General features: G+C 37.8%; 1 protein-coding gene across 3 annotated transcripts; it reads left to right on the top strand.

Annotated features, from left to right (window-relative positions):
- Positions 1 to 54,250: 54,250 nt before the first annotated feature.
- Positions 54,251 to 130,495, top strand: MTX2 (metaxin 2). 3 transcript variants are annotated; one of them, XM_025274403.3, is made up of 11 exons: positions 54,257 to 54,514; positions 80,555 to 80,717; positions 90,081 to 90,128; positions 91,330 to 91,376; positions 116,938 to 117,010; positions 119,724 to 119,800; positions 121,659 to 121,751; positions 122,224 to 122,262; positions 122,616 to 122,741; positions 123,770 to 123,846; positions 130,034 to 130,495. In XM_025274403.3, exons 5-11 carry the CDS (start codon positions 116,950 to 116,952, stop codon positions 130,206 to 130,208), a joined length of 648 nt encoding a protein of 215 aa, XP_025130188.1. In that variant the 5' UTR covers positions 54,257 to 54,514; positions 80,555 to 80,717; positions 90,081 to 90,128; positions 91,330 to 91,376; positions 116,938 to 116,949; the 3' UTR covers positions 130,209 to 130,495. The 3 variants fall into 3 exon arrangements, with proteins under 3 accessions (XP_025130186.1, XP_006066148.1, XP_025130188.1); XM_006066086.4 differs by lacking the exon at positions 80,555 to 80,717 and having other exon boundaries at positions 54,256 to 54,514; XM_025274401.3 differs by lacking the exons at positions 80,555 to 80,717; positions 122,616 to 122,741 and having other exon boundaries at positions 54,251 to 54,514.
- The last annotated feature ends 7,383 nt before the right edge of the window (positions 130,496 to 137,878 follow it).

Below are 137,878 nucleotides of genomic sequence, written 5' to 3'. Positions count from 1 at the left end.
AGTCCAAGGTTTGAAAGTGCCCATGTCCACCAGTAGCCTTAATTCAGGTGTGTGCTATTTGCTAATGTGGCTTTTAAAATCCCAAACAATTAAAAAATTAAAGCTCTTGATGTGAGCAGCTTCAGGGGATAGCAAAGGTTAAAGTAGGCAGAGGTGCATGGCATGGTGAAGATCTGCAAATCCCTCTACCTGAAAACCATAACTCCAGAGTAGAGAAGAGAGGCCCACTGGATCTTTTTCTTTGTTTCTTTTTAAAAGTACTTTTAAGCCTACCTAAAATCTCTTTTTATTATGGAAATTTATGAACAAACATGAAGTCTAAACTTACCTTGAGTATTCTATTCACCAGGATGATTTCCAAGCCTGATAACTAATGAAGAAGCTTGGATATTTTATTAGGTTATGTTTTCTAAAAAAAGATTCAGTGTTTTGCTTTTGATGTATTTCAGATGAGCCAAGAATAGAATACTATTCCTAAGTATGCTATTTAGGGATTCTATTATAGAGAAATTTTGGAGTTGCCATACTGGTTGTTATATGAATAGTATTATTTTTAATAAAAGCATGACTCTTGGCCATCACATTATTCCTCTCTCACTGGGATATAAGCAGCATCAGATAACTTTCTTAAGACTGTGAAGAAAAAGCCCTATTATTCTATCAGTGACCTTTGGCAGGCAACTGCTCTCTTGAACTGCTCATGTCTCTGGAGTGTCTGAGTAAGGTTTCTTCTGGTCAAGCCATTGACAATCCAAATGTCAAACAACAATATGGCCATTTTTCATCTTGAAATAAGTGTTTCTCCAATAAGATGATCAATTAGTCTCATTCACATTTTCAATACACCTCTCCGTGTATTTTTATGCCATGCAAGGATCTCTATTCCTATTACCTTCTTATTACAAAACCTCTTCATTTAGATTTCAGGCTATTAGAACACATAATCAATCCAAACACGCCTCATATATGACCTATGTGTATTGACAATTTCATTATACCAATACATCCTGCAAAGGTGGTATTATGAAAAAAAACTCTCTTCTTAAGGAATGAACTAAAGTCTTTCAGAGAAAACATATCACGTTATTTCAAGTTCTGATTTTTTTTTTTTTACTGAAGTAAGTATATTTAATTAATTACAAACATTATTTTTTTCACTTGGAAATAGGCATTTTGTGGAATGCTATGTAAGAAAAATTCCAAAGTGTATTTGCATTTTGCTGGAAAGACACTTAAGATGCCATATTTTCTTCTAAAGAAAATTATAATATTTGAAACATCAGGTATACATTTTGAGAAGACTTCTCAGAGAATCATTCTGTATTATTTTTGGAAAGTATGACTGCTGTCTGGGTTTGTGTAGATACAGCTATTACCACTGCTTCCAATGCAGCCAGATTTTCAATATTTTAAACTATTGATTTTTCTTAATTCCTTGTTAATGGTGCATCACCCACATCTACCCAGGTTTTGGAATCCATTTTACATTACAGTTGGATGATACATAAATCCTGTCCAACAGATACCTACATTTTAGAGAGACTTATGAATGCTCTCATTTTTAGAGAGCTCATTTTTAATTAATGAAATTTAAAAAGGTCCTTTCAGAGAATGTTACTTGGGAGCTCAGAGTGCTTACACTTTTGAATATAAACTATTTCACATCATTTTGGAAAGCACATTAAAAATATCATGCTAAATATGCATGTCCATGTGTGTCTCTGTATAGTGAGAGAGGAAAAATAGTTTCACGTCCAGAATCAGTCTTCAATAACACACTTCAGAAACTTGGAATATTTAACATATTCAAAACAGCTGGTTTAAAATAATAACAAAATGCTTTTCGACATTTGAAAGTGAAACAGCAGTTCCAGTAGGCATTATAAATAGAATGATCGTCATTGGTTTATTAATTCTTTCTTTCCTATGACAAGTCAGTGACAAGCACCTAATCTGGGCCAGGTAATGTACAAGGCACTAGAGATACAAAGATAAATGACAATCTGTGCCCTCCTGGAGGGTTTTTTTCCTCCTGGAGTTTAAATGTTTAATTTCTTTTGTGCTTTTTTTAGGAAGAAAAGGAAAAAGAGGAGGAAAATGACCGTCTAAAAAAGGAATGCAAGCTTGAGTCAGAAGCTATCATTCAACTTTTCTTGGGAGATTCTGAACTCATTCCATTATTAGAATGTTCTCACTTCTCCAACTGAGATGAAGCAAACACATTTCTTTTCTCTCATACAAAGATAGGATGGATAGTAACAAGAATAAAGCATGGGGGTCTGGAGTCAGGAAGGTATGGGCTGGAATACTAATCCTGCTGCCAGTGTGATTGTACCTTTCTGTAATTGACTTAACTAGCCTCTTCATGGAGAAGGCAATGGCACTCCACTCCAGTACTCTTGCCTGGAAAATCCCATGGACAGAGGAGCCCGGTGGGCTATAGTCCGTGGGGTCGCTAAGAGTCCGACATGACTGAGCGACTTCACTTTCACTTTTCACTTTCATGCATTGGAGAAGGAAATGGCAACCCACTCCAGTGTTCTTGCCTGGAGAATCCCAGGGGCGGGGGAGCCTGGTGGGCTGCCGTCTATGGGGTCGCACAGAGTCGGACACGACTGCCGTGACTTAGCAGCAGCAGCAGCCTCTTCATAGATTGTTTTCCTCATTTCAGAATGGAAATAGAAATATCAGTTGATCCTTAGTAAAAACCGATTATTCCCCCTTCTAGTCCCTACCTTTCCCTTCAAGCACTCAATATATTTGATCGTAAAATGAGGCTCCAAACAAAAAATTTAAAATAATTTGAAACCTGGGAATTGTAACTTTCAAATGATGTAGCTTAACTGCTAACCTTGGTGTTTTGTAAGATGCTGGAGTAAAAATGATGTCAGAGCCCTCTAGTTTCTTGGTCTGGCGGCGCATGTGTGGCATTGGTCCCAAACTAAATATAGCACATCTTGCTCCTTGGGTCAATATAATTTCTAATCCCTAGGCTGAATGAGCAAACCTCCCCAGACAAGATTTAATTCTCAAATACATTTAGGTAGGCACTGGATGTATCTACCAGTGCATCACGAAGTGAAAACAGGTCATCAACATTAGCTCAGCTAACTGAAAAGAAACTTGCATTAAGAAACCAGCAGTCTCACCAACAAATCCTTCTGGGGATTGACTGAACATAATTGTTAATTGAAAAAAAAAATTAAACATGGAGTATTAGGGAAATATTCTCTCACTGATAGCTGCACATAATTCCCTGAAGTGTTAATGGGAAGCTCAGCAAGTGCATCCTCCAAAGAATCTACCTCTTAACGTCCACATTCATCTCTCAAGCTCCATTCACAGACTCTTGAAGGGAGGTGAAAAAAAGAAAGAAAATCCCTTGGGATTTTCATGTAAGAGGAGTCCATCTCTTTGCCCTTCCAGTTCACCACAACACAGCCTTAGCTTTAGAATGGCTGAACTGTTTGGAGTCACGCATTCTCATCTCTGAAGGATGGACTTGGTTCTTTATCTTTCCAGAATAGAATAATGGATTTCATCTCACTTACTTCCATGAAGGACAAGGTTTAAAATGCCAAGCCCCTCTGATTTAAGTGGACAATAAAGTACTTATTTTTTTAACTTTGGTCCAAATGTTTCTGAATTCTTAGACTTAAAGCTGAAAACAGGCTTTATGCTCACAGAGTATCAAGGGAAGTTAAATGTCTTTATTTTTCCATTCATTTCCCTTGAAATAAACAAGCCTATATTTTCTAATTTCTTCACTAACTGGAATCAATTTCTGTGGTAGATGAAAGTTACTATCACAACTCAGTGTGAAAAGTCAATGAGAAATTTAAGACTGCTGTTTCTGCCACCACTTATAACGATTACCATGGCAGCCTTAGACTGCCTGCACGGTAGTCCTACAAGCCAGACCCCAAAGATTCCTTATATCTCTGTGCAATTCTTCCTAGTAAAATAACCATTCAATCTAAATGAGACTGAAAAAGCTGTCCTTTGGCAATTTGGCGTTTTGCTTGAGGCTTGTATTAGTTTTCTGTAACTCCCTTAGCCAAGTAGCACAGGCTTAGTGATTTAAAACAATCTAAATTGATTATCTTATAGTTCTGGAGAATTCTGATGTGGGTTTCACTGGCCTAAAGTCAAGGTGTTGGCAGGGCTATATTCCTTCATAGGCGCCTTAGGGGAGAAACTGTTTCCTGGCCTGTCCAGTCTGCAGAGGCACTGGATCCTTGGTTCAAGGCCACTAGTAGTCAGGTGAGTCACATCGCATCCCTCTGACACTGATTCTTCTGCTTCCTGTTCCATTTTTAAGGACCCTTTGTGAATACTGGATAACCCAGAATAGTCTCCTTGTCTTATGGTCCGTTGACTAGCAACCTTAACTCAATTTGTAACCTGTATCATTCCTTGCTCTGAAACATAACGTATTCACAGTTTCTGGGGATTAGGACACAGATAACTTTCCCTACCACAGGCTGTGTAAAACCTCCTCCCCAAACAAATAAAAACAGGCAACAACCAAAAAGGCAATATGTTCCCCTTTTTCAGAAGAGTAGAATAAAACCTCTTCTCAGATGAAGACATTTGTCATTTGGTTGGAGCCTTGGGAGCAACTATTTTTGAATCATAAACTCCAATTGAGTCTTGTCGAGCTGGAGGAGTTCCCAGACTAGTGACAGTCACAGCTAAAATAAAGTTCTGAGTCTTCTGGGGGATCACCTCCTGTTTCAAACAGTAAACTGGAGTAAACAATTACTTTCTTAGAGGTGTCTGGAGGCAACCGTTTATATATGTATTATTCTAATCTGAACTGGTTTGAGAGAGCTGGGCAAGTCTCTCCTTTCCTGAAAGCTTACAAGTTCCTGTTCTAAAGTTCATGGTTACCAATGGGGGATGTGGGGGTGGGATGAACTGGGAAATTGGAACTGACAGTCCCAATGTATAAAATAGATAACTAATGAAAACCTACATATAGCACAGAGAACTCTACTCAGTGCTCTGTGCTGGCCTAAATGGGAAGGAAATCTAAAAAAGAGTGGATATATGTGTGTATATAACTGATTCACTTTGCTGTAAAGCAATAAACTAACACAACATTGCAAATCAACTATATACTACAATAAAAATTAAAAAATAATTTAGGTGTGAAGACCCTGACTATGGTACTGGTAATCCAGGGTGGGCAATTTTGCAGAGAGTGATTTTAATGGCAGCTGGGGCATGATTAGACACAACTATCATTACATAACAGATGAATTTTTTCTGTTTCTTTCTGATAATTTGAGGGTGTGGAGTCGTCTTTATTTCTTCTTCTTCTTCCCAACCCTCATTTCTTACTGCTTGTGTCTTTGATCTGCAAGGGTTACCCAATGCCTCCCAAATGGAAAGGTAGAAGTCACCTTTCTGTGAAAAGTGTGAAGCTTTTACACCATAGTCCTATGTACCTGAGACAAACCACCAGATTTGGCTTGGTTTTCCTCTGGTTGCATTCTTCCTCTGACTTTAAAAATGTGCTGTAAAGGGTCTTTCTGAAGTCAGAAGATTGAAAGACAAGTCGGTCAAGGATGAACATAATAAAATTCTTTAGGATTTGGGTGGTGGGTAGTAAAAGGAAAAGTTCTTAGATATCAATATATACTGTTTCTGTCCCCCTTCACCCCTCAGTCCTCACCCTCATGCCACCCCTGTGCCTTTCTGAAATGGCCCCAAAGAGCCCCTACATTCCTCAAAGTGTAAGCTTTTCAGTGTGCTTAGAAGCTTCTGATTTACTCCTACTGATACTTTGCTAGAAGAAGTTGCTGATTCCTATTTCCCAAGAATTTATGGGTCACAGGCTGATTTTAGACTGCTGGATGATAAAAAGAAAAGAGCACTTATTTCATAGGTCTTAGATTTTAACGACCACTGTGGTAGGCATCCTTTAAGATGGCCTCAATGATCTCCCATTCCTCGAGTCTGGGCTGAACATAGGGACTTTCTTCCAACCCAGAGAATATGGCACAAGTGATGACATTTTGGCTCTGAGATTAGGCTACAAAATGACTCTGGCTCCCATCACACTTGTCCTCATTGTATGTTTGCTCTGATGAAAATCAGCTGCCACGTTTTTATGGAGAGGCCATGTGATGAGGAACTGAGGCAGGTATGGGGTGGCAGCCATGGAATTAGAATACTGGCCCCCAATGTAATAGTGACCTGGGTCCTTGGGCTCTTTAATCAACAGAAATTGATGAGGCCAGATGAGGAATTCAGGCAAGGCTTTATTGGGACTCATGCTGCAGCATGAAGGAGAGAAAGAGAACAAGTATCAGGCACCCAGCTCCACCTCCAAGGAGAGCAGGATGGTTCCGTAAACGGATGAAGGTAGGGCAGATTGGTGGGTTGAGGGGTGGCCCACCCCCTTGCTGGTGAGTGTGCACAGTATCTTGCTTTTGTCCCTGTCTCCTCAGAAATGGCAGTTGATTTGTGGCCATTTTGTAGCTTTGGTTTGTAATGTGCCCCAGCTGTGCATGTGTGGCCGTTGTTTGAGGAGACATTTGTCCAGGTACAAGTGCAAGTACTCCAGTAGGGCGTCCCAGGTCCCAGCCTACCTCAAATGTCACAGTTTCACTTATAGAGGAACTGAAGGTCACGGCGACCTCCTGAATGCTCTTGGAAGTGGCTCTTTTCTTGGTCAAGCTTTGAGCCAACTGTTGTCCTTGAGGCTGAAGCGTCTGGCAAACCTGAATCCTTGACCCACAAAAACTTTGGGAAAATAAGTGCTTGATGTCTTAAGTCTCTAAATATTAGGGTATCATGTTCTAAAACAGTTGATAACTAGTACAATAATGACATGGCATTACAGTTTGGAAAATAAAGGAGGAAAAGAATCACCCATAATTCTACCACTCAATCACATCCATTCCTTTAATTTTTGCATGTTTTATTTAAATCTGCATACATACGTACACATATATTTATAATGCTGATAAGCACCCAGTGAACCAGTGAAGTTGCTCAGTTGTATCCGACTCTTGGCGATCCCATGGACTATAACCTACCAGGATCCTCCATTCATGGAATTTTCCAGGCAAGAGTACTGGAGTGGGTTGCCATTTCCTTCTCCAGGGGATCTTCCTGACCTGCGGATTGAACCCAGGTCTCCCACATTACAGCAGACACTTTACTGTCTGAGCTACCAGGGAAGCCCTGATAAGCATAATTTGAATAACATTCTGCATTTTATTTTTATTAAACATAAAACATAAGTATTTCTATATAGCTGTAAAAAATCTTGGTACTTACAATTTTTAATGGCTGCATGATATTCTCTTAAGTGGAAGTACAATAAGTTAGCCGATTTCCTTATTTTGGGGGGCATGTTGATTACTTCCTATTTTATTTGCAGTTGAAAATAACATAGCAATTGTCTTGTATATGTGGTACTGTCTCTCTTTTTTCACCACTTAAATTTTTCCCATGCCATTGCCTTCCTTAGTACAGTTCTCAATTTGCTGTAGTAAATCCTTTGATAATCCTTAGTGGTTGGTAATGACAAAATTTCTCTGTCACTTCATGTTCAAAGCTATCTTTGTTTTTCTCTTCATTAAATATTAATTTAGATGGCTATTGATTTTTGGTTGAAAATTGCCATGTACAAATATATGGCACTATCAAACAAGAAAAATTTCATCTCTCCATTAAGAAGATAGTTTAAAAAATTTTCACCTAAATTATACAATTTTATACATGAAAACAAAATAGGTAATGTATATTTATAATATTTAATTTTATCATTAATTTTGTAACACAAGCATTTAAAGCAGCATATTACAAAAATCACTTTTTTTTTCGGTTTGAAATACTGCTTTCATCATTCTTATTGAATTCCTTGATTTTTTCTTTTTTTTGTGATCAAATACACACAACACAAAATTACTATTTTAACAAGTTTTAAGTGTACAGTTCAGTGGCACTATGTACATTTAAATTGCTGTGGAACAATCACTACCATCTATCTCCAGATTGGTATTATCTTTCTTCTGGATTAGGAATTTACTGTAGGTGTGATTATGGGGTTAGAGTAGGGGTCCCCAACCACCGGGTCGTGGACCAGTACCTCCAGCAGATCAGTGGTGGCATCAGATTAGAAATAAAGTGCACAACAAAAGTAATGTGCTTCAATCAGCCTGAAACCACCACTTCCACTCCCCGCCCATGGGAAAACTGTCTTCCACGAAATCAGTCCCTGGTGCCAAAAAGGCTGGGGACCTCTGGGTTAGAGGGTTTGAATCACGTGCCTGTTTTGAAATTCAATAATAGTGTAGCGTCAAGTGCATAGATTTGAATCTTGTATCTGAGTAATATTTTGCAACATCAGGAAAGTTATCTAATTTCACTAAATCTCTTGTTCCTCTTCTCCAAAGTGGCAATAACAATGGCACCTAATAATACCTAGTAATAATCGGTATAAAATACTTAGTATGGTGCCTGGCACACAGTAAACATCCATTATTTATTTAATAATATGTAAACATGCAGTATGTAAGCCTGTTATTTATCATTAAAATTATCATATTCATAATCGTATGGAATCATTTGTTCTTTGAATACGGTGGCTACTGGCATTTTACCGCTTCTGTCATATACCGTATTGTAAGGAAATTTTAAACAATATTTGCATTGTGATAATATCAGGATTGCATAAGGTGCCAGCAGGGTGATTCTCGTTAAACTTGAAGGACCACCTTAAACGGTATTCACAGCATAAGGTGAAAGTTGCTTAGTCGTGTCCGACTCTTTGCGACCCCATGGACTATACAGTCTATGGAATTCTCCAGGCCAGAGTGCTGAAATGGGTAGCCTTTCCCTTCTCCAGGGGATCTTCCCAACCCAGGGATCAAACCCAGGTCTTCCACATTGCAGGCGGATTCTTTACCAGCTGAGCCACAAGGGAAGCCCATATTACAAGGCAAATTTCTATATCAGATGAAGTGCAGTGGAAAAGGCTGAGAGAGAGATAAAGGTAGAGACAGAGATAGAGAAAGCCAGAGAGAGAGAAATAGATTGATTTTGAAGAGATAAGTAGAAAGAGAACCAGGGAAGTTCTTTGTTATTAAGTCATTAAGGAAAGCAATTGTAGAAAAAGAAGGGGTCAGAATATAATCACATTTCCCTGGTGGCTTAGTTGGCAAAGAATCCGCCTGCAATGTGGGAGACCTGGGTTTGATCCCTGGATTGGGAAGATCCCCTGGAGAAAGAAATGGCAACTCAGTCCAGTATTCTCACCTGGAAAATCCCGTGGACAGAGGAGCCTGGCAGGCTATAGTCCATGGGGTTGCAAAGGATTGGACACGACTTAGTGACTGAGTCCTACAAATATCTTCACAGTACACTCATGAGACAGTGAAGGGTGATTAAGCCAAATACAGAAAAGCTTACTTTTTCCAATATCACACAGCCATTTATTGGCTGATTAGAATTTAGGCCCCCAGTCCCATGATTCCATTTGCCTCTGGCTCACTGACTAAGGATTGATTTCAAGAAGAGGTCCTTTTTACTTGAAATAAGTGAATCTTTACACAGGCACAGACTCTTGGAGAATGGAGACTCACAGAGAGCACAGCTGAGCCAGAGAGCTGCCATTTGTCCCCTGACATCCCTGCCTACCCTTCTCCATCTTGCTCCCTGCATCAGAAGTGGCGGGCAGAGGTTGCATTAAAGGGCTCTCTCTTGGTCTCCAACTTCCTGTTGGCTTTGACCAAAGAGACTGGAGGGATGAGAGTATTATCCTTCCAGTTTCCTCCCTGAGGGCTTTCATCAGGCTAGCTGTGTCCTGGTTCCTGTTCAGCATCCCTCTGGGCACAACCTCTCAATCTTCAGTTTTTGATAACCTCTATACCTTGTTTTTGCAGGGTGAAAACAGCCCCGGGGCACCACTGTACTATTCCTTGTTGATTCCTTATACTCTAATCATGCCCTTTTAAATAGTCCTTTTACCAAAATTTCCTCCAACTATTCCATACTATCAGTTTTCTGCTGAGATTCCAACAGATACATGAGTTTTATTGTTACCAACCAGAACTTTTGGGGAAGAAAGAGGAGGTGACCTTAGCCTAAGAGGGATCTAGTTTCTTACCACTCCAGACTGGGATTGGTACATGCAGAGGGTAAAGGGAGGGGAGGAGAGTTATTCCAGTAGCTATGGATTCTTGCTCTTCCAGTCAAAGGAAATGCTCCATTTCCATCAGTGGAGTCTCACCAGATCAATAAGAGAGGCCTGGATCAGGAGGTGTCCTGTTGTTCTGGGGTGTCATGGAGAGATGGCCATGAGGTCCCACCTCTGGAGACAGCCTTGTCTAGAGTGGCCTGGCAATCAGGGGCTGGGTTGCCTAGGCATCTGCTTGTTCTTAAAAGTCATGAAGCTAAGAGGCAACTGAATCCTTACATTTCAGACCTATCACTGACATCTAAATTAAAATATCACAATCAAGCTTTATATTTAAGACTTTCAGGCTTTGGATGCTTTAAGGAATAGTCTAGTGACCAAAGACAGTCATTTGTTTGGCGGTCTCTAGACCCAAGAGAAGAGACTGTCCTGGGAACTCCTACCATAACACCACTGATGTCCCGTACAGGGATGGCAGTTTTACATTGGAGTTGCTCCCTTATGCCTTCTTTTGGGAATGTCTCAATGGGCTTCCCTCATAGCTCAGTTGGTAAAGAATCCGCCTGCAATGCAGGAGACCTCAGTTCAATTCCTGGGTTGGGAAGATCCCCTGAAGAAGGGATAGGCTACCTACTCCAGTATTCTTGGGCTTCTCTGGCGACTCAGCTGGTAAAGAATTCCCCCGCAATGCAGGAGATCTGGGTTCGATCCCTGGGTTGGGAGAATCCCCTGGAGAAATGCTACCCACTCCAGTATTCTGGCCTGGAGAATTCCATGGAGTGTATAGTCCACGGGGTTGAAAAGAGTGGGGCATGACTGAGCAACTTTCACTTTCAATAGGACACAGTCCCCAAACCTGCTAGGCTCTAGCTAGGAGAGCTTCTTTTACTCTGCATGAAATGGGAAGGCCCGTTTCTAACCTTATCTCCAAACCCCATTGACTGTCATTCAGCTAACTTCCCTTCTCTAACTGCTTCAAACTTTAATTTGCTACCCCTCACATTAGTACCCAACTGTGTAGAGGCTACCTTTTGTTGTTACTTTGATGATGTATGCTCATTTATTTATTCAATATTTATTGGGTGGGTAGAGACTGGGCCATCACGGGCAGCTGTGAATATAATGAATATCATCTCTACTGTCCTAGAGTTCATAGTCTAGTGGAGGACACAGATACATGAATAGATAATAACACATTTGTTCCTTGTTTTGCAAGTTTATTGTAAGCTTAAACTTATATACCTACTGTTTTGTATCCATCAAGTATCAGGTATATAGTAACATTCACTAAATACTTCCTTTTATATAAAACATTTCCTGCTAATAGTTCAAAGTTTGTTATTCTGTATGCTTTGTTGCCAAAGGCATCAGAGCTGGCCTCCAGGCAAAGAAGGAAATCAGACTGAGACTGGGAACTGATGCTTCTGCATCCCTCCCTGAACACTCTGGGAAAGGCGTCAAATGCGATTAGCCCACTCTGGGTGTCTGCTAGACCCGGCCAACTCCCGTTCTAGGCCTTCCTGGAGGCACAGGTGATTCCCTTACTTATGAGCCTCCCCATCCCAGTGGGAAGAACTGTTTTCCAGTAAGGAAAAGAAGAATGAGGAAAGGACAACAAACTCTGTAGCTAAACCAGTTTCATCTCTCAGGGATAAGAAGCTGTTCTCCAAATGACTTCACTGTAAGAAAGGGGAAAGGAAAGGCTCTATGTGAGGCTCACTGGAGTTCAGCCACTATCTTTTACTTTGGTTTCTGGCTAAATTTTGGATATTTATTGCCACTGCTTGATGTATTTTGCTGTTGCTCTTTTAGGAACTAAATTTATTCTGAGTAACATATTCTAAGATTGTTTGGGAATGGTTTGTTTCAACTACTAATTTGATTTCCAACATTCTTTATTTTCTAACCAACATTCTTGATATTTTTAAACTTTTAATGAAAATGAATTTGTTAAATGCATCAGGATTTCCACTTTGCATGGAAATGGTTCTTTGCAAGCAAGGTTCTTTCCAAACTGAGTGGTTTTAAATGGACAGTAGATATTGGTCAGTATCATTTGGTATTAATAGTACCCCTTCCATCTAGATCAAATTAAAAACAAAATTCAAATTAAAGAGTTAAATCAGTTATAGTAATAATTACATTCATAACATTCTATAAAATTTTATTTTTATGAAGTTATTACTCACATACCTTAATTTTCATTCATCTTAACCAGTTGTGATTTTTATTTAAGATTGTGATTTAACCTGCAAACAGGTGTATCTTATATTTATAGTTATTTGTTCATGACCTTGGGCTTTATTATGTATGTATGTATTTCCAGTTTTATTGAGAAAGAATTGACATATATCACTGTAAAAGTTTAAGGCATACAGCAACATAGTTTGATTTTCTTATATTGTGAATAGGTTCAGCTAACATCCATCTTTTCATATAGACAAAATGAAGAAAAAGAGGAAAGGAAAAAATTTTTTCCTTCTTTAAATGGAACTTTTAATATTTACTCTAACTTTCCTACATATCACACGGTAGGGTTTGCTATAGTGTACGTTACCTCCCTAGTACTTATCTTATAACTGGAACTTTTTACCTTTTGACCCGTTTCCTTTGATCTCCTCTCACAAGTCTGATTGCTTTTCTGTGAGCTTGGCTTTTTCTTTTCTTAGATTTCACATGTGAGATAACATGGTGTTTGTCTTTCTCTGTCTGACTTATTTCACTTAGCAAAATGCCTTCAAGATCCATCCATGCTTCTGTAAATGGCAAAATTTCATTCTTTTTTATGACTGAATAACATTCATATATATATATATATATATATATATATATATATATACACACACACACACACACGCCATATCTTTATCCATTCATTTGTTGATAGGCATTTAGGTTTCCTCCATATCTTGGCTATTGTCAATAATGCTGCTACGAACATTGAAGTGCATGTATCTTTTTGAATTAGTGTTTTCATTTTCTTCAGATATATGCCCAGGAATAGAATTGCTGTATCATATAATTGTCCCATTTTTAGTTTTTTGAGGAAGCTCCATACTGTTTCCCATAGTGGCTGCACCAGTTTGCATCCCCATCAACAGCGTAAGAGGGCCCCTTCCGCACGTCCTGGCCGCATTTGCCATTTGTGGTCTGTTTGATGGCAGCTCTTCTCTTCTGCTGTGAGCTGATGTCTCACAGCTTTGATCTGCATTTCTCTGATGAACAGTGATGTTGAGCATTTTTGTCATATGCCTACTAGCCATCTGTATGTCTTCTTTGGAAGAATGCCTGTTCAGGTCTTCTAGATTAGGCTTTATTTTAAATTTGGAGGCCATTGGAACTTCTATCACTGTCCACAGGGCACTACCTAGGTAGAGGGCTCCTCTGCTGTTTACTCTGCTGCTAGGCTAAATCCTCAGCTACTCTTCTACACCCAATCTGATGCTGCCCCACCCCACTGAGATTTTCTCCACAGGTGACTATAGCTCTTTTACTCATTATATATCATTTATCTATCTAGTTCTCACCTTGGCCTTGGGATTGGAAGTGTTCCATTGTCTTCTGGCTTACAGCTTCTGTATTTCCTAACTTCCCCATTCCAGCAATAACTTCAATGGCTACCGCAGAAAATGCTCTCCCAATCCCCACATACCAAGGGAAATGATGTTTCCTTCAGACTTCTTCCAGGCTTGAGGTTGAAACAGATGCTCTGTTCTTTAAAAAAAAAATTATTTTGCTAATTAAACGTTGTATTGTGGAAGCTGGTAGGATGGATAGGATCAGAAACCTACCTAAAGTTGGGGTTAGAGCTGAATGCTTTAGATAGAATTAGAATATAGCATTTGGGGGTTCCCTGGTGGCTCTGATGGTAAAGAATTTGTCCAGAGTGTGGGAGACCTGGGTTCAATCCCTGGGCTAGGAAGATCCCCCTGGAGAAGGGAATGGCTACCCACTCCAGTATTCTTGCCTGGAGAATCCTATGGACAGAGGAGGCTGGTGAGCCACAGTCCATGGGGTTGCAAAGAGTAGAACATGACTGAGTGACTAACACACACACACACACACACACACACACACACACACAGAATACAGCATGCTTTAGTAGAATTAGAATATGACAGAAAACCAATAACTGATATTTTCAGCTATTTAATATTTGCAGCTATTCTGCTGTTTAAATCCTTTTTATAATTAGGATGAATTAACTAGATCTGTGAAAAACATAACTTTCCTTAAGGAGTCTGTAACAGAAGGAGCAATGATTTCCAAAGTGGAGATAAAAGTTTAAGTATTAAGACTGAAATCACCTAAGAGGAAATAAACCAGAAAATGAGTAAGGCCCAGCAACCCACTCCAGTGTTGTCTGGAGAATCCCATAGACAGAGGATCCTGGCGAGCTTTGGTCCAGGTGTTACAAAGAGTCAGACACAACTAAAGTGACCTAGCACACACGCATGCATGCACTATAAGAAAATATTAGACCTTGCAGCAAGTAACAGAAACCCAAAATAATAATGGCTTTACCATCATGGAACTTTATTTCTCTCCATGTAGAAATATTTCTAGATGTCTACTTCTGTAGGCAGTCCTTGAATTCATCAGGGATTCAGGCTCCCCCTATATTTGGCTTTACTGTCTTTAGTACTCCATTCCTGCCCAAAGTGGCTGCTAAACTTGCAGCTGTCACATTTCAGCCAACAGGAAATAAAGCTATTACATGCATATATCTTATTTCTACCACATTAGCTATAACTTAGTCATATGGCCATACTTAGCTGCTAGGGAAGCTGGGAAATGATTTTTACAAGGTGGCCACATGCTCAGCTAAAAATCAGTACTATTGCAAGGAAGAAGGAAAGAAGTTGAGGAATAGATAAAAACAACATACCTGGGGACTGTTGGGGGTAAAAGGATCCATGAGCATTTTATGAAAAATCTCCCAAAGAATATTTGCCTTCCAACATTGTTGTTCAGTCACTAGGTTGTGTCCAACTCTGTGACCCCATGTACTACAGCACACCAGGCTTCCCTGCCCCTCTCTATCTCCTGGAGATTGCTCAAACTCATGTCCGTTGAGTCAGCGATGCTATCAACATTAAGCAAATAATTTAAAATAGACGTTAAATCATTTTCAGGAACACTTTATATGGAGCTACAGTACAACTCTCAAGAGCGTTTGTAGAAGCACATCACAAGTTATAACTCTTTATGTAGGTGTGGAGAATGAAGAAGAGTGAGTGACTGTTGAAAACAAAGACCTCAGAGACTATTGCATGAAGAGACTCCCGCAGTTTAACAGCAGCCTGTCACAATGTGAGGAATGATTTTGATCATCGTCATAGGAGTACCTCGAAGTCAGATTTGGGACTTGGAGAGTTTTGCTTGGGTCAGATTTTCCCAGTCAGCAATTTAGTACTTAGATTTTCAAATCAGAGAAACTAAAATCTCAACTCCAATGGATACCAGTTTTTGAGTCAATTTCAGTCCTTTCTTGTTATTTCCCTAAGCAATACTATATTTATCCAGGGTTCGGGTGTGATAAGTTGCTTCAGTCATGTCTGTCTCTTTGAGACCTAATGGAATTGAGACTCTATGGACTGTAGCCCACCAGGCTCCTCTGTCCATGGGGATTCTCCAGGCAAGAACACAGGCGTGGGTTGCCATGCCCGCCTCCAAGGGATCTTCCTGACCTAGGGATTGAACCTGAAGCTCTTATGTCTCCTGCATTGTCAGGTGGGTTCTTTACCACTAGCACAAACTGGGAAGCCCTTTATCCCGGGTACTTCAAATTAACTTTATGTACTTAATCTGTTATGAAGGAATGATTTATGTACCCTGAAAAATTACCCAAAAGAATGTTCCCTATGAATCAGCAGATCACTCACCATCACATCTGGCCTCACTTGTTCCCTCTGGAGAACTTTTAGATCGAACTCTCTCTGGGGAATCTTTCACTTGCCATACCAAGTGCCTAGCACAGCGGCTCTCACAAACCTAGCTCTCTGTAAACATTTGTTGAAATAGTCTGAAGATGGTTCATCAGAGATACTGACAGAAAAGCACACAATAAAATTTAACAACACAACTCTTGATTAGTCTTCGGTCATTTTTAGTACTTCCAAGATAAAAGAAAATTCACAGCAAGTCAGCCCTGGGAAGTCTTGAGCTTTTGTAAAGAAGTGATGAAGGAAAAATATTTGTTTGACAACCGCTCTTCAGTGTGAAAAATCCACAGCTGTAAACTACAATGAAGCAAAGAAAACCTAATCTATAAGAGCTTAAGCATTTTACCATACTAGATTTCAGGACACATGATTATTCCTTTTGCTACTTCTGTTTGCCAGTTCTGCCCATTTGCCAAAATAAAGATGTCCTTTTTCCAGCCAAACCTCAGCTGTGAGAGTGGACTAATGACTTCAGAATGGAAGACAGATGCTTCCTGCAGGAGGATTCCTGGGGTAGACAAAGAACATGTAACCAGAACTGGCTGCAGAGTTTGTGAGGCTGGGTGCAAAAGGAAAATGTGGGGGTGACTTTGTCGAAAAGTCAGGAAAAATGTGGCATTAACAGTACTAAAATATAAAACCTTTCCCTTTCTTCCACCACCTCTCTTGACTTACTATATTGCTTTTTATTGTTACTTAATTTTATTCTAAGTAAAGAAGAATTAGACATTTTAAATTACTGACATGATTTTTATCATTCCTCTTTTTATTGTAGAACTCTAGTTTTAAACGTAAATATGAGAACATTTAACTTGCATGCGGAATCACTGAAATTACACAATTTGTATTTTGTAGCTATTACATGTATATGTATTTTGTTCTTAGTAGAACACTGGAAATGCTGGAAAAAACAACTTGGACTGTGTTTTATTTCACTTCTCAATACATGAACATTCTATCAACATTCCACAGAAGCCAATGGTTTCTGTAAAATGCTTACCTTGTATTTGCTGAGTCCTGCTCAACTTCCATGCTTGGTCCACTGGAATTCTGTCTCTGCAGCACCAGGAATACTATAGATGCAAACAGGCTGGCCAGGAACTATGGATGTACACATATTGTGCATATCTACTCATGCTGTGCTATGATGCGCCTTTGGACTTGACTTACAAAACACAAGTTCAAAGATAAAATCAATATGAATTTCAACATAATGACAGTAGAGCATTAAACTAAGTGTGGGGCCCTTCATGGTACACAGCCATGAAGCCAGCTCTGCGTGTAACCAAAGTAAAAGTTACTCTCCCTTTTTTCATAATTTGAAAAATGAATAATCATAAGTGTTAGTCACTCAGTTGTGTCTGACTTATTGAGACTCCCTGGACTGTAGCTCACTGGGGAAGCCATTCTCTTCTCCAGGGAATCTTCCTGACCCAGAAGTCGAACCCGAGTCTCCTGTATTGCAGGCAAATTCTTTACCATCTGATCCACTAGGGCACAAAACAAGATGAGCACAAACAAAATGAGCACATGAAAGCAAAGTTCAACTGAGACGCTGAAGTGCAATAGTTACATAGTTATGTGGCCAATTAGTGGATTAAAAAATTTTAAAGCCTGAAACAATGTTGTTTATTGCTGCAAATCTTACAACTTTTAGGAACAAATGTTTTAAATTATAAAGTGGTAGTATTAATGAGATACTCTCACAATTTTAATATATTTTGAAAAATTCATTGCATCTCTCTATAACAATCATTTTTACTTCTAATTCAGCAAGGTGATTTAAGAATAAGCAATCTTATTCTTTTCATGCACTAAAATTTTGTGCAATTTATTGATGAGAGTCAGCACCATAATAGCCTCAAAGGAAAATCCATCTAACGTTTTCAACTTGAAGGGTTTAAAAAAACAATGATAAATAAGCCATTAATTTGTTTTCATTTTAATGTATGTTGTTTTATATTAGGATAAAGAATTCAGCTTTATTTTCAAGTGATCTATAAAATATAAATAACTATATTAGAATGATATGGGAAATCATTTGTGACAAGAGGGCAATGATTAAGTTGTATGATATACAGCTTTATGAATATTAAAGTGTTGCTGCAAAATAAAGATGTATTATATACTCACTAATAATTTTTATAATGAAATTAACCAAAAGTCAGATTATTCTTTTGCTTCATCAAATATCCCTTAAAAATAACTTTTCTAAACACACACACACTTGACTATGGATTGAATATTTCTGGAAGGACATTCAAGAATATGTAATTATGTGGTTCCACACCTCTGGGAGTGAGATTGGATGTTGAGAGAAAGAATTTTACTTTTTACCTTTACCCCAGATTCTATGCTATTTGAGTTTTTGTTATAAACTTGATTTTATTTTAATAATTTAAAAGCTGGTTAGTTAACAGAAGTAGTCCTTCAGTGTGTATACACTAAAATACAGTCAACAGGCATACAAGGAATGCACAAGTTTCTACATGTATGCCTTCATGCCTTTAGGTTGGCTCCAGTCAGTGTCTAGCCTGGGGGGAATCTTTGTATTAATAATGTCATTGGGGTCTCCAGAAGAACAAGCATCTGCAAATGAGAGGAACTTCTTACAATAGAAAAGCTTCTTTTAAGGAAGGGCAGTATCCATGAACTTTTTCTTGTCATATGTTGTATGTAAATGATATGCTCTTATACTATTAAAACATTTTTTTAAAAAGAAAAATTCAGATATATACAAAGATAGAGAATAATGAGGCCCCACGTATCCATCACCCAAATTCAGCAATGGTCAACTTATGTAGAATCTTGTTTTGTTTATAACTCCCTCTCCCAGCTGAGTTATTTTGGAGCAAAGCCAAATATACTATCTTTTCATCCATCAATATTTCAATATGTAGTCCTACAAAGACTTTTTTAAAAAGTAACCACAATGTATTATCACATCTAAAAAATTCTCAGGAATTCCTTATTATTGTTAAATATCCAGTTATTCTTAAATTTTTCCCTGTTTGTCTCATGAATGTATTTTTTCCCAGCTGACTTGTATCTCTAACTTTTTCTCACCCTTTATTTGTGGAAGAAACCAGGTACTTTGTCCCATAGAGTTTTCCAAAGTCTGAATGTTGCTGATTGCATGCCCCTATTATTATTTAGCATGTTTTCTGTCCCTTGAATGTCTTATAAATTGATAGTTAGATCTGGATGCTTGGTCAGAGCAGCTCCCACTGTTGGGGAAGACTACTTCATAGGTAATGTTGTGTACTGACTGCTGCATCCCCTCAGAAGGTGTATAAGGCCTGGTTGACTGTGTGAGGTTAGCCTTGATTGGCAGTTGAGGGGCTGTCAGCAAAGTGCACTGCAGTAGATCTCCCCACTCTGCCCTTGCTCCCACCCCACAAAGGGTATTTTCCAGGGGGACTGAGTCAGGGGTTGGCTGGGCGAGTCTACTGATCGCAGCTGGGCTTTGGCTGGCTGATTTTTCTGGGCTCATCTAGGGGTCTCGCACCAGTTGGTCAACCAGCTGTCTGACATAGGATGGCCTCCAGTGGGACAGTATAAGCCCAGTGGGACGATCCAAGAGCTTCCTGTGTTTGATACGATCTGACTCACTAAAAAGATCAGTCTTCCTTAGCAAATTCTTCATCAGGCTTCCAATTAGTTTTCAATATGAGCATTCAATACAGATATACTATCTGATAGAGCTGACCTTTCTCAAGTTTTGGCAGTTTCATTTTGTCTTTTATGTAACAGGATAAGGTTTATTATTAATGTTTTCTAGTTCTTGTACTTACATAGTTTTATAGACTTTCCGACATGATTAAAGGTCTTTATCATTTTATTCTTGAGCTTGTCAGTTCACACCACACTAGAATTCTTTATTTCCTTTAATTTGTCTCATTGACTCTTTTACTTCCTGCACAATTCTTCTCTTTCTTTTGACAGCCTAAGCAGATTTACAGTTTTAGCTATGCTGGCCTATCTATTCAGTTTATCCTTGGGAGACTCAGGAGAAATCTGTTGTAGTTAGCATTTATAAGCTTTTGTGATATTTACTTAACAAGTGTGGCCTTTAGGAGATCAAGATAGGCATGGACTGAGTTGACAAATAAGAAAAATAGTGGAATGGCAAACAGGCACAGGTAGACGATAGTCACTTATGTGAGATGAGGAATATTTCCCCCATCCCCCCACAAAATGAAGCAGCTCTGTCAAATCACTCATTTCGTCAATAATTTACAATTTCTTGGGTTTCTTACAAACTATATCTCTGTCTCTATATTTATATCTATATCTTTCCCCCCAGTGGTTTGACCGAATGTAATATCTTATTTGTTGTTTCACATTCTTCAAACTATTTTAAAAGTAATAATTCACTTAATAGTGACAAGACATTGTATCCTACTTCAGGAAGTATTAATTCATAGGCAAAAAAAAAAAAAAAAAATCCTAAAGCTCAGGAAGATGGTTTTCCTCTAATTCATGGGAGAGATGAGAGCACGCAAATCCAATTGTATGTTGACAGGCAATCCCATACTCACCCCACATACAAAGACAAGATAACTTACAGCCAGAACTTGAAGGATGTTACACAATCAAGTATTTTGCTGGAAATTAAGAACTGAAATCTTTGGATGGATTTTGCTAAACAACACAGTGATCTGTGAATGCCAGATAAGTAGAAAAGAAAAAGAAAAGCAATTCTTTTTTCAGAGCTTAGTCAGCCTCATGTGGGTCTCTAAGGCACAAGCTCAACACTAATTTAAAACAATAAAAAGCTTGAGTGTCTTACATTATAAGCATACTTGCAATCTGGAAACTACAAAAAGCCTTCTTGAATATCATTATCACCAGTTTAAAATAGTATCAGTTTTAACACTGATCATCAGTAATACACTATTGGTTTAAAAATATTTCTTGAATGACTTAACACTGTGTTCAGTTTTTCTGAGGAAGGCAGATGAAATTTGTCCTCGTAACTTTTTAAAGAGACAGTATTCTCTCTTAAGGATCATTTGAAAGCTATGAATTTTCTCCTCAGGAAATTGCACATCTGAATATACACTTCAAATTTTACATTGTTTTGGGGGCTTTATGGGCTTTCCAGAAAGTGAAGAGGAACTAAGGAGCCTCTTGATGAAGATGAAAAAGGAGAGTGAAAAAGCTGGCTTAAAACTCAACATTAAAAAAACGAAGATCATGGCATCCAGTCTTGTCACTTCATGACAAATAGATGGGGAAAATGTGGAAACAGTGTCAGATTTCATTTTCTCGAGCTCCAAAATCAATGCAGATGGTGACTGTAGCCATGAAATTAAAAGACACTTGCTCCTTGGAAGAATAGCTATAACAAATCTAGACAGTGTATTAAAAAGCAGAGACATCACTTTGCCAACAAAGGTCCATCTAGTCAAAGCTATGGTTTTTCCAGTAGTTATGTACAGATATGTGAGTTAGACCGTAAAGAAAGCTGAAGGCTGAAGATCTGACACTTTTGAACTGTGGTGCTGGAGAAGACTTTTGAGAGACCCTTGGATAGCAAGAAGATCAAAGCAGTCAATCCTAAAGGAAATCAACCTTGAATATTCATTGGAAGGACTGATGCTGAAGCTGAAGCTCTGGTACTTTGGCCACCTGATGTGAAGAGCTGACTCATTGGAAGAGACCCTGATGCTGGAAAAATTGAGGGCAAGAGGAGAAGGGGGTGACAGAGGATGAAGGGCAACAGAGTATGAGATGGTTGGATGGCATCACTGACTTAATGGACACAAGTTTGAACAAACTCAGGGAGAAGTTTCTCTGATGGACAGAGAAGCGTGGCATGCTGCAGTTCACAAAAAGCTGGGGTCACAAAGAGTTGGACACGACTTAGTGACTGAACAACAACAAGAACATGGGCTTTCCAGAAGCCCTTTCATGGGTCCTCTTGGGATGAGTTATGGATGTACTGGAAAGAAACTAAGTAGAAGTCAGATATACCTCTAACTTGCCATCTGATTTTAATGAAGTCATTAGCATCTTTAGGACTCCGTTTCTCCATCTGTGGAAAAAAAAATCATTGGCCCAGTAAACTTTATGTAATTTCCTCTCTCCTTTGGGAACCAATAATCTGGCTAGAAAGAGAAAATGATCACAAAAAATTCAAGGCATATTTTCCCAACATTTATAGTGAAAAGTGTAAAGCGAATAATGAAAAGGGGAGATTTTTACAGTGACCAGCCATATTGCTTTCACTTGAATTCTACCATTAAGTTTTATCCATATTTATCCACTTAGTCATTTCTCTATTCATCTCTCAATTTATCCTTTTAAACGTGCATTTCAAAGTAAATTAGACGTCCCTACTTTCTAAGTTCTTCTGCTTGCATATCATTAAGTTGAGTTCAACATTTGTTTGCAGTTTTCTTCTTTTGATGTGAAATCTACATATAAGGGAATGCCTAAATCTCAAGTTTACATTTGTTGAGTTTTGACAGACTAAATAGTCACTCTATAATTGATCCCTTGCTATACCCCAGTTCTCTTTTCCTTTCTCTCTTTATTGTACTCAGCTAGAGAAACCAAAACTCCGCTTAAATCTAACTCTCCAGCCAATAAAAGCTTATCTCTACTGTTGAATGAGATGGGATAGAAGCAGCTATTTTGACTGTGTGTATTTTAAATTCATGATTACTAACAGCAAGTGGATGCTTCATGCTTCTTAGTAGTTATACTGCTTACTTAGTCTCTCCCATATTTTAAACAAAGGTTATTCAAACTGTGGTGAAGGGCCAGTTTCTTAGAATTTAAAATTTATCTTAGAATGTTACTTTTATAAAATATAGGCTTCCCTGGTGGTTTAAATGGTAAAGAACCCACTTGCAATGGTGGAGACCTGGGTTGGGATGATTCCCTGGAGAAGGGAATGGATACCTACTCCAGTATTCTGGCTTGGAGAATTTCATGGACAGAAGAGCCTGGTAGGTAACAGTCCATGGGGTCACAAAAAGTTGGACATGACTTTATAAAGCGTAACTAAAAAGAGTTGCAAGAAAAATTAAAACAAAAACATGCAAAATGCAAGTCCAAAATTTTATTATTAAATTTAAATATAAAAATTACTCTGTCAAATTGCTAGAAAGGATTCTAAATGCTCACTATTAATTTCTGTACATATCCTTTCATGAACAGGTAACAGAGAATTTGCAAGAAAGCACCGGTCTCTTACTATACTTTGAGTAGTGCTACTATGGCAACGTCCTGGAAAATCCCATGGACAGAGCAGCCTAATAGGCTATAATCCATGGGGTCGCAAAGAGTCAGACATGACTGAGCGACTTCATTTTCACTGTAAATGTCTAGATTATTTTGTACCTTCTCTCCTCAAACTGCCTGCCCCTCCTTGCCTTTTTAAACTCTCAACTGATGACTTTTATTTACCAGTACACTTGAAGGAATCAAAAGAGAATTTCCAAACTCTTACCACCACATCTGGTTATCTACCTGTATCTGTGTCCATATGCACTGTGCCTTCTCATGTTACTGAGGATGAACTGCCATGTTCCTCGGAAAGGCCAATCTTTTCAGCCATACCTGAAGTCATGCTTTCTCAATTCAAGGATGTTGCTCCGGCAACTCTCTCCCTCTCTTCTGCATCATGGTTGTGCCTCCCTCTCACTATACATCATTCCCTTCAGCATACAATCACACTATGATTGCTGCCATTTAGAAAACCTCCCTTGGCTCTCCCTTCCTGTCCAGCTACACACTGACCTCTCTGTCCCTTTCTTGCAAAACTCCTTGAATTAGACGTTTATATCAACCATCTCCAATTTTTTCCCCTAATTCTCTCTTGGACCCACTTTAGGCATATTTTCACCCCAGCACTGTGTGAAAACTGCTCCTTTTTTAACATCACCAATGGCATTCACATTTCCAAACCAGTAGTCATTTCTCAGTCCTCACCTTCCTTGACCAATTAGCATCATTTGACAGCTGATGATTCCGTTCCTTGGAACACTTTTTGCAGTCTTCCAGGAAACCATTCTAGCTTTTTTTCCTCTGACTTTTCTGGCCTTTCCATTTCAGTTTCCTTTGGTAGTGTTTGAATACCCAGTCTTTGGACTTCTCCCTTTTCCTGTCTCTACTTATTCTTTACATGATCTTATTCAACTTCATGATTTTAAATACCATCTATAGGCTGATGAATCTTAGGTTCCAGGAACCTCTCCCCTGGACTCCAGATCACCTATTTATCGTCTCTCATTGGGTGTCTAGTGAGCATCCGAGCATCCCAAACTTAAAATGTCCAAACACGGCTCCAGATATTTCCTTCTGCCGCCACATGCTTTTTTAGTCCTCTCTATTTTAATTAATAGCAGCTCCATTTGCCCAAAGCTAAAACTTTGGCATCACTACTGGCATTTCTCTTTTTCTCACACATTATATCTAATGCCTCAGTGAGTCTTATTAACTATCTCAGTTTATCCAAATGTGAAGAGTTTTTGCATAAAGATTGAAAAATAATACTTTTTTTTAATGAAAACCAAATTTATTTTCCAAACTCAATTCTAACATTTGAGCTTCATGTAACTTTCCCAAAGCCACCCATAATTTGATCATTACTGTCTGATACATAATTATTTGGAAATTTAAAAAATGCTCCTATGTATATGTTTTGAGCTTACTATGATTTCCTGGAACATTTTTAGCCAGCAAATCAATAGTTACAAATATTCTTGTTAGCAGTCTGATCTGGCTACAACTATTCTTATGGATTACTTTTTAATAGAGTGATTTGTTCTGGTTCACTTAAAAAAAAACAATTTTCCTTAGGTTTTCTTTATAGTAAAACATCTACAACTATTTATGAGTATCATATCAAAAGGCGACTTAACCTCATAGATCAGTGTGACTACTTTGAGTTAGGCAAGCAATGCAAATACAATGAATGTAAGATAGAACATTTTGGGCATTAAAGCCAGTCAAAAACATGATACTGAAGGAGTATTATTTTTCAAAACAGAAATACTAGGAGAATGTAAAGCCTCTGTGCCCATTGACTATGGGGATGGAAAATGAGCAGCCCCTACTCCAGAGGCTGCAGATGGTTGCTGGGGCATAGCAAGTTCTGAGATTCTCCCCAGACAAGAGATGAGTCAGGTTTTGTGAGGAGCCTGAGGATGAGAGGAATTTGCTGATGGCAGAATTACTGTTTCAGAAGGCTCAAAACAGAAGGTATGGGAGACAACTGGGAGGTTATGTCATCACCATCACCATCATCATTGACTTAGTCGCTCAGTCGTGTCGGACTCTGCAACCTAGGAGGAGCCGCCAGGCTCCTCTGTCCGTGGAATTCTCCAGGCAAGAAACTGGACTGGGTTGCCATTTCCTACTCCAACCATCATCATTAAGTACTCTAATATCCTATCGGAAGAATAGTAGGGATACATATACATATAGGTACATTGGGTTCGATCCTAACACCTTAAATATAATATACATGTGGCCATGGTAACTTAATAGTTTAATACCAAGACCAAGAAATCAATAATGAAGTCCTAAATTGTAGCTAAGCTATAAGACTGGAAGAAAATGACAAATGCTCTATGCTTCCACTTACATGAGATACCTAGGGTAGCCAAATTCACACGGACAGAAAGAATGGTGATTGCCAAGGGCTGAAAGAGGAGATGAGGGAGGGGAGTTAGAGTTTCATGGGTAGAGAGTTTGGGTTGGGGAAGATGAAAAAATTCTGGAGATTGATGATGGTGATGGTGGTTGAACAACAATGTAAATGTAATTCACACCACTGAATTGAACACTTAAAAACAGTTAAAATGGTACATTTTATGTTTTTTATTTTTTACCACAATACAAAATTGGAGCTGTGTGCATTTTAACACTTGCTCTTTCAAGTGAGTTCACAATGTCCATGGCATAGCCTAATAGGGATCTGATGCTGTGGAAAGTGTTCTATTCAGTTTTTCTTATTTAATCCTCACTCAGCCTCATCAGGGAAGTATAGCTATTTCCATTATCAAAGAAGGAAAACTGAAAGAGAGTGTTTTTTTAGCTCTTTTTTTTTTTTTTTTTCTTTTTGGTTGGTTTATAATGTTGGGTTAGTTTCAGGTGTATAGCAAAGTGATTCTGTTAAATATGTGTGTGCTTAGTTGCTCAGTCATGTCTGACTCTTTGCGACCCCCAGGACTATAGCCCTCCAGGCTTCTCTATCCATGGAATTATGCTAGGAAGAACACTGGAGTAGGTAGCCATTCCTGTGTCCAGGGGACCTTGTGACCTAGGGATTGAACCCAAAACTCCTGCATTGCAGACGGATTCTTTATCATCTGAGCCACCAAGGAAGCCTTTGGTTTTATTTACATATTCTTTTTCAGATTCTTTCCCATTATAGGTTATCACACGATATTGAATATAGTTCTTCCCTGTGCTCTGTTGTAGGTCCTTGTTGCTGGCCAGAGTAGCATTCTCATCCAGTCATGTAGCTAGTGAGCAATGGAGCTGGGGATTATATCTAAGCAAATGTATCTCCAAAGCGTATGTGCTTCCTGCCTGTTAGCCCCATCACACTGCAATAGGCGAGATGTCAATTCTGCTTTTAAAATGCTCTGAAGTCCATGTTTTAAGCACATGACACAATAGTGGACCCCTGGGAGGGGGGTCCTTAACTGTCTAGCAATAGACAGTTAAGGCAACTTCTTTTAGACAGAAGCCAGACTGCGCTTAAGTTGAGAAGCCAGTTCTCTGAACCAGAGCGAGTTCCAGGAGAAGTGGCCGAGGCTGTGAATGAAAGAGCACTGCTCAGTGGGAGGGCTGTGGACAGACTCACACTCATACATGGGATTTCTCAGCTCTCTCTGCACACAGAGGCAGTAATTGCTCTCACTGGGCACCCCTTCTGGATAATGCACAGCCAAAACACGATGTGCTCAGAGGTAAAATTAAAATTTTATATCTGTACTTTAGAAATATAAGTGTTTCATAAATACAAGGCATTAAAATGATTTGGATTCCACAAAGCAGTCTGGAACAGGAACAGTTTTATCAGACGGGTGTCATAAAGCTCATGAACTGCCAAAACAACAGTGCCCGAAAGGAATTAGGTACAGACCGCTCAGGGAGGCCTTGTATAATGCAAACTTGAACATTTTTTTTCTTTTTCCCACCAAAGCATGTTTTGGAAAAGCTATGTATGTATCCTATTGTATAGAGAACTTCAAAAGACTAAAGTGGACCACTGCAGAAACCTCAGAATACTGTCTTGAGAATACTTCAAATATTTCCAAAACACATCAGTATAAAACATCTGCATTGTAAATCAAAGATGCCAATTGGGTTGCCAGTAAAGGCAAAGTTTAATATTCCCAGATGTTATTATACAGTATCTATGATATGTTGGCTGAGCAGGGTATGCACATTTGCGCACTGTGGTGTTTTTTCGAAATGTAAATCTAGTCCCCAGAGATATAACAAGAGCAAGACTGAATAAATTGTCTGAAAAGTAAAATTCATATTTCTTTTTTTCTTGGTAGTTTAAAAGGTGGGGGAAGGGAAAAAGTAAGAAAACAAATTTCTCTATTAAATGATATTTTTTCTTATCAAAGTTATAAGCAAATTCTTAATATTATTGATATGAAATGAATAGTTTTTTATTTTGGCATCAATTATTCCTATTACCCTGCTTTGAAAGGAAGCAGTGGAAACCAAATATGTTCATTTACTTAATAAGTTCTCTTGCTGAGGTACTGACCATATTATAGTATACTCTATTTTTAAAGCTTCCTGTATTTTAAGACAAATTTTATCTAAGATGTTCAAAACAAAATAAAGCATGGTGATTTTACAACATTAAAAAGTTGTACCTATATTATAGAAGTATTTTGGAGGGTTTAGTAATTTGTAAGTTCCCTTGTCCTTGTTGGAGTTGGTAGCAAGGATAAAATAGTAGCAATAGTTTCATTCTGGAAGCTTTCTCCTACTTAACTCCATTTGGAGTTGAAACTCAGTGATAATAACCATAAAGGACATTTTTTTAAGTGCAAAATTATTTTGGTTAACCCAAAGGACAATTTTTATCCAGTCACTATCTTGTTCAATTATTCAATAGATTTTGAACTCAAAATATCATTATAGAAAGCGGAAGGGGAAAGTTGTCAAGTAGGTATATTCTTTATAAAAATAACACAGCTAAAATACCATTCTCTAAGTACTTTGGCATTAGGCAAAAACTTTCAAGGTACAGATCTGGAAATGAGGTTTCTGCATTCTAACACTAGCTGGTTGTGCCACCTTGGAAAAATAATGTCAGCTCTTTGGAACTATATTTCTCTATTTTAAAAATAAGAAAGTTAAGTTAGACCAGTTTTTCTGCCCCGCCTCATCATCAGAGTATCTCATTTCAGCAGTTGTCAGAGGAGTCCTAGTTGGGAACCTCTAATTCACTTGTGCAGTCAATCTGAGGACTAAGGCACAGTATCTGTTAGATGTTAGGCTAAGATCATGGGGTTTTCAGTTTCTTTCCAACTCTAGCAGTCCATGGGCCTATGACTTATTTGGTGCTTATCCTTCAGTCATCTTCAACAACAATGTGTTATGGGGTGCCTATTATTTTACCATATTGGGCAAGGCAAGGAGGATACTAAAACTTTTGAAAGATTCCTCTTCAGTCTGGTTGGGAAGAGAGGTTACATGGATAGAATTAGGGGAATAGAATAATGTGTACTGGTTGGGAATGATGCTCTAGGGCTAGAGTGTTGAGGAAGGCCTTCACAGATGGGACTGGAGAGAGGTTAACAAGGCAGAAGAGGGTGGACCTGTGGAAAGGAGTGATAAGGTCTTTCTAGGTGGGATAAACAGAGTAATTGGGAATATGGAAGCAGGGATATTTAGTGCCTGTCTTGTAATAATGTGTAGGCCAGTTTTACTGGAAAGAATTGTGTTATTATTTAATGAGTCTTTAATCCCAAATTGTGTATAGCAGCTTAGCTGTTATTTTAGCAAATGTGGTAGCTATTATTGCTATATTTAGCCAGTCTGTGGTACAGCAGACTATCCAACTGTTCACAATTACTTTTATTAACCCTAGGGAAATTATTGATGTGTCTCAGAATCAAACATGGACACAGTGGAACAACTGACAAATATTTATTGAATCCATATAGTGTGCAAGTTTTTATGGGGTGTAAAGCTGGATTGGACAGTTTCTGGCCCTAATGGAGAAGACTAGTTGCTGTTATAAAATGCCCTCAAGGAAAAAGCAAAATAAAATCCAAGACCATACAGTGCATTTAACACTTAAAAAAAAAAAAATCTTCAAGCCAACTGTACTTAGAAAAATGATCTTACTCATGCCCATGTTGAGAATGATTATCTTACTACACTGATCAGACTAAACCTCTAGCTGTGGCCCAAGTCACTTTGTTTTTCTTTTGGCCTCATTTTGTGGTTTGTCTTAGTTCCATGACCAGGGATTGAACCCTGGGCCATTAGCAGTGAAAGTGCAAGAGCAGAGCCCTAACAACTGGACTGCCAGGAAATTTCAAGTCACTTCTTATCCTCATAAGCTCTGAAACAGCATGTCCTTTATTTTTTTTTTCACTTTGCAGATCTTTAGGTGATATCTTGCAAGCCTGCCAAATTTTAAGCTCATATAGAATACATAATCCTCTTTCCCCAGCATATTATCTCTCTTCTAAACAACGTATAACAAAAACAGAAACCAATTCCATGGCCACTGCTATCATAAAAAGTTCAGTTCAGTTCAGTCACTCAGTCGTGTCCAACTCTTTGCGACCCCATGAATTGCAGCACACCAGGCCTCCCTGTCCATTACCAACTCCCGGAGTCCACCCAAACCCATATCCATCGAGTCGGTGATGCCATCCAACCATCTCACCTCTGTCATCCCCTTCTCCTCCTGCCCTCAATCTTTCCCAGCATCAGGGTCTTTTCAAATGAGTCAGCTCTTCGCATCAGGTGGCCAAAGTATTGGAGTTTCAGCTTCAACATCAGACCTTCCAATGAACACCCAGGACTGATCTCCTTTAGGATGGACTGGTTGGATCTCCATGCTGTCTAGGTTGGTCATAACTTTCCTTCCAAGGACTAAGCGTCTTTCGATTTCATGGCTGCAATCACCATCTGCAGTGATTTCGGAGCCCCCAAAAATAAAGTCAGCCACTGTTTCCACTGCTTCCCCATCTATTTGCCATGAAGTAATGGGACTGGATGCCATGATCTTCGTTTTCTGAATGTTGAGCTTTAAGCCAACTTTTTCACTCTTCTCTTTCACTTTCATCAAGAGGCTTTTTAGTTCTTCTTCACTTTCTGCCATAAGGGTGGTGTCATCTGCATATCTGAGGTTATTGATATTTCTCCCAGCAATGCTTGATTCCAGATTGTGCTTTTTCCAGCCCAGCATTTCTCATGATGTACTCTGCATATAAGTTAAATAAGCAGGGTGATAATATACAGCCTTGATGTACTCCTTTTCCTATTTGGAACCAGTCTGTCATTCGATGTTTAGTTCTAACTGTTGCTTCCTGACCTGCACACAAATTTCTCAAGAGGCAGGTCAAGTGGTCTGGTATTCCCATCTCTTTCAGAATTTTCCACAGTTTATTGTGATCCACACAGTCAAAGGCTTTGGCATAGTCAATAAAGCAGAAATAGATGTTTTTCTGGAACTCTCTTGCTTTTTCCATGATCCAGCAGATGTTGGCAATTTGATCTCTGGTTCCTCTGCTTGTTCTAAAACCAGCTTGAACATCTGAAAGTTCACAGTTCACGTATTGCTGAAGCCTGGCTTGGACAATTTTGAGCATTACTTTACTAGCATGTCAGATGAGTACAATTGTACGGTAGTTTGAACATTCTTTGGCATTGCCTTTCTTTGGGATTGGAATGAAAACTGACCTTTTCCAGTCCTGTGGCCAGTGCTGAGTTTTCCAAATTTGTTGGCGTATTGAGTGCAGCACTTTCACAGCATCATCTTTTAGGATTTGGAATAGCTCGACTGGAATTCCATCACCTCCACTAGCTTTGTTCGTAGTGATGCTTTCTAAGGCCCACTTGACTTCACATTCCAGTATGTCTGGCTCTAGGTGAGTGATCACACCATCGTGATTATCTGGGTCATGAAGCTCTTTTTTGTACAGTTCTTCTGTGTATTCTTGCCACCTCTTCTTAATATCTTCTGCTTCTGTTAGGTCCATACCTTTTTTGTCCTTTATTGAGCCCATCTTTGTATGAAATGTTCCCTTGGTATCTCTAATTTTCTTAAGAGATCTCTAGTCTTTCCCATTCTGTTGTTTTCCTCTATTTCTTTGCACTGATCACTGAGGAAGGCTTTCTTATCTCTCCTTGCTATTCTTTGGAACTCTGCATTCAAATGGGTATATCTTTCCTTTTCTCCTTTGCTTTTCACGTCTCTTCTTTTCACGGCTATTTGTAAGGCCTCCTCAGACAACCATGTTGCTTTTTTGCATTTCTTTTTCCTGGGGATGGTCTTGATTCCTTTCTCCTGTACAATGTCATGAACCTTTGTCCACAGTTCATCAGGCACCCTGTCTATCAGATCTAGTCCCTTAAATCTATTTCTCACTTCCACTGTATAATCATAAGGGATTTGATTTAGGTCATACCTGAATGGTCTAGTGGTTTTCCCCACTTTCTTCAATTTCAGTCTGAATCTGGCAATAAAGAGTTGATGATCTGAGCCACAGTCAGCTCCCAGTTTTGCTTTTGCTGACTGTATAGAGCTTCTCCATCTTTGGCTGCAAAGAATATAATCAGTCTGCTTTCGGTGTTGGCCATCTGGTGATGTCCATATGTAGAGTCTTCTCTTGTGTTTTTGGAAGAGGTTGCTTGCTATGACCAGTGCGTTCTCTTGGCAGAACTCTATTTACCTTTGCTCTGCTTCATTCTGTACTCCAAGGCCAAATTTGCCTGTTACTTCAGGTGTTTCTTGACTTCCTACTTTTGCATTCCAGACCCCTATAATGAAAAGGACATCTTTCTGGGGTGTTAGTTCTAGAAGGTCTTGTAGGTCTTCATAGAACTGTTCAGCTTCAGCTTCTTCAGCATTACTGGTCGGGGCAGAGACTTGGATAACCATGATGTTGAATGGTTTGCCTTGGAAATGAACAGAGATCATTTTGTCGTTTTTGAGACTGCATCCAAGTACTGCATTTCGGATTCTTTTGTTGACTATTATGGCTACTCCATTTCTTCTAAGCAAAACACAGAAGCAAAAACAATACCCAGTTGTGGATGGGACTGGTGATAGACGCAAGGTTTGATGCTATCATAAAAAAACAACCACCAAAAAACTCCAAACCAAATATATCCAAACTCATCTTTTCTCTGACAAGTCCCACCTTGGTGAATGGCACTGCTTCCAATAACCCAGTCACTAGGTCTGACATTTTGGCCTATGGAAGAATGGTTGATGAGATGAAGGAGCACGGCATACAGAAAGGGGGTAGGGAAAGTATCCATTATGAGGCCAAAGGATATGTTTGTCTTAATCACTGTGTTTCTACAGTACTTATCACTTAGTTATTGTCTAATAAGTGTTTGTTAAATTAAGTAGAAAGCTGCCCAAGAGCAGAAATTATTGCTTTGTCAAACGGGAGGAGTTGTTAATATTTATACTTTTGCTTTTTCGGGACAGCAGAACATTTCGACCCACAGATTTTTGAATTGGTACTGAGCACTTGAGTTCAGTTTCCTTAAAGGCCTTAGATTTCTGTGAGCTAGCTTCAGAATCTAACCAGATACAAATGAACTTATTTACAAAGCAGAAACAGATTCACAGACTTAGTGAACAAACTTATGGTTACTGGGGGAGGTGGAAGATGGGTTGAGAAGGGGAGGAATAGCTAGGGAGTTTGGGATGGACATGTATACACTGCTGTATGTAAAACGCATAACCAACAATGTCCTTTGTAAAGCACAGAGAACTCTGCTCAATATTATGTAACAACTTAAATGGGAATAGAATTTGAAAAACAATCAGATCAGATCAGATCAGTCGCTCAGTCGTATCCGACTCTTTGCGACCCCATGAATCGCAGCACGCCAGGCCTCCCTGTCCATCACCAACTCCCGGAGTTTACTCAGACTCACATCCATCGAGTCAGTGATGCCATCCAGCCATCTCATCCTATGTCGTCCCCTTCTCCTCCTGCCCCCAATCCCTCCCAGCATCAGGGTCTTTTCCAATGAGTCAACTCTTCGCATGAGGCGGCCAAAGTACTGGAGTTTCAGCCTTAGCATCATTCCTTCCAAAGAAATCCCAGGGCTGATCTCCTTCAGAATGGACTGGTTGGATCTCCTTGCAGTCCAAGGGACTCTCAAGAGTCTTCTCCAACACCACAGTTCAAAAGCATCAATTCTTCGGCACTCAGCCTTCTTCACAGTCCAACTCTCACATCCATACATGACCACAGGAAAAACCATAGCCTTGACTAGATGGACCTTTGTTGGCAAAGTAATGTCTCTGCTTTTTAATATGCTGTCTAGGTTGGTCATAACTTTCCTTCCAAGGAGTAAGCGTCTTTTAATTTCATGGCTGCAGTCACCATCTGCAGTGATTTTGGAGCCCAGAAAAATAAAGTCTGACACTGTTTCCACTGTTTCCCCATCTATTTCCCATAAAGTGATGGGACCAGATGACATGATCTTCGCTTTCTGAATGTTGAGCTTTAAGCCAACTTTTTCACTCTCCACTTTCATTTTCATCACGAGGCTTTTTAGTTCCTCTTCACTTTCTGCCATAAGGGTGGTGTCATCTGCATATCTGAGGTTATTGATATTTCTCCCTGCAATCTTGATTCCAGCTTGTGTTTCTTCCAGTCCAGCGTTTCTCATGATGTACTCTGCATAGAAGTTAAATAAGCAGGGTGACAATATACAGCCTTGACGTACTCCTTTTCCTATTTGGAACCAGTCTGTTGTTCCATGTCCAGTTCTAACTGTTGCTTCCTGACCTGCATAGAAATTTCTCAAGAGGCAGATCAGGTGGTCTGGTATTCCCATCTCTTGAAGAATTTTCCAGTTTATTGTGATCCACACAGTCAAAGGCTTTGGCATAGTCAATAAAGCAGAAAAACAATAGATATGTATATATGTATAACTGAATCACTTTGCTATACACCTGAAACTAACAGAACATTGTTCATCAACTACACTCCACTATAAAATAGAATGTAAAAAGCAATCTAGCTATCATTTATAATCTGACTTCTGAGGGAGATTGTATTCAGAGCCACTTTATTATTTTTTACTATTTAATTAAATCACAATAATGCAAAAATCAACCAAATATTACTGAGCATTTTTTGAACTGCATAATAACATGCAGTAATAGAGTACCTAATTTTTGCCTTCCCATTACCAAAAGTTACCTAAATGTTCAATTTTATTCAACAATGACCAACAAAGTAGACACACTCAAAAAATACTGTTAAGCAACCACTTTATAAAGATACCTTTTCCAAACTTATTTGTAAATTGGGGATTCTCTGTGTTATATGTGACAAATGATGAGTGAGTATTTCAGCTGCTAAACACTAATGGAATGCTCAAAAGGGCAAGATATTTCCAGTAGATGAGAGAACTTTTCAAGATGAAAGGTTTAAACAGAAACTTTAAAAATGGTCAGGGGTTGAAAAGAAATAGAGAAGGAAGAAGGATATTCTAGATGAGAATAAAATTATGAACAAAAGCAAGAATTAACAAGGAGTATAGGGTGGTTAGTGAGTAAATATCTAAGTTGTGTAAGGAAGTATGAGAGATAAGTAAGAAGCATGTCTCTACAAGAGCAGCTTTTTAGGAGGATTAATCTGGTGATTATCTGTGGCATGATTTGCAATTGAGGGAGAATGGAAATGGTAAAATCAGTTAAGAGTCTGTTTCATAAGTCCTGGTATGAGGTTCCATCCTATTTATTTAATGTTGATATTTAAAATGCGAGACATTTTGGCTGAGGCTTAGTGGTAGGGATCTCCATGAAGTAGTGCTAATTTTAGTCGAATAATGAATAGTGGTTGTGGGATTTCTATCCAGCTGGGAGCCAGACCCCAGCCATCAGGTAGAGCACAGGAATAGTGGTGCCACGTGGTGATGGTGGTGCTTAAGGGATTAGAGTGAGCGGTGGAGGATTGATCGTGTCAACCTGCTGACACGAGGGTGATTGTCAAGACCCTAGTTAAGAGGGCTTGAGTTTAGGGTAGATGTATATCCTAGGAGAGGAATGAACTACAAAACAAATTGGAAAAGAAGTCCTGTAATGCAGGTTAGATGTGCACAAACAAGACAGGGGGTAGGGAAGACACGACACATTCAGGATCTGGACTACTGGTGCCCAGGCTACCAGACTTCAATCAACAAGACTAATTCCAGAGCCCACATACTGATGGGAATGAGGTTTCCAATATGCTGCCAGGCTTGGTTAAGACTTGATGAGAACTTAAGCAAGTTTAAGACCTAAAACTAATGAAATTCCATGAGACAGGCATGAATATGTCTGATTGTATTTATATACCCACTGATTTCTTGCTCTTATCCAATACCCACTTATCCAATGTCCTTCAGTTCAGTTCAGTTCAGTTGCTCAGTCGTGTCTGACTCTTTGCGACCCCATGAATCGCAGCACTCCAGGCCTCCCTGTCCATCACCAACTCCTGGAGTTCACTCAAACTCATGTCCATCAAGTCAGTGATGCCATCCAGCCATCTCATCCTATGTTGTCCCCTTCTCTTCCTGCCCCCAATCTTTCCCAGCATCAGAGTCTTTTCCAATGAATCAACTCTTCGCATGAGGTGGCCAAAGTACTGGAGTTTCAGCTTTAGCATCATTCCTTCCAAAGAAATCCCAGGGCTGATCTCCTTCAGAATGGACTGGTTGGATCTCCTTGCAGTCCAAGGGACTCTCAAGAGTCTTCTCCAATACCACAGTTCAAAAGCATCAATTCTTCGGCGCTCAGCCTTCCTCACAGTCCAACTCTCACATCCATACATGACCACAGGAAAAACCATAGCCTTGACTAGACAGACCTTTGTTGGCAAAGTAATGTCTCTGCTTTTCAGTATACTATCTAGGTTGTTCATAACTTTTCTTCCAAGGAGTAAGCATCTTAGGACTTAAAAAATGAAGATTCTTACATTAGCATTGGGTAATAAAGCAATTGTCTTCCTCTTTAATTTACTAAAAAATATACAAATATTCCTTTTGCACACAATATAGTCTCTATTTAAGTGAATTCTAGTATTCTTACCTGGGAAAGCACATGGACAGAGCCTGGCTACAGGCTACAAGAAATCCCATGGTTAGCAGTCCATGGAGTCGCAAAGGAGTTGGACATGGCTTAGTGACTAAGCAACAAGGAACATCTTGATGAACAGATTTATCATAAATTCATCCAACTTTTTGTTATCTGGCTTCCACTGTCACTAGAACTTCTTTTATGGTGTTTACTAGAGAAATGTTTTTTCCTTTGATGATAAAGTACCTTTTGAGGAGTGATTTTTTGTTTTAGAAAATTTAAAATAACATTTTAAATGAGTGAGTTTAGAATATTTTGTTTGCAAGGGGAAATTCCAGTAAGCCCTGTACCCACCCTAACTGCCTACCATGTGGGTTGGCTCCATCTGAACAGGCTGTGTCAGGAGCTGCTCCCTTCTGGAAAAAGCCAGACTCCCAGCATTGAGGATCTGCTTCTGAGAACCAAAGTCTTTCTGGCTCTCTGGCATCAAACCGCTTGGGAACTGTGCTACCAGATTGCATGTGAGTTTCCAAATACTCCTGGGCCTTTTGATTCCATTGGCTTGGTGTTCTCTCTGCCCTCACAGAGCCCCTCTCTTCCTCAAAGCACGCTCCTGTTCTCCCCAGCTCTCAGGTGCCTGCTTCAGAGTAATTCTCAGCACGCTGTTCAGCTGGGGCTGTGGTGTGTTAACACCGGGAGTACTCTGTGGCAATCTTCCAGGGTAGGAAAGTTCTGTTGCCTGTAAAATAAAAATAAAATTCCTAGATTCTGTTTTTGACTTTGAAGGCAGAGAGGAGGCTGAAGAAAACTGATTTATGGCGTGGTCTAAAATTTCCAAAGTGTATTCCAAGATACATCTTGTCCTGAGACTCTTCTTTGGAAAAAAAAATGTGTTAAGGCATGATTAGGTTAATTTGCTACAAAACATTATGCAAAATATTTCTTTTTGCACATATTTCTTTTGCACTGTTGAAATGAATGCTACTTCTCAATGAATAGATTTTTGGCAAACCCATCCAGCTGTTTGTTATCTGGCTTCCACTGTTGCTATAACTTCGTTAACCTTTAGTTGGTTAGGAAAAAAAGTGTAGAAATCTGCATACTGCTATCTCTTGTGGGAATTCATAATCCGTGGCAGCATGCTAACAGCTCTAAGAAGTCTTATTTGATTTTGATCAATCCAATGTTTTTCAAAACTTTTTGATCTCCATAATGTTTTTTGAATAATACCTATCCTGAAGGAACCAGAATGCTGGGAACTCAGCTTTGGAAAACATTAGAATTACCTGCATCTAATGGCATTTGCTTAGGTCTCATTGACTTTACAGCTTTTGCAGAGAGGCCCACTTTTACTCTGGATTGTTCTTTCTTGGCCTCTGTGACTTCCTTTATTCTGATGTTCCGCCTACCTCCACTCTGCATCCTAAGCCTGGATATTCTTCATGGTTCAGGCTTCAGCTATCAGTTCTTTTTCTTCTTCTTCTTCTCCCCCACCCTTTTCTTTTAAATAACTCTCTTCCTCTTTTATTACATTTCCTCTGTAATTTCCTTATATTACATTATACACATTACATTTTATATTTATATTACATTTAATATTTATATTTACATTTTATATTTATTATGTAGTTATTTTATATTTATTTATATTTACATTTTATATTTATTATGCAGTTGTTTATATTTATTTATATTTACATTTTATATTTATTATGTAATTATTTTATATTTATTATGTAATTATTGTTACATTATATATTTATATTTACATTTTATATTTATATTTAAACATATTACATTTATATTACATTATAAACATTTCCTTATATTACAATCATCACCCACATATAGATAAAAAAATCAGTCCCTAATTATTTCTCTTAGCCTGAGTCCTGTACCTTAAAATGCCTCCAGAATATTTCCCTTGAATATTGTTCTACCACCTAAAACTCAACATGTTTCCCCACTTCTCTTCCTATAATACAAGTCCCTTTCTGTGTATATACACAAATAATAACCAGTTACAGACTATAAACTTAGAGAAAATCCCATTTTTAATAGCAATAAACAAGATTAAATACTCAGGAATAAACATAATAAGAAATGTGCAAAACCTAGATGTGAAAAATTTAAAACACACCTGAAAGCCAAAAATGTAGACTTGAACAAATGGAAAGACATTCTCTGTTCCTGGATAGGATGACTCAACATTATAAAGATGTCAGCTCTCCTTAAATCAATTTATAGATTTAATGCAATTCCAATAAAAATACCAACAAGCTTTTTTTTATGAAGTAATATAAGTTGATACTAAAGTTCATGTGGAAAAATAAACATGAAAGAATGTACAGGGTAACATTCCAAATTTATGAGAAAAGAAAGACATTGATGAAGATGAACTACTTAGTGTAAAAAGGAAGGAGATTTTAAGAAAATAAACATTTATCTGCTAGCTTGTACAAAAGAAACATAGGAAGGATAAATCAGAAATAATGAGATACAAGGAGTGGATGAAAGTGAGTGGAGACAATGTGTACTATGAATGAGAGGAGCTGACATTTCTCTGTGACTTCCTTTTATATTTCTGTGACTCTTATAACCATGGTAATGCTTCACAAGCTCATCCCTTCCCAAAACAAATAATTTAAATAAGCCAAGACTTGGGGATAACCTCAAATAGAACATGAAGAGCAATAAGTGAAACTAAGTGTATTAAATGAATAACATAGTCACACTGAAATGTGTGGCGAAGAAGAGAACTAACCTAATTAATCTTGGAAAAATAGTTTTTTGGCTATAAACTATAATGCTTAAGCCAAAAGTCCTGCACAGAAATGTTGTACTCAACTTAGTAAATTTATTTCCCATGGGGATATGGGTTTGCAATTCGGAAAGTACTTTATATGTACACTGTGTATGTGCATATGTTGGTTGCTAGTTGTGTCTGATTGTTTGAGACCATGGACTGTAGCCAGCCAGGCTCCTCTGTCTATGGAATTCTCCAGGCAAGAATACTGGAGTGGGTTGCCATTCTCTTCTCCAGGGATATATACACTATGATTGAACAAATAAGAAAATATATTGCAGATAATGAGAGCCAGACTTCTCTATGTCAGATAAGGATGTTACAATAAGGAAAGCAGGGAATGTGGTGGGGGTTGGGGAAACCTTCCTGGTGGTCTGGTGGTTAAGACTCTGCACTTCCAGTGCAGGGAGTGTGGATTTGATCACTGGTTGGAGAGCTAAGAGCCCACATGCTGTGGGGCTTGGCCAAACAAATAAGGAAAGGGTGATAGGCTAAAATGAAATTTGGATTAAACTTGAAGGTATCCATATGAACTCATGGTTTTATATATATATATAATATATATATTTAATATATATACATATGCATTGTGAAAATAAAGGAAACCTTATTTTAAATGATGTGAGGGAGCTCTCACACTCTACCATTTGCCATTCCTTGCAAGATGCCAACAAGAAGAAACTTGTTTACACCTCAGCAGAAGGTGGAAAGATTTTTCTTTTTCCCTAGCAACAGGCTAGCCAATGAGAAACCACCACTCCCAGCCAAGAAGAAGCTACCACCACCCTGAACTTCTGCTCTCCTCCAATAAACCTGCATGGCAGACAACCCCTCCTAACCTCCTCCTCTGCACTGTAAAAGAAGATGGCCTCTACTGTGTTCTCTAGACTTGCCTATGGTTCTCCATGGTTTGCATGTCCCGAATGCAATTCTTCTGCTATTCCTTTATAAACTTCACTTTGCGGGCTAAATCACTAACCCTTTTGTTTTAAGGGTAGAATATATATATTTGCTGTTTGTTACTCTGTCGCTCAGTCACGTCCTACTCCAAAGAGTAGGACCCTATGGACTGCAGCATGCTGGGCTTCCCTGTCTGTCACCATCTCCATGCTCAAACTCATGTCCATTGAGTTGGTGATGCCATCCAACCATCTCATTCTTTGTCATCCCCTTCTCTTCCTGCCTTCAATCTTTCTCAGAATCAGAGTATTTTCTAATGAGTCAGTTCTTCGCATCAGGTGGCCAAAGCATTGGAGCTTCAGCTTCAGCATCAGTCCTTCCAATGTATATTCAGGACTGATCTCCTTTAGGATGGACTGGTTGGATCTCCTTGCAGTCCAAGGGACTCTCAAGAGTCTTCTCCAACACCACAGTTCAAAAGCATCAATTCTTCTGCTCTCAGCTTTCTTCACAGTCCAACTCTCGCATCCATACATGACCGCTGGAAAAACCATAGCTTTGACTATATATATACATAGATTGTATATGGGCTTCCCTGGTGACTCAGACAGTAGAGTCCGCCTGCAATGCAGGAGACCTGGGCTCTATCCCTGGGTTGGGAAGATCTGCTGGAGGAGGGCGTGGAAACCACTCCAGTATTCTTGTCCAGAGAATCCCATGGACAGAGGAGCCTGGCAGGCTACAGTCTATGGGGTAGCAAAGGGTCAGACACGACTGAGTGACTAAGAACATAGCACATAGACTATATATATAGTCTCTCTCTCTATATATATATACACATATAAATATGAATGAATAGTTTTAGAAATAAATATAGGTGTGTGCCTGGAAAATCCCATGGGTGGAGGAACCTGGTTGACTACAGTCCATGGGGCCGCTAAGAGTCAGACATGACTGAGGGACTTCACTTTCAGTTTTCACTTTCATGCATTGGAGAAGGAAATGGCAACCCACTCCAGTGTTCTTGCCTGGAGAATCCCAGGGATGGCGGAGCCTGGTGGGCTGCTGTCTATGGGGTCGCACAGAGTTGGACACGACTGAAGCGACTTAGCAGCAGCAGCAGCAGTATTACTATACACATATTTATTTCCTACCTGTATCCACCAAATGGGTCTGAAAGCAATAATGGCTCAGTAGTATTGGGCATACGTAGCAACCAGATGTTGGTTTCTAATTACCACTCCACTAAAAGGAATCAGGATTTCTTGGGAAATTATTGATTCTATGACAGGAGCAGGAAAAATGCAAAATGAGCCTGGAACATCTTCTAGCTCTCGAAAATAAGGAAATGTTCAAAAATTGATAGTAAGTGAAAGTGAAAGTCACTCAGTTGTGTCCGACTTTATGCAACCCCATGGACTATACAGTCAAGGAATTCTCCAGGCCAGAATACTGGAGTGGGTAGCCTTTCCCTTCTCCAGGGGATTTTCCCAACCCAGGGATCGAACCTAGATCTCCCACATTGTAGGTGGATTCTTTACCAGCTAAGTCACAAGGGAAAAAATTGAAAGAGGCATTTTGAAAAAAGACACAGGAATCAACTTGAAAGATCTACCAATAGCCAAATCTGGGGAAATTTGAGCAACAAAATAAACAATGATAGCTTGAATTTTAGAATAAAATTAATATTCACAAATCTATATGATAAAGATGAAAAATTGAATAAGTAAAAGGAGAGAAAGCACAGCTTTCTTTTTTTTTTTCCAGAAAATGAAAATGTTTATTCCTTACTTTCTTAAAAAAAATTTTTTTTAATTGAAGGATAGTTGCTTTACAGAATTCTGTTGTTTTCTGTCAAACCTCAACCTGAATCAGCCATAGGTATACATATATTCCCTCCCTTTTGAACCTCCCTCCCATCTCTCTCCCCATCCCACCCCTTTAGGTTGATACAGAGTCCCTGTTTGAGTTTCTTAGCCATACAGCAAGTTCCCGTTGGCTATCTATTTCACATAAGGTCACGTAAATTTCCATGTTACTCTCTCCATACATGTCACCCTCTCCTCCCCGCTCCGCATGTCCACAAGTCTATGTCTATGTCCCCATGTCCACAAGTCTATGTCTGTTTCTCCACTGCTGCCCTGTAAGTAAATTCTTCAATAACATTTTCCTAGATCCTGTATATATGCGTTAGAATAAGATATTTATCTTTCTCTTTCTGACTTACCACAGCTCTTTCCTGAAGTAGGATACTATTTACAAATGTGGGAGGAAAAATAAAACCAGAAAATCATTACTAGGCAAAGATCAAAGTAATAATCGTTGCAGGCAAGAACAATCAATAGATATCAAAATTAGAGACAGAATTTTGTAGAGTCTCAAAGTATCTTCCACAATGTACTTATTAATTGCAAAAAATGTAACTGTATAGTGGAGAAAACTCACAGATAGTATCTTAACCAAGTGATCAAACTGAAGATGACTAGTAATAAGATGTATTGATGTGTACCCCTGATATGATGTACTGAAAAAGACACAGCATCAGTTCTGGGCAACTCTTGCCAAAAACACATAACCTCAGTTTATCATCGAAATATCAGAGAAACTCAAATTGAGAGACATTCTACAAGATAACTGGTGAGTATTTTTCAAAAGTGTCAATGTCATGGAAGACAAAGAAACCAGAGAAGCTGGCACACACCGGAGGAGACTAGAGATATGACAACTAAATGCGTGTGAGATCCTGGACCAGAAAAAGGAGGTTAGTAGGAAAATTGGAGAAATTAGTATAGATCTGTAGATTAGCTAATGGTATTACATCACTGTGTTAATTTCCTGGTTTCAGTAATTTTATGATGTTTTATTTTACATTTACAAATGCACATACATTTTGCAAATATATAACATTTGCAAATATAATTTTGCATGTACATAAAATACAAAATTATCTTTTACCATAAGATATTAACATTAGAACTAAATTAACAATAGAAATGAATAGAGTCCCAGATGGTGCTAGTGGTAACGAACCCGCCTGCAAGTGCAGGAGACATAGAGATGCGGGTTCAGTCCCTGGGTCAAGAATATCCCCTGAAGGAAGGCATGGCAAAAAGTACAGACAAAACTAAATAGAAGATCTCAGCAAAGTTCATGTGGGTTCATGTGAACGACGGGGCTCAGTGGCAAAGAGAGAAATATTCAAAAAAACTTTGCGGAGAGAAAATGGGAAACACTTCCCTGATTGGTGAGAAGTGCTGCTTTCCAATATCAGTTGTTTTTATTCCTTTTGAGTTCCTGTGTTTTATTTCTGGAATACTATTTTTAAAAAGGGGAAGCTGGTAAGATATCAAATGTTTTCTGCTGAAATTTGAACTGACCAACAGCTTAACATGGTTGCTTTTAATTTTGAAATGTTTTCACTTTATCTAGAAAGGAAAAATATAATGAATTCCCATGAAGAGAAGCATGTTGTGCCCCTAGGACTGTGAAGTTCAAGCATATGCCAAAACAAAGATTGTTCATTACCCCTGCAAAAGCTATTCGATAAGCTTTAAGATTACTGAAGGTGCACTTTATACCAGCCTGGGTAGTTATTTTTTTTCAGACATCTAATTTCAGAAAGACATTTGGTATCCTGGTAAGGGCATCATTTCACTTACCCTGAAGAGTTGTGGTAGCTATGGCAACACAGCGACTTAAAACATTTCTTAGGTAACATTTCTTGCCTATAACTTTCAATGGGTTTAGTCACTCATAATGCTTATTACACTGTGTTCAAATGGCTTGTTTGTTTGTCCATTGTCTCAGCTGGGTCCATCTCAATTAGGCTGTAATTCAGAGCAGACTCTGAATCTTCTTCACCATGGTATCTCCGTGATCTTGTTTAGGGCCTAACATTACAAAATAAGGTCCAATAATTATCTGATGAGTGACTAAATCTCATGAATGAGTGACTAAATCTCACTCTGTAACAGAGATTCTGATTTGACAAAAAGGCAAAGGAGAATAGTGGTGGCCGTGTTGATTGACATAATCTTATAGATGCCAAATGTGTATCAGAGGTGACCTATTTTTCCACCGTGGGAACCTTTTTTCCAAAGTGTCTCCAACTGTTCAGGGGTCCTTTTAACTGTCTGCTGTCTTAGGCCCCTCTCTTTACCAGTTGTTGGTGACACACATGTTGTAGATACACTGGCTTCAGTCTCCTTAATCACCATCATCAACTCTTTAGCTTTGTTTAAGGATTATAAGGTAAAATATGATAACTCAGGTAAAGTTTAAAATCAATGCCAAACCATCATCAAAAGCAAGAGTGTCTATAATTGGTCTACAAAGTTTGCTAGTTTTTCTCTGTTCAACACATAAATCAGTATTTGACATCAGGAGTCACACTTTGAGTTATGTCTTGTCCAGGTGTATACAGCATTGACCAAGGACACACAAGCAAACAATAATGTATTTTGGACATTCTTCTGTCTGCATGTATTCTTCTCTCATTACCACAGGAGTGAGTCTCTGCTATGGAAAAAGGGGCTGGTTCAAGGCAGGTTCTCAACAGTATAATTAGGGCTGCGGAGACCTATGCCATGCGAGGCCTGGATGTAGACAGGTCAGAGGGCTTGCCATATTAGCCACCTTTAAAAAAGTTCTACTCAGTGTGATAAAAGTACTTATTTTTCTAAGTGGTAAAAGTGGCATAAAAGTATAGAAAAAAATCAAAATACCATCCCTTTATTATGACAGCTTTATTACATTTAGAAATCCCAGCCAGTTTTTTTTTTTTTTTTTTTGTACATATTTTTACATAATGGGATTCACAATAAGGGGCTTCCCTGGTGGCTCAGAATGTAAATCTGCCTGCAATGTGGGAGAACTGAGTTCGATCCCTGCGTGGTGAAGATCCCCTAGAGAAGGAAATGCAACCCACTTGAGTATTCTTGCCTGGAGAATCCCATGGACAGAGGAGCCTGGCAGGCTACAGTCCATAGAAGCTCACAGAGTTGGACAGGACTGAGGCGACTTCGCGAGCAAGCGAGTGAAGTTTATGGTTACAATGATTTAGGACTGAGTTAGCTTATCACATTTATGTGAAAGTAATCACTACTTTTACATAAATATAATAATGTCATGATAAATTATATAAATAATAAACATAAATTGTTGACAGTTTCCTCAGCTCTTCCTTTGAGTTAACACAATCATCTGAATTTCTCTCCCCTTCCCTCGCCTCAGAGGCTGTAGTTAAGGCATCATTACATTTTATTATCCCCTTTGCGGAAATAAAAATTACCAAAGAGCTTAAATGACTTTTCTAGTTTTAACACTAGCAGTGGCAGCCGCAGCATAGGACTCTTGGGTCTTCCTGTAGGCTGTGGTACTCTGATTTTGGCTCCTGGCATCTTTTCTTCCATTTTGCCTTCTTGTAACAGGTCCCATTTCTCCCTGGCCTGGTTGATCATTGAACCCATTCACCTGGACAAAACATTTAATCCAGAGATGAGAAAGAAAGTGCAAGTGAAAGTCACTCAGTCATGTCCGCCTCTTTGCAACCCCATGGACTATAGAGTCTATGAAATTCTTCAGACCAGAATACTGGAGTGGGTAGCCTTTCCTTTTTCCAGGGGATCTTCTCAACCCAGGGATCAAGTCCAGGTCTCCTGCCTTGCAGGCAAATTCTTTACCAGCTGAGCCACCAGGGAAGCCCAAGAATACTGGAGTGGGTAGCCTATCCCTTGTTCAGCAGACCTTCCCAACCCAGGAATCGAACCGGGGTCTCCGGCATTCCAGGCAGATTCTTCACCAACTTCTATCAGAGAACATACAAACAATTATCATTCTTTCCTGGGATTAACATATGGAAGCTGAGGCTGCCAAACCAGGAAGATGTCATGTTAGTGCTGCTGGCAGCTGTTTTTCCTGCCATCTGTGAGGTGTGTCTTCAATTAAAAAAATTAAGCTGAACATAGATGAGAGGTGGTGAGACAGAAAGCTGAAACACTAAGTTCCTGGCTCCTATAGCTCTTCATTTAGTTATGGGAATTACCCTTGCATCTTTTTTGCCACTATGAAACAAAATATTTTATCTTTCTTATGTTAGGTTTAATTGTGCTTATATAATTCAGAACCAGAAAAGTCCTAACTCAGTTTCTGTAACCATAGGTAAGACATTTATCCACCATAAGAGTACTTTCAGTAGATATGATTAAAAGACTCAGCTCCCAATAATAACAAAAAGCTATGAAAGTGAGGTAGGGGCTTCCCAAGTGGCTCAGTGGTAAAGAATCTGCCTGCCAATGCAGGAAACGAGGCAAGAGTTCGATTCCTGGGTTGGGAAGATCCTATGAAAGAGGAAATGGCAACCAACTCCAGTATTCTTGACTGTGAAGTCCCACGGACAGAGGAGCCTGGCGGGCTACAGTCTGTTGGGTCCAAAAGAGTCCAATGAGACTGAGCATGTGAAAGTGAAGAGATGTACATATTCTGCAGAATTTTTTGGAAATTAAACATTTTAATTTCTTTTGATAATCAGTTAATGTTTGTAGAATCCAGGCCCATTAGAGTTAATAATGGAGTTATTTCCCAAAGTGTAGTTTGACAGACTTGCAGTTCATGTGAGGGTGTGCTAACTTAAAATGTAAAAGGGTGGGATCAGAAAGTGAGAAAAAGTTAATTAAGAATTTTACAGTACTGGATTGGTCATGATTTCTTAGGAATTAAACAAAGTGGGGGAAAGAGGTTGAGAAGGATAAGAACCAATGGCTGTCACATTTCTGTACCCTTTAAAAAATGTCTTTATAATATATCAGATTGCTTATAGTGGTCTACAGTTCCATTGTTTTTAAAGAATGAATTTGTTAACAGATGAATAGAAAAGCTCTGGGGCATAACATGGGTACCTTAGTGTTTTTTTTAACTGTATTAAAGTTAGTTGATTGATTAATCATAGTTAATTCTGTTGATGGGATTGGGGGGAACTAACTTGATAAAAAAAGGCCTGAATTTATGAAATCATTGTAAATAGTATAATTTTGAAGAAATCTCAGCCCCAAATTTTCTCTTACAGGCATTTTTGATAAAAGAAAATGTTTACATTTAAAATATTAACATTCTATTACATAAAAATGAGGATAAAGTGCTTTAGTACTTTAATCTTAATAAAGCATATATTCACTATGATTACCATGTATTTTTTTATTTAACATGGTAATATAAAATTCAGATTAGAGACATGAAAATTACATGACAGAACAGTTTTGCAAGAAAAATGATTTTATTAGAGCAAACAATAAGGCTGTTAGTGTCATGCATTAATATTTTATTTTAAACAATTATGTGATTAACCTTTTAGTAACATATGAATTCCTTAGCACTTTTTTTAAACCTCATTCTTAAAAATTTCAGTGGCTTGTTTTCTTGTATTTTTATTAATCATGGTGATCTTAAACAGATCTTCAGTTTTAAATCTGCCAGTGTTCTAATACAGATGCATAAGTATATTTTATCCAGTTGGCTATTTATTACAAAGACAACTTGTTTGTGGGCACTGTCAGGACATCTGCATTTTATTGGATTTAATTTTCAGTAATAAAGACCTCCCACATTATAGATTCTTTCCAGCCCAAATTAGCCTGTGTGGGAAGCAAAGAACCATCAGTCAGGGAGAAAAAGTGAATCCATATGGCACCAATGATTCAGTTTCTCTGGCTACAGTGAAGAAAGAGTTGAGTATAGACAGTTTCCCCCAGCAGATCTTTTTTTTTTTTTTTTTTTCTCAAAAGCTTGCTACAAGATTGGTGTCAGTCCCAACCCAAAGCCTTTTAGCTAGCCCAGCTCATCCATGTACCATGCATCTAGCCATAGACACCTAACTGAAATTTCAAGGGCGAATTCTCCTTCCTCTAATACTTCTGTTTCTCTTATATGCATGCCCAGTCCCTGGCTCTCACCATGCTCTTTCATTTTGGGGCTCACTTCTGCCTTGTGGACTCATTTTTGCCCATCCAAATTCTTAGTGCTTTCTCAGGGCTTTGATTCAGGTTCCTAAACAAGGTCTATAATATGGAGAAATCTTTAAAAAAAAAAATCATTGTGTCAAAAAGCAGTCAAAACATTCTATCTTCAGCTTTAAAGGTGACAAACTAAACCTGGTAATAGAACTTGAATAGATGATGGATATTCTTCACTTTTAAAAGTTATATATAATTCTCTGCTGTACAGAGAACAGACAGGAACCGAAAGATTTTCTTTCAATTGACACTTAAGTACCTGGAACAGTTCATTTCTCTTGGTCAGTGTCACTCATGGGATGAAGAGGAGGAAACTGGGCATAGCATACACTTTATTATCAGTGTTAACTCCCTCAGCACAAGAGAAAGAAAGAAAAAAAAAGATAGCGCTAAGTCGTGTCCAACTCTTATGATCCCACAAACTGTAGCCGGCCAGACTCCTCTGTCCATGGGATTCTCCAGGCAAAAATACTGGAGTGGTTTGCCATTTCCTTTTCCAAGGGATTTTCTCAACCTGGGAATTGAACCCAGGTCTTGTGCATTGCGGGCAGATGCTTTAGTGACTGAGCTATGCAGGAAGCCCAAGAGATAAACCTATTATCTCTACTTCTTGGCAATTCTGAATCTCAGCCAGCAAGATGCTGCTGCTTCTTAAACACTGCTATGTTTATATCCACGTGAGTTTTTGGTAAGTTGAAATTTAGTTTAGCAAGTTTCCTGGTTGCAGAGGGTGATATTGATGTGTGTGTATGTGTGTGCTCAGTCACTTTTGCTACTGCTAAGTCGCTTCAGTCGTGTCCGACTCTGTGTGACCCCATAGATGGCAGCCCACCAGGATCCCCTGTCCCTGGGATTCTCCAGGCAAGAACATTGGAGCGGGTTGCCATTTCCTCCTCCAATGCGCGAAAGTGAAAAGTGAAAGTGAAGTCGCTCAGTCGTGCCCCACTCTTAGCAACCCCATGGACTGCAGCCCACCAGGCTCCTCCGTCCATGGGATTTTCCAGGTAAGAGTACTGGAGTGGGGTGCCATTGCCTTCTCCATCAGTTGCTTTAGTCATGTCAGTCGCTTCAGTCATGTCCTATTCTTTGTGACACTATGGACTGTAAGCCACCAGGCTCCTATGTCCATGGGATTCTTCAGGCAAGGATACTAGAGTGGGTTCTCATGCCCTCCTCCAGGGGATCTTCCTGACCCAGGGATTGAACCCACATCTCCTACATCTCCTACATTGCAAGTGGATTCTTTACCACTGAGCCATGGGGAAAGCCCACAAATGTTACTTTATCCTTAAAAAAAATTATCTACTGTAGTGAGTAGAATTGTGTCCCTTCTCTCCCACAATAAGATAGGTAAATTTCTGATCTCTGGTACCTGTGATCTTATTTGGAAATACGGTCTTTGCAGATGAAATCAACTTAGGATGAGGTCATCTTAAATGAGATGGGCCCTAATCCAATGACTGGTGCCCTTATAAGAAGAGGGAAATATACCCACATAGACACACAGCCTCTTGCCTATTGATGAAAGTGAAAGAGGAGAGTGAGAAAGCTGGCTTAAAACTCAACATTCAAAAACATATAACCATAACATATAACCATAAATTGGGTGGCATCCAGTCCCACCACTTCATGACAAATAAATGGGGAAACAATGGAAACAGTGACACACTTTATTTTCTTGGGCTCCAAAATCACTGCAGATGGGGACTGCAGCCATGAAATTAAGACTCTTTCTCCTTGGAAGAAAAGCTATGACAAACCTAGACAGCATATTAAAAAGCAGAGACATTCCTTTGCCAATAAATTCCGTCTAGTCAAAGCTATGGTTTTTCCAGTAGTCATGTATGGATGTGAGAGTTGGACTATAAAGAAAGCTGAGTGCAGAAGAAGTGATACTTTTGAACTGTGGTGTTGGAAAAGACTCTTGAGAGTCCCTTGGACAGCAAGGAGATCCAACCAGTCCATCCTAAAGGAAATCAGTCCTAAATATTCATTGGAAGGACTGATGCTGAAACTGAAACCCCAATCCTTTGGCCACCTGATGCAAAGAACCGACTAATTTGAAAAGACCCTGATGCTGGGAAATATTGAAGGCAGAAGGAGAAGGGGATGACAGAGGATGAGATGGTTTCATGGCATCACTGACTCATTGAACATGAGTTTGAGCAAGCTTCGGGAGTTGGTGATGGACGGGGAAGCCTGCTGTGCTGCAGTCCATGGGGTTGCAGAGTCGGACACGACCATGTTACTGAACTGAACTGAGACACACAGCAAAAATGCATATGATGATGGGGGGTGGAGATGTGAGTGATGTGTCTACAAGCCAGAGAAGGCCAAGGATAGCTGACAGCCCCCAAAAGCTACAAAGAAGCAGGGAAGAATTCTTCTTGGCAGCTTGGAGAGAAAGCATGGTTCTGATGACACTGATTTCAGACTTCTAGCCTCCACATATTTGAGAGAATAAATTTCTATTGCTTTTAGCCACCCGATTTATGGTTATACGTTGTGAAACTAATATACTAGTCAAAGGAGCAGAACTATGGACCAAAAACTGTAAGAGAGCTATGGAAGCATAAAGAAAGAAGACATTGCTTTCTAAATGTCATGGACAGTAATTCTCAGAACATCATGTTTCTTTGCAGAAACTTAGTAAGCTATCTGACTTTTAAATTAACTGTGATTTTTAAAAATTGAGGTATGATTGACATAGTAGTAGTAGTGTTAGTTGATCAGTTGTGTCTGACTCTTTGCAACCCCATGGACTATAGCCCACCAGGCTCCTCTGTCCATGGGATTCTCCAGATAAGAATACTGGAGTGGGTTGCCATTCCTTTCTTCACAGGATCTTCCCAACCCAAGGGGCAAATCCTGGTCTCCTGCATTGCAGGCAGATTCTTTACTGTCCTAGCTATGAGGGAAGCTCTATGATTGACATACAACATTATATTAGTTTCAGATGTACAGCATAAAGATTCAAAATTTATATGTATTGTGAAATGATCACCACAATACATCTAGTTAACATTTATCATTCTATGTAGTTACAGAAGTGTTTCTTGTGATGTAAACTTGTAGGATTTATTCTCTTTAGTTCAGTTCAGTTCAGTCACTCAGTTGTGTCCGACTCTTTGCGACCCCATGAATTGCAGCACGCCAGGCCTCCCTGTCCATCACCAACTCCTGGAGTTCACTCAGACTCCCTTCCATCAAGTCGGTGATGTCATCCAGCCATCTCATCCTCTGTCGTCCCTTTTACCTCCTGCCCCCAATCCCTCCCAGCATCACAGTCTTTTCCAATGAGTCAACTCTTCACATGAGGTGGCCAAAGTACTGGAGTTTCAGCTTTAGCATCATTCCTTCCAAAGAACACCCAGGGCTGATTTCCTTCAGAATGGACTGGTTGGATGTCCTTGCAGTCCAAGGGACTCTCAAGAGTCTTCTCCAACACCACAGTTTAAAAGCATCAATTCTTTGGTGCTCAGCTTTCTTCACAGTCCAACTCTCGCATCCATACATGACCACAGGAAAAACCATAGCCTTGACTAGCCGGACCTTTGTTGGCAAAGTAATGTCTCTGCTTTTGAATATGCTGTCTAGGTTGGTCATAACTTTCCTTCCAAGGAGTAAGCGTCTTTTAATTTCATGGCTGCAGTCACCATCTACAGTGATTTTGGAGCCCAGAAAAATAAAGTCTGACACTGTTTCCACTGTTTCCCCGTCTATTTCCCATGAAGTGGTGGGACCAGATGCCATGACCTTCGTTTTCTGAATGTTGAGCTTTAAGCCAACTTTTTCACTCTCCACTTTCACTTTCATCAAGAGGCTTTTGAGTTCCTCTTCACTTTCTGCCATAAGGGTGGTGTCATCTGCATATCTGAGGTTGTTGATATTTCTCCCGGCAATCTTGATTCCAGCTTGTGTTTCCATATCTGAGGTTATTGATATTTCTCCCAGCAATCTTGATTCCAGCTTGTGTTTCTTCCAGTCCAGCATTTCTCATGATGTACTCTACGTATAAGTTAAATAAACAGGGTGACAATATACAGCCTTGACGTACTCCTTTTCCTATTTGGAACCAGTCTGTTGTTCCATGTCCAGTTCTAACTGTTGCTTCCTGACCTGCACACAAATTTCTCAAGAGGCAGATCAGGTGGTCTGGTATTCCCATCTCTTTCAGAATTTTCCACAGTTTAGTGTGATCCACACAGTCAAAGGCTTTGGCATAGTCAATAAAGCAGAAATAGATTTTTCTGGAACTCTCTTGCTTTTTCCATGATCCAGCGGATGTTGGCAATTTGATTTCTGGTTCCTCTGCCTGTTCTAAAACCAGCTTGAACATCAGGAAGTTCATGGTTCACATATTGCTGAAGCCTGGCTTGGAGAATTTTGAGCATTGCTTTACTAGCGTGTGAGATGAGTGCAATTGTGCAGCAGTTTGAACATTCTTTGGCATTGCCTTTCTTTGGGATTGGAATGAAAACTGACCTTTTCCAGTCCTGTGGCCACTGCTGAGTTTTCCAAATTTGTTGGCATATTGAGTGCAGCACTTTCACAGCATCATCTTTCAGGATTTGGAATAGCTCAACTGGAATTCCATCACCTCCACTAGCTTTGTTCGTAGTGATGCTTTCTAAGGCCCACTTGACTTCACATTCCAGGATGTCTCTGGGTCAGTGATTACACCATCGTGATTATCTGGGTGGTGAAGATCTTTTTTGTTCAGTTCTTCTGTGTATTCTTGCCATCTCTTCTTAATATCTTCTGCTTCTGTTAGGTCCATACCATTTCTGTCCTTTATTGAGCTCATCTTTGCATGAAATGTTCCTTTGGTATCTCTGATTTTCTTGAAGAGATCCCTAGTCTTTCCCATTCTGTTTGCATTCATCACCGAAGAAGGCTTTTTTATCTCTTCTTGCTATTCTTTGGAACTCTGCATTCAGATGTTTATATCTTTCCTTTTCTCCTTTGCTTTCGCTTCTCTTCCTTTCACAGCTATTTGTAAGGCCTCCCCAGACAGCCATTTTGCTTTTTTACATTTCTTTTCTATGGTAATGGTCTTGATCCCTGTCTCCTGTACAATGTCACGAACCTCATTCCATAGTTCATCAGGCACTCTATCAGATACAGTCAGCAAAAACAGGACCAGGAGCTGACTGTGGCTCAGACCATGAACTCCTTATTGCCAAATTCAGACTTAAATTGAAGAAAGTAGGGAAAACCACTAGACCATTCAGGTATGACCTAAGTCAAATCCCTTATGATTATACAGTGGAAGTGAGTAAATAAATAATTAAACATTAATGAAACATTAATGTCTGTTCATGGACCAATCAACAGTAGCTGAATAAAGGAAATTAATGTGGATTTGAAATCTGGGCTTGAGCGGACTCCCTGGGCAGGCAGTTGAACATTCCTAAGCCTGTTTCTTTACCTGTAAAAGGGCAATAAGATCTCACTGGGTTGTTTATAGAGGATGAAATGAAATAGAATACTGTATATATAAGTCTGGTATTCAGTGGACGCTTAGGAATGCTACTTGCCTTTATCATATCGTGAAATCTAAAAAATACAACCAAGTAGTGAATGTAACAAAAAAAGGCTCACAGATACAGAGAACAAATTAATGGTTACAAGTGAGGAGGAGGAAGGGGCAATACAGGAGTGGGAGTTTGGGAGATAGAAACTACTGATGTAAGATACGCTACAGGGGATAAGTACAACACAGGGGATATAGCCAATGTTTTGTAATGTAAATGGAGTTTAACCTTTAAAAATTGTATGAACATAAAATTTAAAGGAAATGGCAACCCACTCCAGTAATCTTGTCTGGAAAATCCCATGGATAAAGGAGCCTGACGGGCTACAGCTCATGGGGTTGCAGAGTCGGACACGACTAAGTGACTGAGCACATAGAATCATGGGCAAACAACTGCCTCTTGTTTGAAATCACTTTAACAACAACAACAACAAAAAACTTATTTGCTTACAAAAATTTCGCTTGGAAAGGAAACTGAAAACTTCTGGGGTACACCCGCCCACCCTGTACGCCAGAGTCGGGAATCAAATACTCGTCTCTTCTCCCTCTCCCTTTCTGGGGTGGCCCCCAGCGGCCGGGAGCCCGGGGACAGGAAATGCCAAAGAAGGCGGAGGCGGGGCCAGCGGAAGCGCTCGCGCGCCGCTGTCAGCTGCGCCGGAAGTTCCTGGCCAGGCCTGGCGGTAACCTTGGAGTCTCAGCCGGTGGTGCTGCCGCCGCCGTCGCCGCAGGGGTGGGCTTTGGGAGTCCGAGCCTCAGCCGGAGCCAGGCCTGTTAGGTGCCAGGAGCCGCCGGAGTTGCGCGGGAGTTCGCTGAGGATCTCGGGGAGCAGGAACTGTGGGCGCAGGGCCGCCCAGCCGACATGTCTCTAGTTGCGGAAGCCTTAGTCTCCCAGATCGCAGGTAGCGTGTGTGGCCGCGGACCCGGACGGAGGCGGGGGCCGGCGTGGGGTAGTCATAGGGAGCAGTGCGGCTTTAAGCACTGCGGCTTTCCCCCAGGCTTGCAGCATTAGACGCAGAACCCAAGCTTCGGGATAGAGGTGGGCACTGACTACCATCTCCTGGATGAGCAAACTGAGGGGGAGAAACCTGGCTAAGGTCAGCCTGGAGGAGTGGGAATCCCATCCGTTTTTCCTGGGCGGTGCTTTGTCCAGCTACCCATTGGGTCTGGAGGTGTTGGGATAAGTGGAGAACGCTGTGGGCTGGAATTAAGGTGGGAGGCGTGGCCATATCCGAGAGCTTCAGAGTTAAGTGGTGGGGCAGCCTCGGTGTGGAACCTGAAGTTTAAAGTGCTTGTCACTAATGAGTCGCCATTGTCATTTGAGAGGCCAATGAGCAGCACAATATTGCCATTTGCTAGGTCTCCAGCATTCACTGACCCATTTTTAAGGCTGCATGAATTTTTTGAAACACCTTTGACTTGACGGACTGAACATGACTGTTGTAAATAGATTTACAATATATTTTGAAACTTTCTGTTATTGAATATATTTCTGTTATCGAGGTTCTTATTTACTGTAGTGAAAGATACTAAATATTGTTCAGAAAGTAAGAGACTATTGTAGGTATAGGTTGATGGGTTAATCTTTAAATGGAGTTAGTCTTAAATGTCCTAGAAGTATTTTCATTGAGTACGGTAAATATTCAGATACCAGGATACTTAGGTACCTTTGCAATAAGGTAGTATTTTTGAAATGAAAAGTATTGAATGTCATGGAATTTGCCAAAATGTTTTTCATTACATTTGTGTTAAAATTCATTTCTTTTTTCTTTTTCTCACTCAAAGACATTGTCTTCTAAAAGTGAGGGAAGCCCCCACTGGATTGCAAGCTTCTTGAAGGCAGGAATGATATTTACATTGTTTCTAGTATCTTGAGGACCTGTCAGTTGGTGCTCAATAAGTATTTGTGACCTGAATCAATGAATAATCTTGAGATTTCAAGCAATGATTATTTGTTTTTACTGTTCATGTTTTTTTAAAAAGTTATATCATGAATGTAGATTGCTATATTAAAATATTTCACAGTGTATGCTGATATTGGTATACAGTGTGCATGTACCCTAATGTGTGATTTCTTAAGGAAAAAATGAATATCTTTTAATCAATTTGGAACTTTGCTTCAATTACTGAAATTTAGGAGTTTCTATGAATTTGATCAGTCTGCCATCTTAGCTATTTGGGGTGATTACTCTAGGAGGAGGCATTTATAGATGGATAATTTAATAAGTGGTGTTGGGACAGCTCCTACATTATGACACTGCAAGAATAAATTCTAGATGGATTAAAAATTTAAGTGTAAAATAAGAATAAAAACCAAATTGTAATAAAATATTAGGAAAAATATAGGTGATGTAGTGTAGGATGCCTAAGCAAGACACAGTTCAGAGTACATGGAAGAAAAAATTAACAGAATTTTTGCAGATACATTTTAAAAGCTTCGTATGATGAGGCACATGAATTTCTACAAGTCAATAAGAAAAAGGCAGACCAACAGAATCAAAGATAAAGAATAAGAACAGACAGTTTACTAAAGGGGAAATGCAAATCAGCAGTGAATATATGAAAAGATGCCCTCCATCACTAATTTCCACCCAGTCAGATGGGCAGAAATGAATACAATAATTTTTAGTACTGACACTGGCATGGGGAAAACAGTTGCCCTCAAAGTATTGGGGAGTCTGTAAGAAACAGCTGCTTTTGGGGAACTTAACATAGCAATATTTATTTAAATGCTACTGCAGATGGTGATTGCAGCCATGAAATTAAAAAAAAACTTACTCCTTGGAAGGAAAGTTATGACCAACCTAGATAGCATATTAAAAAGCAGAGACATTACTTTGCCAACAAAGGTCCGTCTAGTCAAGGCTATGGTTTTTCCAGTAGTCATGTATGGATGTGAGAGTTGGACTGTGAAGAAAACTGAGCGCCGAAGAATTGATGCTTTTGAACTGTGGTGTTGGAGAAGACTCTTGAGAGTCCCTTGGACTGCAAGGAGATCCAATCAATCCATTCTAAAGGAGATCAGTCCGGGGTATTTATTGGAAGGACTGATGCTAAAGCTGAAACTCCAATGCTTTGGCTACCTCATGCAAAGAGTTGACTCACTGGAAAAGACCCTGATGCTGGGAGGGATTGGGGGCAGGAGGAGAAGGGGATGACAGAGGATGAGATGGCTGGATAGCATCACTGACTCGATGGACATGAGTTTGAGTGAACTCTGGGAGTTGGTGATATTCAGGGAGACCTGGCGTGCTGTGATTCATGGGGTCACAAAGAGTTGGACACGACTGAGCGACTGAACTGAACTGAATTGACTCAGAAATTCTTTATGGGATTTATCTGATAGAAATAGAAGAGCCAGTATTTAAAGAAATATACAACTGTAGTAATTGTAGTATTATCTGTAATAGCAAAAACCCAGAGACATCCTAAATATATGTTAAGTTACAGCATGCGTGGTCAGTTGTGTCTGACTCTTTGTGACCTCATAGCCTGCCAGACTCCTCTGTTCATGAGCTTTTCCACGTAGGAATACTGGAGTGGGTTGCCATTTCCTACTCCAGGGGAATTCCCTCATCCAGGGATCTAACCCACATCTCTTGTGTCCCCTGAATTGGCAGGCAGAGTCTTTATCACTGCGCCACCTGGGAGGGTATAGTTATGGCATGCCCACATTATTACAGATACTAAAAATATAGAAGTATAGCTGTTAAGCTTTCCTGGTGGCTCATTGGTAAAGAATCTACCTGCCAATGCTGGAGACATGGATTCAATCCCTGGGTTGGGAAAATCCCCTGGAGAAGGAAATGGCAACCCACTCCAGTATTCTTGACTTGGAAATCCCATGGATAGAGGAACCTGATGGGCTGCAGTCCGTGGGGTTGCGTAAGAGTCAGACACGACTTAGTGACTAAACAACAATAGCAACATAGCTGTTAAGCATATTGGCTGAAGACTGATTATCTTAAATATTAATAAAAACAAGTTTAAAACTGTATATATATAGTATGAAACTATATATATAGAGTATGAACTATATATATAGTATATATATATAGTATGAACTATTTAAATAAATGAATTCTGTGTAAATAAGTATATATAATCAAAAAAAAATGTAGGAGAATACTCAATTTTAACTAGTAATTTCAGAGTAATAAGGATAGTGTGTTGGTGGAGTGAGAATATTTTACTTTTAAATTTAAATGGTTGTAATTATAAAAATTTGGAAGGTTATATTTTGGCAACAGCAAAAAAAATGATGGCTAACATAATTTATATGAAACCTTGTATTTGACTAGTAAGTGTGACTAAAATTCAGCAACTATTTACAGTATTCTGCTTCTTGTCACAGCTATTTGTAAGGCCTCCTCAGACAGCCATTTTGCTTTTTTGCATTTCTTTTTCTTGGGGGTGGTCTTGATCTCTGCTTCCTGTACAATGTCAAGAACCTCCATCCATAGTTCATCAGGCACTCTTGTCTATCAGATCTAGTCCCGTAAACCTATTTCTCACACTGTATAATCGTAAGGGATTTGATTTAGGTCATACCTGAATGGTCTAGTGGTTTTCCCTACTTTCTTCAATTTAAGTCTGAATTTGGCAATAAGGAGTTCATGATCTGAGCCACAGTCAGCTCCCAGTCTTGTTTTTGCTGACTTTATAGAGCTGCTACATCTTTGGCTGCAAAGAATATAATCAATCTGATTACAGTGTTGGCCATCTGGTGATGTCCATATGTAGAGTCTTCTCCTGTGTTGTTGGAAGAGGGTGTTTCCTATGACCAGTGCGTTCTCTTGGCAGAACTCTTATTAGCCTTTGCCCTGCTTCATTCTGTACACCAAGGCCAAATTTTCACAAATAGCTATGAAAAGAGAAGTGAAAAGCAAAGGAGAAAAGGAAAGATATACCCATTTGAATGCCGAGTTTCAAAGAATAGCAAGGAGAGATAAGAAAGGCTTCCTCAGTGATCAGTGCAAAGAAATAGAGGAAAGCAATAGAATGGGAAAGACTAGAGATCTCTTCAAGAAAATCAGAGATACCAAGGGAACATTTCATGCAAAGATGGGCTCAATAAAGGACAGAAATGGTATGGACCTAACAGAAGCAGAAGACATTAAGAAGAGGTGGCAAGAATACACAGAAGAACTATACAAAAAAGATCTTCATGACCCAGATAATCACAAAGGTGTGATCACTCACCTAGAGCCAGACATCCTGGAATGCGAAGTCAAGTGGCCCTTAGGAAGCATCACAACGAAAAAGCTAGTGAAGGTGATGGAATTCCAGTTGAGCTATTTCAAATCCTAAAAGATGATGCTGTGAAAGTGCTGCACTGAATATGCCAGCAAATTTGGAAAACTCAGCAGTGGCCACAGGACTGGAAAATGTCAGTTTTCATTCCAGTCCCAAAGAAAGGCAATGCCAAAGAATGCTCATACTACTGCGCATTTGCACTCATCTGACATGCTAGTAAAGTAATGCTCAAAACTCTCCAAGCCAATCTTCAACAATAGTTCACGTGAACCGTGAACTTCTAGATGTTCAAGCTGGTTTTAGAACAGGCAGAGGAACCAGAGATCCAAGTTGTCAACATCTGCTGGATCATCAAAAAAGCAAGAGAGTTCCAGAAAAACTTCTATTTCTGCTTTATTAACTATGCCAAAGCCTTTGACTGTGTGGATCACAATAAACTGTGGAAAATTCTGAAAGAGATAGGAATACCAGACCACCTGACCTGCCTCTTGAGAAACCTGTATGCAGGTCAGGAAGCAACAGTTAGAACTGGACATGGAACAACAGACTGGTTCCAAATAGGAAAAGGAGTATGTCAAGGTTGTATATTGTCACCCTGCTTATTTAACTTCTATGCAGAGTGCATCATGAGAAACACTGGGCTGGAGGAAGCACAAGCTGGAATCTAGATTGCTGGGAGAAATATCAATAACCTCAGGTAAACAGATGACACCAGCCTTATGGCAGAAAGTGAAGAAGAACTAAAAAGCCTCTTGATGCAAGTGAAAGAGGAGAGTGAAAAAGTTGGCTTAAAGCTCAACATTCAGAAAACTAAGATCATGGCATCTGGTCCCATCATTCCATGGCAAATAGTTGGGGAAACAGTGGAAACAGTGTCAGACTTTATTTTTGGGGGCTTCCCTGGTGGCTCAGAGGTTAAAGTGTCTGCCTCCAATTTGGGAGACCCGGGTTCGATCCCTGGGTCGGGAAGATCCCTTGGAGAAGGAAATGGTAACCCACTTCAGTATTCTTGCCTGGAAAATCCCATGGACGGAGAAGCATGGTAGGCTACAGTCCACAGGGTTGCAGAGTCGGACACGACTGAGCGACTTCACTTTCACCTTCAAGTCACTGCAGATGGTGATTGCAGCCATGAAATTAAAAGATGCTTATTCCTTGAAAAGAAAGTTATGACCAACCTAGACAGCATATTAAAAAGCAGAGACATTCCTTTGCCAACAAAGGTCCGTCTAGTCAAGGCTATGGTTTTTCCAGTAGTCATGTATGGATGTGAGAGTTGGACTATAAAGAAAGCTGAGCGCCGAAGAATTGATGCTTTTGAACTGTGGTGTTGGAGAAGACTCTTGAGAGTCCCTTGGACTGCAAGGAGATCCAACCAGTCCATCCTAAAGGAAATCAGTCCCGAATATTCATTGAAAGGACTGATTCTGAAGCTAAAACTCTAATCCTTTGGCCACCTGATGCAAAAAGCTGACTCATTTGAAAAGACCCTGATGCTGGGAAAGATTGAAGACAGGAAGAGAAGGGGATGATAGAGGATGAGATGGTTGGATGGCATCACCGACTCAATGGACATGAGTTTGGGTAAACTCTGGGAGTTGGTGATGGACAGGGAGGCCTGATAATGGATAGGGATCCCTGTGGATAGGGAGACACACATACAAACACAGACAGACAAACAGACACATAGACACACAGAGACACACACACAGGCATATGTTCTTGTGGAGGTTGGCCAACCAGATGCTAAGGCCGCAATGTAGATAGCTGTGAAGGGGCTCCAAGAGCAGAGAGCATGTGCAACTGCTTGCAGAGCCTGAGCTTTGTTTGTTAGTAAGTTAGGCCCACCCAGGATAATCTCCCTTTTGATTAACATAAAGTCAGCTCATTGGGGCTTGCTTTAATTATGTCAGCAAAATTCCTTCCCAGCTTGCCTAGAGTAGTATTTGAATAACTGGGAGGTGTTTGCTACAAAGTGGCTGTCTTCCCTCTGTGTTCCCAACACCTGCTGAAGGATGTCCTTGTAGCTCACCCTAGTAAGACGCAGTAGAAAGGGTATTCTGGCAAAGGTAGTTTAGTCTCACCAGTTTAATGGACTTCAGAGCCATCACAGGTGTATATGAATTTGCTGATATAAATGGTACTTGGCAAATACATATTTGTGTATCTAACTGAATAGTTTATTTGGATAATTTTTTTAAGGAGAGAATTTTGAATTTTTCTTTTAACTTAGTGACATTTAAAGGAATGGTAACACGATTTTTGAACTAAAGTTTGAATCTCTAGATAAGGACGTGCTAGATTAAGAACTGTAAAAGGAGGATAAATAGTCTGGATATTGAATGGTTTTCAGAATCTTTTATAACAGCCTGTGTATTTTAAATTTTCACTTGCTTTTTTTTTAAACTGGCAAGATTTTCAACACATTACTTGAGTTTCAGGTTAAAAAATTAGTTTTTACAGATAGTTGGGTATGAACATACCTTGAGGAATGATTCAGTATTCGCATTTGGGTTGTGTGACCACATTTGGCGTGGTCACTGTAGTAGCCAAAAGGATGAAATATTGTGATAGGAAAGGGCTGACTCATTAGCCTATCTCTGTACCAGGAGAGTACAGAGACCTATGTACCTATCTCTGCTCCAACTTTTAGGGTTCCACACTGTCATCAGATACTTGGAAAAAGCTAGAGAGATACTAAATTTAAACTGCGGGAATCTTCTACAGTGCTGATCACTTCCTTCGCCTTGCTTTCTCCTTGTGGACTTGGAAGTGAGAGTCAGACCTGGGTTCTTATTCAGCTACTTGCTAAAAGTGTGACCTTAGGCAAGTCACTTGCCTTTTTAAGCTTCAGGTTTCTTATTTGCAAATTGGTAAAGATAATTGTAGATTATTTAAAGATTGGATAAAAAATAGAAAATGTTTGGCATTGTGTCTGGCACATAGTAAGTGCTCAATAAGTGTTCATTAATGTTATTTTCTGTGGTGTTGGAGAAGACTCTTGAGAGTCCCTTGGACTGCAAGGAGATCCAACCAGTCCATTCTAAAGGAGATCAGTCCTGGGTGTTCTTTGGAAGGACTGATGCTAACGCTGAAACTCCAATACTTTGGCCACTTCATGCGAAGAGTTGACTCATTGGAAAAGACTCTGATGCTGGGAGGGATTGGGAGCAGGAGGAGAAGGGGACAACAGAGGATGAGATGGCTGGATGGCATCACTGATTTGATGGACATGAGTTTGGGTGAACTCCGAGAGTTGGTGATGAACAGGGAGGCCTGGTGTGCTGCGATTCAAGGGGTCACAAAGAGTCGGACACAACTGAGTGACTGAACTGAACTGAACTGAATATTATTTTTGGCTCATTAACCTATCAGTTTTTCTCTCTCACTGTACTTTGCCTCTGTTCTCTTGTGTAAAAATACAAGTTTGGTAAAACTTTTAAAATTACTTTTAGATAAAATACATAATTTATTTCAATAATATAAAACATCTGTAAACAGTTATTACATTTATTAAAGTTACTTCTATAACAAATTATTCTGATATTTGTTTCAAGATTATACCTTTGATAAGTTTCAGCCATTCTTACCTTCATTATATAATTGAATCTTCAGTATAGGTCATAGGTGTAGATACTCTGAGGCTTTTTCAGTAGTGGTTTATTTATGAGGTTTTGCTGAAAAGTTTTAGCCTTAAAAAATTAGTTGTTATGTATCTGGTTGATGATAAGAGTAAGGGTCCATTTTTTACCTACTGTGCTAGATAATACATAGCTGCTGATAGTAACAATTTGATCCTTTTAGGTGTTGTTTTTGTTTTATGGATAAGGAAATTGAAACTTGTATAAAAACAAGGGCACTGGAGTAAGATGGAACTGAGTTCTAAGCTCAGTTCTGCCTTTTGTTTAATAATCTTGGGCAGACCTTAATAGGCCACTTTCCTTATTTGTCAGAGGGGGACAGTATATTTTATAAAGTATGGTAAGCACCTCATTTAGGGTGGTACATGGTATGTTTAGTACATGGTAGTTTCTGTTATTACTTTGTTTTCCTGGTGCCTTTGAGGATGTTACCATTGTAATATCCTCTTAATATTTTGGACAGCAAAATATCCGAAGTGTCTTTATTTTTATTAACTATACCATCCCATCTTTTCTGAGTTAGTGACTATTACTTCACTGATGTGTTGATATATTTTAAGCATATTAGTCAATTTCATCATAGCACAGTTAATAATCTTTTGAAATCAGGACAGTGTCTGTTCTGTTCTTTATTTAGAAGCTCCGTAAAGTACGTAAAGGATGAAAAAGAAGACTTGGGATATTTCATTTATCTCATTGTGGGTATGCAGGTGTTTGATTATTTAAATATGTTAATAATTTCCTTCTAGCAGTAACATTACTTTATGGTAATGTTTATCATCTCGGAAAGTAGTTTTACAGTTCCATGACATCCTTATGTAAACATGAAGTTAAGTGTAATAAGTACAGACATGTTTAAAAATTTTGTTTTTATATCAGTAATGAACTTTTTTATTCCATCTTTCTTTCACATGAATACTGGGAAATCTGGACTTAGAGCATTTCAGGAGGATTCTAGAGGCTCAGTGAAGTGGAAACTATGGGTTAAAAGTCCTTTGTATAATAGAAGTGATGCTGTTGGTTACAAGGTTTATTGAGAATAAAGAAATGATAGTCAGGGCTCTTATATCTGTATATCGAATATCTAATAATCATTGCAACAGATATTTGAAAAAATACATTAAATTTCTTTGTTATTGAAAATAAAGGTTTGTTAGTTATTTGTAAACTGCATTCTGAGGATTTTCCAGTATTGGGGAAGGCACTGAAGGATTAATAAGAAGTTACTGAATTGGCCATAACATTGCAGAGAATCTTTTTTCATTTGTGTTCATTGTAGAAATAGTCTCAAACTGTAGTGCTTATCACCTTGGCACCTGTGAAGTATATATTGAAGGGGCAGATGCAAAAACAAAGACAAAATAGGTTATCCTTCACATTAGAGGCAAAACACAATTTATTGACATCAGTGTGATCTGTTTTCTTTTATCATGTTTGTATTCATGAATAGGTTGGAAACCAAATTCTTAGAGCCAATAATTTGTTTCATTTTAGAAAACTTTGGTATGCTGTGAAGATCACATGAGAGACTTGTTTTTGACCTTGTAATAGTCCATATTAAGCATAACATGAATTTTGCTTCTGTTGTATGCTTTATTAACAATCTATACTCTGAAATTACTTGACTTTTCATTTTTAGCTTAAGAGATTTTGGTGCCCCATACAATTTGTCAGTCTCTCTTCTGTGAGAACTTCTGAGTTATTAATGTTAGCTCAAGCCTTTCATATTTGAGTGAAAATTGAAAGAACACATGATCAAACTTCTTAACATTTTTCAAACATTTTTGATATTTCTTGATAAGCAGTTATCAGATGGACTAAAGATGTCAACTGGAGATGAGATATTAAATTCAGGCTTCTCATTTTTTGTTCAAAGACAGAAGTTATATTCAGCAAATCTAGCTACAGACATTTATGTGTAGAAGTATCTGCCTTGGCAGTAAGAGAAATGCATGTTTAATTTTTTATTGCTTTGTAAATGATCCTGTGCTCTATTCTTGAACACTTTTCTTATTTTTGTACGCTTTATAAATGAATCATGGTTTTGAACTTTTCTACATCAGTAATAAAAATGAAATTTGATTGGTTAGTAATAAAGAAGGTTCTTTTCATAAAAACAATCATTTTGTCATGGCAAGTCCCATTAACTGTAACTGCTTTAGCAAAATAGAAACCATAAAAAGCATTTCATTATGCTTATACACTTAGCTCTGTTTTTGTGCTGATTATATATTTTTATCTCTAAGAACTTTTATAAGCTGAAGAAGTTACTTCATGACTTAACCTGAGATGTTAATTTGGTTAGATGATTTTATTTCCAGACTTACAGCAATTTTTTGCTGTCAGTTATCTTTTAGGCTTTAGATAGCAAAAGACCTGCTTGTATTTTCCATAGAATATATTTTTAGGCTGAGTATCTAGTTTGTGCTGGGTGCTCTGCTAGGTGCTGGGGTACAAAACTGGGGAACAGTTGTTGCTTTTGATGAACTTAACATCCTTGTGTGGGACGCATCCACCAAAACCGATAATTTGAATACAAAGTGGTATGTCCTATAATACAGATGCTAATTTAGGAAGTCTCTACTGAGTCTTTTACCTCTCTTCTCTCAAACCGAGTTAGGGGTGTTAGATATTTAGAGAACATCTGAACTCCTCTCCCTGCACCCTCACCCTCTGTCTGGCGCACTTGTGATTATTATTATTTGTGTTTTTACTCAGTTCAGATTTCATCTCCTCTTGTGAATTCTTTCCTGTCTTCCTCAAGCAGGTTGTTGTTTTTTCAAGAAGATTCCTATAGTGCTTTATACAAACCTCTGGTCTGATGCTTGTATTAATGTTACTGAATACATTCTGTGAGCTTAGAGATTGTATATGGCATTTACATAGTTTATCTAGTTTTATTCTTCCAACGCCCTTACAAGGTGGGTCATTTTCCTCTTTTTACAGATGAAGAAAATGAGGCAAGAAAGATTACACAACTAGGCCTAGGTCACTTAGGCGATAAGTTGTAGAATTGGGAGGGGAACCCAGCCATGTCTCACTTCGAGACCTGTGTTTTCCCCCCACCCCACCTGTATTGGTTTATTGTATTGTAAATGCTTATGTGTATCTCAGTCACCTCTTCTCACTCCCCCTGTTCTGTGCCCCCCACCTACTCAACAAAATTAGATCCTAGAGAGCAGTGGCAGTTTTATATTAATCTTTGTCTATTTATCATAGTCCTTGGTACATTTTGCAAGTTTAATAACCTGTGGTAGTTCAGTTAAAGGCTTTAATATATTTTTTTCTGCCTCTCTGAGGATTTTCTTTCCCTGTGTTCCTGTTCATGAAGGGATTCTGTGATGGTTAGGCTGTATTATCTTAATTCCTGTTTATTTTGTCTTTTTGTTTTTGTTGTTCTTGGGGAATCTTGCAATTCTGCTAGGATTTCTGGAGATATAACAACAGATCAAATCCTCTGTAGGGAATCATTTGTCTCATGGCTACCAGAGAGGAGTGAGGCAGGAGAAATAGAGAGTTCTCTGGTTACCTAGCTTGATAGAAAGTGAATCTGTGTCTAGTATTAGAACATAGTAGATACTTAAAATAGCAGATTCTATTATTACAATGATTGTAATGAGTTTACAGTGGTGGGGAGGATTGCTTCTTAGTTGAAGGGACATTTATTTTCCATTTACTAGGATTAGATTGAGAAAACCATTAAATCTTGAAGGTTAACATTGTTAGCAGTGTTGAGGTCTTATATTTGTGTGGGACTGTTTGTCTTTTCTCAGTTTTTTGGCCAGATATTGCGCTTTTAATCTAAACCAGCTGTTTTTGTATAGCTCTGCTATTGATCACATATTCATCTTTGTTTCTGAGAAAAGCTTAGACATGGTGTCAGTGTTTCCTCTTTTATGAATTCCAGATTACCATTTTTAAAAACAAAATTCACATTTTGAGCCCTAGCTACATGGTTCATATCTATTCATAGTCACTTGGAGTTGGCCAGCTTTTTATTGGAAATTAATGAAAAATGATGGATCATTTTTATAATGAGACAGAGTCTAAACATAACCCTTTGAGAGGATGACATATGAATCCTTACTGAATAAGAATGGAACGTTTTCAGTTTTAGCTTGTATTCACTGTAGTCTGGGTTATTGGCTTGATGATGCTATGAATTTGTTTTCTTCACCCTTGTTAACCTCCAGAAATTTGTCTGTTTTATGAAATTGATCCTTGAGTAACTTTTTGAAATTGATCTCTAGTTTCAAATAGATAGGTTCAAATGGCTCACGTTCAAATCTCATAACTACTAACTTAATTTTACTTTCCTTATTGATTACATCTAATGGAAAAACTATCATTTAACCACTTTCTGTTTCCAGAACAAGTGCGGCCTCAGTTCATTAATCTTAAAAGCTTATTCTGGAACACTGTAAAGTTGCAACATGTTAACTAAAGCATGTTTTAAAACATGGCTGTAAGCCATATCCACAAATACTTAAGTAGAATAAGATGGGCAAAAATCTTCTTGAATAAAATTAATCTACACAGATCCTTACTGCCAGTCTTTAATGAGGCAAATGAATGAAAGGGGTAAAAAGAACTTACTCTTATTTCAGGTGTACTCCATGCCCTCTGGATAGTCTTTTTTTTTTTTTTTTTTTTTTTTGTGGTCACAGACCATCTTCATCAGATTTACTGGGCATGCCTGTAGCAAGTTTGGATTCTTGGCCTTCATTTCTACAGTATCAGAATCTCTGAGTTTAGGGTTTGATGGAAATACATTTTTATGAAGTTTTTTAGGGGATTCTTATATATTAAGGGTTGAGAACCATTGTTGTAGAATGATTATAATTGCTTTAATTATAATTAGTTATAATAATTATTACCCAAGTATGTTTATTTGTGGGTTCTGTAAGAGGTTAGCTAACACAGTTGTGTGTTCATTGACGCTGGAGCCACTATCTGACAAACCCTAGCCCTTGTCACTGATTAGCACTATGACTTCGGCAAATTATTTATGGATGTGCCTTAGTTTTCTTACAGTAAAATAGGGATAGTAATAGTAGTGTCTACCTCATTAACGGAGAAGGCAATGGCACCCCACTCCAGTACTCTTGCCTGGAAAATCTCGTGGATAGAGGAGCCTGGTGGGCTACAGTCCATAGTGTTGCGAAGAATCAGACACGACTGAAGCAACTTAGCACACATGCACCTCATAATGTTGTGAAACGGTTTCTATGTCAAGCAGTTAAGTGCACAATAAATGCAAGAAGTGTTTTAAGATCTATTTATGATCTATAATTTATATACCTTTTTAAATGTAAAATTAAAAAAAAATTTAGTATATTTATAGAGATGTAATTGTTACCATAATCCAGTTGTAGGACAAACATTTTCTTCACCCCCAAAAGAAATTTCTTGCCTATATACAATCATTTCTCTTCCCAGGCCCGCCTAGTCTACCACTAACCTACTTTCTGTCTGTAGATTTGCCTCTTCTGAATATCTTGTATAAATGGAATCATACAATGTGTATTCTTTAGCATGGCTTTTTTCACTGGGAATAATGCTTTTGAAATTCATCTATGTTGCATCTATCAGGTATTCTACTTGATTCTTTTTTATTGCCAAATAGTGTTCTATGGTATGGATATACCACATTTTGTTTACTCATCAGCTGATGGTCATTGAGGTTGCTTCCACCATTTGATTATTATGAATAATGCTGCTGTGAACTTTCTTGTACAAATCTGTATGTGAAGATGTTTTCCCATTTCACATGGGTGAAATCCTAAGAGTGGAATTCTGAATCATAATGGTAATTTTCAGAAACCACTAAACATTTTATATCCCTACCAGCACTGTGTGAGAATTCCAAATGCTCCATAGCCTTTAAATATTTGTTACTGTCTGTCTTGTTAATTATAGTCATTTTAGTGGCTCTGAAGTGGCATCTCCTTGGTTTTGAATTGTGTCTCCCTAGTGACTCATGATATTGAGGATTTTTTCATGTGCTTGTTGGCCATTCATGGAGAAATATCTATTCATATCCTATGCTCATTGAAAAGACTGAGTTGTCATCTTTATTATGAGTTGTAAGCATGTTAAAATGTATAGATATTAGCTGTAAAGTTCCTGAGGAATCTTAACTGCTGTCACCACCACGCCACCACCACTACCATCATCATCTGCGAAAGTAGAAGTCTAATTTTTTTTAATTTATTTTTTTATTGAACGATAATTGCTTTACAGAATTTAGTTGTTTTCTGTCAAACCTCAGCATGAATCAGCCATAGGTATACATATATCCCCTCCCTTTTGAACCTCCCTCCCATCTTCCTCCCCATCCCACCCCACTAGGTTGATACAGAGCCCCTGTGTGAGTTTCCTGAGCCATACAGCAAGTCCCCGTTGGCTATCTGTTTTACATACGGTAATGTAAGTTTCCGTGTTACTCTTTCCATCCATCTCACCCTCTCCTCCCCTGTCCCATGTTCATAAGTCTGTTCTCTATGTCTGTTTCTCTATTGCTGCCCTGTAAATAAGTTCTTCAGTACCATTCTTCTAGATCCTGTATATATGTGTTAGAATACGATATTTATCTTTCTCTTTCTGACTCATTTCACTCTGTATAATAGATTCCAGGTTCATCCACCTCATTAGAACTGACTCAAATGCATTTCTTTTTATGGCTGAGTAACATTCCATTGTGTATATGTACCATACTTCTTTATCCATTTATCTGGTGATGAACATCTAGGTTGCCTCCATGTTCTAGCTGTTGTAAATAGTGCTGCAGTGAACAATGGGATACATGTGTCTTTTTCAATTTTGGTTCCCTCAGGGTATATGCCTAGGAGTGAGATTGCTGGGTCATATGGTGATTTTATTCTTAGTTTTTTAAGGAGTCTCCATTCCGTCTTCCATAGTGGCTGTATCAATTTACATTCCCACCAGCAGTGCAAGAGTGTTCCCTTTTCTCCACACTCTCTCCAGCATTTATTGTTAGTAGACTTTTTGATGATGGCCATTCTGACTGGTATAAGGTGATATCTCATTGTAGTTTTGATTTGCATTTCTCTAACAATGAGTGATGTTGAGCATCTTTTCATGTGTTTGTTAGCCATCTGGATGTCTTCTTTGGAGAAATGTCTGTTAGGTCTTTTCCCCACTTTTTGATTGGGTTGTTTGATTTTTCTGGCATTGAGTTGTATGACTGCTTGTATATTTTAGAAATTAATCCTTTGTCAGTTGTTTCATTTGCTATTGTTTTCTCCCATTCTGAGGGTTGTCTTTTCACCTTGCTTATAGTTTCCCTTGCTGTGCAAAAGCTTTTAAGTTTAATCAGGTCCCGCTTGTTTATACTTTTATACTTATACTTTACTTTTATACTTATACTTTTGTTTTTATTTCCATTACTCTAGGAGGTGGGTCGTAGAGGATCTTGCTTAAATTTATGTCACCGAGTGTTCTGCCTATGTTTTCCTCTAAGAGTTTTAAAGTTTCTGGTCTTAAATTTAGGTCTTTAATCCATTCTGAGTTTATCTTTGTGTATGGTGTTAGGAAGTGTTCTACTTTCATTCTTTTACATGTAGCTGTCCAGTTTTCTCAGCACCATTTATTGAAGAGGCTGTCTTTGCCCCATTGCATATTCTTGTCTCCTTTGTCAAAAATAAGGTACCCATAAGTGCATGGGTTTATTTCAGGGCTTTCTATCTTGTTCCATTGGTCTATATTTCTGTTTCTGTGCTAGTGCCATACTGTCATGATGACTGTAGCTTTGTAGTATAATCTGAAGTCAGGAAGGTTGATTCCTCCTTCTCTATTCTTCTTTCTCAAGACTTCTTTGGCTATTTGGAGTCTTTTGTGTTTCCATAGGAATTGTGAAATTGTTTTCTAGTTCTGTGAAAAATGCCATTGGTAATTTGATAGGGATCACATTGACTCTGTTGATTGCATTTGGCAATATAGTCATTTTCACAGTATTGCTTCTTCCTACCCAGGAACATGGAATATCTCTCCATCTGTTTATGTCATCTTTGATTTCTTTCATTAGTATGTTATAATTTTCTGTGTACAGTTCTTTTGTCTCCTTAGGTAAGTTTATTCCTAGGTATTTAATACTTTTTGTTGCAGTGGTGGATGGGATTGATTCCTTAATTTCTCTTTCTGATTTTTCATTGTTAGTGTATAGAAATGCAAGTGATTTCTGTGTGTTGATTTTGTATCCTGCAACCTTGCTAAATTCACTGATTAGCTCTAGTATTTTCTGATACTATCTTTAAGGTTTTCTATGTACAGTATCGTGTCATCTGCAAACAGTGAGACCTTTACTTCTTTTCTGATCTGGATTCCTTTTATTTCTTTTTCTTCTCTGATTGCTGTAGCTAGGACTTCCAGAACTATGTTGAATAATAGTGGCAAAAGCAGATACCCTTGTCTTGTTCCTGATCTTAGGGGAAATGCTTTCAGTTTTTCACCATTGAGAATAATGTTTGCTGTAGGCTTATCATATATGGCCTTTACTATGTTGAGAGGTTCCTTCTATGCCCATTTTTTTAAAGAGTTTTAATCATAAATGGGTGCTGAATTTTGTCAACGGCTTTTTCTGCATCTATTGAGATTATCAAATTAACAAATTGAAAGACATGTTTGTCTTTCAATTTGTTAATATGGTGTATCACATTGATTGATTTGCGTATTTTGAAGAATCCTTGCATCCCTGAAATACACCCAACTTGATCATGGTGTATGAGCTTTTTGATGTGTTGCTGAATTCTGTTTGCTAAAATTTTGTTGAGGATTTTTGCATCTATGTTCATCAGTGATATTGGCCTGTAGTTTTCTTTTTTTGTGTTGATTTTGTCTGGTTTTGGTATCAGGGTGATAGTGGCCTTGTAGAATGAGTTTGGAAGTGTTCCTTCCTCTGTAATTTTGAAAAAGAGTTTTAGAAGGATAGGCATTAGCTCTTTAAATGTTTGATAGAATTCTCCTGTGAAGCCATCTGGTCCTGGGCTTTTGTTTTTTGGGAGATTTTTGATTACAGCTTCAATTTCAGTGCTTGTAATTGGAGTGTTCATAACTTCTATTTCTTCTTGGGAAAGCTGAGCGCAGAAGAATTGAAGCATTTGAACTGTGGTGTTGGAGAAGGCTCTTGAGAGTCCCTTGGACTGCAGGGAGATCCAACCAGTCCATCCTAAAGGAGTTCAGTCCTGGGTGTTCATTCGAGGGACTGATGTTGAAGCTGAAACTCCAATACTTGGGCCACCTGATGCGAAGAGCTGACTCATCTGAAAAGACCCTGATGCTGGGAAAGATTGAGGGCAGGAGGAGAAGGGGACGACAGAGAATGAGATGGTTGGATGATGTCACTGACTCAATGGACATGGGTTTGGGTGGATTCCAGGAGTTGGTGATGGACAGGGAGGCCTGTGTTGGTGATGGATAGGGAGGCACGCTGCGGTTCATGGGGTTACAAAGAGTCGGATACGACTGAGCGACTGAACTGAACTGAACTTGATTGAGTCTTGGAAGATTGAAGTTTTCTAAGAAAGAATAGATATGCAAAGTTAAATAGAAGTAGATGAAGAAGGTTTATATACATTAAAGATTAACTGCTAGGAGAAAAGAACAGTAGGAAAGGCAAAGAAGGGAATAAATGTAAAAAAAATTAAAAATTAAAAAAATATTTTAAAAAATTAAAAATTAAAATTATAAAAAAGAAAAGAAAGAAAAAAAAGGAAGAAGAAAGAAAAAAGGAAAAGAAAAAAAAGGAAAACTGTAAAAGCCCAATGTAGAGGCAGAGGTTTATAACATCAGTAAAAATTGTGACTGAATATACACATATACATATACACCCATAAGCAAAATCAAAACAGTCCAAGAAAAATAAAGTACAACAGATTGACCCAGCAAACAAAGGAAACCAAAAATTATATCTCCCAGACAAAACTAACTAAAGCAAAAACTGGAAAACAAAACTAAAGCAAGGTGCCAATTGGGGAATAATGCAATGAAAATAAAACTAACATATGTTGAGAGGAAAGAAAGAAAAGAAAGAATAGATATGCAAAGTTAAATAGAGGTAGATGAAGGAGGTTTATATGCATTAAAGATTAACTGCAAGGGGAAAATAACAGTAGGAAAGGTAAACAAAGAGATAAAAGTAGAAAAATTACAATAGGTTTAAAAATATTAAAAATTAAAATTTTAATTAAATTAATTTTAATTTTAATTTTAAATTTAATTAAATTAAATTTTAAATTTAATTTAATTAAATTAATTTTTAATTAAAAATTAAAATTAATATAGAAAATGAATGAAGAAAGAAAAAAGGGAAAAAAAGGAAAACTCCACAGAACTGCAAAAGCCCAGCTTTGAGGCAAAGGTTTATAAGAACAATAAAAGGTGTGACTGAATATATGCATATACATATGCACCCATAAGCAAAATGAAAACAGTTCAGCAAAAATAAAGTTCAATAGATTGACCTGGTGAACAAAGGAAACCAAAAATTTTATCTACCAAAACAAAACTAACTAAAGCACAAACTGGAAAACAAAACTAAAGCAAGGTGCCAATCGGGGAATAAAGCAATGAAAATAAAACTAACAAATATGTTGAGGAAAGAAAGAATAGATATGCAAAGTTAAATATAGATAGATAAAGAAGATTTATACACATTAAGGATTAACTGCAAGGGGAAAAGGACAGTAGGAAAAGCAAACAAAGGAATAAATGTAGAAAACATAATAGTTTTTAAAAATTAAATTTAAAAAAAGAGAAAAAAGGAAAACTCTGCAGAAATGCAAAAGCTCAACAGAGAGGCAAAGGTTTATAACAACTATAAAAAAATGTGACATAAAAAAGCACAAAAGCTTAATTAGATTTCATAATGCCAATAAAATCGACAACTACAACAAAGCGGGTGAAAAAAAGGAAAAAAATCCAAAAGAATCTAGAGAACAAATCAAAACTCTTATGTTAAGAACAATAAATGTTTTTCTTGAGTCACTGCTGTCAGAGTCCTTTCCCTCGCTGGGAGTCACAGTCCACCTCACCTCCCTAGGATGCCCTCCAACACTGTGCTCATCTCCAGACCTGCTGTGGGGGCAGCTCAGATTCTAATCTGGTCCTGCTCCTGTGTGTTCTTGCCTCCAGTGTCCACAGCTGTCAGAACTAGTGTGTTCTCTTTTGTGGGAGCTCTCAATGACCTTTTATATATTCCATAGACACAGAGTCTGCCTAGTTGATTGTGTGGATTTAATCTGCAGCTTGTACAGCTGGTGGGAAGGTTTTGGTTCTTCTTCCTTAGCCACACTGCCCCTGGGTTTCAATTGTGGTTTTATTTCCACCTCTGCGTGTGGGTTGTCCACTGGGATTTGCTCCTGAGGCTGCCCTGGAGGACTTGGGTTTGCCCTTGTGAGGGCCAGTTGAGGTGGTGCAGCTGCTTGGGTTGCAGGGGTTCTGACGGCACCAGGTACTCAGAGGAGTTGGCGGCTAGAGCAGAAGGGAATACAGTGCTCTAGAAGGGTATGCAGTATTGGCCCATATGTTCCAGAATTCTTGCCTGGAGAACCCTGCTCCCTGACAGAGAAGTCTGGCAGGCCACAGTCTGCAGGGTTGCAGAGTCGGACACTACTGAAGCGACGCTGTGCGCATAGATGCAAGACTTTTTTTGCCTGTGGCAGCTCTGCCCCAGTGAGAGTTGAGTGTGAAGGTGGTGCAGCTGCTTGGCTTGCGGGGACTCTGGCGATGCCAAGTGTGCAGGGACACAGACTGCCTCCGCTGCAGGAGTTATGGCCCTATCAGAGTTTTTTTGAGCCTCTTGTAGTTGGCAATCAGAAGGCCTCTTTGGCCAGTCTTTCTATGTAGCTCTGCCTGTTCAGGCACTGAGAGGGCTCCCTTGCCTGGGGTCCTTCTCTGTTGTTTGGTGCATTGGGCACATAGAAGGGCCCCCTGGTTGGGGTCCTACTCTGTAGATCCATGTGTCAGTCACTTAAAGGGGCACCCTGGGCGGGGTCCTACCCTGTAGTTCAGTGCATCAGGCATTTGATGGGTCAGCCTCTCTATTGTTCAGGTGCTGATGCTGGTGTGTGGGGTGAGAGAGGCTATGGTGATGGCTTAACCCCTACACATGACTCAGCAGTATTGCCTTGCTTCCATGGCTGCCTGGCTTTCCTCTACAGGCATTTCCCACCATAATCTCCTCCCTCATACCCCCTCGATCCCGTCTCTTCGCAGCCAACAGCAGCCCTCACCCTGGGATTGCTCCACAGTTCCTAAACTCCAGCTCCCAGCTGCTGCGCTTTCTAGAGGACTTGCGTCCCTGTCCGGGGTATGTGTGGCTGCAGCAAGGACTGTCTGATTCTCATTCCATTTAGGCTACCACAGATCAGCTGTTTCACTCTCAGCCTCAAATGTTTCTCCTCTGACTTAGACAATTGCCCCGATGTGGGGATTGGACCCCTGCTTCAGTTCCCCCACCTGCCGAGGGCAGGTCCAGTCCTTCTAACACTCCTGTTTTTCCCCCTAGTTCCTTCATCCTACCGAGTTTTGCATGGTTCCATATATTCTTTTCCACTGGTCAGGTACTCCTGTCCGCTCTCACCCGGCATTCTGCATGCACTTCTGTGTCTGAAGATATATTCCTGATGTATCCGTGGAGAGAGATGTGCTCCACATCCACCTACTCCTCTGCCGTCTTGTTCTCTTTCTAGGTAGATTTTGACCAGAAGGAGATTTTTACTGTTCTCTAGTTTCATTTGGGCCCCCATTTTGGTTGTAAGGAGGAAGTTCTGCCCCTTATTAGTTTTCCTGAATTTTTAATCAGTTTTGATTTTCTTCCTCTGCTTCCTGAAAGGCAGGGTATTAGAACCCATTTATCTAATGTATCACTCAGTCATATATCCTCACTTTGAGTGTTTTTAGTCTTTTGTTTACCACTTTGTTACAAATGAGTAGGTGGTTGGAGATATTGATGATGGGTTGGTGAGACTGATGATTTATCTGCTGTGGGCTCAGTAAGTTGGCGTTCCTTTGGCATTCTGGAGATTGTGCACTGTTGCATGTAGTTCTTAGTTGTCTGTAACATGTTGATAGAATTAAGGCTTGTTATGAGTGTATCATGTGTGCATGCATGCTCAGTTGCTCAGTTGTGTTCGACTCTGTGACCCCCACAGACTGTAGCCTGCCAGGCTCCTCTGTCCATGGGATTATCCTGGCAAGAATACTGGAGTGGGTTGCCATTTCCTCCTTCAGGTTGGAATCTTTCCAACCCAGGGATCGAACCCGTGTCTCCTGCAACTCCTGCATTAGCAGGTATATTCTTTATCACTGAGCCATATCAGGTAGTCCTTATTGTTATCTTCAAATGGGCTCGAGTATTATAAAAAATATGGAGATGGGCCATATGGTACCACTAAAGTCTAAGTACCTTAAAGGCAGGTACTTGGTTTTCTTTACAATTTTATCCTTAAGTTCTTAGACTGGTGCCTGGTACATTATATTTGGGGGGGGTATATTTTTTATATATATAAGTATATATATAAAATATGTGTGTGTGTTCTGTGAATATATGTTGAATGACTGATAAAACAGATTTGTAGAATGTGGCTAAATTTACTTTCTAAAATGAAAGCTACATACAGTTTACTGCATATATAGAACAAGCAATAAAGAATATTCAGTGAATTTTGATGTCAGTCAACAAGTTTTTTCTCCTTAAGGACTGATGGATCAAGCCAAGGAAATGGTTCTAGTGTGAATCTTCTTTTAGAGTTTGGCAGTCCCTTTGTTGGAGAAGGCAATGGCACCCTACTCCAGTACTCTTGCCTGGAAAGTCCCATGGATGGAGGAGCCTGGTAGGCTGCAGTCCATGGGGTCACTAAGAGTCGGACACGACTGAGCGACTTCCCTTTCACTTTTCACTTTCATGCATTGGAGCAGGAAATGGCAACGCACTCCAGTGTTCTTGCCTGGAGAATCCCAGGGACGGGGGAGCCTGGTGGGCTTTCGTCTGTGGGGTTGCACAGAGTCGGACACGACTGAAGCGACTTAGCAGCAGCAGCAGTCCCTCTGTATTTATCTTACACTTCTCCAGTCTGTCTTAGAATGTCTGCTTCTTGCTTCAGGGCCCTTATTTCAATTTAAGGTAGTCTTTAATTTTTTATCTGTACTTCCTTGCAGTTTATTTTTTAAGTGGTTCCTATGAACGTGTCCCCCTTCCCCCTACTCATGTGTTGAAATCCTAATCCCCAAGGTGATGTTATTAGAATATGGGGCCATTGGAAGGTGATTAGGAATTAGTGCTATTATAAAAGAGATCCCAGAGAGCTCCCTCGCCCCTTCCACCATGTGAGGACCTGGCAGTAAGTCAGTAGTCAGTGACCTGGAAGAAGTCTCTAACCTGAACCCAACCGTGCCGGCACCCTGATTTTGGACTTTGAGCTTCCAGAACTGTGAGAAATAAATTTCTGTTGTTTGTGAGCCACTCAGTCTATGGTATTTTGTTATAGTAGCCCAAATGGACTAAGAGAGTAACCTTACCACTGTGTTACAGAATACTACCTGTCAGTATTTTTTTAGGTTTATGGAAATGACAGCATGACATTACACCTCTCCATTCTTTTTAAATTTTCTTAAAAATTGAAATATAGTTGATGTGCAATACTGTATAAGTTATAGGTGTACAACATAGTGATTCACAATTTTTAAAGGTTGTACTCCACTAATAATTATTATAAAGTATTGGCTCTATTCCCTGAGTTGTAAAATACATGGACCATTTTCCCACATGTTGAACATTGATCTCTGACTGTTGAGGTGATTGGAGAATGGTTTTATTTATTTATTTAATTTTTTAAAAAATTATTACAACTGTTTCTTTTTATTATTATTATTATTTTTAAATTTTATTTTATTTTTAAACTTTACAGTTTGATGTTAGTTTTGCCAAATATCAAAATGAATCTGCCACAGGTATACATGTGTTCCCCATCCTGAACCCTCCTCCCTCCTCCCTCCCCATACCATCCCTCTGGGTCGTCCCAGTGCACCAGCCCCAAACATCCAGTATCGTGCATCGAACCTGGACTGGCGACTTGTTTCATACATGATATTATACCTGCTTCAATGCCATTCTCCCATATCTTCCCACCCTCGCCCTCTCCCACAGAGTCCATAAGACTGTTCTATACATCAGTGTCTCTTTTGCTGTCTCGTACACAGGGTTATTGTTATCATCTTTCTAAGTTCCATATATATGCGTTAGTATACTGTATTGGTGTTTTTCTTTCTGGCTTACTTCACTCTGTATAATAGGCTCCAGTTTCATCCACCTCATTAGAACTGATTCAAATGTATTCTTTTTAATGGCTGAATAATACTCCATTGTGTATACGTACCACAGCTTTCTTATCCATTCATCTGCTGATGGACATCTAGGTTGCTTCCATGTCCTGGCTATTATAAACAGTGCTGCGATGAACACTGGGGCACACGTGTCTCTTTCCCTTCTGGTTTCCTCAGTGTGTATGCCCAGCAGTGGGATTGCTGGATCATAAGGTAGTTTTATTTCCAGTTTTTTAAGGAATCTCCACACTGTTCTCCATAGTGGCTGTACTAGTTTGCATTCCCACCAACGGTGTAAGAGGGTTCCCTTTTCTCCACACCCTTTCCAACATTTATTGCTTGTAGACTTTTGGATCGCAGCCATTCTGACTGGCGTGAAATGGTACCTCATAGTGGTTTTGATTTGCATTTCTCTGATAATGAGTGATGTTGAGCATCTTTTCATGTGTTTGTTAGCCATCTGTATGTCTTCTTTGGAGAAATGTCTATTTAGTTCTTTGGCCCATTTTTTGATTGGGTCATTTATTTTTCTGGAGTTGAGCTGGAGGAGTTGCTTGTATATTTTTGAGATTAGTTGTTTGTCAGTTGCTTCATTTGCTATTATTTTCTCCCATTCTGAAGGCTGTCTTTTCACCTTGCTAATAGTTTCCTTTGATGTGCAGAAGCTTTTAAGTTTAATTAGGTCCCATTTGTTTATTTTTGCTTTTATTTCCAATATTCTGGGAGGTGGGTCATAGAGGATCCTGCTGTGATGTATGTCGGAGAGTGTTTTGCCTATGTTCTCCTCTAGGAGTTTTATAGTTTCTGGTCTTATGTTTAGATCTTTAATCCATTTTGAGTTTATTTTTGTGTATGGTGTTAGAAAGTGTTCTAGTTTCATTCTTTTACAAGTGGTTGACCAGATTTCCCAGCACCACTTGTTAAAGAGATTGTCTTTAATCCATTGTATGTTCTTGCCTCCTTTGTCAAAGATAAGGTGTCCATATGTGTGTGGATTTATCTCTGGGCTTTCTGTTTTGTTCCATTGATCTATATTTCTGTCTTTGTGCCAGTATCATACTGTCTTGATAACTGTGGCTTTGTAGTAGAGCCTGAAATCAGGTAGGTTGATTCCTCCAGTTCCATTCTTCTTTCTCAAGATAGCTTTGGCTATTCGAGGTTTTTTGTATTTCCATACAAATTGGGAAATTATTTGTTCTAGCTCTGTGAAGAATACCGTTGGTAGCTTGATAGGGATTGCATTGAATCTATAAATTGCTTTGGGTAGTATACTCATTTTCACTATATTGATTCTTCCAATCCATGAACATGGTATATTTCTCCATCTGTTAGTGTCCTCTTTGATTTCTTTCACCAGTGTTTTATAGTTTTCAATATATAGGTCTTTAGTTTCTTAAGTAGATATATTCCTAAGTATTTTATTCTTTCCATTGCAATGGTGAATGGAATTGTTTCCTTAATTTCTCTTTCTGTTTTCTCATTATTAGTGTATAGGAATGCAAGGGATTTCTGTGTGTTGATTTTATATCCTGCAACTTTACTATAATCATTGATTAGTTCTAGTAATTTTCTGGTGGAGTCTTTAGGGTTTTCTATGTAGAGGATCATGTCATCTGCACATAGTGAGAGTTTTACTTCTTCTTTTCCAATTTGGATTCCTTTTATTTCTTTTTCTGCTCTGATTGCTGTGGCCAAAACTTCCAAAACTATGTTGAATAGTAATGGTGAAAGTGGGCACCCTTGTCTTGTTCCTGACTTTAGAGGAAATGCTTTCAATTTTTCACCATTGAGGATAATGTTTGTTGTGGGTTTGTCATATATAGCTTTTATTATGGAGAATGGTTTAAACTCCTGTTAGGTGAAGAGTCACTTCCTGCTTACACATCCTCTGTAGTATCATTAAACATCCCCTAAGAGACAGTGCCTCAGGGACATTGTCATTTAATCATTTCATGATCAGTATTATCTGGGATATAGTGTTATCTTTGAATTGTACTATAATTTGAAAATTGAATTGCAGGTTTAATAGTTCTTAAAATTCTAGTTTTGATAAGGTTACACGTCATTATATTTAAGTCTAAATATCTTGAAAATCTGTTTTAAATGAAGGCTTCATATCATAACTTCCTAAAACTTACCAGGTTTTGAACTTAGTGGCTATGTTGATATCACTGAGATCATCAGTATAGTATTTATGTCAAACTAGTAAATTTATTTCCTTTTCTCTGTGTGTCTTGCAGCAACTTGTCCATGTTTAAGAGCTGCCAGATGTTCTTTGAGCATTTTAATATATTAGTAGTATTTGCATTTACACCTTTGGCAGAAAGACATCCAAATTTGGAGACAGGTTACATGTGTTTCTTACTCCTTTTGTATTACACTGTCTAAATAGTCTTGGGAAGCTGAAGAGATGACATCTATGAGCTTTTGGAGTGTAGTTGCCTAAGGATAAACTGGGTTTGACTTCATTAGTGCACTGATAGGTTTGTGTAGAGTTATTATAGCATTAATCAATTTGATGGATTGGAAATATGACAGTACTGAAGCAGCATGTATTATTAGTGCCTATTATTCTACAAATCATGTCTTCACCTATATTCATATGCCAGAGGAGTCATGTTGTACATTAAGAATGCAGAACTTAAAAAAAAAAAAATCAGCAACAGGGCATCTCTTTTCACTGCCCTTTTCTTGTCCTTTTAGATTAGATCATCAAGAGGTGGACTTTGGAACTAGACTTGTTTATTAGGTCACAGCACTTTGATGCTGTGATATGAGTGGAATACCCTGAATTGAGTGGAATAGACAGATCATCTGGCACCAGAAATACTTATCACCCAACTTGATACTTGAGAGAATACTGCAGGTAAAATGGAGTATTTAAGAATCTTAGGTGTATACATATGTTAATTTGTTGGCAGTAGTCATTTCTCTAAAAGTTGTAATGGATTAATAGTAAAGAATGTTGGTGTTTTTGTTGTGAAGTCGCTCAGTCGTGTCCGACTCTTTGTGACCCCATGGACTGTAGCCTACTAGGCTCCTCCCTCCATGGGATTCTCCAGGCAAGAGTACTGGAGTGGGTTGCCATTTCCTTCTCCAGGGGATCTTCCCGACTCAGGGATCGAACCCGGGTCTCCAGCATTCCAGGCAGACGCTTTAACCTCTGAGCCACCAGGGGGTTGATAAAACTTAAAAGTAGTAGGTACCTTAAAGAGAATTAAATGAGAATCAAATGTGTATTTTGGGGGGCTGTGAGAATTATTTTACCGTGTATGCATTTCTAGCATAAATTTGTGTGTTTAGATGTTATTTATTTTATGTTAAGGTTTTCACAAGTCCAAGAGTGTGTATTCTCTCTCTTTCTAAACTTTCTTCTCCAACCTAAATACTTATAGGAGATAGAAATTATCTATGAAAAGCTTTGAAATTTATTTCCATAAAAAAGCCCTCTATCTCACTAAAGGTTGCAACTTGAAGAGGAATCAGCTTTGCTCCTAGTGAAAGAGACATTAGTGTAAAATTCTCAAGATAATTTTACCTAGATAAAATTGGAAAGACAGTAAAGGACAAAGGGGTTAAAAGACTTCTAATAGTGTTATTGGAATAGGAAGTGTTGAGGTGCTCCAATATTTGCTTTATTTCTAGATGTTTTAAATTTATACCTATAAAATAGTATATTTCTTCTTTATAAAAATGATAAACATTTTCATGGATTTTTTGCTAGGGAATGGGACATCATTGTAATGTTTAAAAGTGAATTAATATAGGTCACTAAGAATGTCTTAGTGTAAGTTATTTCTTTGATATGAAAATGAGATAGTAGTTTCTGATTGTAAAAGAATTAACTTCTGAAAGGTGGGTAATTTTACTTTGGAACTCGTGTGATAAAGATTAGTTTTTAAATGATACTTAGACCAAAATAATTTAAATATTGCTTAATTTGAATTTCATGTTTTTCCATATATTGTATATATTGTTATTAATATTGTATTCAGTTTGGGGCAGTTAAGAAGCTGAGTCTTTAATAAATACTCTCAGGATCATGGGAATTTTCACATTCTAGGAACTTACTGCCTAGAAAGGAAGATAAGATATTGACATAATAATAGAATAGAGTAGAAAGCAATATATGATATAAGACAAGTGCAAACTGCTATGAGCAGTATGGATAAAGGAGAAATTAGATTTTTTTAGTTACAGAAGCCTTCTTGATGGAGGTAGCATTTTAAGCTTGGTCTTGAAAAAGATGTAGGATTCGGGCATGCAATGGGAAGAAATATTCTGGGTAGAGGGTAACAGTTTGAGCAAAGTCACTAAGGTGAGAAAGTATAAAGTATACGGGGGAAATTTTAAATACTGTGGTAGGATGCAAGGGTCCTATTATTAGATGGTTGGGTAGTCAGGTATTCCCTCCACCCCACATTAATTTGTGTGTGTTCTTTCCAAGCTTTTTTTGTGGTCAAAAAGATGATTTCGCTAGAATAGAGAAGGACTTGTCTTTGATCAAGGGTATGTGAATGGCTGAGTTCCCTGATGAAACTTCAAATAAGTAGTTATTTAATTTGAACTGTGTTTTCTAAAGTGGGGTTAGGTGTATATACAGGGGTTTTGTGCTAGATAATCTTTTCATGTATGGAAAAGAAATATTGGAATTTAGGTTTCAACTTTTTAACTGTTTTCTTAGTGTGTTTTATAATGTGCATGATTCACTAGGTTAGGAATACCAGCTATATGATTTCCAAATCTATTTGGGTCTGCTACTCAAATGTTTTATTGATGGGGACAAGAGATTTTAAAAAGTGGTAATCCCTAGGTTAGGGTTAAAGAATATGGACAGGGGAATAGTGAGATGACTTGTCAGATGGTTGAGGGCATCGGTGATGGTCTTAGGAGTATTGCAACAGTAATATCCAATGGACATTATGTATTTGATATAAAACAGAAACAGATTTCCAGTTTTAGGGTAAGTTTACAGGATTAGATTCTGCCAACTATTTCAGGGAGCTGTTTAATATTTTTATAGTTGTGTTACTGGTTGTAGAGCTGGAGTTCTCTGAGGCTTCCTTGGGGGCTCAGTTGGTAAAGAATCTGCCTGCAATACAGGAGACCCAGGTCAGGAAGATCTCCTAGAGAAGGAAATGGCAACCCATTCCAGTATTCTTACCTGAAGAATTCCATGGACAGAGAAGCCTGGTGAACTACAGTCCATGGGGGACTGTAGAACTACAGTCTACAGTCTACAATCAGAGAGTCAGATAAGAGCGACTTACCCTTTCACTTTATCCAGAGAACCCCAATGTGTGTGTTAGTCTCTCAGTCATATCTGACTCTTTGCGACCTCCTTCTCTAGAGGATCTTCCCGACCCAGGGATCAAATCTGGATCTCTTGCATTGCAGGCAGATTCTTTACCATCTGAGCTACCAGGGATACAAATTTACCTTTTTTGGCCATTTTGTATAGTTTTCTTGTCTTCTCTGCTGCATTTTTAGCCTAAACAGTACAGAGTCATTAACAATAATGATAGCAGTAATAGTAAAAACAAACATTTATTCAACTAACATTTACTGATTGCCTATTTGGCACTGGGTTCTAGAAATGAAAGTGAAAGTAAAGTCTCTCAGTCGTGTCCAACTCTTTTCTACCCCGTGGACTGTAGGCCACCAGGCTCCTCCATCCATGGGATTTCCCAGGCAAGAGTACTGGAGTGGGTTGCCGTTTCCTTCTCCAGGGGATCTTCCTGACCCAGGGATCGAACCCAGGTCTCCCACTTTGCAGGCAGACGCTTTAACCTATGAGCCACCAGGAAAGCCCTCTAGGAATGAAGTGGTAAGCAAAAATCAGAACTGAACACTGAATTCATGGGGCTTACATTCTAGTGGGGGAGATAAACAAATAGTCCTCAAATCCCTGTGAAAATGTTGACTATGGTAAGTGGTACAAAGGAGTGTACATGCTATTTAAGCTTGGAAAAGAGAGGGTTTGAACTATTCTAGAGGTCACTGAAGTCTTCCCTGAGGACAGGACCAGCTACATAATTTGTAGGGCCCAGTGCAAGATGAAAATGTGGAGCCCCCTTGTTTAAAAGAATTCTAGGACTGCCATAGTAGACTGTTAACCTGAGAGTAGAACCCTTCAAGTACCAGCCCTGTGCAGCTGCTCAGGTTGTATGTCCATGAAGCTGGACCAACATAAGGAAGTGATGTTTTTGCTGAGATGTAAGGACACGGTGGGAGGGAAAGATTGCTCCAGGGTAAGGGAAACACTCTAATGGCAGAAAGAGCCTCTTGTTGAGGGTGAAGGAGGAGAGTGAAAGAGCTGGCTAAAGACTAAATATTAAAAAAAACTAAGGTCATGGCACCTGGCCCCATTTCTTCATGGCAAATAGAAAGGGAAAAGGTGGAAGTAGGGACGGATTTCCTCTTTTTGGGCTCCAAAATCACTGTGGATGGTGACTGCAGCCATGAAATGAGAAGATGACTGCTTCTTGGCAGGAAAGCCATTACAAACCTGGACAGTGTGTTGAAAAGCAGAGACGTTACTCTGCCGACAAAGGTTCACATGGTCGAGGCTATGGTCTTTCTAGTGGTCATGTGTGGTTGTGAGAGCTGGACCATAAAAAAAGCAGAAAGCCGAAGAATTGATGCTTTTGAACTGTGGTGCTGGAGAAGACTCCTGAAAGTCCTGTGGACAGCAAGATCAAACCAGTCAACCTTAAGGGAGATCAACCTTGAATATTTACTGGAAAGACTGATGCTGAAGCTGAAGCTCCAGTATTTTGGTCATCTGATGTGAACAGATGACTCATTGGAAAAGTACCTGATGCTGGGAAAGATTGAGGGCAGAAAGAGTAGAGGGCGTCGGAGGATGAGATGGTTGGACAGCATCACCGATGCAATGAACATGAACTTGGGCAAACTCCAGGAGATGGTGAAGGACAGGGAGGCCTGGCGTGCTGCAGTCCATGGGGTCGCAAAGAGTTGAACACGACTGAGCAACTGAACAACAACAAAGGAAACAGCTTAAATGAATTTCTGGTGCAGGAAGAAACATGATGCGTTCAGAAACTGGGTGAAGGCCAGTGTGGCTGGTGTACAGAGTGGTTGGAAAAGAATATTGAGGCCTGAGAGGTAGAGAGAGCGATGTGTAAGGTCAAGTTGATCTTTATTCCAAAAGCCACAGAACTGTTGAGGTGTATTAAGCATAAAGTCTACTTTTGATATGTTAATTATACCAGTATCTTGTATCCTGACAGCCTTGGACAATGTTCTCTCTCAGTCCCCGTTTTTTAATCAGTCTCCTTTCCAGAAACTTTTAGTCTCACCTTCTATATTTATTCTAAGGCTGGTCCTTCCTTAAGGCAAGTCTAAAAAAAAGGCTCTTCACATCAGGGAGAGCTTTTGGTGGTAGAACTTGAAAGTAGGATGAGTCATGAAATTTTACTCTCTGTTGGATTAGTGTGGTCTAAAACATTTTAGGTTGACTGAGGTAAAACTAGTAAGAGATGAAAATGTTTTAATATTGTTTTAAAAAGATTTTTGATTTTAAATGCTGAGATATTTAAGGCTTTTATCAGCACTATGATTTTGAATTTGTCATCTCCCTCTCTTTTATACATGATCAAGGGCAAGGGTGGGTATTGACTTGCCTGACCTTTGGAAAGAGGAGTGGGGAATAATCGTATTTTTGGACTTTGTCTTTCACATAATAGGCATTCTCAATGAAAAGGCTTTATATAATATTACCCAAACCAAGAAATAGGCTTTGTACTTTGTTATGTGTGTATAATGTTTATGATTCCTAGACTTACTTATTATGAAGGCTCATTTCCTAGAAAGATAGCTACGTGGTTGATTTGTAGATCCAATGCCATGCCACACAATTTAGGATTTTCGCTGTTGTCTCTCTACTGAATAACACACCAGCCGTTTCTTCTCCCATGCCATGCTTAAAATGTGAGCTGATTCACATAAGTGATGCACTTAAATCAATGATGTTTATATTTTCTGAACTGCTCATGGGTGAGATCATTCCCTGCATACTCTGCCATTTCTTGCCTTCTGGTCTGTGGGTGTACTGGAATTCCAAGCTGTTGAAATAGCATGGTTATATAGGTTTATATCAGCTTGCCTTCCCTTTTTAAATGAAATGTTCTGTTTGTGACCCACTTCGGTATTCTTGCCTGGAGAATCCCATGGACCGAGGAGCCTGGTGGGCTACAGTCCATGGGGTCGCAAAGAGTCAGACACGACTGAGCAACTTCACTTTCTCTTGTTTCTTTTTTCTGTTTGTGAAGACAACATCAAATGTTTTGGCAGAGTTACTTTCTGAGAATTTATTTTCAGTAATAGTTTCTGCGTTAGAGCAGAAATTAGATAAAGGAAAATATACTCTGCCAACCCCATTTTCAGCTTTAGGTTCTTAATAACAACTTAAAAAAAATAATTTTCTTTTCTTCCTTTCTTTATTTTTGGATTTGCTGGGTCTTCGTTGCTGTGTGGGCTTTTCTCTGCTTGCTGTGAGCAGGGGCTACCCTTTGTTGTGGTGCACGGGTTTCTCATTGCGGTGGCTTCTCTTTTTGTGGCGCATTAACTCTGTATCTGTAGCACATTGGCTTCAGTAGTTGTGTTCCCGGGCTGAGTAGTTGTGGCATATAAGCTTAGTTGCTCTGTGGCATGTGGAATCTTCCCGAACCAGGGATCAAACCCATGTCTCCTGCATTGGCAGGCAGATTCTTTACCCCTGAGCCACCAGGGAAGCCCAGTTCAACTCCTTTTTTCTTATTTGTGGTTGAGTAAATACTTTGGCCACCTCATGCGAAGAGTTGACTCATTAGAAAAGACCCTGATGCTGGGAGGGATTGGGGGCAGGAGGAGAAGGGGACGACAGAGGATGAGATGGCTGGATGGCATCACCAAATCGATGCACAAGAATTTGGGTGAACTCCGGGAGTCGGTGATGGACAGGGAGGCCTGGTGTGCTGCGATTCATGGGGTCGCAAAGAGTCGAACACGACTGAGCAACTGAACTGAATATGTTACAAGATTTCTTTTAAATATGCTGCTTGTATTAGATCAGGAGAATGGGAGTGGGGCCAGTGATGATAAATGAATTTTTAACTAAAAATTTTTAGTTAAAATTTCATTTAGCTAAACATATAAGTTCCTGTTCTTATGAGACCTCTGGTATTGCAGAGTAGTGGCTTTAGCTTCTGCTTTATTAAAGAACACTTCACTTACATTCAGCATATATTTAATGCTAAATGTATGTTACTGTGTTTTGAAAATTTGTAATCCATGGTCTTGTATGTACACAAAATAGCTAATCAAAAATTAAAATTATCAGAATATTTAATTAGAGCACCCTAGTACCTTAACCGGAGAAGGCAATGGCACCCCACTCCAGTACTCTTGCCTGGAAAATCCCATGGACGGTGGAGCCTGGTGGGCTGCAGTCCATGGGGTTGCTAAGGGTTGGACACGACTGAGCTACTTCACTTTTATGCATTGGAGAGGGAAATGGCAACCCACTCCAGCATTCTTGCCTGGAGAATCCCAGGGACGGGGGAGCCTGGTGGGCTGCTGTCTATGGGGTCGTACGGAGTTGAACACTACTGAAGTGACTTAGCAGCAGCAGCAGTACTTTAACATATTGATCAGTAAAACTTTGATTAGCCAGAATGTTTAGGGAATTGAGTGATAAGCTTAGTATCCGTTTTCTTTCCATGCATGATTAATGAACACCAACTGTATGCAAAACTTGGCACAGTGTGGCATACACAATGCATGTGACACGTTTTTGCCCTCAAGGAACTTAATTTCAGTGTCTTTGGAACTTCTGTAAATTTCATTCCTTTGCTTTATTGCTTTAATAAGATTAATAAATGCATATAATTGAGTCTTTGATGATGTAGGTTCTTATAACAAATGGACCTCACAGTATTGTTCTCATATGAATATAAATGGTGTAGGTATGCTGACCATACAGTTTATCCTAAAAGGTTATTTTTGAGTAGTTTGCAGATGTCAGCTTGTTTTTGTTTCCCTACCTTTTATTTTTAAAACTGTTAACACTGGTTAATTGGATTCTTATTGAAATTTTACTTTGTTAAAAGGTTTACAGTAACGTAGTAAGTATTTAACTGCACTGCCTTTTTGGTATGTGAGTTGAAGTTTGGTAGCTTTTATATATATGTATACAGACAGTCTCCAACTTAACAATGGTTTGACTTAGAATTTTCTGACTTGACAACAGTGCAAAAGTGATATGCATTCAGTAGAAACTGTACTTCAAATTGTGAATTTTGATCTTTGCCTGGGCTAGTGATGTGTAGTGAGATACTCTTATCTTGATGCTGGGCAGCTGCAAGGAGCTGGAGTTCCCAGTCAGCCTGAAATCACAAGGGTGAACAACTGGGACACTTAAAATAATTTTATACCTCTAAAATCTTTCTGTTTTCACTTTCAGTACAGTATTCCATAAATGACATGAGATATTATCAATACTTTATTATAAAACAGGCTTTGTGTTAGGTGATTTCACCCATCTGTAAGCTAATGTAACTGTTCTGAGCACATTTAAGGTAGGCTGCTGCTGCTAAGTCACTTCGGTCGTGTCCGACTCTGTGCCACCCATAGACAGCAGCCCATCAGGCTCCCCATCCCTGGGATTCTCCAGGCAAGAATACTGGAGTGGGTTGCCATTTCCTTTTCCAATGGATGAAAGTGAAAAGTGCAAGTGAAGTCGCTCAGTCGTGTCTGACTCTTAGCGACCCCATGGACTGCAGCCTACCAGGCTCCTCCGTCCATGGGATTTTCCAGGCAAGAGTACTGGAGTGGGGTGCCATTGCCTTCTCCATTAAGGTAGGCTAGGCTAGGCTATAATGTTTGGTAGGTGCGGTATCTTAAATGCATTTTCAAGTTACAGTTTGTAACTCACGGTAAGTTGAGGAAGGTCTGTAATATTGTAGATAACTGTACAAAACTATTAATTATTTGCTTGGTGATTTCATGGTGTCCCTAAGTATAATTTTGTGTAGCCCAGACCAAACCAAATTTTACAGTTTATAATAATTACTACAACTTTTTCTTTTCATTCTAAAGTAGAAGTAAAAGCAAATTAAGGTGTCCACCTCCCACCCTCTCCTAAGACTAAGTGAATACATCTTAAATGATCATTCTTAAAAGAAAAAATGCTTCATGTGTATAAATTTCTTTTTTAAAAAACCAGCTGGAAGTATATATTAAAAAATAATTTGTTGCTGTGTCACAGAGACTGCATTAGTTTAAACACCATAAGAAAAGTTAATCAAATTTCATATACTTGACTGACTTTCTTGCTGACAGCAAATATAGTTAGTGTGTTAGAATTGGTGATTTTGATGTTTTATGGATTTTACAAAGAATTCAGCAAATAATATCCTGAATATTCTGTCTGTGGAGGCATTGCTTCTTATATGCAGTTGACTAGACAAATTCAAATCTAGGGCTTTTTCCAAGCACTGGTAGGTTGCTAATACTCTTTGTAGCTGGAGTCTTTGCTAGATGAGAGGTTAAGAGTCAAGGTCAAGCCTATTAGGCCTAAAATGAGCTTCACCAGCTTTATTTCACATTATTTTGATAGGTACTGCTTCATCGTATTCTCTGTTTTTGTGAGATGATGTTGTTGGGTTCAAGGCAATTAAACGTAGACAACAGGATTCCCCTGTTTAAATATTACCAGCTTATAAAGAAAGATGCACAGCCTGATATGCATAGATTTGATTCTTTCATAAAGTGTCTTCTGAAAATTTACTTAGTTAAAAGTTTACAGTAAAATAAAAATATTGTTTCACTATTTTTCTTTTTGATAGTGAGCTGAAATTCAGTGTCTTTTTATATGTATGAATGTAATTTTGAATATGTCTGTGTTTGAAGAAGACTAAAGGAATAGTAGCATATAGGCAGTTTAATTTTTTTAATTTTCACTTTTGATTGGGCAAAATGTCTTCCATTTCCTCCCCATAAAAAATTAAACTGCCACCAAACATTCATTTAAATGAAATTATCTAACCTGCTTATATAGGTTCTCATAGAATCTACAGTTATGTGACTAGTTGCCATATTTAAGGTATCCTTGGTAATTTAATCCTTGGCAATTTATGCTTGACATTAAATGCTCTAGGCAAATGTATGTGTTTATTAATTTGGTTGGTTATTGATATATTTTTGCCCTGTGTACCTGTTTCCACAGCTGCAGAACCTTGGCCTGAAAATGCTACATTGTATCAGCAACTGAAAGGTAGGTGCTTATTCTCCATTAAAAATGGCTTCATATCAAAATATGTGTGTTCAGTCATGTCTGACTCTTTGTGACCCCACAGACTGTAGCCTGAGACTCCTCTGTCCATGGGATTCTCCAGGCAAGAATACTGGAGTGGGTTGCTGATTTCGTCCTTCAGGGGATCTTCTCAACTCAGGAATCAAACCTGCATCTCCTGTGACTTCTGCATTGACAGGTGGATTCTTTACCACTGAACCACCTGGGAATCCCAGATATATCAAATACATATCAAACATATCAAAATATATTTATTACAAAAAACGCCCATTGATAATGCAATTTAATGCAAAGAGAACATGAAACATGAAGGAATTCCCTTATATAATTTGTCTAGGAGATTTTACTTAAACTTGTATGTGCCAGTGTAAACCAACTCTTCATGGTCTGTAAGGTGCTTAGTTTATTATTGACTCATTATACTGGCTGCTGCAGGCAGGGTAGTATGATGTGGTTGCGGGAGTAGTTGGCAGATTTACTGCGCCAATAGCTGACACAGCAGATTTTTGAAGTCCTGTGGTAAAGTGGGCTCTCAGTAAAAAGGAACTGTTAAAATGTATAGGCTAGGATGGTTCAGGCTCCCTTTAGCAGCTCTTCATATATCATCAGATTACATTATGGACCCCATTTGGGGCTCAGCAGCCTGCTACAGTTGTCAGAAGACTGCAAAGTAATGAAGACTAATAGGCAGCAGCCCTCGTCTTCTAAGCATGGAATTTTTATTGCAGTGAACTTGTCATCTTTCTTTTGTGTGACAGATCTAGACACACTGTGCAATATTAACTGTAAGCTGGTTTTATACGAGTTTGAATGCTTTTAACTAGAGAGGTTTGAACAGAGATGCTATTTTACTTAATGAAAGGGATTATTTCTTAAAAACTTGAAGAAACCTTTCGTTTTTAAGTGAGCCGTTTTATGTACATATTGCTGATAAAATACAATAAGTGATCAAATAGATTTAGAGGAAATAGTCTTCGTTGTTATTTACATAAAATGATACTTTAATCCAAATTATAATCTTGTAACATTGATATAGAACTTCATGATTGCGCTTTCTTTTTAGAAATAGGAATAGTTTTTTAAAATAAAAAACATTTATACGTGTTTTTTACTTGTTTAGTAGTTACGCTTTTGACTCAGACCTTTCATTGTATTTCTACAGGGGAGCAAATTTTGCTTTCTGACAATGCAGCTTCTCTTGCTGTGCAGGTAAATATGTAAATCGTGCAGTATTTTTTTTACTTTTTGCTTTTGGTTAAATATGCTAGTATTGATTATTTGGGGTGATTTTTTCATTTATAGGCACAAACCTATTTTCTAACTTACTTGTAAAGATTTATTCACTACGTATTTAAGTGTCACTCTCTCATTGTACTCATTCTAGCCTTAATCCATTTGGTGGTTATGAAGCAGACATATTTTTCTTCAGCGACGCCTTATATATTTATTGATTACATTAGTGCCTATTATCCCCAGACCACTTATTGAATATAATAGCTCTTGGAGTTTTATATCATGGTTGTGTAATCCAAAAGATTTGTGGCCCTCTAAACATTAAACTGCACTATAGGAAGAATAGGATACTTGGGGATTGTTTGCTTTTAAAGAAAAGAGAAATGTTTATGTAGATTATGGAATTACAAATATTGAAACATTTTGCATATTTAGCTGCTCTTTGTTTGGTTAGCTTGCATAGTTTGAATCACAAAGAGTATTTTAATGAGTAGCACCTAAAAGATAACTTAGAAATTTAAGACATGCCATATGTTGGAAATGAGATTGTGAGCTTCTGGAGGACAGAAAGAAAAGAAAGAGGGACTGCTTTTGCTGCATTCTAGGCATGATGCTAGGCACTTGGTCATCTTGTGTTTTCAACACAACTAGGTCTCTTCTGGCCTTAATAACTATGACTGTTACACAGCCATAGTAAGTCATTCAGTACATTTTACTTTTAAGTTGGAGAAAGAAGGAAAAGATCGAAGGAAATGTGGTTGAACAATATTTGTATGAGTATGAGTATTTTTAAGTTTCTTTCAAGTTTTTTTACTTCTTTTAGAAGATTTGTATATTTTTACCAAGAATATAAATTTTATTTACTTACGTTTATCTTTAGGCACTCATACTATAACTAGTGTATTTTCTTATGTTAATCTTTGAGAAGCAGAAATTCTCGGTTGGTTATATTTAATAAATAAGTACTTTATACTTCCTTTTTGGCAGGGGGCATAAGGAAGTTGGAGTTTGTTTAGTTTTCAAATACTAATAATATAGTGCCTAGCATATAAAGTGTGCTCAGTAAATATTTGTTGAATGAATGGTTTACAAGTGGGGTAGAAGCAGTCTTGCTTGATAACTGATAACACAAGTAAATTATTTGTTATGTATGAAATAGTGTCTTCAGTCTTTATATTTTTGAGAAGATAGCTTCAGGGCACAGTGACTATTTTAGTTGAAGCACTAATTCTTAACCCTGTTTTAGTGGCCATTTTGGGGATAATTCTTTTAAGTCTCATGAAGCTATGGGATATTTTTCCAGAAAACATTGTAACACACACAGATATAGACATACCTAGGCAATTCTGCATATGGTGTCAGGAGGTTTATTGATCTCCCAGCTGAAGCTCTCTGGGTATCCTGTATGAAAAGCCTCTAAAACTGAAGAATATTAGTTTAGGAAGTACTACAGTAATTTTCACCAGTAGGAATGTTATTTTGGGTAAGAGTAGACCAGTGGTTCTTAGCTGAGGGAGGGTTTCAGACTCCCAGAGAACATCTGACAGTGTTTAGACATTTCTGATGGTCACAGCTGTTGGGGAGGCTGTTTTTGGCATCTGCTGGGTAGATGCCAGGGATTCTGTGAAACAGTGCACAAGATAGTCCCGCCCCAGAAAGAATTATCCCACCCTAAATGTAAATGGTGTCAGTGTTAAGAAACCCTAGAATAGATGGCTTAACTAGTTTTTGGCATAAACCAAGATATCAGTATATTACCGTTAAAAAAATTTAACATTTTAAATAATCTGGAGAAGGAAAGAAAAAAGAAATCTTAGTGTGTACCTTCAGTAATTCTGTTTTTCTGGTTCTTATTGATTTGTTTTCTCAACATTCATCTCAAATCGTAGTTGCAATTAAAGCTGAAACCAGAAAATAAGAATCTTTTAAAATGCAGAATTTTGCATAACAGTTTTAATTTTTTGTTATCCTACACATGTCACTTAGATGATGAATTAACCAGCATATATTAAAAATTCTTGGTTTTCTTCAATATTCTTTGACTTGACAGCTGATAGTAGCCATGACTATAAATGTGACTTTTCCAGATATCTGATGTAAACTTTATGGAGTAATTTTCTTCTATATAGTGGATGAGTATCCGTTTGGAACAATCAGTTAAATGTATAAAATTGATCTAACAGTGTGACAGGTATCCATAAGCTGGATATTTCCTAGAAAATACCAGATATTAAGCATTAGATACTTTAGTAGTTAGCCACCTAAGCCATCAGGAAATTTAAATTTTACATACCACATAGGCTTTGCATTTATTATGTTCCTGGAACTAAATGGTTAGAGTTTTTTTTTTTTTTTTTTTTGATTAAAGAAACCTCTTTATGATTTCAGTTTAAAAGAAAATTAAAAAAATTTTCCCCTATGGCTGTTATTTTTGTCTTAGATTTGCTTTCCTTCCTTCATGCACAGAGTATTGTTATTACCTGAAGTGTTTGCCTAGTCATAAAATAATCTTGTATGTTGAATATTTTGAAGTATTAGAGTAGTGTGTCCCTCTGGTTCTCACAAGCAGTACTGTGTGTGTGTGTGTATGTGTGTGTGCACACATACACATATATGGCAGTGCGTACAGTGTTATACATACACAAACATTAGGGAGAGAAATCTTCCATTTCATAGTATTACTTCCACTTTGAAGCTTGTATTGATTAGAAAAGAACTTTGATAACAGTTCTCTATTACTATCCTTTCATCCCCTAAACCAACTGCCCGATAGATACATAATGTATATAATGTTGCCCACATAAATGTAAGGTGGTGGCTGTTGTTTAGTCACTAAGTCATGTCTGACTCTTGTGACCCCATGGACTGTAGCCCTCTAGGTTTCTCTGTCCATGCAAGAATGGACAGCAAGAATATTGGAGTGGGTTGCTATTTCCTTCTCCAGGGGATCTTCCCGACCCAGGGATTGAACCAGCTTCTCCTGCGTTGCAAGTGGTCTCCTGCATTACAAGTGGATTCTTTACCACTAAGCCACCAGGGAAGCCCACTCACATATGTATAATAGTTTAAAATTTTCTAGTAGCCACACTAAAAGAAGTAAAAAGAAATGTGAAATCAATTTTAATAAACATTTTATTTCATATTGTCAAATATTATCATTTTAACATAATGCAAAATTTATTAACAGGATGTTTTTCCTTTTTTTTTTTATGTTAAGTTCAAAATCTGATGTGTGTTTTACACATCTCAGTTTGTGCCAGCCACATTTCAAGTACTCGATAGCCATATGTAGCTGACAGCTCCCGTATTGGACAGCACATGTCTAGAAATACTGTATAAGCAAATATATATGAACTTCAAAGTTTTCTGCAGAAAATACTTTATTTGATTTTTCTTCAAGAAATTTATGTCTTTACGAATTCAGTATCTCATCTTTTATAGCAGATTCCACAAGTGAAATGAGTAAATAATCTCTGTTCCTCAAATAATCTCAGATACCTCAAACATTACTGTTTGTTTTAAGTTTCCTCATCTTTAAAATGCAGGTATAATAGAAGCTGTCCTACAGGATGTCATGAAGATTGAATGTGTTAAAAAATATATGAAATGTGCATAAACATTAAAGCACTTAGAAGAGCACCTGGCATATTATAAACATACAGTGAATATTGGTTATTTCCTTCTTCCCTGGTTCTTTGACAGAAGTACACATTATCAGTGTCAGCAGCAGGAATGAAAGCTTGCAGGCTTTGTAATACCTAAAGTGATTAAAGCAAATGTTAGGTCTAAGAATTATTTTTGGATGTATTTAAATCTATATGAACGTTAATAATTTTTCTTATCATTCTTCCATTGTATGCCTAAAAGTTGTTAGTGTAGATTGCTTTGATCAAACAAAATATTATTTTAATAGTATTTACTAAATAAGGCCTGTTTTAGAATTAAGTATTGAATGCTTTTGTTGTTTACGGCACTCTTTTTAAAGAGCTTTTCTGAGAGACATCTTATTCAGTCATTACCATGACCCAAGTGTATGGTACTTGTTATTAAGCTCATTTTTAAATATGTGGAAACTGAAGTGCAGGAAAAGTCTGGCCAAGGTCATAGAGTCCATAAATTGTGGAGGTAAAGAGATAACCAGCAGCATTGGCTGAGTGCCTGCTACATGCTAATCACTGTGCTGAGCATTTAATTCTTAGGAACTCACTTAATCCTTATAATAACTGTATGAAGTCAGTGCTGTTAAAATCCCCCTTCTGCAGATAATACTAATAGAACAACAATAATAACTGTAGCTAAAATTTACACCGTACTTACTCCATGTGCCAGGTCTTATTATATATACTTTAGGTATCATAGATAATACTCACATGCAGCCACCATATGAGGTAAGTAGCATTATTATTATCATTTTACAGATTAGGAAGTTGAGGCAGAAAAGTTAAGTAGTTGGCCCAAACTTATATAATTAGTACTTGACAGAGCTGGAGTGCAAACTCAGGGAGTCTGGGTCAAGTCTATGCTTGTAACACTTTGCTGTATACCAGTTCAGTGTGTGATACAGATCTTTGGAGTTTTATCTAAAAATAGGTAGATAACTTAATTCAAAAATCATTTCTGACATTTCCTAGCAAATTATATATAATAATTTATGGATTACATTAAGATGTGAAAGCTGTATTGAAGCTTTTGGATCTCTAAAATGTGATGAAGGTAGTCTTACCTATATATGGGTTATTATGAAGTTCAAGTTAGGTAATGGGAAATTCTTTTGAAAGAGGTGAAAGCAGTATAATTACAAGATGATGTTGCCTGAATTAGTGCCTGTTTTTCAAGGATTTGTGCATATTTTGTGAATGTCTGTGTAATAAAATGTAATTTCTAGTAAGTTTATTAGAAAGAATAGAATTACAAAATTCTATTCTAGAAAGGATTTTGTTTCATATATATGAAACCAATTTAAAAAGAAAATATTTTCCTTTTTTGTATGGCTTAATCTGAATACTGTAAAAGTTTAATTATTGAATTTATTTTTTAGACAGTGTCTCAAACTGATTGTTAGAATGCTGCATGAAAAAGTAGCCTTACTTTTTACTTCTGCAGTTTTTACTTACTTCCAGTAAGAATAACATTTAAGCTCAGGTTAAGGGAAGTGTCCCTATTTTACTTAATATTCTTATTTTTTCCTATCCTTTGTGAATAAATACTTAATCTCTAAAAATGAAAAGGAACACAACAGAAAAACACTGTATTCTTTCTGTTGAATGTGTTTTAATCATTTAAAAAGTCAGCATTTTTATAGGCTGCATTAATACTGGACTACAAACACTAATGTGTTAGTTAGATATGCTGATAAGTAGCTGACACTTGCTTTTTCCTTTTTTGCAAATGATACCTTTTAGGTGGACGTATTAATTTGAGGTTAAATGGTAATGATATCCTGATGTTGTGATTGGGGAAGAGCAGAAGAGAGGAGTATCTCTTTTCTTTGAGACTGCAGGTCAGTTGTGTGGGGAAACAACTGTGGTTAAGAAATTACAGCCCTGTAAACTTGTTGTATCATTCAGATGGTCACAGTGGACAGCTTACCTGCAGAATTTTAGAGGAAATGATTTTGAATTTTCTGTTTGTTTTAATACATTTTTTGGTTTGCTGGTTCTGTGCAGTTTCTAAGTGTCACTTTAAAACTGCCTTATGATCCAGCAATCCCACTGCTGGGCATACACACTGAGGAAACCAGAATTGAAAGAGACACGTGTACCCCAATGTTCATCGCAGCACTGTTTATAATAGCCAGGACATGGAACCAACCTAGATGTCCATCAGCAGACGAATGGATAAGAAAGCTGTGGTACATATACACAATGGAGTATTACTCAGCCATTAAAAAGAATACATTTGAATCAGTTCTAATGAGGTGGATGAAACTGGAGCCTATTATACAGAGTGAAGTAAGCCAGAAAGAAAAACACCAATACAGTATACTAACGCATATATATGGAATTTAGAAAGATGGTAACAATAACCCTGTATACGAGACAGCAAAAAAGACACTGATGTATAGAACAGTCTTTTGGACTCTGTGGGAGAGGGAGAGGGTGGGAAGATTTGGGAGAATGGCATTGAAATATGTATAATATCATATATGAAATGAGTCGCCAGTCCAGGTTTGATGCATGATACTGGATGCTTGGGGCTGGTGCACTGGGACGACCCAGAGGGATGGTATGGGGAGGGAGGAGGGAGGAGGGTTCAGGATGGGGAACACATGTATACCTGTGGCAGATTCATTTTGATATAAGGCAAAACCAATACAATATTGTAAAGTTAAATAAAATAAAATTAAAAAAAAACAAACCTGATATAAATACAACAGGTAGGAATGCACCAGTGCAATTATTTTAATAGAGAAGTAATAGAATGCTATTTTATGTCAAACATTTTAAAATTGATATAACTTTCTTCAAATTTCATAAAGGATACAATTTTAGTTTTTTAAAGTATGTTTATCCTTTCCACTTTAATCATTTTCTGCAAAATGAGGCTCCTGTGTTCCCTTTCAGGATGAGAAGGAAAGCTGAGGGGTGGAGAGATTTCAGTGAATCCTTTTCAGTATTCTAAAATGAGCAAAATGCAGTCTGCAGATGTTTCCTTGATTTAAATTCTTCAGATTGAATGTTACATTAGGTTACCTTTTTAATCTCAGAAGTATTACAAAGTATTTTGGTGATATATGCTTATAGCACCTGTAATGATTTAAATGTATAAAATGTGACCTTTAAAAGTGATAACTGTGAGCTTAAATTGCAAATAGAATTTAGCAGATTAAAAAAATTCTCAGTATTAATCCCTCAACACATAAATGGTGTGGTATATGTAAAACATTTAAATTAATCTTACAAAATTTGTGAAAATGAAGTATATTCAAAACAGAATTAGATAGATATTAGGGTTGTCATTATTAGTAATTAGTGAAATAATGTAAAATGGTTACACAGGGTAATAGTTTGCTAATATCAGTATCTACCTAACTTAGCAAAAAATTTACACGCCTGTAGTTCTGAGAGATTACAAATTAGAATATCAACCATACACTTTTTCTGTTTAAGAAATAAACAGCAAGCAGAATTTTAAAATTTGTTGCTGTTAAACAGAACAATAAAGACATAGCAGTAAGATGAAAAAAATCAGTCTGTTTTCTTAAACAGAGAAAGGCTAGAATTCTTCATTATTAGATATACAGTATCAACATAATCAATCTAGCAGCATTATATTTGAGCTGAAAATACACTTAAATTTGAGGTCATACACTACCCCATGTGAGTGAAACATCTTTCATATAGTTCTAAGATGAAATTACCCTTGAATGAATAGCATCTTCATTTATCTTCAAACCTCTTCTGTGCTTTTAGTGAATCTACTCTTTCAACATTCTACAACAAGAATTACATTATACCATTATACCAGAGTATTTCTGCAGTGTGAAATAGATTGGTTTGGAAAATGAACCTGGCTTTGCTATAAATTACATTCCCAGATACAAAGGAATTTGTTATTTTGTCTAAAATAGTCACAAATATAATTAAGGTCTTAATTTATGTTAAACTACAAATGTGGCTATTGCTTTAACTGGATTAGGAACGTAATCTGTCACTTTAAGAATGATACCTAACACTTTTCATTTGTAACCTTTAGATACATTATTTCAATTATAGCATCTACAGCTGTTTGATGTAAAAAATGAATTATTTTAAAATTTGTTCTTGGTTTTTAATTTTAAAACATGTCTCTTAGTAAGGTGGAAAATAATTCTTCAGTTGTTGTCACAGATTTTCCTTTGTGTCCTGGTGAAACAAGATATGAATTAAAATTTGGAATAATTTTAATTTTGTGCCCTGAAAATGGCATTGCATGATTTAGAAAAGTCCTTAGTGAGTTCTTACCTAAAATATTTCGAATTTAATTACGAAATGAATAGAAGCTTTGTCCTAAAGAGGAAAACCTGAGGTCTGCTGTTTGTGGATAACTGGTAACGGCTGAGCTGAAAATGGATTTTCTCTATTTAGAATTTGGATAATTTTGTAAATTTTAAATTTATATACATTTAGAAACTATGTTTATAATCTCTTAAATTCCACAGTGTTAATCAGTGTAAAGCAGTGTAATAAGTTTTAAAAATTTATTAAAGACAATTCTTTAAAATTTTGAGTTATTTTAATGTTTTTATTGGCAAGCAATGTTGATTTTTTTGCTTAAGTGCAATTAAAGAGTATTGTTTTGTATTTAATTTATAAGACAAATATTCCTTCTGTTTTGGGGCTAAAGAAGGGGAAGGAAATTAATTGTGTTGTTCATTGGTAAATGATTCAGTATTGAGTTTATCATTAGGTTAAAAAATGAAATGAATACATTTTATATTGCTGCCATCTACCACTTAGTTTATCCAAGAATTTTAAATTTAGCGGGTTTTTTGTTGTTGTTATTGTTATTTTTCTCAGTTGGAATATTTATTGTATCTGTGAATCATGGAACTTCACAACATTCATAGGAGCTTAGAAAAAAGTAGTTTCTTGTCATTAGGCCCCGATTGTTCATTGGATGCCAGTTATGTGACTGGTATTTTATTAGGTTCTTGGTACAAGAGTTGCTTCTGAATCTTTAACTACTTTATAACTCTTTTACTTAAATTTTGACTCTACAATTTATGTTTACTTATATTTAATTCTAACAGGGAAAGTTTATACCTTTTCCTGTTATGGTCGTGTTTTTTTGTTGCTTTCTTTCTGAACTTGATTTTTTTCTACAGCTATCAGGTATAGGTATATCTGAACTTGAGTCAGATATTCCAAGAGTGGTATTCAGGTGAGAGTTGTGTTAATTAGGAAGGTCCTCTTTTATGTGATCTGTCTCATATGTGCTCCCAGTAGCATTTCTTGTTTTTGGTAACAAAGTTTCTCGTTTAAAACTTTTTGTGTGTATTGAATTGTAGTTTCTGATGATTTCTGCATAGCTAATTTTTTAAAAAGTTGAATTCCTGTTAGTGTTTTTCTAAAACATTACTTGTTTAAATACCTCTGATTTTAATAGGAATCACATTGATCTTTTTAATGCAGTGAGCTTTGGTACTATAAAATCATGAAATGCTAATCTGTGTTGTAGCTTACTCATTTTCTGTGAACTTGGGTATGTTTTAATTTTTATGGATATCTGTGTCTTATTCATTAAGCAAATGTTTATTGAGAATCTATGGTGTGCCGAGGATAAAGTAGTAAACAGGACAGGCATGGTCATTTTGTACTAATGGAGCTAATGTTCTGGAGGGGGAGGCATTTTATCAATCAGTTTCATCAGTGTGTGTGACTTTGAAAAGTTATTTGTAAAGTAGAAGTTTATGTCAGTATTAAAATATCTTCATTCTTATTTTTGCTTTGTTGAATCAAGTATGTATTGTATAGGCTTTTGGTTATATTCTATTTATTCTTTTAATATCTACTTAGAGGTTTTTATCTTAGTATACAGTTTTTCTATTTTAATTACAAATAGTTACAGTATATAATTATTATTTATTTACCCTTTTCTCTTAAGGAGATATTAATAGGTAAAGTTTTCTTTTGAAATCACCAAGGTTGAAAAGTCTTTTTTTCCCCACAGATAGATCTATAAGTATTTATTATTACTAATATTATTACTACTAATTTTAATAATAATATATTTATTAAAATACTGTGTGCCAGCTGGTGTGTAAAGTGTTTCACATACAACACCTCAGTTAATCTGCCTAATAAATTGTCTTCCTTTTAGAAATGGGGAAGCTTATGAGGTAAAGAAACTTTCTCAGACTAACACAGGCGTCAAGATTCTTCTCTGAGATGGCTCACTGGGAGGCTTCTGCTGTTAACTCTTACTGTTCTGTATTGACTCTTAAAAGACTAATGCAGAGGTTTCCATTGTTTTAAAAGACACTCTAGTCTTCCACTTAAACAGCTTGCTTCTTAAATCTCTACTCTGTTAGGATCCATTAGGTTCTGCTGCGGCAGAACCTGGTTAAGGTTAAACTGGTTAAGACCAGTGACAAAGGAGTGGGAGTGTGCTAATAGTAGCCCGGTTATAAGAGTGGTGTGGCTTATGAGTCAGCAGCAGCAAGTCAAATTACTTTAAATGATGATAAGGACAGCATCTCAATGAGGGAGCATCTTCCCTGTGCAGATGCAGCAACAAGGGTCGGCCTGTTGTTGGCTGGCTGTGTTTCCATTCAACCAGGGTTGAGCCCTTTTCACCATTTCGTAATCTGAGTATTTTAAATTATCTTACCAGAAGCCTTGCCACCATGTTACTGAAGAATTGCTGTTATAGAATCTGTCTATATTCCTGATGTTCTTTTTTAAAAAAATTTATTTTATTGAAGTGTAGTTGATTTATGGGCTTCCCCAGTGGCTCAGTGGGTAAAGAATCTTCCTGCAGTACAGGAGACACAGGTTCGGTCCCTGGGTCGGGAAGATCACCTGGGGAAGGAAATGGCAACCTGTTCCAGTATTCTTGCCTGGAAAACCCCACAGACAGAGGAGCCTGACGGGCTACCGTCCAAAGGGTTGCAAAGAGTCAGACACAACTAAGCACGAAGGCATGGCGTAGTTGATTTACAATGTGTTCATTTCTGTTGTACAGCAGAGTGATTCAGTTATGTATATATATATATTCTTTTTCTTTTTCCATTATGGTTTATCACAGGATATTGAATATAGTTCCCTATGCTATACAGTAGGACCTTATTGTTTATCCATTCTGTATATAATAGTTTACATCTGTTAATCCTAAACTCCTAATCAATACCCCCCTCCTTGCCCCCAGCCTGTTGTCAACCACAAATCTGTCCTCTGCTGCTGCTGCTAAGTCGCTTCAGTTGTGTCCGACACTGTGCGATCCCATAGAGGGCAGCCCACCAGGCTCCCCTGTCCCTGAGATTCTCCAGGCAAGAACACTAGAGTGGGTCGCATTTCCTTTTCCAATGCATGAAAGTGAAAAGTGAAAGTAAAGTCGCTCAGTCGTGTCCGACTCTTTGAGACCCCATGGACTGCAGCCTACCAGGCTCCTCTGTCCATGGGATTTTCCAGGCAAGAGTGGGTTGCCATTGCCTTCTCCAATCTGTCCTCTATTGCCATTCTTTTATCTGCAGTGTGTGTTAGGTTTTTCCCCAACATTTAAGCTGCTAGTTTTATCATCTAATCAAAGCAGTTGCATTGTTATCTACAATAGCAACTTTTGAATATAGGGTTTAAGATATTTGTAAGGGTCAAATTGATCGGTAACAGATTGTTCTTATTTCTTTAGACTCTTGGCCTTAATTTTAATTGTATGTAAATGAAATATATTTTATTCCTCAGAGTTATTTTTTTTATAAAGTATCTGAGCTGTAGTTCCCAAAAGGTATGATTTAGAAGTAATTCCTGGAGAAATAGAGTTTAAAATCTTCATTGAATATCATAGGTGTCATCTTCTGGTACTGTTTCTAGAATTTCTCTCATTTAAGTTCCCAATGAATGCTATTTCTAAAAAATTTTTGAGTTAAGAAAAATGTATAACCTTTTTATCTTTACTTTTTGCTTTTTTGTAATAGCAGTTGGTGACATATATCCTTTTTATCCTGGAATTAGAAATTTTGGAGTTGCTGCTCATGTTAGTGGATATTTGAGTTCCTATCATTTGATTACATGGATGAAGTTGCTAGGAGCATCCTTGTATGTTAGTGGCTCTATGCCTCCTTTTTGGTATATTCCTGGGAAGGGGGATTGTTGGCTGATAGAGTAGGCATCTGCTTAGTAGTCAGTATTACTAAACAGATCAAAGTGACTCATTTATACTCCCACCAGCAATGTATGGGAGGCCTATCACACAAAAAATGTATACTGTCCCACCCTACCCCAAATCCTGATACCCAGAGACAACATTCAGTTCTTTTAGCTGTATTTTTTCCGTTGGGTATTTACTGCTATAATTTCGAAGTAAGATGTTTGTGTTCCTATTGGGGTCCTTTAATGGACCGGAACCTGGTGATCTGCAGTCGATGATAAGAAAGTAAAAGAGAGAGCCAGAGGGAGGGAGAGAGAGAGAAAGAAAGAAAGACATGGGGACCCAAGCTCTGATGGAGCAGAGGTGCTTTAATGATGTTTCTGTGAGTATGTGTAGGCTGTTGTACAAGAAATTTCTTTCGACAATGATAAAGATCAGAAAACCAAACGTACAGCAACCATTACCAACGGAACAAGAGATTAATAATGGTCACAAAGTCAGGAGACAATCCATGTCTCAAGAAAGAGGATCAAGACTAAGCAGTTTTGTCGTAAGGAGAATGTTTACTGAAGGAGATTCAAGCCTGTCTCATCTTATGACCTCAGTCCTGGGAGCGGCTTGCTGTTCCACTGGTTTCTGGCTACAGAAACTGATAAGGAACAGAGGATTTATGAGAAACAGCACATAGGAATCCACCTGTTAAACATTCCCTGACAATTCCCCCTTATTTATTTATAATATTTGTAAAAAGGGTTCTCACCTTTTGAGTTTGTTTAGTTTTAACAATTTTTGCATGAAGGCAACGGTAAACGACAAATATAATTGTCAAGACAATCACCAAAATTACAGTTCCAGACCCAATGCTGTGAGTAATGCTTTGAAACCATCCATGTGGGTCTAGCCTAGATAATTGATCAGGTAGTTGTTCAGCTAAAGTTTTCAAATTAGTGGAAGAGGGCAGATTTTTAGAAGAGGTTTCAAAGATTTTGTAATAATGAGACATTATCATGTATGTTTTGTAAATTAAATTTGATTTGTTCCCAGTTGTAGGCACTATTATTGAACAAGAGTAGAATTCCAATCACATTTTAGCATCACCTGTTTTTGTAAATCTGTTAATTGATCTCCAACCCATTTGATGGCTGTTTTTAGTTCCTGTATTTCATCTTGAATATCCTCATCTATCTGAGCCTGAGTGGCCCACATAGTATGAGCGTCTTTAGTCCAATTTTGGATAAAATTGTGTGTTTGAATTGAGGTTTGTAAAGCAACGCCAGTGACGGCAGCAGTGGTATAAATAGCTGTTAATCCCAGAATGCCAAAAATCACCCATCCAATGAATTGTTTAGATCGCCAGAGCAATTTAGTAAGTAACTGGGAAGCAAATCCAGCCATGGGACCTTCTTCCCAGGGCCGCTGGAGATTTATTGGTAATCACAGACTACGTCGAGATCAAAGAATCAAAAGGGATTCATTTCTTAGGGAAACAGAAGAGTTTAGACGAGTATATAATTTGCAATTTATACAAGTTACAGAACATAAAGACTTATTGAATTGTAAACTTCCTATAGCTAGAACAAAAGGAAGGGGAACACAAGCTTGTATGAAATATGATTGATTATAACGAAAGAAATAGTTTCTGTGACTATGATTGGTCCCTGTGAAATGTCCAGTCCAAGTCCCAAGTTCTTTGGTGCTCGCAGCAAGTTTCCAGATGTCCCATTGTTCAGGTCCAATGTGTTTATCGAGGATGATTCGAGGACGAGGAGGGGCCATTCCAGCATCAAGCCACCCAAGAAGTCCTTTGTCATGGTAATGCTCTGTTGTAGTGTTAGTAACTTTCTATGCTACTTGACCTGCCTCTTGAGAAACCTATATGCAGGTCAGGAAGCAACAGTTAGAACTGGACATGGAACAACAGACTGGTTCCAAATAGGAAAAGGAGTACGTCAAGGCTGTATATTGTCACCCTGCTTATTTAACTTATATGCAGAGTACATCATGAATATGCAGAGTACATCATGAGAAATGCTGGGCTGGAGGAAGCATAAGCTGGAATCAAGATTGCTGGGAGAAATATCAATAACCTCAGATATGCAGATGACACCACCCTTATGGCAGAAAGTGAAGAGGAACTAAAAAGCCTCTTGATGAAAGTGAAAGAGGAGAGTGAAAAAGTTGGCTTAAAGCTCAACATGCAGAAAATGAAGATCATGTCATCTGGTCCCATCACTTCATGGGAAATAGATGGGGAAACAGTGGAAACAGGTTAAGAATTTATTTTGGGGGGCTCCAAAATCACTGCACATGGTGATTGCAGCCATGAAATTAAAAGATGCTTACTCCTTGGAAGAAAAGTTATGACCAACCTAGATAGCATATTAAAAGCAGAGACATTACTTTGCCAGCAAAGGTCCATCTAGTCAAGGCTATGGTTTTTCCAGTGGTCATGTATGGATATGAGAATTGGACTGTGAAGAAACCTGAGCGCCAAAGAATTGATGCTTTTGAACTGTGGTGTTGGAGAAGACTCTTGAGAGTCCTTTGGACTGCAAGGAGATCCAAACAGTCCGTACTAAAGGAGATCAGTCCTGGGTGTTCTTTGGAAGGAATAATGCTAAAGCTGAAACTCCAGTACTTTGGCCACCTCATACGAAGAGTTGACTCATTGGAAAAGACTCTGATGCTGGGAGGGATTGGGGGCAGGAGGAGAAGGGGACGACAGAGGATGAGATGACTGGATGGCATCACCGACTTGATGGACATGAGTTTGAGTGAACTCCAGGAGTTAGTGATAGACAGGGAGGCGTGGCGTGCTGTGATTCATGGGGTCGCAAAGAGTTGGACACGACTGAGCAACTGAACTGAACTGATGCTACTTGAGTAGCATAGTCACACATAGTGCTGTTAATATCATCTGAGCAGTTACATACCCAGCCATGGGTCCCCAGTCAACAATGGTGTAATTGGCCATAAACATTAATTTCCCTGATTTAGCTTGACATTTATCTCAATAAACAGGAGTATATTTAAAGTCTTTATAAGTAAACCCCTTACATTTTAAGTTTTGTCCTTTCCCTAGAGTTTTGGTAGAATTGACAGGGTTTTTATAAAAGGACAGGGCAGTAAACAGTCCAAGCAATGTGTGCAAGTTCCTTTTTGGAGGCAGGACGAAAGCCCATGTTTGTCGACTAACATTAATACATAATTTTGTTGGGCCCATGCATAAAGGAAGGATTTCATAGCCTAGAGAAATGTTAATTAGTCTTCTTCGTCAGAATGAGAGGTCCCCTCCAAGCTCCAAGGAGGGGGCATAAGTGTTGAGTCATTAGTGGATATGATTGGTCCTATATCTGTCCATTCTATAACCTACAATAAAAGGGGGGAGGGGTTAGGTATATAAGCCCAATAAGTGTGATCAGTCAAGTCAGTCTGAGTGGGGGAAGCAAAAGCAAGCAAAGCAAGCATAGCGAAAAAATATTTTCAGGATTCAGAGGCATTCCCTGTTGAGAAATCAGATTTTCAGCTTGATTCAGTTCAGTTCAGTTCAGTCGCTCAGTCGTGACTGACTCTTTGCGACCCCATGAATTGCAGCATGCCAGGCCTTTAGTAAGGGTTTTTATCTGTCCCCAAATCATAAGGTTGATGATGTTGAGTGTGGCGTTTTTTGGAAATTCTTAAAGCTGCCATGGCTTGTATCGGAATTTCTTCCTCTTGGGGTTTTTGTTGTTTCGTCTCTTGTTTGAATGCTGGGGGCCCCCTTAGGTTAAATCTTCCAAAGAGGAAGCCATGTGAGTTCGTTGGATCCATCTGGAGAAATACAGGCATACCCCTTCCCCTGTAAGATTAGTTTCCTAGATTTCCATTGATTAGTTAACCCGTCTTGAAACCAAATGGGCAAAGGAAGGGAGGTGTCCTTCAATGTCTCGAAATGTTTTTCTGCTTTTGTGAAAATAGCTCCTTGTGGTAAGCTTAAAAAATTTAAAACAGATGAGGCTATATTAACAATAGTTCTAGGCTTAAAGAATATATTGCGTTGGAATCTAGTAAAGTCTGCTCTGGATAAGGAAGATAAAAGTGTTCCTGTGTATTCTCCCTTATTTAATTTTTTATTTGTAGTTTCAGTGTGTAATGTGTTTGTTTAATTATGTCTTGTGTTTGTGGATTATAAAGAATGTCTGTAATCTGTTTAATAGAGAATGAAAGTAAAAATTATCTGAACTGCTTAGAAGTATAGGCAGGGCCATTGTCTGTTTTTATAGAATTAGGTGTTCTCATTATTGCAAAGTAAACTAACAGGTGGGTTATAACATGTTGTGTGGTTTCACCTCGGAGAGGTGTGGCCCATATAAAAGAAGAATTTGTATCCATCAAGACATTTAAGAAGGAAGAGGAAGAAAGTTCAGGGCAATGAGTTACATCCATTTGTCATAAAATTCTCTTTCATTTGTCATAAACCTTCTTTATATTTCTGTATTTATCATTTTATTTGCTATTTCTTATATCTTTTTATTAAAGCATATATCTTTTCTTTAGCAACTATGAAGTGTCTTGTATATTAGCATTTTATAGATTGGTGAATATATTTATTATATTATATATATTATATATTTCTTAATAATATATATATTTTTATTAATAGTCTAAAATCGCTTTAGTTTTTCTGTAAGAAAAACTTTTTGTAAGAGGAAGTTAGTATTCAGTAATTAATGTTTTAAAATCTTAGTTTATTTGGAAATGACCTAGCTATTTAATAAACTTTTATCATTTAGTTTAGTACAATTCTAGAAATTTAAGTTACCCCAATCCTACGAGATTTTTTAGATAGACATTTTAAAAAATATAATTATTTTTAATAGAGTTTATCTAAGTTTTCCTCTTTTATATATTTATATATATATTCATGGGGTCGCAAAGAGTCGGACATGACTGAGTGACTGATCTGATCTGATATTTATATATATATATAGAGAGAGTTACTTTTTTGTTGAAAAACTTAGTTTACCTTAAATCTAGGCACGATAAAAGTATTATATAACGTTGATGATTTAAGACCTGAGTTAATTAGATTAGCAAGCAATTATATTTAAATTATATTTATATTTAAATAAACATTATGTTTAATATTGAATATTTTTCAGGTCACGTGAAGTTGAATTTAAATAGAGTTCATTAACTTCATATTATCCAAAAACAAAGACATACATTGAGACATAGATAATTTTAGATAGACAGATATAGTTTTCTGCTTGAAATTTAAAATATCTTTTATATATATATATATATATTTTTTTTTTTTCCTGAGTTCCACCAATTTGTTTATGGCTGGAGTCCCAGATAGAGTGGGCTGTGTATCCCAAGGACATGATAAGAGTTAACTTTAGGCTTTTTCTTAGGCCTTTTTTGTTTCCCAGGCAGAATTGGAGCTCCAAAAAAGTATTTTAACAAGTTAACCTTTTCCTTACTGCACGTGTAAGAAGAACTAGTTTTGCAATTTCAAAAAAGATTTTATTTTAGTCAGTTTTCTCTGGAGTCTAAAGAATATCATGGCCATTCAGTGTCAAAAATACCATTTCCGCTTTTTGTAGTTACAGTAGATTATTAATGATACACGCATGAGGGCATTGCTGCCACACTGGATGTAAAGCCTTGGCTACAACATTTTGACAAATAGTAGGACTATTAAGCATACCTTGAGTAACACAGTCTATGAGGCCCGATATGATTAGAATAAGGGAGAGAGAAAGTGAATCTCTCCCAGTCTAAAGGGTTCAAAGGTATATTAAAAAAGCAATCTTGTAAATCAGTAATAACAATGTACCAATTTTGAGGAATAGTAGGTGATGGGATCCCTGGTTGTAATGCACCCATAGGTTTCATAGATGCATTAACTTTTCTAAGGTCTGTTAAGAGATGCCATTTGTTAGATTTCTTTTTTATAACAAAAATAGGAGAGTTCCAAGGAGAGCAAGATTCCTCAATATGTTTTAATTCTAATTGTGTGTCTATAAGTTCTTTAGTAGCCTATAATTTTTCTTTTGTAAGGGGCCATTGCTCTGTCCAAATAGGCTTGTCATTCTTCCAAGTTATTTTAATAATTGCTTTGTTTGTTAAATGAGCAGTGGCCCTTAGGAAAAATGTGAAATGTATATCTGAGTTTGCCATTGCATAAGTAAGTCCCTTCCTATTAGATTAAGGGGTGCATCTATCACATAAGGTCTTAATGTTCTTAATGTTGCAGACTGGCCTTTTGGTCCTTCACATGGGTAGATTTGAACATTTTGATAATTTTCTTGTACTTTGGTTTGAGAAATTCCTGCAATTTGGCAAGAGATTTTTTGTATAGGCCAGGATGTGGGCCATAAGTGTTTGGAAATAATAGTAATATTAATATTAGATCCAGTGTTGAGGAGACCAGAAAATCTTTTACCATTAATGTTGATATTTATATTCGGTCGGGCATATTCAGATACCAATGATGTCCATAAGGATTGTTTTTGATCTGTACTGCCGAATCCACCTGTCCATACACTTGGAGGAGTTAATAGAAGTGTAAGGTAAAAGAAGTAATTGAGCAATTTTGTCCCCTTTTTTGAATTGTCATAGAATCTGAGATGATGTCATAATTTGAATCTCTCTTTATAATTTGAATCAATTATTCCAGGGTGAACAGTCATTCCTTTAGAAGTCAAACTAGATTGGCCAAGTAAAAGACTGAAGGTTTGTGGGGGCAGGGGTCCAAAAAGTCCAGAAGGTATTTTAGAAGGGACTGCTTGAGAGTAAAGGAAAAAATCATTTAGGGCTGGTATATCGACGGCAGCGCTGCCGGATGTTGAGGGTGTGAGGGAAAAGATAGAATTTGCCCCTGGTTTTTGCTGAAGGGGACCTGGGGGTCCCCTGCTTGGAGTTTCCTGGAATAGGTTTTCTTTCAATATCAAATTTAGATTTACAATCTTTGGCCCAATGCATTCCTCTATGACAACGAGGGCAGATTTTTGTAGGTTTTTTTATTTGCCTTCTTAGGGCAGTCCCTTTTTAAATGGTTTTTATCTGTCCCTGTTCGGGCCCACTTCTTGGGGTCCTTTAATGTATCGGAACCTGGTGGTCCAGAGTTGATGATAAGAAAGTGAAAGAGAGAGCTGGAGGGAGGGAGGGGGAGAGAGAGAGAGAGAGAGAGAAAGAAAGAAAGAAAAAAGAAAGAAAGAAAGACATGGGGACCCAAGCTCTGATGGAACAGAGGTGCTTTAATCATGTTTCTGTGAGTATATGTAGGCTATTGTACAAGAAATTTCTTTCGACAATGATAAAGATCAGAAAACCAAACGTACAGCAACCATTACCAATGGAATAAGGAATTAATAATGGTCACAAAGTCAGGAGACAATCCATATCTCAAGAAAGAGGATCAAGACTAAGCAGTTTTGTCGTAAGGAGAATGTTTACTGAAGGAGATTCAAGCCTGTCTCATCCTATGACCTCAGTCCTGGGAGTGGCTTGCCATTCCACTGGTTTCTGGCAACAGAAACTGATAAGGAACAGAGGATTTATGAAAAACCGCAGGTAGGAATCTTCCTGTTAACTATTCCCTGACATGTTCCTATTTCATTTTTTAATTTAAATTTATCTATTGAATTTCACTGTGAAATTTAATTTCCCTTTTACAACTCTCTCCCATCTTCCCAATAGTTCTCTAACTTTGGGGTTAAATTAATATTCAGTGTTTATATTATAATTGGAATGTAAATATTGATCCTAGCTGAGTGTCTTGGTGTACAATGGACATATTCTTTCTATATGATTTTTTTTCCTTTGAGTAAATAATTGCTTTATCTAATTCATTTGGGTAATTTTCTCTTGTATACTCTTTGAACTGTAAAACTTTCCCTCACAGTAGTCAAACACATCATGTCTTTTATTTATTTATTTCTTGGAAATATTACCTTTCTACTTTAAATGGAATGGTTCCTTTCTTGGTAGGCTTCAGAAATGTTTTCCTATGACTGCTATTCATTATCGTTCAGGGAATTCTCTTTTCCTTTTTTTTTAATGATGGATCCCCTAATTTTCTGCATTCTGTGCTCGTTTTTTCTTGGTTTATTATTTTTATTTTGGCTTTTTAAAAGACCTTGCTTGTATTGTGTTGTTTTTATTTTATCCACACTCGATTGATACCTTAGCCACATGGAGAATTTTAGGTTGGCAAGGTTTTCCCTTAGAATTTGGAAGGCCTTTTGTCATCTAGCATTTGGAATTGCTGTTAAGATATTCAGTGTCATCTCAGTCCCTTGTATGCCCCCCCTCTTTTCTTTGTTTCCTTTTTTCCTTTTCCTTTTTTTCTTCTTTCTTCCCTCCCTCCCTCCTTTCCTTTCTACCCATATGCCTTAAGTAGGTTCCTTAATCTCTCTGTACTTCTGTTTTCTTATCTTAAAATAGGGATTTTTTTTTTTTAATCTACCCAATAGAGTAAAGCTTTTATGTAAGTACCTGGGACATAGTAAGCACTCAATAAATATTAACCATTATAAATTTTCTTTGAAGTTGCTTTCTGCTTTCTGTGTTTTCTGTTTCCTCTCTCCTCCTTTTTTTGTGGTTTGTTTTGGCTCTGTATGTTTGAGGCTATTCTCAAATATCGCTTGATCTCTGCTAACAATTTATATTTAAGAGTGAGGCACTAAAAAGCTGCTGGGGGATTTTTGACATGTGGGCTTCACTGTAGACTGCTTGCACAGTTAGGTACTATTTTTTTGGCCATTACCTTAAATGGCCACCTACCCATCAGTATTTGCAGGTGCCCGAGGAGCCTGGTGGGCTACAATCCATGGGGTCGCAAAGAGTCGGACACAACTGAGCGACTTCTGTGTGTGTGTGTGTGTGTGTCTATGGAGAGATTGTCTATAAGGACTAAATTTGGCTGCCAGTGTTTGGGAGCTTAGAGAGAGAGGGACGCTGTGGGTCTCTACCTTCAGTGTACATACTTTCCCTTCACTTTCTTTTCATTGTTTCTCGCCACTCAGGGCCATCTGCTTTGCTTGGATCCTGAGTGGAGTCTCTGGTTTAGTTTTTCCGGAGGATGAACCTGTGAATTTTGCCAGATTGGGAATGGACTGGCTGTCTGATGACTTTCATGCAGTTCTCCTGTTTTTACTGCTTTATCTCACCTCTGCCTTCTGTGGTACTTGGCCTCCAGTTTTGGAGTCTTCCTAGTTTCTGGGATGCAAATGTATTGCTTTTCTCTCAGCTTCCTCTGCCCTGCTAAGTCTGCTTTGTGTCTTACAAAAATGGGTTGACATCTCTGGTCTGCTTTGGTCTCCTCTTCCATTCTTTGTGTTTTTCTGAGTTTATGTGCTTTCTGTTTCTTCACTGTTATTTCATTGGATTTTTTTGAAAGGTTGAAGAGATAAATATAGAAGTTCAATCTTTCATATTTAACTGATTATTGATGATCTAGTGTTAACTTTTTCCTTAGAGTTTTTTTCAGAAATAAAAAAAATATACCAACACTCTACCCCTTCAATGAATTATTTTGTGTTATGAATTTAATTAATTCATTCAATATGTTGAAACTACATCAAGCTTATTAAATTTCAGGGTCTCAGCCGTTAGGTGCTGGGTATTACGTTGTGTGTGTTGTGTGTGTGTGTGTGTGTGTGTGTGTGTGTGTTAAAAAATTCCTACCATGTCATGTGTTTAGACACTCAGTAAATTTATATTCAAAGAATTAATACATTTAATAGCTGTGGTTTTATTTAATTTATTCATTCTAAAGTCTTAGTTTTCACTTTTTAATAAACGTACCTGACCATTTTGTCAATTGGGATTGCTCATCAAATGAGTAAACCCTATACTAGGTCTTTCTGAAATTGAAAATATTATGGTATTTAATGTGTCACTGTCATCAAAAGGTGATTGATCACTTGCAGGATTTGTGGACACTGTAATACTATGCAGGCTGTTTTTATAATACTTAGCCTAATCTCTTTCAGATGATGTCAGCTTCTTTAGCTTAGATGTCTTTTATGCACTGATTGCCATTGCATTAGACCCATACTGTCCAATAGAACTTTCTGTAATGATGGAAATGTTCTGTTATTTATACTGTTCAATAAATGTGATAGCCACTAGCCATATGTGGCTGTTGAGCACATGAAATGGCTAGTACAATTGGGGAGCTGAAATAAACTTTTCAACTTTAGTCAATTTAAATTTATGTTAAATAGCCACAGGTGACTAGTGGCTTCCGTATTAGACAGCACAGTTATAAGTCATTGTTCTTATAGGATGTGCTAACTTTTTGATTTAAGTTATTTTATGTTGTCGGTCACTTGAATTAGTTTGGACTAATGTTTCCAACAGAGGAATAGGAGTTGACTGAGTTATCCTGACTTGCCTTATTATTATTGGAACTACATTTTTCTTTGGATTTACATAAGAATAAAAATATGCAGATTGCTATTTCAGAATTGAAAATAAAATGTGTTTTAGGTTGGTGTATCATGCTTGTTTTATTTGGAGTATTTGAGGTGCAGATAAGAGAATGAAAATGCAAGTGAAAGGTGAAAGTACTGTTTTGAAACCTCAGAGATATTTCTCCTAGCCTGCAAGAGAAAGGAGAAATACTGCTGAATCAAAGTCTGGTTTGGATTTAGAGTTTTTATATTCTTGAAGACAGTCATGGTAATGTTTTGTTTTGCATTTTTAATGTTTAGATGAAAATACTGTGTTTATGACCTCAGATGTCTTTGTGATTAATTCAGATTAATTCAGAAAATTTCTTTTGAATCAGGGATGAAGAATAATTGCAGTGAATGCTATAACATTAATCTTTGGCTAAGTAGAATTTTGGCATCAGTTGAGGTCTGTGGTAAGTTAATATTGTTAAATTGGTCAAAATTAAGTCAGTTATTTTTTAGTAAAGCAGTAAAAATTTCATAAGACTGAAAACATGGCTTTGATTGTAGAGCATTACAATTTTGCTTAACCTTTTTCTGGTGAAACACAACTTTTTGGAGTAATGATTAGTATAGTTACCAATATAATACATGGAGGTTAGCAAAATATACTGTATTTGCTATTTTATATAGTATTATGACTGTGGCTTCCCTTGTGGCTCAGCTGGTAAAGAATTTGCCTGCAATGCGGGAGACCTGGGTTTGATACCTGGGTTGGGGAGATCCCTTGGAGAAGGGAAAGGCTACCCACTCCAGTATTCTGGCCTGGAGAACTCCATGGGCTGTATAGTCCATGGGGTTGCAAGAGGTCGGACACGACTGAACGACTCTCACTTTCATGACCTAAGTAACAACTGAATATTTATTATGATCTTCAAGAAGATACTTCAAGCAGTTCTTTCCAATTCTTTTTGTTCTTCTGAAGCCTAAAACCCCTCCAGGTCCTTCATTCTCAGACAGATTCTCCTCCCATTTCACAGAATGTGGCACTCCCTCATTTTCCCATCCTCACTTATGAGCTTATAGTCATCATTGCTGATTCTGACCACCCCTTGCAAGTACAGTGAAAAAGTAGGACGTCCTGTTTCCTGGAGGTGCAAAAAAGATGTTTCCACCTATGCTCTTAATTCATTACTTTTTATCTTCTTTTACTTGTATATCAGTTATTACCTGGTTCTTGTCATTTCAGCCTATTTCCACTGTTTTTTCCCGCTATATATGGTTTAATGAGCTCAACTTTTTTGTATCATTGGGTACAGATACATATGTAATGAAGAGAGTTGATCCTTCTTAATTCCTTTCTCCCTTTTCTTCTCCGTCTTCTCGAAAGATCTCTTTATACTTATTTTAATTCTTTCCTTAGCAGTCTGTGTTTTAACAAGCCTTCCGCATGATTGTGATGCACACTGAAGCTTGAGAACCACTGCCTGCAGTCCATACTTGTGGATTAACCAAGAAACTCGCTATTATTGTTATAAATTGGGAGCGTAGGTTATAGTTTTTAGAGGACTGTTAATGTATACTTACATAGACATAGAGAGTCTATGGTTGGATGAGTTGTTCTTTAAACCTGGAAACAGTTAATTGTTGGTCAATTAGGTAGGATTAGGTTTGGCTGTTAGTTTTGGAAAACCCAAAATAGCAGTGGCTTAAAAAAGAGGATTCTTTCTTTCTCTTTCTCTCTCTCTCTCTTTTTTAATACAAGTAATCTAGGTTTGGTGACTGCATGATTTGCAAAGACTGAAGCTTCTTTACTCTTATTGTTGCTCTACCACCTTCAACACAGCGTCTGGTGTGATTCAGTTTGGTTACTGTGGCTCTATGATCAGCCTTCTCACATTCTAGTCAGCATGAAGGAAAAAGAGGAGCAGTGATATCTCTTCTTTTTAAAGACACTTCACAAGCAGTTGCCCAAACTTTAAGTCCCATAAGCCAGAATTTAGACACTGGTCACACCTAGTTGTAAGGAAGCTTTGGAAATAAAGTTGTTATTTCAGGCAGCCTTGTGTGAAAATATAATTAATGATTTAAAAAATTGTATAGCATTATGTGGTTTGCATTTACCATAAATGATTTACCAGTTCCCTGTTGTTAGACAGTTAAGTTGCTTATAAAATTTTTGTTGCTATTTTTGTTGTTCAGTTGCTCCGTCATGTCCTACTCCTTGCGACCCCATGTACTGCAGCATGCCAGGCTTTCCTGTCCTTCACTGTCTCCTGGAGTTTGCTCAGACTCATGTCCATTGAGTCGATGATGCCATCCAACCATCTCATCCTCTGCTGCTCCCTTTTCCTCCTGCCCTCAATCTTTCCCAACATCAGGGTCTTTTCCAGTGAGTTGGCTCTTCTCTTTAGGTGGCGAAAGTATTGGAGCTTCAGTTTCAGCATCAGTCCTTCCAATGAGTATTCAGGGTTGATTGCCCTTAGGATTGACCAGTTTGATCTCCTTGCAGTCTAAGGGACTCTGAAGAGTCTTCTCCAGAACCATAGGCATCAATTCTTTGGTGCTTCAGCCTTCTTTATGATCCAGCTCTCATATCCGTATGTGACTACTGGAAAAACCATAGCTTTGACTTTATGGATCTTTGTCTGCAAAGTGATGTCTCTGCTTTTTAATATGCTATCTAGGTTGGTCATAACTTTTCTTCCAAGGAGCAAGCATCTTTTAAATTCATGGCTGCAGTCACTATCCACAGTGATTTTGGAGCCCAGGAAAATAAAGTCCCTTATAAAATTTTTGTTGCTATAAACAAAGTAAAAATAAACTTTTTTTTTTTTTTAAATTATTTTTAAAAAAAAAAATTATCTGTCTTTAAAAAGTGAATTAGTGAGCATAAAAGCTACATGTTAGGATATTGAGTATTATTGGAGAGAACTTTGAAGTAGTAGAAAAATCAGTTTGAGAGTTTCTGCCTAAGACGAAGATACGAATCCTAAGAGAGTAGTGGAATTAAGTAATAACTTACAAAGTTTGGACTTTTAGTCATCTGGTATAGAAAATTAAAGAAATACACAGTATTGCTGACTTACCTAAACTAATGCAGTAAAATGTGGATAACGTACATTTGAATATATAAATGCTTTAAGCTTCGTACATTTATTTGAGTCTGAGTCATATGTATTGATCTTTTAGTATTGAAATGACATTTTATTTTTGTTTTAGAGTACAAATCTTTCACTTTAAATTGATTTATTCTTTTCCTTTTCCTGAGCTTTACTTAAGTTTAGAAAAGAAATAAAACGTTATGTTCTAATATGCATATACTTTCATTAGACTTACTATAGATTTCTTTTGATTGACAGGCCTTTTTGCAAATGTGTAATCTGCCTATCAAAGTGGTCTGCAGGGCAAATGCAGAATATATGTCTCCATCTGGTAAGTGGTTTTTTTTTTTTTTTCCTCCTCTGTTAATACTCTGCATTGATAGAATTGCAGTGATAGTCCAGTTTGTACCTAGATTTTTTTTAAAAAATGCCTACATTATCCTGTAGATTGTTAAGTGTATAATAGCACTGTGGCTAAGAAAAACAATATACATATTTCAATTAGAAATACTTTATTGCTAAAAAAAAGTGCTAACCATTGTCTGAGCCTTTAATGAGTCAAAACCTTTTTGCTGGTGGAGGATCTTTCCTCCGTGTTGATGGCTGCTAACTGATCAGGGTGGTGGTTGCTAAAGGCTGGGGTGGCTGTGTCCGTTTCTCAAAGTAAGGCAACACTGAAGTTTGCCTCATTGATTGCCTCTTCCTTTCACAAACGATTTCTCTGTAGCATGTAGTGCTGTTTGATAGCATTTTACCCCACAGGAGAGCTTCTTTCAGAGCTGGAGTCAGTCTTCTCAAATCCTGGTGCTCTTTTATAAACTGAATTTATGTAATATTCTCACTCCTTTATTGTCATTTCAACAGTCTTCACATCTTCACTAAGAATATATTCGATTTCAAGAAACTACTTTCTTTGCTCATCTGTAAGCAGCAACTCTTCATCCTTTAAAGTTTTATAACAGAATAATAATGAAAATGTTTGAATTATTGTGAAAATTACTAAAATGTGATACAGAGACATAAAGTAAGCAAATGCTGTTGGAAAAATGGCACCAATATACTTAGTGCAGGGTTGCTGCTGTAAAAATGCTCAATATTTGCAAAGCACAATAAAAGTGCAGTAAGATGAGGTATATATAAGCTCTTTGTTCCAAGAACTCCAAACTGGATATTGGAAATGAGAAATACACTTTGCTCTCAAAATGTACCACCCCAAAATACTCTTCAGTCTGGACATTCATTCACAAATATTTTTCATTCTGTAATCATATTATCTCAGAGGACCTGCACTATTTCTAACAGTATAGTAGTTGTAAAGATTTTATCCCAAGTTAAAAAAAGTGTGATCTAATGCTTGTGCAGATAAGATTTTTTTTTCTCTTTTGCAAGATTTATAAAGCAGTAGAAAAAAAGAATGCAGAATTCAGTGTTTTTATATTGGTAAATGGAAATGTCTTCTAAATTCATTTGCTGAGTTGTATTCCAAAAGGCCTGTGTTTTCTTTGTAATGTTATCCTATGGATGCAGATGAAGCTTTTGTTGGTGCAGTGCACCTCATCCATTACCCTCAGTCTGTCTGAGCCGGAGAGGAGTGAATCTATTGAAAAGGACCATGAAGAAGCCCGCTGTTAGTGTGAACTCTATTTGAACTAGGTCTGACAGAGTTTCATCCTCTAGCATTTGAGGTAGACTTTATTACTGTTTGGAGATTGTCATCTCTGATTATTTCACCAGTTATTAGTATTTATAAAATTAAAATATTACTTTTTAATGTGATATTTACTTAGAGAAGCCAGTTTTTCTTTAAATTAAATTAATTTATGTATTTTAATTGGAGGCTAATTACTTTACAATATTGTAGTGGTTTTTGCCATACATTGACATGAATCAGCCATGGGTGTACATGTGTTCCCCATCCTGACCCTCCTCCCACCTCCCTCCCCATCCCATCTCTCTGGGTCATCCCAGTGCACCAGCCCTGAGCATCCTGTCTCAAGCATCTAACCTGGACTGGTGATCTGTTTCACATATGATAATATACATGTTTCAATGCTATTCTCTCAAATCATCCCACCCTTGCCTTCTCCCACAGAGTCCAAAATACTATTCTTTACATCTGTGTCTCTCTTGCTGTCTCGCATATAGGGTCATTGTTACCATCTTTCTAAATTCCACCTATATGCATTAATATACTGTATTGGTGTTTTTCTTTCTGACTTACTTCACTCTGTATAATAGGCTCCAGTTTCATCCACCTCATTAGAACTGATTCAAATGCATTCTTTTTAATAGCTGAGTAATATTCCATTGTGTATATGTACCACAGCTTTCTTATCCATTTGTCTGCCAGTGGACATCTAGGTTGCTTCCATGTCCTGGCTATTGTAAACAGTGGAGAAGCCAGTTTTTATAAGCATACTATTTATTCTTTTTTTTCCCACATGTGTTGGGAGCAAACTTTGTGTTATAATTCATAAGCTAGCATACCTTCAAAGATTGTTATTCACTTAATTCCTGATATTTTTTGAGTCAGATACATTCATTGATGCACCATTATGTGCTTAAACAATTGACCTCAATGGTTGTCTGAGATATGAAAGTAGTAGATGTAAAAAAAAAAGTCTTTATAAATATTGTTTAAATATAGGTTGATTTATTGTAATCTGAAGGGAAGGCCTAGTTAAAGTTTTAAAAATCTATCAGTCATGAAACAATGTCCAGGCTTAGTTCATATAATTTGAATAATTAGTATTTACTGCTGCATAGTGATTTGTTAGTGTTAGCTCTGAAAAGGGAGTATTATGTTATTATATGCAAGTGAGAGCTCTAGAAATGAATCTTGTTTCTTTCTTTTATTTTAAAATTAGTAATTAATGTTAGAAAATGTTTAGAATTTAATATACATGCTTAACTGTAATTTTAAAAAGTCATAATGTTACAAAACTCTGTATTAATAAGACATAACAAGTTTTGTGTTGATTTCCTTTTTAGCACAAACTTTAATTTACTGGTCATGTTCTCACATTGTTTTTCCCCTTCCACAGGTAAAGTACCTTTTATTCATGTAGGAAATCAAGTAGTATCAGAACTTGGTCCAATAGTCCAATTCGTTAAAGCCAAGGTAATAAAAAAGATATTAAATGGATTTGATCACAGTTACTCTTAAATAGGTCATTCATCATCTTTAGAGTGTTGTAGCATTTACATTTATTTTAACCTAGTTTTATAAAATGCTGATAATAAACTACTGGAGAAATATTTCTAAAGTGTATAAGTTTTTTTCTTTTTCCTTTCATAATGTAAATCAATGGCAAAAGAGGCCGTTTGATCTTTACAAAATGAGAGATAATTTTCTCACTCATGTTTATGAGAAATTTTGGTCACAAATGAAAACAATTAGGTTGTTGTAAAATATCAGGTTAACTTTTGAGTAGGGAGTTATAGAATGTTTACAAGTTGAATGTACTCCTTTACCCATTATTCAGTATAGATTTTAATAGTTATCAAAGAACAACCTCCATTACCATTTTGGGGGACATCCATCTAGAATTTTTTTTGCATATGTAGAAAAATATAGGTAATACTATTAGTATTATTTTGAAACCTGCCTTTTAAGATCATCAATATGTTTAGAAATTCTTCCATGTTAATGACTATAGATATGTATTATCCTTTTAAATTGTTGTATAGTATTCTTTTGTATTCAGTTCAGTTCAGTCCCTCGGTTGTGTCTGACTCTTTGCGACCCCATGGACTGTAGCACGCCAGGCTTCCCTGTCCATCACCAACTCCCGGAGTCTACTCAAACCTATGTCCATTGATTCGGTGATGCCATCCAACCATCTCATCCTCTGTCGTCCCCTTTTTCTTCCGCGTTCAATCTTTCCCAAAATCAGGTTCTTTTCCAGTGAGTCAGTTCTTTGCATCAGGTGGCCAAAGTATTGGAGTTTCAGCTTCAGCATCAGTCCTTCCAATGACTATTTAGGACTGATTTCCTTTAGGATGGACTGGTTGGATCTCCTTCCAGTCCAAGGAACTCTCAAGAGTCTTCTCCAACACCACAATTCAAAAGCATCTTTTGTATTAGAATTTTTTTACTTAATTCTTTATTGATGGACACTTAAGTTGTTGGTGGCTCAGACGGTAAAGTGTCTGCCTGCAGTGCAGGAGACCAGGGTTCGATCCCTGGGTTGGGAAGATCCCCTGGAGAAGGCAGTGGCGACCCACTCCAGTACTCCTGCCTGGACAATTCCATGGACTGAGGAGCCTGGTAGGCTACAGTCCATGGGATCACAAAGAGTCGGACACGAGTGAGCGACGTCAGTTTTCAGTTTGAGTTGTTGGCAACTTTTTGCTGTTATTGAGTGCTAAAATAAGTATTCTTTTATATACACCTGTGTATACTTGTTAAATTATCTCCTTAGCATAAATTCCTAAGAGTGATATTACACTGTTACAGGGTATACATTTTAAAAATTTTACAACACATCATCAGATTGAACTAAAGTTTATACTATTTTATAAGTCTAGTCATTACTGTAGTGTATTAGAATTTAAAAATTAGTGTCTATTTCCCTATCCTTTACTAATAACACTTAAAAAAAATCTTTGACTACTTTATAAGTTACACATGTCAATCTTTTAGAATTTATTTTATTACTAAGGTTTAGTGTCTTAAAAAAACACAGTTTACTGACCATCCTTGTTTTCTTCTTTGGTGAAATAATAAATTTTATCTCTTGAATGATACATTTTTATAATGACAAGTAAATACTTCTTATTAATATTTTGTAGTCATAGCAAAGTATTATTTTTTCATAATTTTCACATAAAATAATTATGTTTTAGGGGCATTTTGAAAACTAATCCTTTGGACATCTGCAGTAAAACATTGATGTTTATTACTTGGTAGTAAGATAACTGAAAGTTTTTGTATGTTTAATATGATGCTCTTTAAAATTTTTTTAAATTCCCTTTAGGGCCATTCTCTTAGTGATGGGCTGGATGAAGTCCAGAAAGCAGAAATGAAAGCCTACATGGAATTAGTCAACAATATGCTGTTGACTGCAGAGGTATAACAGAAGATAATAGGCCTTGAAAATATGCTTTTTCTCTCGTAAAAGATTATCTTTCTTATGGCTTATTTTAAAGTTACTGAAATAAAGGAAAATAGTCAAGTAAACTCTAGGGCTACTATGGTTACCCAGATTATTTGGTCATTATGTTTGAATAAGTTGCCTGTTTTTTCTTTTTGTAAACAGGAGTGATCATTTTATTTTGGTCTTGTGAAGTTTTCTTAAATAATATCCATAAAATACTCTAATGGCATTTAGAGATATATTTTATGAATAAAAAATATTTTTTAGGTACTATCATTAAGCTTAATAATTCTGTGTAGAACATTAGCCAAGGGGGGGAAAAATGCTCACATATGTGACTTCTATGATATTGGTTTATAAAAATTACTCTGGCAAGAAATAACTTACTTTATCCATTTTCTCTTTGATATTCTAAAGTTTTGGTGACTGTTTTTTTTTTTCCTAGCTGTATCTTCAGTGGTGTGATGATGCTACTGTAGGAGAGGTGAGTGGTTCTGCAGCATTTATCTTAATTAAAATTTAATGAAAAAACACTTTTGCTCAGAATCATAAGTCCCTGCTCATAAATGAAACATTGTGGTTTGTACCATTAGTGATATAGTTTTTCACTTAACTTTAATTTTGCTTGCACATACATTTTAGGGAAGCTATGTGTTGTTTTATATAACTGGTTGCAAAGTACATAAAAGTTTATATATTTTTAAAGGGAATCATTTAAAATTTTAATTTTAAGATTGCAAGCTATGTTTTTGTTTCTCAGAAAATATATTTCCTTTAGAAATCTATTTGTGAAAATATTTTTAGGATTGCAATTTTAACATAATCTTTTTGCTTTAGATCACTCATGCTAGGTATGGCTCTCCTTACCCTTGGCCTCTGAATCATATTTTGGCCTATCAGAAACAGTGGGAAGTCAAACGTAAGATGAAAGCTATTGGATGGGGTAACAAGACTCTGGACCAGGTCAGTTCAGGTTGAAGTTAAACCCTCAACTTTAATGCATAAAGAAAAAGAATTTTTAAAGTTCATAATCCTTAAAAAAAAAAATCCCAACATAATAAAATTAACAAAACATTTGTTCTTATTTTCTCTGACAGGAAGTAGTGTATTGTTTTGTAAAAATCACACATGCTTATTGTAAGACAAATTATGTATGTAATACAGAAGACTTCAAAAAGGGAGTAAAAATTGCTTTGGATCCTACCACCTAGAAACTGCCACTGTTAACTATGTGAAGAACATTCTTCTAGATGTCTCTTAATAACATTTTTAAAAAGTGGAATCATATTATTCTTGCCACTCTCTAACCTAATTTTTTTTCCATTCAACAATACACTGTGGGCATTTTTTATGCCAGTAAATATAGATCTGCAGCATCAGGGCTTTAAAAAAAAAAAAAACAAAACCCTGTTAAATGCAGTGCTTAAAATTCCCACTTTTCTTTGGTCTTAAATTTACTGAAATAGAAAAATTATAAAAATACGAGTTTGAGTATCATTAAGTTTATTAATGTCTCTCTTTCAAGGATCCCCCTAGTCCTAGCAAGCCAACCATTGATTTGTGCCACTGGCCATGAGGAGGATTGGGTAATTGAAAGGAACAGAGGAAATAAAACATTTCCACTAGTGGAAAACAACTCAAATGCTTCTTATTCATGGTAGATCAGTAGTGTCATCTTTATGAAGCAGATTTTTTAATATATGTGAAATCATTTGATTATATGGATTCAGGAAAACTTTTATAGGGAGTAGAGTATTGAGATAAAAACTTTCTTGATCATAATCCTTATGAAAGGAAATTTGTTCTCAAATTTTCCTATTTCTTATATAGAAAGTACTACTTATGCTCTCTATGTGGTCTCTTGTCTGATTTAAATATACTATAAAAGGTTACCTAAATTTATCATAATATATGTTACAAATGAAGTTTTGGACACATTTTATTGCTTGCTAATTTAAATATTTTTCTTTGGGGTCTGTTGCTTGTGTTAGGTCTTAGAAGATGTAGACCAGTGCTGTCAAGCTCTTTCTCAAAGACTGGGAACACAACCATATTTCTTCAATAAACAGTAAGGATTTTATTCTTTTTCGTTAGTTTCTTTTCTGTATTGTTATTTTATCATATATATAATATCATTTTATCATAGAGGAATTGTTTTATCAAGAAATATTTATGAAAACAGTTAACATTAAAATTTATTTTTGCATTCATTAAACCTTTAATTTCTTGAGTATCAGGCACAGAACTAGCTTCTGGGAGACTAAGATTTCTAAAATGTGGTGCTAGCTATTAAGAATTTTCTCCTGAAAGCAGACATGTAAACCTGTCATTATAGAATGATATAGAGGTTCTACTAGAAACACATCAAGGTGCTTTGTATGGAACTATGATATCTTAAAATTCCAAGCTTGCAAAGTACTATTAAAACATGAAGTGTAGCCATTGTCTGTATAGGATAATTCCCTGAGGACTAGAAAAGTGAATAAAACTAAACAGTAAAAAATATTGTTGGATGGACAAACATTATTAGAAACTTCTCTTTTTAAAATTTAATGAAAATATTTGTAAAGCATAGAAATGATTGTGAAGGATATAGATTTAAAATATGTATGTATATATGTGAATTGAGTATTTCATGTTTCATTAAGATAGAATTTTTTGTAATTTGGAAAATAATATCTAATGTTGGCAAAGAATGAATTTTTCCTTTTTTTTTAAAGTTACTATTTTACTATATCAGAATCAGTTATCCTGTGATCTAGTTTAAGATGGGTTTCAATAAGCATTTTAACCTCAGTGGTTTGCTTGGAATCGAATCTTTTTTTAGCTTTAATAAAAATCCCTTGACTTTTAGATTGATAATTTTTAAAAAGATTTATTTGCTATTATTTATTATATCTTCATAGGCATTCATCTGTAGCTATATCAAACATCTTTTGGTAGAGATATTAATATTTGTAGCAAAAATGACAATGATGATAGCTTGGAAATATTTAAGTTATATTAATGTATATGCTGTACAATTGATATTCAAATAAAATTGGAGTCTGTTGATCTTTGAAGCAGAAAATGTCATAGTGTTCAAACCCTGAAATCCTGGTAGGTGAAGCTTTTATATGTTCTTATTTCTAGTGATGTTTGCTATACTGATTCTAGTTGTTTAGTCTCTAATACAAAAGAAATGTATCAAAATGTTACTATTATGTAGTTCCTTTTCTTTCTGATACAGGAATTCATAGGAGCTGAAAAGCTCAAAAAGGGTATATTTTATTAATCCACCTTGAACATCTGGAAGTTCACAGTTCACATAATGTTGAATCTTGGCTTGGAGAATTTTGAGCGTTACTTTACTAGGGTGTAATTATTTTTAAACTTGTAATTGAAAATTCAAAGTTTAGAATAGGTGTAAAAATAAGATTTGTAACTGAGAAACTGTTTAACTGGTATTAAGATTTAGGTTTTTGAAATAATTTTATCTTATATAAGACTTAAACATTTTTATTTTTGAAGTATAGAATAGGTTTAATTTAATTTTACACAATTGTTTAATAATATTAAAATTTATTTCCCTGTGAATCCTCTGCTTACCCTCTAAAATTAGAATCAGCTTTTCTTCTAGCTTACATACTGGACATGTTGAGAGGCCTCATGAAAGAAACTCAGTCACTCTTGAGAAGAAAGAGAAAGAGAGTTGAGGGAGATCTTGCGAGAATTTGCTGTTGCTGTTTAGTGCTAGGTTATATCTGACTCTTTTGCGACTCTATGGACTGTAGCCCATTAGGGTCCTCTGGTTCATGGGATTCTCCAGGCAGGAATACTGGAGTGGGTTGCCATTTCATTCACCAGGGGAATCTTCCCAACCCAGGGATCGAACCTGCGTCTCATGCATTGCAGACGGATTCTTTACCATGGAGCTACCAGGGAGGCCCTGCAGCAAGAATAGTAATTGGGAAAAGGAGACTAAGAAGCTCAATGGTGGAAAGGAAAAAGGAAAGTGAATTTGAAAACAAATTAGAAATAATACAAAGTAGATACTCATGATTGTTGGCCTTTTTATCCTTCATGATACATAGTGTTGGTGTGTGCTTAGTCGCTCAGTCTCCGACTCTTTGGACCCCATGGACTGTAGCCCAGCAGGCCCCTTTGTCCATGGCGATTCTCCAGGCAAGAAAACTGGAATGGGTTGCCATGCCCTTCTCCAGGAGATCTTCCCAACCCAGAGATTGAACCCGGGTCTCCTGCATTGCAGGCAGATTCTTTACCATCTGAGCCACCAGGGAAATTCATATTTTTAAAATGAAAGTCAAAATCTGTACTATCTGTTGTATACACACAACCTTGCTGATGTGATACCTGTTAAAACACTTATACAAAGACTGAGTCATTTGTTCCCTTTCACCTGGGGAGTGGATTTGAAATAAAAACCTAAAAGTTTTCTTAAAGTGATTTATTGATTCATTAAACATATACTTATTGAGAACTTACTTTGGGCCAGACGTTGTTCTAGATAATGGGGACATAACAGGAAACAAGTAGACAGTGTCCTGGTGGAAGGAGACAGACGATTAAAGACAAATATGAGAAAGTTTTAAGTGCCATATAGAGAATTAAAATAGGATCACATCACAGTAAGTGACTATATGCCCACTTTAGTTTGCATGGTCAGGGGAGACTTTCAGATGTGACATTTAAGCTGTATTCTGAAAAACAAGGAGGAGCCAGCAATGTGAAATCAAGGGAAGAGTGTTCCAGGTAGCAGGAGTAGTTGGGTCAAGTCCCTAAAATTGGCTAGTTTATGTTCAGAAGGAAGAATCAAAGCCATTTATGGTTGTGTGTTGAAAATGGTAGGAGGTACGGCTGAAGAGGTAAGCCAGAGCCAGATCATCTGAGACTTGTATGCTTTGGGTAAGGAGTTTGCATGTTAGTGTAAGTAGAATGGAAATTCATTGCAATGTTTTATGCTTGGCGTGGTATGAGCTGGTGATATTTTTTAAAAAGTAGCAGAGCAGTTAAGTAGAAGCAGGGAGATACAGTAGGAGAGTACAGTGGTCTTGGTGAGATGATGGTGGCTCAGAGGAGGAGATAATAATAGATAAGTGGTGGTATTCAGGACGCATTTTGGTGGTTATATCTCACACGGCTTGCTAATAGATGTGAGAGGATAAGAGAAGACTCAAGCGGAACTCACATTTTTGGCTTGAACAGGTGGTGCATATAGGTGCATATAGACTTTTATTTTGAGATGAGGAGACAAGCTGATTTGAGATCCTTATTGAACATTCATGTGGAGATATTTGAATGTATTATTCTGGACTTCAGGGGAGAGACTCAGGCTGGAGATAAATATTTAGGAATTAGTAACATGAAGACATATAAAGTCATGCAACTATAAGAGGTCATTCATGAGTGACGATCAAGGCTACATAGCTAGTAAGTTAGTGGCAGAATTAGGATTTGACAGAACCTCATTGCTGGGAGAAATATCAATAACCTCAGATATGCAGATGACACCACCCTTATGGCAGAAAGTGAAGAAGAACTAAAGAGCCTCTTGATGAGAGTGAAAGAGGAGAGTGAAGAAATTGGCTTAAAACTCAACATTCAGAAAACTAAGATCATGGCATCTGGTCCCATCACTTCATGGTAAGTAGATGGGAAAACAGTGGAGACAGTGACAGACTTTATTTGGGGGGGCTCCAAAATCACTGCAGATGGTGACTGCAGCCATTAAATTAAAAGACACTTGCTCCTTGGAAGAAAAGTTATGACCAACCTAGACAGCATATTAAAAAGCAGAGACATTACTTTGCCAACAAAGGTCCATCTAGTCAAGGCTATGGTTTTTCCAGTGGTCATGTATGGATGTGAGAGTTGGATTGTGAAGAAGGCTGAGCGCTGAAGAATTGATGCTTTTGAACTGTGGTGTTGGAGAAGACTCTTGAGAGTCCCTTGGAATGCAAGGAGATCCAACCAGTCCATCCTAAAGGAGATCAGTCCTGAATATTCACTGGGAAGACTGATGGTGAAGCTGAAACTCCAATACTTTGGCCACCTGATGTGAAGAATTGACTCATTTGAAAAGACCCTGATGCTGGAAAAGATGGAAAAGATCAAAGGTGGGAGGAGAAGGAGACAACAGAGGATGAGATGGTTGGTTGGGATCACCAACTCAATGGACATGAGTTCGAGTAAACTCCGGGAGTTGGTGATGGACAACTGATGGGAGGGCCGGTGTGCTGCAGTCCATTGGGTCGCAAAGAGTTGGACATGACTGAGCGACTGAACTGAACTGAAAAGGTCTGTTTTGCCAAACCAGGTTACTGCAACATATTTTTACATTTCAGGTGGATTAACATGTTTTCTCTATAATTTAGGACTACCACTGTAGGATTGACAGCAATAATTACTGATGGCATATAATGATGTGTTTTCTCCTTTTAGTAATATTGTGCTGTGCTTAGTCACTCAGTCGTGTTCGACTCTGTGCAGCCCCATGGACTGTAGCCCTCCAGGCTCCTCTGTCCATGGGGATTCTCCAGGCAAATACTGGAGTGGGTTGCCACGCCCTCCTCCAGGGAATCTTACTGACCCAGGGATTGAACCCATGTCTTCCCCATAGCAGGCGGGTTCTTTATCATCTGAGCCATCAGGGAAGCCCAATATCATGCTAATGCAGTATAATGAGAGGGTTCAGGGTGCTGACCCTCTGCTACAGTTGAAAATCCATGTATAACTTTAGAATCAGATCTTTGTGTCTGTGGCTCTGCATCCACAAACTGATTCAATCAACCATGGATTGTGTAGTAATGTAGTATCTATTTATTGAAAAAAAACTTGGCATATAAGTGGGCCTTAACAACAATTCCAGCCAGTGTTGTTCACAGGTCTACTGTAATTATTTTAATATAATGTAAATTGTGATATCCCATATATAGACCATTGGTAGCAAGGTAGATAAATTTCATCTTTTTGTTGCTGCTAAGTCACTTCAGTCGTGTCCGACTCTGTGCGACCCCAGAGACGGCAGCCCACCAGGCTCCCCCGTCCCTGGGATTCTCCAGGCAGGAACACTGGAGTGGGTTGCCATTTCCTTCTCCAGTGCATAAAAGTGAAAAGTGGAAGTGAAGTCGCTCAGTCATGTCCGACTCTTTGTGACCCCATGGACTGCAGCCCACCAGGCTCCTCCGTCCGTGGGATTTTCCAGGCAAGAGTACTGGAGTGGGGTGCCTCTCCGTTAGGGATATTTAATTAAAGGGGGAAAAAAAAAACCCTAGAAAAATTTTTGTTATAGCCATTCTTGTATATCATTCAGAAAGCTAAGTTTATTTTAAAAAGGGTAAGTAAACTTGCTTTCTTACTCTTATATCTTTATCATCTGGCACAGTTACTGGCTCATTGGAGACCTGTTGTATATTTAGTGAATAACTTAATAAAATGAATGTGATTATTTACACTAATATTATTTTAACACATTTAAATGATACTACTGTTTAAGAAGGGCTTCCCTGATAGCTCAGTTGTTAAAGAATCTGCCTGCAATGCGGGAGACCTCAGTTTGATTCCTGGGTCAGGTAGATCCACTGGAGAAGGAATAGGCTGCCCACTCCATTATTCTTGGGTTTCCCTTGTGACTCAGCTGATAAAGAACCCCCTGCAGTGTGGGAGACCTGGATTTGATCCTGGGTTGGGAAGATCCCCTCGAGGATGAAAAGGCTACCCACTCCAGTATTTTGGCCTAGAGAATTCTGTGGATTGTGTAGTCTATGGAGTTGTAAAGAGTTGAACATGACTGAGAGACTTTGGGCTTCCCTGGTGGCTCAGACGGTAAAGAATCTTCCCACAATAGACCTGGGTTCAGTCGCTGGGTTGGGAAGATCTCCTGGAGAAGGGAATGGCAACCCACTCCAGTGTTCTTGCCTGGAGAATTTCATGGACAGAGGAGTCTGGTGGGCTACAGTCCATGGGATCGCAAAGAGCTGGACACAGCTGAGCGACTAACATGCACACACACACACACACACACTATTTGAGAAAGCAAGTCACATAACTAGCAAATCATGGTTCAAAAGTTTTCATATTTTTTAACAGAAACTCTAGTTAAAATAGAATAAATTCTATCAGGTTGGGGTAGGATTTATTTCTTGTTAGTTTTTTCCTTTAATATAACAATAAAGTGTTTTTTTAAAAAATAGTGTATGTTCTGCCTTGTAAGTTAAACGCTGTTCATGTTGCTCTCATTTCTGCTTTTGTCTTAGGCCTACTGAACTAGACGCACTGGTGTTTGGCCATCTGTATACCATTCTTACTACACAAATGACCAATGATGAACTTTCTGAGAAGGTGAAAAACTACAGCAACCTCCTTGCTTTCTGTAGAAGAATTGAACAACACTATTTTGGCAAAGGCAGCTCATCTATCAGATTGTCTTAGAGTTATGTGTAAATTTAGTTATTATTAAAAAATTTAAATTTTTGAAATATGTGTTACTTGAATGATGTAATAGATAATAGTATCAGAATTCAAAGCCCCAAATACTGCTCTTCAAAACCTCAGAGAAAATTATATAATGTATCATATACATGTACTTTGTACTGTTACTTGTGTCTACATTAAAATAATTTTAAATGATTTCATTTGATATGTTGTACCCCGTATCTTTGAAATTTTTGTGTTTTTGGCACATGTATGCATATAAAAATAAAGCTCAAACAACTAAATGGCTGGTGTATTTATTAATACTTTCCATCTTTCTAAAAGCTGCTCTTTGAGCTTTATATGTGTAATAAGTAGTGTCTTTTCTAAGGCAGTAATTTGTGTTCCATACTCCCAAGATTACTAGCTACATGATGAACCTGGTCATGGAAAATACGATCTTAACAGTGTACTTAGAAAATGCAAATGATTACAAAGCATTTAAATCCTGAAACAGATTTAAGAGCATTTTTCTTACCTCAATCTATTGAACTTAAAAACATTTTATCAGAGTAGCTATAATTTACATTTGATAAAAAAATAGTTTTAAGAACTTAACTTTTTTAAAATTTCTTTTGGAATAGAATATTTTAATATTATTCCTTTTGTGGGGAAGTTGAGGCTTCCCTGTAGGCTTGACGGTAAAGAGTCTGCCTGCAATGCAGGAGACCCAGATTTGATCCCTGGGTCGAGAAGATCCCCTGCAGTAGGAAGTGGCAACCCACTTCAGTATTCTTGTCTGGAGAATTCCATGAACAGAGGGGCCTGCTGGCTACAGTCCAGGTGGTCAGAAAGAGTCCGACACAACTGAGAGACTAACACTTGCTTTACACTTTTGTTTTCTGAGGATAGTTTTCACAGAAGTACTTATTTATACCTAGACACTAGGATTATATGCTGTGTTTCTTTCAGTTTTTTGAATATTTTATGTAAAACCAGGGATGCTATAAGAGTCAGATGTAAAAATCATTTCTTAAAATAGTCTAGACTAGTAGTACTTTTACATTTATGTACTAGACATTTTAACTCATTTAATCCTTACAAAACCCATAAAGGTTATTATTCCCAGTTTACACAAGAGGAAATGGAGACACAAAAAGAATAATAAAGTCATGGAGTTAGTAAGTGGTAGAATTGGAATTCAAACCCAGGCGGTCTTGGCATCTGTTTGGCTTTTTTAAAGAACACTATAATTTTTTATTAAGATGATAGATTTATACCTTTTAAGGAATGTATTAGGTTCTCCTTAACCCAAGTCCCATGTAAACATTGGGTTCTCCCTTTTGACTGTAGTACTATTTATTATAGCTTTGCTGAACTAATTTTGTAATTTGTATTATTATTTAAAAATATTCCACTTTATGTGTGCTTTTGTATAATTCTTATGACAGGTTTTTTGGTTCTGTATTTTTGTATGGTTTTTTTATACTGGATAAGATTCTTTTCTTTTAATAATAGCATTATTAAAGGAAATTAATACATTCTTGTAAATGCTGCTGTTCTCTCCAAGGAACCATAAGGGACAGTTTCTAAGTTTCCTGCCATGTCCCCCATTTTTTCTTTTCTTTTTCCTTTTTTTTGGTGAACTTCCTGTGAGGTCCTTCAAGAAAATCCTGTGAGTAAATGTGAATTCGTCTTGGTTTGTGGCCTCCAAGGTTTTGATGGTCTTTTGTTAGCTCACACTCCGCCTTTAGTCATTAAAGTATTAGCTAAGTTCTTACTATTGTCCAGTAGTATCTTTTTCAGGTAAACTGGTGCTCATGTCCCTCCTCTCCTTAGATTTGGGTTAGTTGGCCCTGCAACCTCAGCTTTCAGCTGGGTTCAAGAACCAGAATGAATTTTTGTATGGTGTTTATCATTATTACAAGATAGGGAGCAGTGCTTTTCTTTACATTCTGAAATGGGAAATCTGGGAATCTGGGTTGCTTTTTATTCTTGAGTTAAGAAATGCTCATTTAGAATTAAAAGTGCTGAATTTTTAAAGTGGCTTTATTATGAAAAATTTCAAACATGAAGAGAAAATAAAAAGAATTCCCATGTACCTATGAACCTACCTCACTTCAACAGTTAGCAACTCAGGGAGGTCTGTCCCTCCCCCCTTTTTTTTATATGCTTTATAATGTATGTTGCACATAAGTTCATATAAGTCAGCTTTTGAAGATGTAATATAGAAACATATTCTTAAAAATATTTTCTTGTTATTTCACACTATGTTCATCTAATCCCAGTCCCTTTCTACCACTGGAAGTTGCCATTATAGTGAATTTTGTGTTAACCATTCCCATGATTTAATTTTTTGCTTTTGATGTTTATATAAATGGAATCACAATCTATGCATCTTCTGTTTTGTTTCTTTCACACAATATTACATTTAAAAATTTCACTCATTTTGTTGTACCTAGCAGTGGTTCAGTTCAGTTCAGTCGCTCAGTCATGTCCGACTCTTTGCGACCCCATGAAGCACAGCACGCCAGACCTCCCTGTCCATCACCAACTGCCAGAGTCTACCCAAACCCGTGTCCATTGAGTTGGTGATGCCATCCAACCATCTCATCCTCTGTTGTCCCCTCCTGCCCTCAATCTTGCCCAGCATCAGGGTCTTTTCAAATGAGTCAGCTCTTCGCATCAGGTGGCCAAAGTATTAGAGTTTCAGCTTCAACATCAGTCCTTCCAATGAACCCCCAGGACTGATCTCTTTTAGGATGGACTGATTGGATCTTCTTGCAGTCCAAGGGACTCTCAAGAGTCTTCTCCAACACCACAGTTCAAAAGCATCAATTCTTCCACACTCAGCTTTCTTCATAGTCCAACTCTTACATCCATACATGACTACTGGAAAAACCATAATCTTGACTAGACAGACCTTTGTTTGACAAAGCAATGTCTCTGCTTTTGAATATGCTGTCTAGGTTGGTCATGACTTTCCTTCCAAGGAGTTGGTCATAACTTTCCTTTCAAGGAGTAAGCATCTTTTAATTTCATGGCTGCAGTCACGATCTGCAGTGATTTTGGAGCCTCCAAAAATAAAGTCAGCCACTGTTTCCACTGTTTCCCCACCTATTTGCCATGAAGTGATGGGGCCAGATGCCATTATCTTAGTTTTCTGAATGTTGAGCTTTAAGCCAACTTTTTTACATAGTGTTCTTTTATATGCAAACATAGCACTTCTTTTCTCTGTTCTCTTGTCAGTGGACATTTTGGTTGTTACAGAAATTTGCTGTTATAAAAAATGCTGCTTATGAACAATTCTGTACATTGTACAATTCTACACATTCTGTCCTGATATAAATATATATGAAGTTTTCCAGGGTATATACTTAGGCATATAATCACTGGGTTGTCAGGTATGTGTCTGTTTAACTTCTCTAGGTAATTCCAAATTGTCCAGTTAACACTCTTATACACTTAGCTACTTTGCAAACATTTGGAATTATTAGTTTTTTTTGCTAATTGGTTTTTAATTAGTATTTTCCAGGTGACATCAATGAGTTGATACAGTTAGGTTTATTTATCTATTCTTAGCTGTTCTGGTTCTTCCTGGCTGTGAAGGCTACTCTCTAGTTGCAGTGTGTGGGCTTCTTGTTTCTGTGGCTTCTCTTTTGTGGAGTACAGGCTCTAGGGCTCATGGACATCAGTAGTTTGGCACATGGGCTGAGTAGTTGCCGCTCCCAGGCTTTAGAGCACAGGCTCAGTGGTTGTGGTGCACAGGCTTAGTTGTTCTGAGGCATGTGGAATCTTCCTGGATCAGGGAATGAACCTGTGTCTCCTGCACTGGCAGGTGGATTCTTTGCCCCTGAGCCAGCAGTGAAGCCCCTACATCTATGTTTATTGGGCATTTTCTTTTTTTTTTTGAAGTGATTACTTGCTGTTCAGTCACTCAGTCGTGTCTGACTCTTTGTGACCCCATGGACTGCAGCATGCCAGGCTTCCCTGGCCTTCACCATCTCTCTGAGGTTGCTCAAATTCATGTCCATCGAGTCGGTGATGCCATCCAACCAGCTCATCCTCTGTCATCCCCTTCTTCTGCTCTCCATCCTTCCCAGCATCAGGGTCTTTTCCAGTGAGTTGGCTTTTCGCATCAGGCGGCCAAAGTTTTGGAGACTTTTTCTACTGGGTTGTTTGCTACTCTTACGACTTATCAGAATCCTATTTGTATCATTGATATTAATGTCTACTTGATTATAAATGTTACAGATATCTCCTAGTTTGTTGTCTTTTCATTCCCTTTATGATGTATTCTAATGTACAGAAGTTCTTAATTTTTACATAGTCGGTGATGATCAATCTTTACCTTCATGATTTGAGCTTTTTGTCCTCTGTTTATGCAGAACATCCTTCCCAATCATTATATATGAGTCAGGCTTCAGTTTTACAGTCCTGTCATTCATGGGACTCCAAAATACGGCCTTATTTACTTTCCATGGGAAGTGACTCCTAAGTCCCTGTGCTGGGTTTATTTTCTGTATTTTAATCAATCCAGTGGACACAGTCTTGGGAACCAGTATTGTTATGGTATATCTCAGTGTCACAGAGCAGGTAACTGAAAACTATACCCACCCATTGTATGATGTTAAGCAAAATATTTCTGCGAACTTATTTTGGTGTTCCCCTTGTAAGTTCTTGCCTACTTATATCAACAGAGGGGGAGACCTTAAAAAACAATATGTCAAAGTAACACCGAAAGAACACTTTGTGAAATTCTTAAGCACATTCAATTTACTTTTTGTAAAAATTTGTAGAGAAAGACAGTGTGAAACTGACAGCAGACATGTTGAGAGAAGTATAATCTCACCTGCACAGCACTCCTATATTCAACCTGAAAGAAAGAAAAAGTTAAGTTCTACAGGGATTGGTTAGCTTGAAGAACTGTTCTACAAAAGCCCAGCTAAACTCTGCCTACCTGGCTCCTGTGTTCTGTAGAGTTTTTTGGCATAATTTATGATGACTCCATTAATCTAAAACGTTAAAAAACAAAAATCCCAACAGAATTCACTTTAGAGTATTCAAGCAGGACAGCATTTATTGTATTAAATGGCTTACAGGATCACTGAGAGTACTAAAGAAACACTAGGCTGTACTTGCAGTAACGACTCCACAGAACTGGGTCATCAGTGAAGCTCTTGCCTCTTCTGTGATCAGGAAGCCACGGGCTCCACAGCCATTTCTCACTGTTGTGATCAAGAAGCTACCATGATTGGAATGCTTTGGTCACTGCTGCAGCATTCTGAGCAAGAATCAGATAATGCTTGCTGTAGTAAGCATTAGCAAAAACAGATGCCTCTTAAAGCCCTTCCTCTTAACTTCACAAAGCTAGTGGCTAGATACCAGGGCCTCTACTGATGCTCAGTCGTGTCAGACTCTTTGTGACCCAACGGACTATACAGTCCATGGAATTCTCCAGGCCAGAATACTCGAGTGGGTAGCCATTCCCATCTCCAGGGGATCTTCCCAACCCAGGGATCGAACCCGGGTCTCCTGAATTGCAGGTGGATTCTTGACCAGCTGAGCCACAGGGGAAGTCCCTACTGATGCTACTTACAAAAGAAACAGAGCCTATATGATAATGCTACCAGAGAAAGAGTAGAATCGTACCTCTCACCTCACTTTTGCTTTTCAAATCTTTCACAAATGCATCTGATTGGCTTACTCTAAATAATATCCAAAACCCTATTTGTAAAGTGTCTGGAAGATGTAGGTTTTAACTTTCTAGCTTCTGTAGGAAAGGGTAATATCATGAATGTTGAACACCAATCCACACTGTATTCATCACCCTGGAGTTTATAAAACTACTCCCCAACATATTCCTATACAAGTTTTGCCTCTTATACTAAATTTCTTAATGTATCTGGAATATTCTTTTTTAATTGTTTGAGGTGGCTGTTTAATTTCTTTATTGTCTCAAATGGATAACTAATTTTCCCAGCATCATTTACTAATTTTATTATTTGGTTTGACTTTTTCCTACTGGTCCACAATCCCAATTGTATTATCAGTTTGCACATAGGATTGTTTCTTAGTTGTTCTGTTACATTGGTCTGGTCCATGTATGGCTATCCTATTTGGCAACAAAATCAAATTCTCTTAGTTACTATATTTTATGTCAAATTTTGATACGTGATAAGGCAAATCCCCCATTTAAAATGAAGTTGGACCTTTGCACTTCAGTGTAAGTTTTAGAATCAATTTTTTAAATTCCATCAAAAACAAAAAGTGGAATTTTGATTGTATTTACATTGAATCTCTGAATTATTTTGGGAAGAATCACAAAATCCAATTTTTATATTCATGAACGTGTCATGCTGCATATCTCTTTAATGTCCTTCAATAAGGTTTTTCTTCATAGAGGTTTTGAAAATCTTTTGTTGATTTGTTTCTATGTTCTCCCTCTTTCTATTTTTAGCCATTATAAATAATTCCAAATGCAAATTGTTGATATACAAAATCTTCATGATTTTTGTATGTGATCTATCCAGTCATCTTGTTGAATGTTTTTATTCTAATGGTCTTTCTAAGGATCCTTTTTGGTTTTCTGTAGATAATATAATTCCTAGATAATGGGAGTTGTGTTTCTTTCAAACTTTTGTTTTTTACTTGTCAGATTGTGGTAAACTGCACCTTACATTAATGTTAAATAAAAATGGAATATCCTGTTTTTAAATTAATTAGATGGGAGTTGATAAGCTTAAACATATTATTTCTGCTCTTAAAACATGGGAAATATCTCCATTCATTTATAGTTTTCTTTTAAGTACTTCTTGAAAGTTTTATATCTTGCTGCATATAAACTGATTTCCCCCCTTATTACAGGTTATATTTCCCTGCTTTGCATATGTGGTAACTTTTTGATGTTGGATAATGTCAATTTTGTCTTTTGAAGGCCTGGATTATTTATTTCTATGAATATTTGTGAGCACTGTTCTGGGATGCAGTTTTCTGTTGAATTTTGGAGTCTTTCTCCCATGGAATTGGTTTTCTTTGTATGTTTGCCTGTTCTTGGTTGTCTGCTTATCTGTCTTTGAGTATTGCTATGCATTTCTTTGTGGATGCTCGTTACATTACTTTATCTGGTTCCTTTCATTTTCACAATGTGCTTCTAAATAGAGTGTGGTGGCAGTGTGTGAGTATGTTGTTTCTCCTCCTTGGGATTAGTTGTTTGTGTGCCTCACTGTCTCTAGCCTCAGATCTGTGCTCGCTGCACCATTCTGAGAGCAAATACTCTACTGCTGTTGAGCACTTGCTTCTTAGCCAAAGTTGACGGAGAGCTCCACTAGCCCACCTGCTCTGAATTCATTTTCCTAATTAACCGCTTGAATCCCTAAAATCCTTCCTGCACTTTGTATAAGGTGCCACCTGCCAGTGGAGTTGCCTTAGACTCCTGCCATTTTTCTGAGATAACTTTCTGCTTCGACTTGGAGCTTTGGTTTCCTCCAAACTTATTTCTGTATAAATTTTATGCCATCTGCATCATTTTTTAAATCAGAAGTTCTTCAGAATTTGTGCCCCTTAGTAGCCCTTTTGTGTGTGTTTGTTTTCCACTGTTGCTATAGATATATTCTTTTAAAATACATATATATTCTGACAGTTTATGGGCTTTTGGGTAGAATATTATGGACATATGGTTAGCAGTT

The sequence above is a fragment of the Bubalus bubalis genome, chromosome 2 (genome assembly GCF_019923935.1).
Source record: "Bubalus bubalis isolate 160015118507 breed Murrah chromosome 2, NDDB_SH_1, whole genome shotgun sequence".
Lineage (NCBI taxonomy): Eukaryota > Metazoa > Chordata > Mammalia > Artiodactyla > Bovidae > Bubalus > Bubalus bubalis.
This window is presented reverse-complemented; position numbering and strand designations above follow the sequence as displayed.

Coding starts and splice junctions, on each gene's coding strand:
- MTX2 (XM_006066086.4), top strand. CDS start 54,475: ATGTCTCTAGTTGCGGAAGCCTTAGTCTCCCAGATCGCAG. Junction 54,515..90,080: donor CTTAGTCTCCCAGATCGCAG/GTAGCGTGTGTG, acceptor CTGTTTCCACAG/CTGCAGAACCTTGGCCTGAA. Junction 91,377..116,937: donor CAGCTTCTCTTGCTGTGCAG/GTAAATATGTAA, acceptor TTTGATTGACAG/GCCTTTTTGCAAATGTGTAA.